Source organism: Malus sylvestris, chromosome 13, assembly GCF_916048215.2.
Source record: "Malus sylvestris chromosome 13, drMalSylv7.2, whole genome shotgun sequence".
In the NCBI taxonomy this organism is placed as follows: domain Eukaryota; kingdom Viridiplantae; phylum Streptophyta; class Magnoliopsida; order Rosales; family Rosaceae; genus Malus; species Malus sylvestris.
The window spans coordinates 3,355,777-3,472,222 of NC_062272.1; the positions used below are offsets into that span (position 1 = coordinate 3,355,777).

General features: G+C 37.1%; 15 protein-coding genes and 3 long non-coding RNA genes across 27 annotated transcripts; 6 read left to right on the forward strand and 12 right to left on the reverse strand.

Annotated features, from left to right (window-relative positions):
• Positions 1-1,751: 1,751 nt before the first annotated feature.
• LOC126596760 (uncharacterized) lies at positions 1,752-8,914 on the reverse strand. The gene is made up of 4 exons (XM_050263425.1): positions 8,425-8,914; positions 7,937-8,155; positions 2,978-3,046; positions 1,752-1,877 (listed from the first exon to the last, which is right to left on the reverse strand). The coding sequence occupies exons 1-4, from the start codon at positions 8,692-8,694 to the stop codon at positions 1,752-1,754; spliced, it is 684 nt and encodes a 227-aa protein (XP_050119382.1). The 5' UTR covers positions 8,695-8,914.
• A 6,393-nt stretch (positions 8,915-15,307) lies between these two features.
• On the forward strand, positions 15,308-16,859 carry LOC126594914 (S-adenosylmethionine decarboxylase proenzyme-like). Its single transcript, XM_050261178.1, has one exon. It carries the CDS (start codon positions 15,512-15,514, stop codon positions 16,586-16,588), a length of 1,077 nt encoding a protein of 358 aa, XP_050117135.1. The 5' UTR covers positions 15,308-15,511; the 3' UTR covers positions 16,589-16,859.
• A 6,113-nt stretch (positions 16,860-22,972) lies between these two features.
• On the forward strand, positions 22,973-27,108 carry LOC126594915 (protein NSP-INTERACTING KINASE 2-like). Its single transcript, XM_050261179.1, has 12 exons — positions 22,973-23,094; positions 23,722-23,809; positions 23,946-24,078; positions 24,207-24,278; positions 24,365-24,508; positions 24,633-24,704; positions 24,811-24,870; positions 24,992-25,089; positions 25,342-25,491; positions 25,571-25,912; positions 26,007-26,386; positions 26,475-27,108. The coding sequence occupies exons 1-12, from the start codon at positions 23,005-23,007 to the stop codon at positions 26,793-26,795; spliced, it is 1,950 nt and encodes a 649-aa protein (XP_050117136.1). The 5' UTR covers positions 22,973-23,004; the 3' UTR covers positions 26,796-27,108.
• A 337-nt stretch (positions 27,109-27,445) lies between these two features.
• On the reverse strand, positions 27,446-29,756 carry LOC126594916 (F-box/FBD/LRR-repeat protein At1g13570-like). 2 transcript variants are annotated; one of them, XM_050261181.1, is made up of 4 exons: positions 29,578-29,756; positions 28,287-29,175; positions 28,009-28,167; positions 27,446-27,909 (listed from the first exon to the last, which is right to left on the reverse strand). In XM_050261181.1, the coding sequence occupies exons 2-4, from the start codon at positions 29,097-29,099 to the stop codon at positions 27,616-27,618; spliced, it is 1,266 nt and encodes a 421-aa protein (XP_050117138.1). In that variant the 5' UTR covers positions 29,100-29,175; positions 29,578-29,756; the 3' UTR covers positions 27,446-27,615. The 2 variants fall into 2 exon arrangements, with proteins under 2 accessions (XP_050117138.1, XP_050117137.1); XM_050261180.1 differs by having other exon boundaries at positions 28,287-29,124; positions 29,578-29,755.
• An 894-nt stretch (positions 29,757-30,650) lies between these two features.
• On the reverse strand, positions 30,651-36,647 carry LOC126594917 (inorganic pyrophosphatase TTM2-like). 2 transcript variants are annotated; one of them, XM_050261182.1, is made up of 12 exons: positions 36,452-36,647; positions 35,039-35,403; positions 34,495-34,609; positions 33,734-33,929; positions 33,533-33,646; positions 33,246-33,419; positions 32,878-33,072; positions 32,460-32,582; positions 32,227-32,348; positions 31,810-31,933; positions 31,441-31,710; positions 30,651-31,290 (listed from the first exon to the last, which is right to left on the reverse strand). In XM_050261182.1, the coding sequence occupies exons 2-12, from the start codon at positions 35,373-35,375 to the stop codon at positions 31,069-31,071; spliced, it is 1,992 nt and encodes a 663-aa protein (XP_050117139.1). In that variant the 5' UTR covers positions 35,376-35,403; positions 36,452-36,647; the 3' UTR covers positions 30,651-31,068. The 2 variants fall into 2 exon arrangements, with proteins under 2 accessions (XP_050117139.1, XP_050117140.1); XM_050261183.1 differs by lacking the exon at positions 36,452-36,647 and adding an exon at positions 36,321-36,437.
• Positions 36,648-43,490: 6,843 nt separating this feature from the next.
• On the reverse strand, positions 43,491-45,240 carry LOC126594918 (peroxidase 11-like). Its single transcript, XM_050261184.1, has 4 exons — positions 44,956-45,240; positions 44,679-44,870; positions 44,248-44,413; positions 43,491-44,070 (listed from the first exon to the last, which is right to left on the reverse strand). Exons 1-4 carry the CDS (start codon positions 45,187-45,189, stop codon positions 43,646-43,648), a joined length of 1,017 nt encoding a protein of 338 aa, XP_050117141.1. The 5' UTR covers positions 45,190-45,240; the 3' UTR covers positions 43,491-43,645.
• Positions 45,241-46,710: 1,470 nt separating this feature from the next.
• On the reverse strand, positions 46,711-47,737 carry LOC126594920 (uncharacterized). The gene has a single exon (XM_050261188.1). It carries the CDS (start codon positions 47,636-47,638, stop codon positions 46,835-46,837), a length of 804 nt encoding a protein of 267 aa, XP_050117145.1. The 5' UTR covers positions 47,639-47,737; the 3' UTR covers positions 46,711-46,834.
• A 916-nt stretch (positions 47,738-48,653) lies between these two features.
• LOC126594919 (ceramide synthase 1 LOH3-like) lies at positions 48,654-51,940 on the reverse strand. 2 transcript variants are annotated; one of them, XM_050261187.1, is made up of 7 exons: positions 51,642-51,940; positions 50,440-50,669; positions 50,180-50,335; positions 49,769-49,954; positions 49,434-49,618; positions 49,101-49,179; positions 48,654-48,979 (listed from the first exon to the last, which is right to left on the reverse strand). In XM_050261187.1, exons 1-6 carry the CDS (start codon positions 51,777-51,779, stop codon positions 49,145-49,147), a joined length of 930 nt encoding a protein of 309 aa, XP_050117144.1. In that variant the 5' UTR covers positions 51,780-51,940; the 3' UTR covers positions 48,654-48,979; positions 49,101-49,144. The 2 variants fall into 2 exon arrangements, with proteins under 2 accessions (XP_050117144.1, XP_050117143.1); XM_050261186.1 differs by having other exon boundaries at positions 48,654-49,179.
• Positions 51,941-55,541: 3,601 nt separating this feature from the next.
• Positions 55,542-55,994, forward strand: LOC126596762 (protein SOB FIVE-LIKE 3-like). The gene has a single exon (XM_050263428.1). The coding sequence runs from the start codon at positions 55,542-55,544 to the stop codon at positions 55,992-55,994; it is 453 nt and encodes a 150-aa protein (XP_050119385.1).
• Positions 55,995-60,627: 4,633 nt separating this feature from the next.
• Positions 60,628-61,340, forward strand: LOC126594923 (serotonin N-acetyltransferase 2, chloroplastic). The gene has a single exon (XM_050261192.1). The coding sequence runs from the start codon at positions 60,719-60,721 to the stop codon at positions 61,295-61,297; it is 579 nt and encodes a 192-aa protein (XP_050117149.1). The 5' UTR covers positions 60,628-60,718; the 3' UTR covers positions 61,298-61,340.
• A 222-nt stretch (positions 61,341-61,562) lies between these two features.
• Positions 61,563-62,523, reverse strand: LOC126594925 (uncharacterized). The gene is made up of 2 exons (XR_007613473.1): positions 61,912-62,523; positions 61,563-61,729 (listed from the first exon to the last, which is right to left on the reverse strand). It is a non-coding gene; the product is annotated as an uncharacterized LOC126594925 (long non-coding RNA).
• A 1,467-nt stretch (positions 62,524-63,990) lies between these two features.
• LOC126594921 (chaperonin 60 subunit beta 4, chloroplastic) lies at positions 63,991-68,282 on the reverse strand. 3 transcript variants are annotated; one of them, XM_050261189.1, is made up of 14 exons: positions 67,998-68,276; positions 67,623-67,748; positions 67,067-67,204; positions 66,716-66,811; positions 66,292-66,534; positions 65,980-66,214; positions 65,735-65,904; positions 65,545-65,622; positions 65,372-65,443; positions 65,186-65,290; positions 64,983-65,075; positions 64,768-64,860; positions 64,430-64,649; positions 63,991-64,315 (listed from the first exon to the last, which is right to left on the reverse strand). In XM_050261189.1, the coding sequence occupies exons 1-14, from the start codon at positions 68,148-68,150 to the stop codon at positions 64,293-64,295; spliced, it is 1,845 nt and encodes a 614-aa protein (XP_050117146.1). In that variant the 5' UTR covers positions 68,151-68,276; the 3' UTR covers positions 63,991-64,292. The 3 variants fall into 3 exon arrangements, 2 of the variants coding, with proteins under 2 accessions (XP_050117146.1, XP_050117147.1); XM_050261190.1 differs by lacking the exon at positions 67,998-68,276 and adding an exon at positions 67,834-67,978; XR_007613472.1 differs by lacking the exon at positions 63,991-64,315 and having other exon boundaries at positions 64,607-64,649; positions 64,948-65,075; positions 67,998-68,282.
• Positions 68,283-71,229: 2,947 nt separating this feature from the next.
• LOC126594924 (phytosulfokines-like) lies at positions 71,230-72,298 on the forward strand. Its single transcript, XM_050261194.1, has 2 exons — positions 71,230-71,746; positions 72,003-72,298. The coding sequence occupies exons 1-2, from the start codon at positions 71,570-71,572 to the stop codon at positions 72,129-72,131; spliced, it is 306 nt and encodes a 101-aa protein (XP_050117151.1). The 5' UTR covers positions 71,230-71,569; the 3' UTR covers positions 72,132-72,298.
• Positions 72,299-76,066: 3,768 nt separating this feature from the next.
• LOC126594922 (basic leucine zipper 43-like) lies at positions 76,067-77,147 on the reverse strand. Its single transcript, XM_050261191.1, has one exon. It carries the CDS (start codon positions 77,024-77,026, stop codon positions 76,412-76,414), a length of 615 nt encoding a protein of 204 aa, XP_050117148.1. The 5' UTR covers positions 77,027-77,147; the 3' UTR covers positions 76,067-76,411.
• Positions 77,148-90,493: 13,346 nt separating this feature from the next.
• LOC126594927 (fe(2+) transport protein 1-like) lies at positions 90,494-92,232 on the reverse strand. Its single transcript, XM_050261197.1, has 3 exons — positions 91,633-92,232; positions 91,314-91,463; positions 90,494-90,799 (listed from the first exon to the last, which is right to left on the reverse strand). The coding sequence occupies exons 1-3, from the start codon at positions 92,230-92,232 to the stop codon at positions 90,494-90,496; spliced, it is 1,056 nt and encodes a 351-aa protein (XP_050117154.1).
• A 1,187-nt stretch (positions 92,233-93,419) lies between these two features.
• LOC126594928 (uncharacterized) lies at positions 93,420-95,423 on the forward strand. Of its 4 annotated transcripts, none has more exons than XR_007613477.1 (4): positions 93,420-94,233; positions 94,305-94,609; positions 94,816-94,935; positions 95,063-95,423. It is a non-coding gene; the product is annotated as an uncharacterized LOC126594928 (long non-coding RNA). The 4 variants fall into 4 exon arrangements; XR_007613475.1 differs by having other exon boundaries at positions 93,420-93,968; positions 94,049-94,609; XR_007613476.1 differs by having other exon boundaries at positions 93,420-93,961; positions 94,049-94,609.
• Positions 95,424-97,154: 1,731 nt separating this feature from the next.
• On the reverse strand, positions 97,155-110,383 carry LOC126594926 (serine/threonine-protein phosphatase 7 long form homolog). 2 transcript variants are annotated; one of them, XM_050261195.1, is made up of 8 exons: positions 110,198-110,383; positions 108,592-109,423; positions 100,865-101,156; positions 100,681-100,758; positions 99,386-100,566; positions 98,348-98,500; positions 97,609-97,716; positions 97,155-97,503 (listed from the first exon to the last, which is right to left on the reverse strand). In XM_050261195.1, the coding sequence occupies exons 2-8, from the start codon at positions 109,420-109,422 to the stop codon at positions 97,423-97,425; spliced, it is 2,724 nt and encodes a 907-aa protein (XP_050117152.1). In that variant the 5' UTR covers position 109,423; positions 110,198-110,383; the 3' UTR covers positions 97,155-97,422. The 2 variants fall into 2 exon arrangements, with proteins under 2 accessions (XP_050117152.1, XP_050117153.1); XM_050261196.1 differs by lacking the exon at positions 100,681-100,758.
• Positions 110,384-113,063: 2,680 nt separating this feature from the next.
• On the reverse strand, positions 113,064-115,262 carry LOC126594929 (uncharacterized). Its single transcript, XR_007613478.1, has 2 exons — positions 115,127-115,262; positions 113,064-113,470 (listed from the first exon to the last, which is right to left on the reverse strand). It is a non-coding gene; the product is annotated as an uncharacterized LOC126594929 (long non-coding RNA).
• Between the last annotated feature and the right edge of the window lie 1,184 nt (positions 115,263-116,446).

Genomic DNA, 116,446 nt, shown 5'->3' on the forward strand with positions numbered 1-116,446 from the left:
TTCATCGTCTCTCACTGAACCATTTCAAGCATTTGCTGCTCAAGCTCCGCCTCTCCAGCAAGGTCTCTTACCTACGCCTCCTCCCTCACAGGCATATGTTGTTCAACATTCTAACTACAGCAATCGCACCAATTTCCAGCGCAATAATCGTGGCCGAAGCAATTTTCAGAAGAACAACAGAAGTTGAGGCAACTATCGTGGAAATTATAACAACACTGGCCCTGGTAATGGTTCATTTCATCATAATACTAGTAATTACAATCGCAACTCTGGTGGATTTAATCGCTATTCTGAACCTCGGTCTTCCTGTCAAATATGCAATTCTTTTGATCATGAGGCTCTTGACTGCTATGCTCGCATGAATCATGCCTTTGCTGGAAAGATTCCACCTGCCAAGCTTGCTGCTATGTGTGCCTCTACTGCCTCTTCTTCTCAGCCTACATGGCTTCTAGACTCTGGTGTTACTACTCATGTCACCAATGATATCTCCGCTATCACTTCCCTTATTCCGTACTCTGGTGAAGACAAGGTTTATGCTGGTGATGGCCAAGGTATGCCAATCCACCATACAGGTTCTTCTATTCTCCAAACACCACATGTTGCATTTCAATTAAATAATGTTCTTCATGTGCCAATGATGCAATTCAATTTGCTCTCTGCGTATCAGTTTCTAAGAGACAATTATTGCTCTTTAACTCTTGATTTTGATGGTTCTGTCGTCAAGGACCGTTCCACTGGGAAGATGTTTTTTCGCGGCCCAATTAGGGATGGTTTCTATCCTCTGCAAGGTCAACCATTCCAAGCTTCATCATCTGCACTTGTAAGCACTCAAGCATCCTTACAACAATGGCACAAACGAGTCGGTCATCCTTCCACATCCATTCTCAAAAGGATTTTACATACAAGTAAGCTTGTTTCTCATACTTCAGCTTCTGTTCAGTTTTTTTGTGCAGACTGTGCTATTGGCAAAAATCATAAGCTGCCCTTTTCTTTTAATATTACCACTGTATCAAATAGTTTGGATTTAATTCATTGTGATGTCTGGGGTCCCTGTCCAGTTTCATCAATTAGTGGCTATAAGTACTATGTACTCTTTGTGGATGAGTATAGCAAATACAGTTCGCTGTTTCCTTTACAACACAAGTCTGAAGTCTTCTCTACTTTTGTCATTTTCAAAGCATATGTTGAAAACTTACTTGGCCATAAAATCAAGATTCTTCGAACAGATTCAGGGGGTGAGTTCAATGGTTCTGCTTTTGCTTCCTTCTTGCTTCAACATGGTATTTCTCATCAGTACAGTTGTCCCCACACACCTGAGCAAAATGGGTGTGTGGAACGCAAGCATAGACATCTTACTGAAACTGCTCGGACACTTCTTGTTGCTTCCAAAGTTCCTCACAAGTTTTGGGTATAAGCCTTTTCTACTGCAATGTATCTTATCAATCGAATGCCTCTTTCTGGATCTTCTCAGTCTCCATGAGAAATTCTTTTCAAAAAGGCTCCTGATTATTCCAAGTTAAAGGTTTTTGGTTGCTGTTGCTATCATTGGCTCAAGCCATATATGCAATCAAAATTGGATGGTAAAAGCAAACCATGTGTATTTCTCGGTTATAGCCTTCAACACAAAGGTTATCGGTGTTTGGATGTGTCTTCTAACAGAGTCTACATTTCAAGGCATATTCTCTTTAATGAAGATCATTTTCCATTTCATCACAGTAGCTCTTCACAGTGTTCTTCCTCTATCCCCTCCACTACATCACCTGAGTTCTCCCTGCCATTTCCTCAATCAAGTCCACATGCACCACAACCTTCTTCAGTATTCTCTCAAGGCCAACGCTCAAGCTCTTCTCGGGTGTATTCTCCACAGCAACCTCAACCTACACAATCCACACGGCAACCTCAACCTACACAGCAACCTCAAGACTCTATTTCATCTCCGGTGCATTCTCCTTCTTCAATTTCAACAATCTCAATTCCTACAAACACTCATCCAATGATCACTAGATCTAAAGCAGGAATTTTCAAGCCTAAAGTGTTAGCAACCACAAGCATCCTATTGATTCCAGTTCATTTGTACCTACTACTTATTTGCAAGCCTCCAAGTATGATCACTGGAATAAAGCCATGCTTGACGAATTTCAAGCTTTTCAATCCACAGGCACTTGGACTCTTGTACCCTCATATCCTCATCAAAACTTGGTCGGATGCAAATGGGTTTTCAGGATCAAAAGGAAACCTGATGGTTCTATTGATCGGTACAAAGCCCGTCTTGTTGCTAAGGGTTTACATCAACAAGAGGGTATTGATTTCAAGGAGACTTTCAGTTCGGTTGCCAAACATGTCACTATTCGCATTCTTCTTACAATGGCAGTGCAATATGATTGGTTTTTACATCAACTTGACATCAGCAATGCTTTCCTCCATGGCAATCTCCAAGAAGATGTTTTTATGCAACAACCCCCAAGTTTCATTGATCCTTCCAAACCTTCTTATGTCTGTAAACTCCAAAAATCTCTCTATGGATTGAAGCAAGCCCCTCGGGCTTGGTATGATAAGTTGTTTTAAGCTTTGGTCTCTCTTGGTTTCACAAACTCTCAATCTGATTGTTCTCTGTTTGTGAAACTTCAACCATTCCCTGTGCTAGTCCTTGTATATGTGGATGACATCTTAGTGACTGGTCCTAATACCTCTCTCTGTCAACGTTTTATTCAGCAACTAAGTTCCTTATTTCCAGTTAAGGACTTGGGGCCCTTACACTATTTCCTTGGCTTAGAAGTTCACCAATCCGATGAGGGTATTTTCCTGTCTCAAAGCAAATATGCTTTAGATCTTTTAGTCAAGACAACCATGGCAGGTTGCAAGCCCTGTCCTACTCCTCTGGGAACTCAGAAGCTTGATCATACTGGAGCTCTTTTAGCCGATCCTAAAGAATACTGATCTATTGTAGGGGCATTACAGTATCTCACTTGGACAAGACCTGATCTTTCCTTTGCTGTGAATCAAGTATGCCAGTTCTTTCACTGTCCCCGAGATTCCCATTTTCAAGCTGTCAAAAGGATATTAAGGTTCTTAAAAGGTACATTTGATCAGGGGATGTGGTTTAAGAAGAGTCTTTTGCATCTTACTGCCTACTCTGATGCGGATTCGGCAGGTTATGTGTTTGATCGAAGATCCACCAGTGGCTATTGTCTATATTTGGGCAGAAACTTGATTAGTTGAAGTGCTAAAAAGCAACATACAATTGCTCGTTCCTCTACCGAGGCTGAATATCGTTCCCTTGCGCACATGGCAGCTGAACTTACATGGATATGTAAAATTTTCAGAGATGTCGCTTTTCAACTCACTACAATTCCCACTCTTTGGTGTGATAATGTTTCCGCTATTTCTCTGGCCTCCAATCCAGTTTTTCATGCTCGTACCAAGCACGTGGAAATTGATTATCATTACATCCGTGAACTAGTTCTTGCCAAGCTACTTCAAGTGTAGTATATCAATACTCAGTTTCAAGTTGCTGATATCCACACCAAATCTCTTTCTAAAGCTCGGTTTCAATACCTTCAATCCAAGCTTTCCCTCGGCTCTCCTCCGTTCAGCTTGAGGGGGTGTAAAGAGTCACATATATAGTTTGTTGTATTTTGGTTTCAAGTCTGTTACAACTGTCTATGTAACTAATTACTAGATTAGTCAGTTAACCAAGTGTAATTAGTTACTAAGCTATTTCTCACAAGTGTATATAAACCAGTTGTAATTCCTTATTCATTAAGAAATGAAAATACCAGAGTTATTTCTTATAAAAATAACACAAGTTTTTGAATGAAAGATTAGCCGATCAATGGCACAAGTTTTCAAGCCAAAATTAAGCGGACTAAAATGTGAAGTTGATCATGTTAAAGGATGAAGCTAATTAAACCGGAGTTGAAGGCACCATGATTACTTTGTCCGCAATAGAGGGGTATACCACATGTTAGAGTCGTGAAGTTATCACCACTAAATGTATATGCGAAAATTAGTTTTAAAGGTATATGAGATTGGGCTACGGAGTGATGACAAACCTTAACATTCCAACGCACACACCCACCCTTTCCTATTCGTGTCGTGCAGGGCAAATAGAGAAAACAAGTTATGGCTGTTGTTTCAACGCTTGAAACCTTATTTAAGGATAATCTTTTAAAAGCGAGACTTTTCATTGACTCTAATTAAACCTCATATTTTGGGCATAATTCTACGGACTAACATTATAAAACATTGTACAAAACGCACAAGGTGTCAAAGAGTCTATGAAGAGTCTCACTTTGAGAGAGTCTCTTAGCATTTCTCACCTAATAATTCAGACTAATTGATTAATATAGAGCTGCCGGAGTCCTACAAACAATCAAGGCTGAAGCTCTTCCAACTATATGCAATAAATCCTCCTCAAGTTGCTAAATCATTCTCAATCTTGTTCCCTTGACTTTCTAATCACGACCAATTTCTGGGTGCTATGTTCGAAGACCATGTTGGTTGCTATGGAGAGCTGCTTGATTGTCACAAATACTTGCAGAGCTTTATATTAGGACCTAGCTGATCACTGGCTAAATAGCGTAATCAAGTGAGCTCGCAAATGAAAAAAATACATTGAAACGAACAAAGCTCTTCCGAAACTTTGGAAGGAAGAACTGGCTTCAAAGTTCAACTCACCGGAGTTTCAAATCATGGATCCGTATATGAATATACAACTAATTGCAGGGTAGAATCTCTCGACATACTACCTCATGGCCATGCAACTGCTTTTTTCTACTGTTAGGCCATCTCTAATGAAGAGGGCTAAATGTTCAAAGCTAAAAAATGATCTGATTCATTCAAGAGCTCATCTTCAACCAATGGTTGTGCTATAATTCTTTGGAACCTACTAGACCATTATTTGGCCAAATGGTCTCATGGTGCCAAATGTAGCAACCCCCCCTCCCTCTTAACCCTTTTTTGGGGGGGGGGGATTAGCTCCTTAGTTGAAATAATTGATTTAAACTCAAAAACTAGATTTGAAAACATCCAACGGTGGTTTAATTAAATTAACTAACAAATTTAAAGAATAAACTTAAAAATAATAAATATTGATGGGGTCATGTTTAGCCCCTCCGATTGAAGATGATATATAAGTATGACCTGACACTATTTATATAAAAATATATTTTATAGGGCTATAATTTCAAACAGGGTTATATTTTAACCCTTTCAATTGGAGATGACCTAAGGGGTGCACCCCGAGTGCTGAGTAGATACAAAATGATAGCAAATGCAAAAACGGTTAATCCCAACTAATATAACACACCAGCTGGGCCACGACACCAACAAAAAGATGCCCAATACAGTACAGGCCCAGATTAAATAAATAAAAGTTTAAATATATTTTTTTTTTTGGTGTGACACCAACAAAAAGATGCCCAATACAGTACAGGCCCAGATTAAATAAATAAAAGTTTAAATATATAATTTTTTTCGAAACAAAAAACAAAAAAAACAAAAAAAAGGAGAAAAGGTTTTGCTATTGATCATCCTCCCAATTTGCTTGCTGAGTCAAAAAGCCGTTCCGCTGATAATTGGGTGATGATTATCCAAAATATCTTGCACATTCGCTGACCTCATTTTCCATTTTGTTAATGGAGCTTTACAAGTGCTTAACAGCTCATTAACGTTACATCTCTATACTTAATTATTTTAGTTTGATAATATCTTTGATTAGGGGACAACTAATTAGCATATCATATCTTCATACGTATTTAAGCACTGAAAATGGCTTCATTGAGGCGTGAAATTGTTGTACAGTACTGAAAAAATGCTATTTGACATAAGCAGTCTACTCATACAAAAACACTTGAATTGGCTGTACCACTTTTTTTTTTTTTTTACATGTATCCATATTTATTAGTCACGACCAACTAAAGTTAAAATTCCATTAAAGCATGTTTCCACGGGGTTCTTCAGAGAATTGTGTTTTCATGGGAGTGCACAAATACCTTTGTTTAAGAGAAGATGACAACTCAATCAGATCTTCTTGTTTGCTTACTTTGCATCGCATTTGTATGCGATGGTAGTTGATTTGATTCCGATAGCCAGCTGGTGTATAAAAGAAAATCTCAATTTTTCTATTAAAGAAATCTTGTGGGAAACGAAGAAGTAATAAGCACATAAGTTCTACAAACAATTTATTCATATTATAACACGAGTTACACAGAATAGTTGAGTCAAATAATTATAAGCCGTCCATGAAATTTAAAACTTGATATGCATATTAAGAAATTAATAAGTGCGTTAGAATCCATCCCACATTTCTTTGCAGATCCAAACGAAAAGATGCTTATAACGGTAGAAGGTAAGCCGGAATTTAATTAAATTTCTTCACCGAGGAGCAAGGAATATCTCGTGGTAATAGAAGATATGACTAATCGCAACCCCATTGGCCACAGTTAATGTTGGTTTAACGCCCCCCAATGGCCACAGATAATGTTTGTTTAACGGCCTCAATGGCCACGGATGTTCTTTTACATATATTATATGCTATATGCTCCCGAATCCAAGCAAGGGATATTTTTTTATATTTTTGTTGGACAAACCGAATCCAGGCAAAAGTTAGTTTTGAAATTTTGACATGGCATCTTGATGTATCTTGTGTGAATTGTGATGTTAAAGAACATTTTTATCATGATTTAGATGAAGGATAACAATACTTAATTATATTATAAAATAATATTATACTAACCTCTTGTCATACACGTTCAAGATGACAGTTGACTTTTTTTATTTATTATTTATTTACTTATATATATATATATTTTTTTTTTCAAATAATGCCGTCGATGAATATGAGCCAGATCCGATGAACAACTCAAGAACACGTATTTATTGTGCTCATGATGGGACCGAAGATCCAGTGCAACACGAGCCGTTGGAACGTGATGGACGTTACAATGAATTGATCGTTCAGCGGTACACTAATGTGCAAGAGCCATACTGGCATGTAACCCGCCAGAATGACTTGATTGAGCACCAGTGGGGATTGCATGGAGGCGAAGATAATTAGAATGAGGCTTGTGGTTGAAGAATAAATTGTATTTTTTTTAAGTTTAAGTAATTCTATGTAGTGTGTTTTGTTTTTAAGTTTATTTGGTGAGTTTATGTAATTCTATGTAGTGTGTTTTGTTTTTAAGTTTATTTGGTGAGTTTATGTAATTCTATGTAATGTGTTTTGTTTTTAAATTTATTTGGTGAGTTTATGTAATCTTATTTCATGTGTTTAAATAAAGTACAAAAGAAATTAAATAAATAATTACATTAAAATTGCATAAGAAATTAAATAAAGTTCAAACCTAAAAAAAGAAAAAACATAAGAAATTAAATAAAGTTCTACTAGAAAAAAGAAAGAAAATACATAAAAATACATAAGAAATTAAATAAAGTCTCTCGAGTTAGGATATGTGGTGCTAGGATCTTGGTTGCCATGATTTGTGTAGCTAGAACCCCCTTGACTTGTTTCCGCATCTCTTGCACGCCTCCTACGCATGGCATCTCTTTTTTCCGATGTCCAAAAATATTTAGAATTCGGAGACAGTCCTACTAGAGACTTGCTCATAGTGTCACGATCTGCTTGAGCCATCCTTTCTTCTCGAAGCAATTCATTTTCTCGATGAAGTGCTTCTCTAACCAGCTCGTTCTCTCGATTAACTACTTCTCTTTGTCTTTCAGCCGCCGCATCACGGGCCTCAGTAGCTGCTAATATTGCTGCCATAGCAGCAACTTTTTCCTCATCTCTAGCCTTTTCTCGTGCCAAGTTTAGTTCACCTTGGCGAGCAAGTTCCTCCATATATTTAGTGTAGTCATTTTTGGAAGAACTACCTTTTTTCTTTGACGCCTTTTTACCTAGAGGCCTTAGGGACTGACGAGTCGATTGGGTCTCGGGCACTTGTTCAGCCGTCCCTTCCGTGTCTTGAAATGTGTCGGCTTCTTGTTCGGCCATGTCTGGTTCTGGAGAACTATGTAGACCCATACCGTGCATGACAACTTCTGGACCAGTTGCCACAATTTTGTATTTAGGGCAATCTTTGACAATTTGCCAACATTCCAATCTATTGAATGATTTGTTCCCGTTCTTTGAATTGTAGAATGCTTGAGCTTGTAGTGTCTATAAAAAAGTGGGATAACATAGTGTTAAAAAATGCGGGTGTAACACAAATAAATAAATTCAAAATATTAATACGGGTGGAATGCATATAAATTACATAAAAATGACATAAGAAATTAAATAAAAATGACATAAGAAATTAAATAAAAATTACATAAGAAATTAAATAAAAATTACATAAGAAATAAGATAAAAATTACATACGAAATTAAATAAATCAAAATATTAATGTGAGTGGAATGCATATAAATAAATAAAAATATTGTCACCTGATCCGCTAAACTTGTCCCACTACGGAGGTTACCGGAAGCATGAGAGATGGCGTTTTTCCAACAAGTAAATGATGCGTTGAGTTTTTTCCAACGACCTTGAAGACCTTGACTAGTTCTGGCGTTTTCTCCATGTACATCACAAAACGCTTTCGTAATTTTACTCCACATCTCTCGCTTATCCATCTCATTACCCGTAATCGGATCATGAGTAGTGTGAACCCAACATTCACACAACGTAACATCTTCAATAAGCTTCCACGAAGACATTTTTTTCTCTCAAATTGTAGAAAATATTGATATGTAGAAAGTGTAGAAAGTGTAGAAAATATTGTAATGTGGTGTAAAGGTGGAAGATGAGGGTTAGATATTTATAGGAAAAAAATATAAATTTTTTAAAATTTTTCTGTATTTTTTAAAAATTTTCTGTATTTTTTAATAATTTATAATAAATTTTAATTTAGTTAATTAATCTGGACCGTTGGATTTGAAAAAAATTCAAATCCAATAGCTAAGATCACGCCACGTGGCCAACGGTAAAAAATCTGACCGTTGGGGCCTTTTATTTAAATTTTTTTTCGTCTAAAACGTGGACCGTTGATCTGTGATCAAACGGTCCATTTTAAAACTAATTTTTTAATTTTTTTTACCGTTGGAAATCCAACGGTCTAGATAAACTAGCCATTGGAAATCCAACGGCTCAGAGATTGCCTGGGACGGGACACAAGTGGGCTGACAGCCCCACCTTTTCCTTGTCGGCTACTCGCCTCAGCTCCCGCGTGTCGTGCACGCGCCGTGTATTTTGCCCAGTTCCTGGGTCTGTCCGAAACAGGCTGGGCTGGCGCCTGGCTTGGGCTGGGTGCCAGTCAGCTTTGTGGGGTGGAGCAAATGGACTGAGGATTAGTTTGATTTTTGGACTGGGAGCTGGGACATTTGGAATGGGGTGGAATTGCTCTAAGGGGTGCACCCCGAGTGCTGAGTAGATACAAAATGATAGCAAATGCAAAAACGGTTAATCCCAACTAATATAACACACCAGCTGGGCCACGACACCAACAAAAAGATGCCCAATACAGTACAGGCCCAGATTAAATAAATAAAAGTTTAAATATATTTTTTTTTTTTGGTGTGACACCAACAAAAAGATGCCCAATACAGTACAGGCCCAGATTAAATAAATAAAAGTTTAAATATATATTGTTTTTCGAAAAAAAAAACGAAAAAAAGGAGAAAAGGTTTTGCTATTGATCATCCTCCCAATTTGCTTGCTGAGTCAAAAAGCCGTTCCGCTGATAATTGGGTGATGATTATCCAAAATATCTTGCACATTCGCTGACCTCATTTTCCATTTTGTTAATGGAGCTTTACAAGTGCTTAACAGCTCATTAACGTTACATCTCTATACTTAATTATTTTAGTTTGATAATATCTTTGATTAGGGGACAACTAATTAGCATATCATATCTTCATACGTATTTAAGCACTGGAAATGGCTTCATTGAGGCGTGAAATTGTTGTACAGTACTAAAAAAATGCTATTTGACATAAGCAGTCTACTCATACAAAAACACTTGAATTGGCTGTACCACTTTTTTTTTTTTTTACATGTATCCATATTTATTAGTCACGACCAACTAAAGTTAAAATTCCATTAAAGCATGTTTCCACGGGGTTCTTCAGAGAATTGTGTTTTCATGGGAGTGCACAAATACCTTTGTTTAAGAGAAGATGACAACTCAATCAGATCTTCTTGTTTGCTTACTTTGCATCGCATTTGTATGCGATGGTAGTCGATTTGATTCCGATAGCCAGCTGGTGTATAAAAGAAAATCTCAATTTTTCTAATAAAGAAATCTTGTGGGAAACGAAGAAGTAATAAGCACATAAGTTCTACAAACAATTTATTCATATTATAACACGAGTTACACAGAATAGTTAAGTCAAATAATTATAAGCCGTCCATGAAATTTAAAACTTGATATGCATATTAAGAAATTAATAAGTGCGTTAGAATCCATCCCACATTTCTTTGCAGATCCAAACGAAAAGATGCTTATAACGGTAGAAGGTAAGCCGGAATTTAATTAAATTTCTTCACCGAGGAGCAAGGAATATCTCGTGGTAATAGAAGATATGACTAATCGCAACCCCATTGGCCACAGTTAATGTTGGTTTAACGCCCCCCAATGGCCACAGATAATGTTTGTTTAACGGCCTCAATGGCCACGGATGTTCTTTTACATATATTATATGCTATATGCTCCCGAATCCAAGCAAGGGATTTTTTTTTATATTTTTGTTGGACAAACCGAATCCAGGCAAAAGTTAGTTTTGAAATTTTGACATGGCATCTTGATGTATCTTGTGTGAATTGTGATGTTAAAGAACATTTTTATCATGATTTAGATGAAGGATAACAATACTTAATTATATTATAAAATAATATTATACTAATCTCTTGTCATACACGTTCAAGGATGACAGTTGACTTTTTTTATTTATTATTTATTTACTTATATATATATATATATATATATATATATTTTTTTTTTCAAATAATGCACTTATTAACCACCTACAGTCCAACTAGATTGTTTTTTTTTTATGTGAGTCTTTTTCTTTTTAATTTTTTAAAATTCTTAGAGCAATTTGAGTATTATGAAGCTTCATCACTTTCTTTGCCTTTTCATTTTGTATGTACTAGTCTATTGCCCCAAGCTCACGTGTGTGGCAATTTTGTACATTTTATTGTCTACTTGTAATTTTTATTCTTCTTCTTCTTTTTTTTAATATGTTTTTTATTTAAACAAATTAAAGAAATAAAAGAAGAAAAACTACCCACTACGTTGGTGGTTTTATTTTGTAAAATCTTAATTAGGAAGGGGCAACTTTGGAATTATGAATCCACATCTAACACGAGTGAGTCCACAAACCACATCTAACACGAGTGGGTTGATAATCTATACTATTAATTATCACTACTAATTAATAAAACACTCATTGTCAACCAAAATCCTATGAAATTACCAGTTTAACCCTCTAATTAAAACAGAACATGAATAAGAAATATGAGTCAGAAATGTCATTTCACACAACTAAATTTTACCTTTTTTTTCAAAGCCTCACTTTTGTTACACAATATTTACATAAGAATGACAAAACAATAATTATGTAATATTAAGATAAAATATGCACTTATTAAGAGAAATTATCTCCCCATCATTTTTTCATACTTTTTTAAAATTTTTATGTAATATTTAGATAAAATATGCACTTATTAAGAGAAATTGTTCCACCATCATTTTTTCATACTCCTTTTAAAATTTTAAAAACTAATCACACTCTTTAATAAAAAAACAAAAAACAAAATGAAATTGTTCACACACACACTATGTGCTCATTGGCTACTATTATTTAATCACACAAATTTGTTTAGGTGCAAGTAGTACTATCACGTGCAATAACTCTTCGTTAATTTGTTTTTTATTTTTCTATTAGTTTCTTCTTCATTACATTTTTTGGAAAGGAATCATCTTCGGATCTCTTCCATCAAGTCCACAAAATCAATGAATCTGGATCCTTGAAGTTTGAATAAACAGCTAAAGTTATTATAATTTTTAAAGAAGTTCTCTATTTTTAGCCGTTTGATCAAATTTCAAGGGTCCAAATTCATTCATTAGGTGGATTTTGTGGAAGAGATTCATAAATGATCACTTTCCTACTTTTTTACTAGATAAGGAGAAAATTTTTATTCCCAAAACGCAATAATTTGAAAATATTTACGTGCCTAAGAGTGTTAATATAGTAATTTTAGTAAGGAACTTTTTTAGGTGCGACATCATTTTCATTTAGTCAAAAATTAGTTTGACAAAAGTTGTTGAAATTGCAGCGAAATAAAACCCCTTCATCCGGTGGCTATTAATATTATTGCCAAAAAATTAATAAAGAAATAGTAATGGTGCAGTCTGCATTTCTCAATAAACAAAAGAATGTAGGATATCTCAAATTCGATGTTTCGAGCTGGTAAGTTTACTTAACTGTAACGATGGGCAAAATGAAATTTTCTATAACTTCTCTGGTTCGAAAGAAATAGATAATTGTATTTTACCATTAGTTGTCCTATTTAAAAAATAAATAAAGAAATAGTAATTATTAGAGGAAAATAATGGAAGAAAGCATTCAAATTGCGATGCAGGACCAGTACTAGTGGAGCGTGTGGTCAGAAATGAAAGGAGCAATCGGAGAAAAGGAAAATAAAAAGGGTAAAAAGAGCAAAAGATAGAGGCCACAGAAGTCGAACACGTGTCAGAAGGTTTGAGGCTCTGTTAAATCAGGTCCCCACCCACCACAGACCAACCTTATCGTGACAAAAGTGCCCCCACAAATCAAAATGCGGCAACTTTCCTTTTCGTCTTCCCACGCGAATCTGATTCTCTCTGTCCTTTGTCCATATACGGCTATTCTTAGCGAGGATTCTTGCCAGATTTTCTTTACGAGGATTCTGGAAATTCTTAAATTATATTCGTTCATCGTATATTGTATATTTTGTAATAAAAAATTATTATAAATTTTTTAATTTAAAATTAAATATAAACTGTACTTGACGAAAATTGATCACGTAATACACAATGAACATATATGATTGAATAATCTTGAAATTCTCACAAGAGAATCCAGGAAGTATCCTCTCTCGGCTATTCTATTCTTAAAAGACTTCACGGTCAATGTTTAATGTAGAAATATAAGCGTCTTGTCATTATATTGTTTTGACTTTAACAAATTTATACAACTTAAAAAAAAAATATTTAGGGAACTTTTGAAATTGGACTCTCTACGAACTATATGAGACTTCATTTTTTTCACAATGATTTATAATGTCAATATTAAAACTGATGTGTAATTGTAAAGTAACAGAAAATCTATAAAGAATCTCATTTTAAATGAATTCTCCTAATATTTTTTAAAAAATAGAATGTATCATCGACGAATTTAAGCCACTAAAAAGTGATGTGTACTAGAAATTGTTGTATAGTTGGACTTTTTGCACAAGCGTTCACTATATATAACTTTTGAATTTCGAGCCAAAACATTAACCTTACAATGTTACCATTTATAAGAAAAATAGTTTTTGCAAATCATTTTTCTACTCTTACATATTTATGCTTAATGATGGCATTTAAAATTAAATAGATGAAAAATAAAACCTATGAATAAAAATGAGTGGGTAACCAGAAAAAGGAAAATGAATTGTCCATTTTTCAGAGAAGTAGGATTCTCTCCCTTTCAATTCCATTCTTCTTTCTTCCTTTCCTCTCTCATTCTTCTTTTTTGTCTGTCTCTTTTTAAAGAAGTCAATACAAAATGTTGAGGTGATTTAATCGTAACCGTTTAAATATTAAAAAAAAAAAGAGTTTTGAAAGGAAGAAAATCCTACTCTATTTCCATAACGATGGATATATTGATTGCATACGTTACCAACTCTCCAATTTTCGATTTACCAAAACAGAAAACATTTCCAAACAATTTTCGATTATTGTCGTTACGAATTTTCCAATTTTCGGGAAAATGAAATAACAGACAGAGCAAGTAACGCATGACCGCGAATAGGTTTTCTCGTTCAAAGGCCCAGCGGCATCCAACAAACCTCCTCGCCAGCCTAGCAGGCTATACGGCGTAGGGCTAATACCGTCTTTCCACTATCAGACAGGGGCAAAATAGTCAAAGAAGTCTCACGTCACCTATAAATAAGCCCCATAGCTCTCTGGTTTTCAGAAAAACAAAACAGCCAATTGAGCAATAAGCAGCAATCAAAATCCCCTAGGGTTTAAAGTTTTAATCCGGTTCCAAATCGCTTTGAGATCTCAATTTTCTCGCCGCCCGCTGGTTCGGTCAATTTCGGTATCGATTCCCAAATCCTAGGGTTTCCTTGAAGCTTGATAGCCATCGTCCGGTCCTCTGAAGAGAGTGCCTAACAATTTCGCATATTTGTGAGTGAAATCGTTGTTCTTTTCCCTGAATTGAATTTGTTGCTTTTTACATTAAATTATGCTTTGGTGATTTGAATATGTGGTTTGAATGGAAAATGACGAAGCTTTGATAATCTGTATACGTCTATACTTATTTGTTAAATAAAGCCTGTATTTTGATGTAAATTGTGTTAATCATCAATCTGGGTCTGGATTATTGGAGCTAGATTGAGATTTGTATCATAAATTAATTTTTATGGAATGGGGGTGAATTAATTTGCTCAATGATTATATATATATATATATACGTATTACATTTTCATGTGGTGATGCACTTAAATCTGATTGTTCGATTAAATTTGTTTATGATATTGCGATGGTTTTGTAAGAAAGCAGTAATTTTTGACAATTTTCATTTTATTTTTTGGTCTAATTTGTTGTTTTAATTGTTAAAAGTGTAAATTATATAACTTTTGGCAAATGTGGTATGTAATTATTGCAAGAATAATTCGAATTCCGAGCTATAACATATAGATTTGATCGGTTTCATGCGCTACATGCTCTAGTGTTGAGAAATTTTGTTGCTTTTGTATCTGATTACTGATATCTTGATTGGTTTGGTATGAACAGGAAGAACTGAATGACCTGATGGAGTCCAAAGGTGGTAAAAAGTCTAGTAGTAGTAGTAGTAAATCATCATTATTCTATGAAGCACCTCTCGGCTACAGCATCGAAGACATCCGACCCAACGGTGGAATCAAGAAGTTCAGATCGGCTGCTTACTCCAACGTAAGTGTCCCGTTTACTAGTATTTTTATGTATGCTGTTGTGCTGTAGAGTTGGGTTATGGATTCCTAGCTGGTTAAATTGTACATGAAAAATGCTAACTTTCTGTTTCTATCTTTGTGCAGTGCGCTCGCAAACCATCCTGATATTCCTCAGTTGGATTTTTAACCACGAGACGTGGTTTCTGTTTTATTGCTTTCCTAGGTGTTTATTTCCGTTTTCTTCAATCGACATCTTCCTCTCTTTCTCTCTTTTGCGACTGTCATCTCTTTGCAACTGCAATCTGCTTTGATCCTCTGATCTTCTTGCAACTGTAATCATTCCTGTTAGTCAATATGGCCATGGAGGGATCTGCTATTGGATTTGAAGGTTATGAAAAGAGGCTAGAAATAGCATTTTTCGAGCCGAGTATCTTTCTCGACCCTGAAGGAAGGGGTCTTCGGTCTCTGTCCAAAGCTCAGATAGATGAATTTCTTGACCAAGCTGAGTGCACCATCGTCTCGTCATTGTCGAATGACGATGTTGACTCATATGTTCTTTCTGAGTCAAGCCTCTTTATTCATCCATACAAGATGATCATCAAAACTTGTGGCACAACCAAGTTGCTCCGTGTGATCCCGACTGTCCTGCAGTTGGCTGAAACCATTTCCCTTGCTGTGAGATCTGTGAAGTACACTCGTGGGAGTTTCATTTTTCCGGGAGCACAGACGTACCCTCATCGTAGCTTCTCAGAAGAAGTTTCGGTCCTCGACAGCTACTTCGGGAAGCTTGGGTCAGGAAGCAGGGCGTATGTGATGGGCAGGTCAGACGGACCTCAGAAGTGGCATGTGTATTCTGCGACTGCCGAATCAGCAAGCTTCGTTGAACCTGTGTACACTCTTGAAATGTGCATGACTGGTTTGGACAGGGGAAAGGCTTCTGTATTCTACAAATCTGAATCGAGCTCAGCCACAACAATGACAAACGAATCTGGTATCCGAAAAATCCTTCCAGATTCCGATATTTGTGATTTCGAGTTTGACCCCTGTGGTTATTCCATGAATTCCATCGAAGGAGCTGCAATTTCGACCATTCACGTCACACCAGAAGATGGCTTCAGTTATGCAAGTTTTGAAACCGCTGGATATGATCTGAAAGATGTAAACTTGAACCAGTTGGTTGAGAGGGTATTGGTTTGTTTCCAACCAAAAGAATTCTCCATAGCTGTGCATGCCAATGTTGTTAGCAAGTCACTCCAGCAACATTCTCTCGTCGATCTGAAGGGATACTGTCGCGAAGAGAGCAGCCACGAAGAGCTTGGACTGGGTGGAGCCATTGTCTACCAGAGGTTCCTGAAGACTGAGCGGTGCGGTTCTCCTCGATCAACTCTCAAGGGCTGCTGGAGAGAGGAAGAAGAGGAAGAAGATTATTAAGCACAATTGACTAGTAGTTTAGTTACATTGGTCATTTTTTGGATTTATGAATAAATTACCTGTCAGCGACGGCCTGATAATGGTAATGGTAGTCTGAAAGTGTTGTCTTTGATTAATCTTTCCGTTCATGTTGAGTGTTGTTTTCGCATGATACAGCACATCAAACCCTAAGTTGGATTTAGTTATTGTATTCGTAAGAGGTCCTGTCACCAGATCTGATGTTGATCTTCAATGCTTGGTTATATGAAAGCTATGTTTTGTTGTTTCTCCATTGCTTTGTTGAGCGACTTATTATGTACGTGGAATCCATCCCGACTGCCGACTGCCGACTGCCGACTGCCGACTGCATCGTATGCGAAAATGAGGTTGTGATTGGTTCAATTTGTTTACCATTTATTTACAGACGTTATTTTTTTTCTGTTGCCTTTTTATCTTCCCGGACATTGAACCCTGCATGAATGTTGAAATCGGAGTCTAGGGTTTTGGCGGTTTTATGGAGTTTTTATTTTGATCCGGGACGCCGTGGTAGCTTCCACGTTGGCAATTTTATTGGTTCAATCTGTATGAACTGTGAATACGTGAGATCAGGGGCGGATGTATATCAGGACCACCCGAACTTCGTGTTCATTTTGTGTCCATCAAATGTTTGATGTAATAACTGTTAGACATATCTCGATAGGTTTTGTCTACAACACTAATCAAATTCTCTTCACTCATCAGATTAATTCGGTCTATATCGATATCTGTTGACGCGTGCACAACATGGTTTGGCTGGTGAGACCAGCTCACTAAATATTCAACGAAATGTCTTAGTGAATCAATTAAAATTTAATTTTGTTTGCACGCTTCGGCTCCTTTTCTATATAAAAACTTGAACTTATAACATTGAAACAGTGAGACTTCGAAAAATTTGAATTCTGAATCTGCCACTATGTGAGGTGTTGGACGGACTGTCATATGGCGTTGGTTTTGAATCATTTTATTATTCTGTTCATGTGAGAAAAACCCATTGCCCTATCGTAGAGGGAGCAGAGGCCCAAGCGCAAGCTATACACATTGAAATGTGTGGCCCTATCTACTAGCTAGGGACATTTGAACCATTCTTTCTTTCTGTGAAAGCTTCCCGTTGGAGTTGGCTCTATCAAGGATCTTTAAGGCCAAGGCTTTTTTAGTTACTATTACTACATCACCATCTGGTGTTGTTTACTAATTTCTTTATATTTTAACATTTGAATTTATTTGATAATACTAATATTTAAATTTACAGTATGTCAATTGTAAAACAACAAAGTATTATTCCACTAAGTGACGTCAATTGGACGAATCCTAGAACATCAATTTTGCGTCAAGTATTTCATTGATATTGATCACTAATATTATCACATATAAATTAGTAAAATCACATAATTATGTGTGACTGTCGCACTAAAAAACTTCTCAACGTAAGATATGTTTAGTTATTCTAGAACCAACTAGTTGGATACTTGTTTAAATGAGTAATTCTGGAACCAGCTAGTTTGAAATAAAATCCCAAAAATCCTAATCTTTTTATATATTTTTTTAATTAAACATAAAACACATTTACAAGACTTTGTTGTTTTGTTTGTGAGTTATGGAAGCCAGCTAAGTAAGGTTAATCCCTTTGCAAAAAGGTGATTTAACTTTTGATTATTTTTAACGTTTTCTTTCCAGCAAATCTTTGTTTGGTTTGTTTTTAGTAGGTAGTGTTGTCTAACTTTTACTTTATATTTAAATGGTTGTAGATGTCCCCTCCTTTTATGGATAATTAGTCCCAAAACTTGTTACATCAAAACCAAATTATTGACAAGAAGTGGATCTTGCGCATAGCATTAGCTTTCTTTTGATATCATCAACTTTGTGAACCCGACAAGTTGGATGGCTACCAAAGAGAGAGCCCTTACTTTGTCATCTTTATTTTGTGAGGCCAAGTTTCCATCCTCTTGTTTAAATCACAAACATACTTGCATTCGTCTCTCCAGCTAGTTACTGATTGAAACGAATCGTACTATGTTTGTAATATTGTTAATTGTTTAGACTGCGTTAAGTACGATGTTAGGTTTTGTTAGCTGCAATCGCTCATGCGCGAGTGGAGATTGACTCAAAGGTGTTGTGGGTTGGAAAAAATCTTATTGATTAGCTTAGCATCAAACAAACTTTGGGTGAAATTAATTAAAAAGAGAAAAAAAGTGGACTATATAGCATATTCCTTTTAGGATGAGCCTTGGTGCAACGGAAATGTTTCTTTTTTGTGATAACAAAGTTACGGGTTCGAGTTGTAGAAATAGTATCTTTGCAAAGTAAGGATACGAATGGGTACAATAAACGTTAATTTTTGACCCTCGTAAAACAGAGAATCTTTTTGTTTTCGACCGTCCCTTCTATGGCATATTCCTTTAAAAATAAAAAATAAAAGATAGCTACTTTCAATTTCTTCCACCCTTTTTTGGGTGGTATAGGAATATAGATAGATTTTTTTATTTATATGGGGTTATTAGCAAAAAGTCTTCTGTGCACTCCTAAAGGAAAGAAAAGATGGTTTATGGCGTGTATGGCATCCTAAGCTTTAGATGGCACCATTTGTAAAGGAATTTATTCCATGTTAGCCATCACCAGAAGTGGGATTTGAGAAATTTGTAAAAAAAATCCTTCTGGCATCCATTTTGAAGCCCTTAAAATCCTTTAAATAACATTTTCATTTCAAATTTTCCCTATACCAAGCGATATTAATTAAGTAGAAGATTTGAACAAAATACATTCAATATAAGGGTAAATGCTCTTGATCACTTCACATAAATATTCACCATATATTAAGATGTTTGGTTAGACCTGCTAACAAGTGTGTTACCTTTTTGCACTTGAGTTGGAATTTCCTCGCCTTCGGAAATGACTTTTGGTAATATATGAAGGATACCTATACATAGATGACAAGGAAGATTGGCCCCTCGTGAGAGAATCATATACATGGTGGTGGAACAAGATGGACAGTGATATCATACACATGGTTCTTTGAATTAGGTACAATATCCTAGTGGGTGGGGAATACATTCAGAAATAAGCAAGTCCTCTTTGTAAAGTAGGGTTTTGTAGAGAGATGGAAGAGAGGGAGTGGGGTATAGGATACAATGTGGGGTTAGGGAGTCTCCTGTACCAGTTCATAATTATCCTACTCTTTTGAGATATAGAACCAAAAACACGACCAAATGCATGTGGCTTTTGGTGGAAATTGTTCAAAAAACAGTGGCCATGCACTTGGAACAAACCAAGCCAACTTAGTCAAGTGGTAAAAAGAACAATAATTTCCTACTCATTTGGGGAGAGAGAGAAAGAGAGAGAGAGGGAGAGAGAGAGAGCGCCTCTTTTAGTAGTGCTGCATGTCTTGATTAGGAATTGTGGTCAACTGTCTCTTTAAACTCGTTTGTTTGACTCCCTTTTTGGCTCCAAAGAGGACCATGACCTTGCTGGGAAGCTTTCCTTCATTTGTTTGTTGGACATGGATTCTGTTGATCAGGGAAGTGGTGGGAAAGGGTTTGGAAAGGTAATTAAAATGTTATAACTGTGGTAGGGATAGTAATTCATGTGCGGTTGTCAACCATTGATGAAAGTGACTGGATCATAGGCGGATAAATTGAAAGCGAAGTGATTAAAAGTTAAAGTTATGTTAGAACTATAGTTGTGTGTCCATGTGTAACTTTCGGCCCTTGATGTAAGCGAGTTCGACAATTTCATAAACGACTGGCATGAACTGGGTATAAAGCCAAAGAAAGAGACATGAGATGACCTAACTAACAAGAACAGAGATACCATATCTCTGTCTAAGGTGCAAGCAAGTGGAAATGGTATTTGTTTGGTTGTAGTTGTGTGATCTTAATCAATGGCCTGATGCTGTTCATCATGTACTGGTCTGCATCTGCATGTTCCAACCACGACGGAGGTAAGTGCGCGCCTGTCAGTGAACATGAAGGGGCCACGGACGAGAGGTAGTATTAGGATCCCTACTTGATAGAAACGCTTCCACTTATCATTCATCATTGCCATGCAATATATTTCTTCTCCTTCTTTCTTTTTTCATTAGAAAAATTCAAGAGCCATGTATCACATACCAAACGCAAAACCTCAAATGAAAAAATGACGGCTCTAAGTTAACAAGTCTTTATATTTTGCAAGGATTGGAAAGACTGTCTATCATATGTAGTCTTACTTTTACTTTGTAAAAAGAATGTTTCAGCAACTCAAACTTGTGACCTTTTGGTTACAAAAGAATAATCTAAAACCTCAATTGTAGAGTTATAATTATGTGTGATATATATAATCTATGCATTTAGGCCTTGTACTTTCTCTTTAAGTAGACAAATAATAAGGTAAACTTGAATGGTAAGAGGAAGAGTCATGACGCACGATTATGCATGGGTGTTCGGATTAGGCTTCAAACCATATACAAATCGACTTGAATTCAAATCTTTAGAGTGTACTGGTTGGAACAAAGTGTAGACAATGATGATGCTAGGCCTTTCGAGCGGTAGTGTATCAGATTCAAGCTTTCTTGTTTGAAGTGGCAAGTAGTGTACTATTTTGTATAACGTAGTTAAATTTAAGAACTAGCTCTATGTGCTTCCTCACCGGACCTCTCTTTGATTGGTCTCATTGTTGAGGATTCCAGAGCGATTTTCTTGGAGATCACTAGAGTTAGTTTTACCCATATCAGATGCCAAGCAAACGAGGTGGCTCACAAACTTGCCTGTTACAGTCTCTTGTCTACTACACCCGCTCTTTGGTTTGAAGAACCACCAGACATTATCTTAGATGTTTTATTTGAAAATTGTTTTATCGGAGCTCTGATCACTCCCTTTGATGTAATCCTCTTTCTCTCATCAATATATCTATCGCTTTTATTAAAAAAAAAAAAGAACCGGTTGGTAACTTCGTTATGGTAGCCTATTTTTCTGATGGTAGGGAGATTCGCATATGCTTTTCAACCTCTATCTAGCCACCATCATATGATTCACAAACGATAAGAATCAAACTCAAGATATAGTTGTGTGAAATATAGATCATGAAATTTATTCCAACCTTGAGTCACCCAATGACGATTAACATGGGTTAGCTACAATAACAAAATTTTAGTTAGTATTATATATGCTCGTGCTATTCCAACCGTTGGATCAACATTACTATATAGAATCTCCAGATTGATAATCATGAAAGCAACAGGCTAATTCGTCCAAAGCAACATTTGAACATCTGGTCAACGTGCACTGTTTGGGGGGCGGGGTCCACATTACACGTGCAGCCATGTACAGCATATTACATAGGCCATAATTAGAAGTAGGATTCTCTTCCTTTTTATTCTCATTTTCTTTCCTTTTCTCATCTCACACATTATTTTCTGTTTCTATAAAAAATTAATATAAAACATTGACGTAATTTAATTATAATCGTTTAAGTAGAAAGAAGGAAAGGAAAAAGAGATTAGAGGCTCCCTATAATTAGGCCCTGCTACACTTGCTTTGGATTATTAGTTTTATTCTGTAGCAGCGGGTCCCGCGTTACCATTCCGGTGCAGTGCAGGCACAGGTAAACCTCTGTTTGCCTACAAGACCAGGACCGTTGATTCTTCACCACTGACATGTGGGACCCACGCATATTGCATAAAGTTTTATTTTTAGTCGAAAGAAAAAAAAAAGAAGAAAAAGAAAAAGCAGCGTTTGCTTTTGAAAGTTGGTGCTTTTGATTGTTTATTAGGAGACAGAGGCTGGTGTGGTAAGTGGAGACTAATTCTACTTTCATCTGTGATCTTTGCACAGTCAAACTTTGTGACGTGTGAGATTTTCTTGTTAGAATAATTCTACGTTTCTAATTATTAACGTAGGTTTCGCCAGCATTCGTGTGTACGCAACTAATCTTAGTATCATAAATAATTTAATCATTATTTGATTAACATATTCACATTTTCATGATGAAGTTTGGCTTCATAAACGCCTATTAAATCTGTTTTTATTGAACTTTTATTGGTTTCGATCTAAGTACTGTCCATAATGGCTTACAAGTCTGATGGTTTGTTGATAAAAATTAAAAACCGAAAACTTGATTTGATGATAGTCTTCTTCATGATAGACAATTTGGTTTTATTTCGGTAAAGTTAAAAACTTAAAATTAAACTTGTTTAGAAAATGCTTTTATATGATTGAAAGCACTTTTAGAAAAAATATTTTTGAAATTAATAGTTTGTAAAAATGTAAGCTAATTCTAGAAAAACCTTGGAGCACTTTCTGAAACTGAGAAAATGACGTAGAGGTTCGGGATCCCTTCACTACACGCTCAACTTTCTTTTTTTATTATAATTCATCAGAAAAATATGAGATGGAATATGAGAATCAATAAATGGCCAACTTAATGGAATGTTTGATTCCCAGGAAGCCGCTATGGAAGCTCAGAATATCATCTCTCTCTCGCTCTCTCTCTCTCTCTCTCTCTCAAAGCTGACCATGGTGAGTATTAGTCTTAATTATAACGTTTACAGTGCTTAACAGGTAATAATTCACTTGCTTTGCATATTATAATCGAAGGGAATAACTAATAAATATATAAAAGCATGCATGTAGCTTTTCTTTAACCCAATACATGACCGAAGGAATTTTCTTTGGATTTGCAATCATCTTTTCCAATTATCTAGTGACTGAGTTTGCTTTACATTTTATATTCTCTCTCTCTCCTCCCCCTCGCTCCCTCTCTCTCTCTCTCTCTCCCCTTTACTTTTTTTCTTTACTGAGGCAGTGGCAGCATGCCAGGCATGCTTCTTCTCCTTTAAGTGCTTTTTTCCAGCCAAACAAAACCCTGCTTCTTTCTTGGCTCTTGGGTCTGTTAGTAGGCTCTGAGTCTGTAAGTGAGTGAGTGCAATTCCCTGGATTTTCCTCCGAGGCAAAATCATCATACGCCTTGCAAACAAAACAAAAGCTTGAAACTTTCAAGGTTTTTGGATAAAAAGCTAAAAACCCAAGTTGGAGATTTTTGGTCTTCTGCAAGTTTTCAAACTGCTTGTTCTCCAGCTCCATTTTTGCTTCTTCGTGTTGGGTTTTGTTCATTTTTGGTGATTCAAATCAATGGAAATTTGGAAGGGAGGTAAAGCTTTGTGTTTTGTGGCCTTTTTCTGCTTGTGGAGTTGTGCGACTGGTTTGCTTTCTCCAAAGGGTGTTAACTATGAAGGTAACTGAGTTGTACATATTTTTTTGGACGTAACGATATTTTAAACTACCTTAATCTACTTTAGCGATATTGAAAAACCAGGACACGGAGTAGTCTCTTACCATTTGCAAACAATTTTTTGCTTGAATTTTTGCAGTGCAAGCATTAGTGGCCATTAAGGGAGCTCTCGAGGACCCTCGTGGCGTTCTTCGAAATTGGGACGAGACTTCTGTTGATCCCTGCATCTGGAATATGGTTACTTGTTCTCTTGATGGTTTAGTCATTGGACTGTAAGTAGTATTTGCTCAAAAACACCAAAAATACTAATTAGAAATTTGAACAATACACCATGCAATAATTTTCTTGTATTTATTTAAAAATAATAATGTTCTAAGCTGTAGAAATTGTTTTTGTGCAGGGGAACTCCAAGCCAGAATTTATCAGGCACTTTGTCCCCGAGCATTGGAAACTTGACAAATCTCCAGCTTGTGTGAGTATTGAGTGACCAGTTTTTATTGAAGTAATTACAAAATGGTAATCATGTCTAATTTACTAATTAACTCAGGTGTTTTGCAGTACATTTCAAGATAATCATATAACAGGAACAATCCCGGCCGAGCTCGGGAGGCTGCAAAAGCTTCAAACACTTGATCTCTCCAGCAACTTGTTGAATGGAGAAATTCCCAGCACTCTATCACACCTGAAAAGCCTACAATACATGTGAGTCGACTTCACAAATCATTCTTTTTCCAAAACTGAAATTCTTGTCGCGAAATGGTTATCAAACGGTGCCTTAAGAACCGAAAACATTAGTCACAGGGTTTGGAATTTGTGTTGCACGCAGGCGGCTAAACAATAACACTCTCTCTGGGGCAATTCCTTCCTCATTTGCTAACATGACTCAGCTGGCGTTTCTGTAATTCTCTCCCAACTTTACACTTATGAAATTTGTTATTCTTTCTGTTAATCCTGTTCAAACATGATCTGAATAAGGTTTCTGTGGATTTTCTGTAACTGTTTAGGGACATGTCGTATAATAATTTGAGTGGTCCGGTCCCAAGGTTTCCTGCTAGAACATTCAAGTGAGTTATTTCAGTTTTGTTTTTTTTCCTCCAAGTTTTTTTAATTTATTTCTCCCATTTTTCAATTTCGGAACAGAAGATGAACAACTTAAACTTACGTGGTTAGTTTTTGAATTGACAGTGTTGTGGGAAACCCTTTGATATGTGCCACTGGAAAGGAGCAAGACTGCTTCGGAACAACACGAACGCCGCAATCTTTGGCCTTGAATAATTCAACAAGTAATCATAGTTTCTGCTTGTTCATGGTTTCTTTTACCATTCAAAGTTTGAAGTTTTGTACTTTTAAGTTGTGCTCAATGATGCATCTGTTTTTAATTTCTCAAAATATAATTTATGTGCCATCATTGTCTGCTTTAAGGTTTTTGAATTTCAAAATCTGCTTTGTTCATGTTGTTCTCTTGCAAATTATGATCTTCATGATTCAAAAACTTTGTTGCAAAAACCCTAATGTGCTTTTCTTGATGTGTCAAGATTCTCAGCCCGCCGGGAGACCTAGGAGTCACAAAATCGCCTTAGCGTTTGCCTCGAGCCTAGGCTGTATCTGCCTTCTAATTCTCGGTTTTGGTTTCCTTCTTTGGTGGAGGCAGAAGCACAACAAGCAAATATTCTTAGATGTTACCGGTTAGTATATAAAAAGCAACTGATTTAATCAAATAAAGTGAAACAAGCTGTCTTTACTGACACTAATTATAAATTTCAGAACAACATCACGAAGAAGTATGCCTTGGAAACCTGAGATCGTTTCACTTCAGAGAACTCCAATCAGCAACACACAACTTCAGCAGCAAAAACTTGGTTGGCAAGGGAGGTTTTGGAAATGTCTACAAAGGATGTCTCCGAGATGGTACTGTGATAGCGGTCAAAAGGCTCAAAGATGCGAATGCCATAGGTGGCGAAATCCAATTTCAGACCGAACTTGAGATGATCAGCCTAGCCGTGCACAGGAACCTCCTCCGACTTTATGGTTTTTGCATGACTGCCAAAGAAAGGCTTTTGGTTTATCCTTACATGTCTAACGGAAGTGTTGCTTCGCGTCTCAAAGGTAACAAGCCTTCCCTCCATTCTGCAATTATGCAGTCTAACGTGATTGAGTTTAAATTAGAGTTAACATTCACAATTTACTTCCAACATCGCAGCCAAGCCGGCCCTGGATTGGAATACAAGGAAAAGGATTGCATTGGGAGCTGGAAGGGGTCTATTGTACTTGCATGAGCAGTGTGACCCCAAGATCATTCACCGCGATGTGAAGGCTGCGAATATTCTGCTAGATGATTACTATGAGGCTGTTGTGGGTGATTTTGGGTTGGCAAAGCTGTTGGATCACCATGATTCACACATTACAACAGCTGTGAGGGGCACTGTAGGGCACATAGCCCCGGAGTACCTCTCAACAGGCCAGTCCTCTGAGAAGACTGATGTGTTCGGGTTTGGTATCCTTATACTTGAACTAATATCTGGCCAAAGAGCTCTTGAGTTTGGGAAAGCAGCAAACCAGAAAGGAGCCATACTTGATTGGGTGAGCAAAGCAGAGATGTTTTCATTGCATTATTTTAACCAAATCAAATTCTTGCATTTGTTACCTAACTCAAGAATTTTTACTTCAGGTGAAGAAAATCCAGCAGGAAAAGAAGTTTGATGTGCTAGTTGACAAGGAACTGAAAAATGACTATGATGCAATTGAGCTCGAGGAAATGATTCAAGTAGCTCTCTTGTGCACTCAAAATCTTCCAAACCAGAGACCGAAGATGTCTGAGGTGGTTCGAATGCTCGAAGGAGATGGGCTCGCGGAGAAATGGGAGGCTTCTCAGAGAGCTGAATCGAATAGGTGCAGAGCCAATGAGTTTTCCTCCTCCGAACGGTACTCTGATCTTACCGATGACTCTTCATTGCTTGCACAAGCAATGGAGCTGTCTGGACCAAGATAATACTACTCTCCAAGTATCTAGAGAAACTGTCAAGTTGATAGTAAAGAATGAAGAATATGAGTCAGAGTTGAGGTTTGTTTGTATATAGCATCATAATGTTTTGTCATGTTGAACCTCCAAAGAGTTGTGTTAAGTTGGAGAGAAACTCTCGTGTAACCAAAGACACTATGACAAGCATCAATTGGACGGGTGATGTCACCAAGATTGTCTTGATTGCAGGAGAGAATCTCTCATTAATTTCGACATGTACATAAATCTGATATGAAAAACTAACATGTAAATTGACCGAGTGTTATATGCCTTGTTTTCGCCTCGTCTCGAGTGAAAAGGATTTAGAGAGAACTCCCCATTAGGATTAATGTCCTTGGGATTGAATTTTGATTGTTTTTCTTGATTTCTTGAGATTGTAAGAATGCTGTTACGCGTTTTGTTTTCTTGGATCTCTTGTTGTGTTTCTATATTCATCGTTGAAAAGACCAAAGAGACCTTTACCACGTCAGCGAAATTAACGTCTCTCTCAACCACACTGTAGGATGATTACAGGTGTGAGAATAGACACACTGTAGGGAGTAATAACTACAGAGGGCGTAGCTAAACATAAGCCAACTACTTTCTGGCACACTAAAAAATCTCTTCAAATCGAGATCGAGTTTTCAACGCATACTAAATGCAAACTATTTCATTATTCTTTTTGTTTATATTATATGATTGAACGGGACTTCGTAGACAATTGCTAACAAACTGTCATCTCTTACGGGAACAACAAAACCCAATTGAAAGGCAAAGGCCAGCTCTCTCAGACAAACAATCAGACTCCAACCTAATCTTGGATGAAGATAACTTCTGCTTCCGGAGATGCCCGTTTAAACCTCGCCAACTCAATCAACATATTCAACTGTCCTTCCAAAACATACGCGCAAGGCGTAACGCTCATCATCTCAAGCACGGGTGATTTCTTCAACAGAAATTTCATGAATTCCATCTCGTGTGGCAATCCGGACATATCTGTCATCTTCACAACTGTGAGCCTTCGGAATGTGCAGTCGGAAGGGCATTGTTTCTCCCAGAAATCCAAGTCGGACGCTTCTATTGCTGCTAAAGTATTTGAAGATCCCTATGGTGGCAGTAATCACAATTAACAGAAATGTAAAACTAAGAACGTCCAACAAAAGAAGAAGGAGGGTAACCCTTCAATATGTTCACAATAACTTACCGAGATTTGAAGTTCCTTTAAGTTGGGAGCGCTCGTAATCAAGCAAAGAACAACTAGTATCTCTTTCATATCTTCGAAACTTACTTGATATAATTCGATAATCTTTAAACGGTTGTAAGTAATCGGAAGAATTCCTAGGTCATTACCTATACTCAAATACTTGAAACATGGAAAATAAACAAAAGAACGTATCAATGTCAGAAACATATATGTGCTACTGCTACTCGAGATTAAAAGAAAGGAAGAATTAACAAAACGGAAGCATTTGATAATGTTACCTTTGTAAAGTAGATATGCCCAACAAGCCTCTCAAGAAGTGGAATGCCACCAAGAAACTTGACAAAGTTGCAATTTGAACTTTGTTCAAAGTGCTCAGCAATGTCGTCAGTCATATACATGGCAACAGATATGGCAACCAAAAGCGGCGTATTTTCAAGACAGATATCCTTAAATTCGCCTTCAAGACACAAGTACCTGAGATTTGGAGCGCAGATGTTTAGAGCTAAGCTATCAGAGTATGACAAAGCCAGACTCTCAAGTAGCGGGCAACTGGAAATAAGACTTTCAATTGCATCAGGAGTAACCAAAACCTGATGAAGATTGAGGCCCTTCAAACACAAAAATCCTTTAAAAGCAGGAGGCGGATCCAACTCGCAGCGAAATAGCTCCAAACGGGTCAATTTTTTACAATAAAAAAGGCACGAAGGCACCCTAAACCACTCACCTTCCCCCAACTCAAGAACCAGTTCTTTGACATCATTCCTCGAAAGGAAAAGTATCCATTGATCTATATCCGGGCAGCTCTGCAAGTATGAAGTCCTAAGCTGGAACTTGTGAATGGGTCCTTGGTGAAGAAAGAGTGCCTGAGTAATGAAACGTATGAGGCTTTTTTCAACAAGAGCTCGGTCATTTGATAGAGTGACACATTTTTCGTCGAATGAAAGATGAGTGATGGTAGTCCATTTGTATCTCCATTTCGTTGATAAACAGCTAGTTCTTACAGCATCTCTTATTGGCAGACGCGTGAGAATGCTCTCTATAATGGCCTGAGGCAAATTGCTTATCAAATCACAACCCGAAAAATCGCCCATTTGTTCTGTACTCGAACTCAATCGACTACAAAGCAATGTAACAAAAGCAATCAGCAGCTGAAGGGCCTTACAGAAACTGAAATTCCACAACACAATTACACTCATCAAACTCCAAAACCCCACAAGAAGATAAAAATTTGAGGAAAACCCACGAATTCCCGGCGTGTATTCGATTTGCTTATGAAGAACAAAACAGGAAAAAGTCAAGAAAATTCCAACTTTCAAATTTACAGAAATTCACCATTAGAGTGAATTTAATCATTATTCATAAAGCAAATCGACAAAGAACATTACTTTTTGTGGCTTTTTTTTCCCTTGTCGATTTTCATCAAACCAAAGAAAACCCATCAATCAAAATTCTCAAAAATCCAAACAAATCCAATTGAATCAGGGATCGGATATTTGGAACGGAAAAATAATGAAAGCAATTCACACAAGAAAATACATGAATATAAAGAAAAGGAGAAGTGTCAGATACCTGTGGGCTGTGGAGGAGGATATGAAGGAGAGTTGAGGTTCGGCGTTACGGTTTGGAATGTATCTCTGTGGATGTGGGGATCAGTCGGTTTAGACTTTCGAGCTCGCCTCCTTTCACATTTCCGACTTCCTTTTCTCTCAGCGTGCCTACTTGGCCGTTGCTGTTCAAGTTTTTTTTTTTAATAAATTATTTTGGGTTTTAGAAGTCAGCATCTGGTAAAAATAAACGAACTTTAACGAAAAACTTCTGTACTGTTTATTTTAACAAAAAATCACATTTTTATATTAAAAAATCAATCATGGTACTATACATTTTATCCTTTATTTTGTCCTTATCGTTAAAACTCAAAGTTTTCAAACCTTTTTCATTAGTCTTCCTTAAAAGTAAAGAGTTCGAATCCTCAAAAGAAAATTCATAAATACTTTTTTTTTATTATAACTTTTTGCATATTCACATTTAATCAGGCAAAAAGTAAATAACAATGTAAAATATATAAAAAAAATTGTTATTAGCATTCTAAAAATCTAATTTGACACTCTAAACTTTCTATAATTAGAAATAAAAATACGTACAATAAGATTTTTGAATTGCTAATAAAAAATTTCATGAAGAAAAATGATGATCAGTCATTTTTAAAACAAATAATTTTTTTGACGAAAGAGATGATATGAACAACATTTGAGAACAACGTGAGGGATAACATATTTCGAGTTTTAATGCGAGAAACTAAATGAAGATTTTCATATGCATCATGAATCATTTGCTATAAAAACCTAAAAAAAGTCTAAAACTTTACAAAATGTTAAGTGGACCTATTTTATATAAATACTAAAAACAAAAGGTAAACTAATGAAAAAACTTTGAATTTTAACAATAAAAACAAAATAAAAGGTAAAGTGAATAGTAATAAGATTAACTTTTTAGTATAAAACTATGGTTTTTCGTTAAAATAAAGAGTACTGGGAGCTTTTCGTTAAAGTTCCCAAAAACAAAATGACACACAATATTTTATTTGAAATGCCAATAACAATTCCGTAAAACAAAAGACTTCACAGGTCCAAATTGTAATCGAATTTGAGAGCTAAAAATGATTTATTTATAAGTAAAGACCACTTCGAGTTGGCAAGTAATTGTAAATAATGCAATTTTAGATTACAGTGAAATTTCCCTATTTTCATATCTGCTTTGGAAACGTTAGGTCGTACCCAGTGCACAAGGCTTCCGCTTTACGCAGGGTCTGGGAGAGGTGAATGTCGGAACTAGCAAATTTCAAAATAGCCCCGCAAAATTTCAAAATTGCAAGGGCACCCTTCTCTACAAACTCTCAGATATAAGAACCAGAAAGCTTATGCTTTTGCTTCCACCAGCATCTCTATATGTTAAAAGTGTCTCTCCCGACCAGAAGGGTAGAACTGCAACAAACTTAGTTGTACCCAAAGAGGGGCAAATTAAAGTGAAGGTAGATGAGTCTCATAAAATTTTGAAATAACATCAGTTTCTAGTTAGGATACCCTTGTATATGATCACTCCTACAACTCCAACTGCCAGCGTTATTGCAAGAGGAACCGTCAAGGGTTCGGGTTGAGCTACGATGTTCTTCCTGCTGTTAGTTTTTACCGGGCGAGGTCTTTCCCCATTGCTGTCCCGGAGAAGATTGCTGAGATTGTCCAACTGATGCATGATTTGACGCTGTCCCCTCGCAATGCTTGACATCTGATAGAATGAGGAGGAAAAATGATTAGTCAAGAAGGCAAAATTATGATCATATGCTTCGCTACTACTTAAACGCGTGTCATTGTTTGTTAATCCTCACTTTCATTAACTGCCAGAATTTCGGTAGGAGGCATATGAGTACGAAAGTACCTCTTCCATTACTGAAGACTCCTTAGTCAGCTGTGAGGAAGAGGAGGAATTAGGCATTATCGCCCCAGTTAACGAACCGTTGCCTAGGCCAGAAATGAAGTAAGACGTGGGAGCAGAGCCATTGCAGTTTTCAGCTTGAAGAGCCATGTTTTTTTGGCTAGGAGAGTTCTTCACGGTCAGCTTGGAATTCAGCTCTTCGATTCGATTTGTAAACTCATCCATTCTATCATTCAGCAAAGACATTTGCTCTGATAGCTGAGTCACTACCCCCTGCAATAGCAAGGAGAAAGAAAAAGCAACAGTGATGAGTGATTATATTAACTTGCTGGGGATCCAAATGCCTAAAGCAGATAAGAAGCGTTACTCTACCTGGCTTGCTAGCGTTGTTGATGACTCTGTGTTTCTCTCATCAAACCTTTGACTGCTGGAAGAATATCCGGTAAGCTTAGATGTGCTTTTGTCCCGTTGGGTTGTATAGGATTGTGACATACCACTGTCCAAAATAAATTCAGGCTAAATTCAGTTTAAGGCAACCAGTGACCTTCGAATTGAAAATAAATAAAAAAGGAGATCTTGTGCTTAATGATGTCTTCTGAACAGTTACTATGCCACTTGAAAACACTGCTAGCTGACTATGACAAAATACAGACTCAAGTCTCGTATGGTAGATCTCAAACGCAGGAACCAGCCAGATTCGGTTTTCTATACCCTCACTAAAATGCATTGCACACATCTAAATTCCAATTTACACAGAACTAAACTAGACGTGAATTACAAAGATCAAACCTCTTGAGATTCTTATTTCTCATGGCAACTCTATCTGCAGTGGCTCTGGAAAGTGCTTCTTTGGGGCTTGAAACAAGATCCTCATCGAGGCTAAGCCTCGTCTTCAAATCATCTGGCAAAGCCTGCGAGATGATCAGATCAGGGAAACAGACGAAAGATAAGGCATCATACACTTTGGAGCTTTATCATAGCCGGATACTCGGTGCATAGAGGATAAGATGTAGTTATCATACCATGACCTCATTTACAAGCTTTTCCAGTTGAATCTGTTCAATGTACGTACGAGGAATGTATGAACCTTCCAAGCCAAGCTGCTCAGCAACACATCTTACAACTACCCGATCTTTTCCTTGCACCTTTTTGTCAATAAGCAGAAAAATTTGATAAATATGAGTTACAAAATAACTACAAATGAGGGTTTAAAAAGTAAAAAAGAAGAACAATAAGGTTTCCATTCAATGGACATGGTCGGAAATGTACAAAAAGAAGAACAATAAGGTTGCCACCTAATCAACCCTTAACCATTCATTCCTTCAGGCAATCAAGAAAAGAGAATAAGATTTGCAAGTGTCCATATCAAAGCACATACACAAGACATGAAGCATCTAAAGCATTAATAGGTTAACTTCAGTAAACAGAAAATAGCAGTACCTGAATATATCGACGATTTAGTTGCTCTAGCCAATCAATTTTTACACATACTCCATCATTGGAGAATACATGGCTGCTTCTTTTAAGGATAGTTGCAATGGTGTAGCCCAAGGCCATTAGTCCACCAAGAAGACGCACACTGACCTCAAAAGTTATTCTCGGTGATATAACAAATGGGTTATCTGTCACCCATTCCTGAAATATTGTCTGATTATGTAAGCCTATGCAAAGACATTTACTAAGGCCACAATTCACAAGTGCTTGGGACTCTTTTGACAATTTAGCTAATCCAATTTTAATCGTCAGTAAGTCCTATACAATCTTTCACATCTAAAACAAAATACAGAAACAAGTTTTGAAAGGCAAACCTCAAACATTAGACTATATTTCCCATCTTTATCCCGCATCCTCAGATATGATTGGCAAGATTCGGGATCTTCACCAGGTGGTAGAAGGTATATATCATAGGTCTCCTCCTTGGCTTCTGTGTGATCTTCAGAAAAAACAGCCTTAATTTGATCCGCAGACAAGTTCTTTGCTGACTACAAGAAATGGTAACACTTAATTGTCAATTTAAATGAAAATGAAAAGACTTAAGGTTAGAAATTAATACCAATGCAACACAATAATCGAAAAATGATAGGATATTATTAACCTTCAAAATGTAAGTGGGGCTCTGAAATCCAGTAAATGGGTTAAATTTGTTGATAATTTTTATATGTGCTGTTTGAAGGTCTGGCTCAATAAACGCCTTGTACATTGGATATACCTGTAGACAAAAAAGAAGTTCAGACTTCTGGAAAAGCATCAACTTATCAAGTGCTTAATGAAATGATACAGAGGGTTAAAAAAGTACAGTTTCAGATATTTGATGGATTATTTCTTCTGGTTCTTGGCCTGCTCTCTGTATATCCCGTAAAACCCTTTTGACAAGGTCAAAGTGAACACCACCTGTGACTGATACTCGTAAATCCAGAAAGGGTCGCAACTTTTCACTCAAAGCATAGATGCCCTCAATGATCACAATACGGGAACTTGGGACGTCAACTGTCCTGTCACCAGTAAATTCTACAATATAAGATTTAAGCTACACCAAAAAAAATATTGAAATTTGTACAAACTACAATCTCTTTGATGAATAATTTTACCAAGCTACTGTCCAAGCACCCAGGAAGCATGAAAGGCGAAGTTGCAGACCATAAAAACTAGAAATTATTAATTAACAAAAATACCAAACGTTACATAAAAAAAACATCAAAAAATTATCTGACTTATGAAACAAAGGGCCAAAACAAAAATTCAAGTTTTCAATAGGAAGCATAGAAAGGCTCTATAGGCTACAATTCTCAAAATGAAAAAACTGATATCTTCTTAATGATGCTTGTCCTTCAGATTCCCATGTACAATAAGCACAAAAGTATCACAATCCACTAAATCCATAACCAACAAGTAAAACACTCCAAAAATCACCATACAAATACTTGCAACAAAAAAAACACAAAGTTACAAATCCACATATAAGGGTTCTCCTGAAGTTTTAGGTGCCATATCTTCCCTAGGGTTCTACAATTCAAAAGCTTTGTCAAAGAAATCCAAGGATATGCTAATCTATCGAACCTGTATCCTGTCCGGGAACTAGACTTGAAGTCATAAACTGGAACCTCAACCTGCTTCCCTGCTTTTAAATCATTGACATTCTGGAGCAATGTGTCGTAGTCTGTCAAGCGTGGATCTGTTTTATATAAAAATATAAGTGAAAAGAAGAAAATATAATAATTATATAACCAAAAACATTGCGCACCATATTGTTCCCCTGCTTGAAAAAACTAGCCCTCAGTCATGCAAGGAACACAAACTTGAGCAGATTTATGAATAGTTCTCAAATTTAATATATGGATGGATGTCAATAAAATTTTCATGCCGTCCTCATCAAGGCTAGGTAAGCATTTCTACTAAGTCGGTATCATACGTCCATCACCATATAAACATGTATCACATAATGAATAAGGACCTTACATAATTTTCAGTTAGACTGCATAAATATTACACCGGAGCCTATCCAATTAGGAAAACTAATATAAGTACGCGTCTGTTATTGAGCTCCCTGAAAACATATACTAAAGCTTCATAACAAGAGAAACTAAGTGAGCTAATGATTTACCATCAAAGTTTCCATCGACAATTCGACTGGCATCATTGTAGTTGTCCATTGATATGACAGCAACGCTGGGCATAAAGTTGAGTATCTTTTCTGTAAATATAGTCTTTCCAGCCCCAGAAGGACCCGCAACTCCTACTAATATTATTCCGTCATTCTTTTGGGCCAACAACTGGCACGCACGGATTACTATAAAGAAACCCTTCTCAAATGACAAAGAACTTTGAATCGGCGCAATCTCGTAAGAAGAAGAATCCCTTCGCTTAACCAATCGAACTTGATCTTTTAAAAGGCCTTGCCGTCTTTGGTGTGAATCAGAACCAGACATATCTTGAGTCATTACCGTTATGCTGGCTTCCTCAGTTCCTCTGGTTGGCAAAAGGAAAAAAGAAGGTAAAGAGATATAAAAATGACAAAACAGCAAAAACATAAAATGAGACAACTAAAGAATGCAAGAGTGCATTGTGCAAGCTTAAGAGGCAAAACGTAACAATTAAAATTGCAGGTCACCACCACAACCTTCTTCATAACTAGAATGCATCTTCTTCTAGTTACCCCAAGAGAAGTAACATGCATAGCATGCATCTTCATCTAGTTACTCGAAGAGGTGTAACGCGTATGTGTGGACGCACACCTGGATGCCGATTGTGTTGGCATTTTGGATGTAAATTAAGAAATTTGAACGTCATACAAAAGTTAAGGAACTGCAATATTTTGGCATTAGCAGATATGACTTGCACCAAGAGACAATTTTCCAAACCTACGCCATTAACCAAAGATGGTTCGACTTTCCAAGGATCTCAGGGTATGGAATGCCTCTAATTAATGAACCAACAAGGCACTGACAAACGTCTGTATCATATAGCTATTTCCAGACTCCAGATTGAGAATTACTATACTGAGTCTTAGAAGAATCAAGAATTTGACAACAATACGCCTAAAACTTTTGTCTAAGATTTCGTTCAACTTGCTACAACCACAATACTCCTTGTTGCAGTAGGATGTAACCATAGGAACTGTAGACTCCAATGAACAAGGCATCTATATAACTACTAAGAAGTACACCAAGCAGAACTGTCATAAGCAAAAACTCAAACTTTAAATACAAAGATCATTTCTTTTGCGCTCAAAATCTTGACCCAAACAACATCCACCATCACAACAGCTTAAATTAAGGATCACCTACGTAACAAAACAGGCTCAAGAATCTGTTCTGAGTTCTGACACCCCCCCCGTGGATCTAAAAACGAGCGCACGAATCATAAAACAAAAAACAAAGGATTACCCAGAAATTGCAATGGCAAAACAAGCAGAACCCAATTTTTGTTGAGTAAAAATTCCAATGCCGGTGTGGATCAAAACCAAAACCAAAACCAATGTGTGTGCTTGTGGTGATGGGAGCAGTAACGGACTCACTTGTTATGCGGCAATGAGTCGAAGTGAGCTCAGCAACAATAACTTAGAAGGAGCCTGGCCACGGTATCGAGGTCGGTTTCTGCTTTGCAGTATTTAATGTTTCCTTGATATTTTGCTTCCCGTGAAATGGAAAGGAGAGTGATCCTCTCCCTCTGGAGTTTTTGGGAGGTGGGACGAGAGAGAAAGAGAGAGAGAGAGAGAGAGAGACAAGGTATTTTATACTTTAATTCAGTTGCATATTTACAAAAAAATATATATATTTATTCCTATTTATTTGTTTATTTTATTTTAATTTGGTGATTTTTAACACTTTTAACTTTTCTGGTGATATTTATCGTAGTAGTCAAAGAATTCAAGTCCCCCTAAACCACATTAAGGGTTAGATTTACAAAAATATATATATATATTTATTCCTATTTATTTGTTTATTATATTTTAATTTGGTGATGTTTAACTTTTCTGGTGATATTTATCGTAGTAGTCAAAGAATTCAAGTACCCCATAACCACATTAAGGGTTAGGATTGCTTATTTTTTGAATTATCCTTTTAATTTGGAAATATTATGTAGGTTTACAGGGAGAAAAGACATATTTAGGTAGGACTCTTTCGTCGACATGTGTTGTGACACGAGATAAATGTTGTTTCTTAATTTTTGACGTTTTAAATTAAGAGAGAAACATGATTTAAGGTTGACATATTTGGAGTAATTTTAAAAATTTCTTTACATGCAAAAGAACACAAAACTATCTGTTCTAATATGCAGTGAGACAAGAGATAACTGTTATTTTCTGTTTTTTTGGCTCTGTTAATCGAGGGAGAAATGTGAATAACACTAACATTTGGTTTGTATTCTTTAACACAAGCTTTCCTCTAGACATAAAAGAACACAAAAAAATATCAGTTTTAGCATGTATTAAGAGTCTAAGACACGATATAATTGTTGTATCAATTTTAACAGGCATTGAGACAAAAGATAAACTGTTGCATGAGGCATGATATATCTATAGTTTTTTATGTTTTTAAGCTCACTTAATCTAGGGAGAAAGGTCAGTAACACAGACATTTAATTTGTGTTCTTCAACACAAATTTCCTTTAGATGCAAAAGAACCCAAAACTATTAGTTTTAACCTACATTTTGACACGAAGTACCGGTTACTTTCCGTTTCTTTTTATATGTTTGATCCAAATTAGAAATAACTAAAACTTAGGAATAAACAATGACCGTCAATCCTATTAACACTTTGTTTGTTTCTGTACATTATCCAAATTTGAATCAAAGGTTCATTTAGCTCATATGGTTGTGTGGTGTACGATTGGTGTTCCATGTTTAGCATGTTTGGTTAGGCAACGCATTTAGTTTGATTCCTAACTAAACTCCTCTCCCTAGTTGGCAAATTCCCACAGCTAATTATGTAAACGCGAATTTTAGTTAAGTGATTATATTTATATATGCAGCTCCAAATTTACGAGAAATCTCCTCGTGAATCAAGAACTTAACTCGATACACTAAATATTATAATATAAATAGATAAAATTTATTTTTTGAATATTCAACATTTTATATTATAATACTTAATGTATTCGGACTGCGTTTCTAATCAACCAAAATAACTCCAAATTTACGTTGGAAAAAGGTGTTAAAATGGGACCCAATGAATTTGCATTTGTTCAATAATGGTCAGTGGGATGATGGGCAATTGGGCATGACCCTAGCAAAAGCTGAAGAGCCGCCGCAAGGCATTATACTATTCCGTGCATCAATGGATCAATCAAACAACAACTTTGTACTAGCGTAACATGGCTAGCTCTAGCACACATGGTACCATCATAACCATTCATTGGTTTCGGTTCGTTCGACGTATTCAAAAGTGATTTCGACACATTCGTTTTCTTCTTTTCTACTTTCGAAAAGTGAAAAATGATAACGCGTTGTGAAATATAATGCAATGTAAATATTTCAATTATAATATTGTCATGCTTCTTGCCGTTATAATTAAAGAAATCTCATCGAGTGCTTTTGAAACTAAAAATACCGAAAAAACTCAAGTTGCAAAGAATTGGGACACATTCGAAAAAGTGAGACCTCTTTAATTAAATTTAATTTCCAATTGACAAAAGAGATTTTCATTTCTCAGTCGCCGACTAAAAGATGCAGATAATGAAAAAAATTGAAAAGGACAGAAAGGGCCCGGTGGATCGAAGCCACCAATTGATGCTTGCTCGTCATGGATGGGGGCATATGGTATTTTGGACACTTTGGCAATGGCACGCACCAAATCATCCGATCAATATGTTTTCTTTCCCTTTCCTGATAAAGTATCAAAAGCAACAATTTTCAATCGTGTGAAGAAAATCATAAGAAAAACAAAGAAAATAAAAACGATTAATTGGGAAGGAGCAATTAAGGATGACATAGGATTTGAATACACAAAGAATCTTTGTCAACCACATATGACCAATGACCTTATAAAGTCCTCACTTTTGTTCTTCCTTGACCAATTCAAAGGAGTTTTGTTATTCAACACATATAATTTGATTGACTTGAAATGTCCTACCATCAAAGGCTCAAGTTATGAAATTGAATTTGAGAAATGTTAAAGAAAATTTTCTCCAAAATAAGATTCTTCGTAAATTCTCTGCAATTTATAGTTTAACTTTAATTTTTGTGTCAATGTTATAAAATATTGTGTCAAAAAATATGAGGAGATGATAGATAGCTCACAGAGAATCTGACTTTTAGATAGTTTGCTTAGCATTTCTCATTGAAAATTATAAAGAGTGCAAGCGTTTTTTAACAAAGTTATTATTAGTACTTTAAAAATGTCATTTTGTACTATGTGAAAGAAAAAAAAAACATTTTACAAAACTAAATATTACTTTTTGTTAAATGATATTCTAAATTATTTTAATTTATGAGAAAATATTCAAACCTAAATACAAGAGGACAAGCGCACACTTGCAAATTTTATCTTTGTTTAAATATTAAAAAATGAACCCTTGTACGAGTCTAGCTTCTAGATACGCATTAATGTATAATAAAACCTTAAGCCCCTTAAATGGGAAGAGATGTTTCAATATGACCGTGGCACGAAATGCTATATAAATTGTGGGATATGTGTATTAAAAAGTTAATAATTTAAAAAATAAAATTTATCACCAATTACATAAAAATACATGGTATACCACATACGTTCCCGTCACAACTAAAAATTTCTCCTAAATGGGGTGAATCGAATTAGAAAATGACGTTTTCCTCCTTTGACAAGTTGCTTCTGCGCCCATGTCGACAGTGTCCTTTTTTCAGTTCAACACTGATTCATAATTTTGTTTAGCGGATTTTGCACGGAATATGATTCTCTTCCTCATTTTTTCTTCTCCTTCTCTCATGTTATTTTTTTTTTATAAAAAAATTAATATAAAATGTTGATATGACTTAATCGTGACCGTTTCTCACTAATCTGAATTCTCTAGGTTTAACTATATAAAATAATATAATACAGTTTACAAACCATCTCTTTTTCTTGCATCATTTTTCTCATCGCTTCTTGTACATGTACAAATTTGGATTTGTTTAATTTTAACACGTATGTGTTTAATTACAAAAAAATTTGGCTCACCTTGTGAATTTTTTAAAGTTAGCTGATACTATAAAAAAATATTGTATCAAGTTTCTTTATTTATAAAGATTTAAATTTTTAAGCTTGCCCATCCGGTAAAAAATTCATAGCTCCGTCATTGTGTTCAAGTACCACCTGAACTAGTAAATCTGAGCGCAACTACTACCCAAACTTTATGTTTTGAGAATATACCACCATAATTTCATGGTTGGTGCAAATGTATCACCTCAGTCAGTTACAATTCATATTGTCATTAACTCAAGTCATGGTGCCAAGTACAGGAACTAATATGAGGACAGTTTAGTAAATTTGATCCATCTTGATCAGAAGAAAAGAAAATTAAAAAGTTGAAAGAATTCAAGAACAAATTAAGAAACTAAATCCCTGCACCAACTTCCCAGCTTCCCCACTCTCTCTCCACAATCAAAATTGAAAGTTGAAAGGGCATTGTGTCGGTCGAAAAAAGTTATACAAGCATTTTAGCCTCCTCTTAGCCATAATCGTATGATTCACTAACACCATAAATCAAACTTAGGACGTACCCTATAGAATACGGACCTAGGATGTGCCACGTGTTTCTGTACTTACTATTACGTACTAGCATAGCCTTATATAAGCATGTGTTTAAACAAAGGCCTAACATAATTAATATAGTCATTTCATTGCATTATTAATTAAATTTTCCTCCAACGGCAATACATAGATTTCTGGCTGATTTATTGGGATCCTTATATTGCATTTAATTCTAACTTAATTGGGATCGATATAATTTGCTTTTAATCATCAAATATTAATCACTAAAAAGTGCTATCTATTTTCCTTTTCTGGTGAACCAAATTCGGCCTGTTCAGTCTCAGTTAAAGTTCGTAGAGGCCCATGATAGCAGCCGACCTAGCTTTGCTTGCTGGATTAACTATGCCGTGACTCGTGGTCCATGCTAGAAAGTGATATTCACGTTATTTTTTACTTTTTACACACAATTCTTTATTTATAACTATCGAATCGAAGAAACAACGGTGAATGAAAATTACAATTAAAAATCAAAACTATCAGAGCTTTACTCAAAATGTTGTTGGTGATGTGAAGCGAGTTTAATAGATAGAGAAATTTTATTTGAACTCATACAATCTTTTTTTACACCTAACTTACTTTTTACACTCGTATTACTTTTAATTAAGATATCAATATCTCATTAAACCCAAATTTATTACCTAAACCATCCTCACAAACCCAATTCAATTTGTAAATTTGGCTATACACCCATTTATCTACAATGTAATCGCCAAAATCTTTGCCTTCAATTTTGTAGAACCTATCAATGTAGCACTGCCTCATGCCCAATATCTGCATCTACAGGCAAGGAAACCCCAAATTATTTCAGAAATCAAACCCATAACAAAACTTCAAAAGGACCTCCTTGAAAATTTTGAATTCTTACAACTTAATGTCATTTTGAGAGCTGGAAGATCTACAGTTCTATGGGTTTAAAATTTCTTTGAATTTTTAGCTCTTTAAAAATAGAGATTTATGTTTTTTTTTAAATTTTTTCTATCAACTGCTTCAATGAACTTTTTATTTGATCTTTTTCCTAAAGTTTCAAATTTCCAAAGGGATTTTTGAAAACCCAACCCAGCAGAGACAAGTTGTCACATTCCGATCCGGGGTCCACCACATCCCGGTCCCGCTCCACCACCGTAGCATGATATTGTCCGCTTTAGGCCCCGACTACGCCTTCACGGTTTTGTTTCTGGGAACTCACACGAGAACTTCCCAGTGGGTCACCCATCATGGGAGTGACCTCGTGCGCTACTCGCTTAACTTCGGAGTTCCGATGGAACTCGAAGCCAATGAGCTCCCAAAAGGCCTCGTGCTAGGTAGGGATGAGAATATACATTTAAGGATCACTCCCTTGGGCGATGTGGGATGTTACAATCCACCCCTCTTAGGGGCCGATGTCATCGTCAACACACTTCCACCCAGGGATTGGCTCTGATACCAAATTTGTCACATCCCGACCCGGGGTCCACCACATCTTGGGCCCGCTCTACCACCGTAACACGATATTGTCCGCTTTGAGCCCCGACTACGCCCTCACGATTTTGTTTCTGGGAACTTACATGAGAACTTACCAGTGGATCACCCATCATGGGAGTGCTTTCGTGCGCTACTCGCTTAACTTCGGAGTTCCGATGGAACCCGAAGCCAGTGAGCTCTCAAAATGCCTCGTGCTAGGTAGGGATGAGAATATATATTTAAGGATCACTCCCCTGGGCGATGTGGGATGTTACACAAGTGATGTAGAAAGTGTTGGAACTTGTGATTATGTGGGACTCCCAGTCCTACATCGCCCATTTCTCTACTTCAAGTCCTCTTTATAAGTGTGTTATCATATTTATGGTTTGAAAGAAATTGGATCAAAGTCATGGACCTTGGGCCTTAGACTTAGAAGGTTTGGGTATATATATTAAATGTCAAAGATTGACCTTGGGCTTTGGGGCTCGGAGGGACAAAAATTACAAGTTTAATATTTTTCGGTTTTGATTTTAAGGATTCAGTTTTTAATAGTTATATCTGAAATGATAAGTTTGAACAGTCATAACTGTTCACAAATGCCATTATATATATGGCGACAATATCAGAAACGAATCAATCAATTCCATCGCTTCCTTTTTTTTCCATATTTCACAGAGAAACACCACAACCAATTCGCCAAGAATCCAAGTTCGTGTGCAAGAACTTGGATTAGATAGTTGTATTCTACAAGATAGACGTCCATTGATCTACTGCACTGGTGTAGAGGCAAATTTCTGTCTTAGGAGATTGCTTTTGCAAGCCTCTATCCTCAAAGAACAAGTCAGTGATTTGTGATTCTATGAGCAATTTTTAAGTGATTATATTTTGATATATTGTATTTGTTGTTTAATTTTTCATTTGAAAATAAACTGTGCAAATTATTATATATTATACACCTATTAATTGGTTGGTCCTAACAGAAAGATTTCCTGATTTGATCTTTTCCTTAAAGCTTTATTTTTATCATAAGAGCTATTAGGGGTTTTGTGGGAATGAATGTAGGATAAACAAGGAGTGATGACAGAGTTTAATTATAGGGTGTGGGTTTATTCATAAATTTTAGTTTTATTGTTAACTTCATCTTGTACTTTATGGTAATTATGCAATAGAGTAAAAATGACAATTCACATTTAAAGTTTAAGTTGGGTATAGAGAGATGTTAATTAGGTTTAAATAAAATTTCCCTAATACATATGATCACATAAAAATTAAACTCATCAGATCCAAATATTAAGACTCAAAAGCATTCAGCTTACCGTGTGAGTGAATCAAACTCAAAATTTTCAGCCAGCCGTGCAAGGAGTACTGTTTTTTAATCTCTTTCAATCTTTCACTTTGCACAAGGTATTATGAACGAGGATATAAAACATTCTTATATCATTAACTTTCAAACGTAAATTAACATTTAAATTTGTAATCATTTCTTGGTATAACTATAACAAATACGGTTTTCCGAATGAAGCTTCTCTCGTGAGGACTGGTTGCAGCATTTTTTGCAGCTCTCAAGTGTTGACAAACCTGCAATTTTTTCTCACTTCTCCATTCTCAAAGCTTTCATCGTTAGGAATATTTCCCAACTTCACCATCGACTCCGAAAACTGCTCGAAGAAAGCAATTGGATCAGCTGCATACTTCTTCACAATCTCCCCCGTTTCGATCCCCAACAAACTAGAGTACATTTCCTGATCTGAGTTTAGCACTCCCTCCCCTTTCAGCAGCAGTTGATAGAAAGAATTATCAAAGAGTTCGGGAGTCACGTAATCCATGGCGGTTACGTTATTGTCCCCGCCAACTGGTGGGCACGTCGATCTCAGGTTGCTGAGGTGCGACTCGGACGACGGATTGAATCCTGAAGTTGCTTCGAATTCGCCACTATAAATCCTTTCTCTTACGTTCTCACACCGCGCCATGCCGATTGTGTGAGCTCCTGATATGTATATATTGAGAAAAGTTTAGCTAGCATCAATCGCTCATGCGCATATACATGTGTTTTGAACTGTTTAAGGGTGTGATGGTCACATGCATTCAAGTCCGGCTTATGTGTGAGAGGAAGGTTACATGTGACGTTAACATACAATAAAATTTGGGTCTTTTTTTCAAGTACCTGAAAGAGCCACCATATCTGTGACTGATAAGCCTTGGTAAAGAAATTTGGAGATGATTTTCAGAAGGCCTTCATTTGGAGTAGGAATGTTAGCATCTGCAAGTTCAGGGCTAGCAGTTACGGAATCTTTTCTTCCTAGAGGAACATCCCAATAAGGTCCACCAACCTGCAAAGTTAAAATAAAACAATAACAAAGCAAGTGTGCGTTAGGGCAGGTACTGTGTTGGCCAACTTACAGAGTAAAAAATAATGAAAGAAGCAGATGTGGGTTAGAAAGTGAGTCGGTCGGTCAAGGCAGTATGTTCACCCCTTGTAACAAGTTTGAATCATCCAGGCTACCCGACGAGAACAATGAATGAAGGGGTAAGAACCCCGCTTTTGAAGAAAACTTTACAGACATATATATGAGAGGTATGTATTCTAATTTGTACCAAAATCACAGCATCTCTTGCAGCAATAGTGAGAAGATCAGCGCATGAAACGATTCCTGGGCATTCTGATTCGAGCTGGTTCTTGATTCTGTCAACAATTCTGAAACCTTTTAAAGAGTGTATGTTGGGCAAAGCGTTCTTCTCCCCTGTCAGGTCGATTGTGTCCTCTAGCAAAACCGATCCATCACATCCCTGTTTACACGAACCAAGGGCTCAAATGGGATTCTATTAAATTTTAAGAATTCTACAAAAACTTGAAACCATAAACAATGGGAACCTGAACAAAACAGTCGTGGAAATGCAACCGAACTACCAAGGCAGCGTTACGAGGATCAGAGAGCACAGCACATTCCATTTCTTTCTTCACAATGTCAAACACAGTCGGACATGCAGATTTGTAGTAGTCCAAAGTTAACGGAGGGTCACCTGCGCGCAAGCCGGTGCTCAAAACGGAGAAAACTAGCAGCAAAAGTTGCACAACGAAGGGTCGGGAGCCAAGGGAAGGAGCCATTTTCGGTTGCGATAGGGTTTTCTTGGAGGATTGGAAAGAGTGGGAGAGATGGTTGGGACTGAGAGATATATATATATAAGTGAAAAGTGCATGAAAATGTCTGCATATCAATTTGCATGGGGAGTTTGAGTATTTGGGACAAAGACGAGTCAATTTTGGATGCAACTACTATTTGGCCCGGTTGGTGGGTTTTTCTCGGACCAGCAGTACCAAGCAAAAGAATTAAAAAGACGTACGCTTTTTCCAACAAACAATGCCTAATGACAGCTAACGTTTAACCCTTTCACCTTTTAAAGAACTCTTGACTTAACAGTAAATCAGACCGCTTGAGGAGATCAACTCACATAACACCGATTCATTGTTATCGTTACATCTTGTGCCAATAGTACAATTCTATATAAAAAAATTACACATATCTTTATACCGTTAGTATGGAACGCTACTTTTTCGTATCATAAAAGTTTTGTTACTGGTTGAGGCTTCTTGCTTACCATCTTCTGGAAAAAGAAAAAGGTCCAGCATATAAATATATTGTACAAAAGGTTCGAATATGGCGTAGACTTGTTCATCGGTGGATTAGGTTAAACGGTGAAGAATGTAATCTTATCTTAATTATTCATCTTTTTGTAGTGAAGTTTTGGTTGGAAAAATCGGATTTCAATTTGTTTGGGCAAAGAACTCGGACTAGTGATCGAGTTGCACGCCACCCTTGTCAATGTTTCTTTACGCACAAGAATGCATTCTCTCGATTATTTCTTAATCTATGTGATAAAGTACATGATTAGTATATGATTTGTTTCACCTTTCACGCGTCAAATACAATAAACCGATCAAACCGATGCGTGCATGCAATTTGCAACATGAGTGAGTACCTTTTGGAGGAGAGACCCTTGTGTATGCTTGTCTGTCACATCACCCATTCGTCCAAGACACACACACACACACAAGCTCAAATTGGTATGAAATCTTTTACACACACAAGCTCATTTTGGTAGACCCGAATGCATGAAATCTTTTGTGCGTGTTTTGGGTGTCATACCCAAAAACTTTCTCACATCATACCACATCATATCGTGTGATTTGTCTGCGATGCCAGAGTTTATAGAGAAGGCTCTCTCCAAAATTGTACTCAAATGCCAACATTCAATAAGTTAAGTTAATCTATCTTAGTAGTAGAGCTCGTTCGGAAGCGATTTTAAAATGATTGACAGTGCTTAAAATAATGTTAGAACCAATTCTTAATGAAAATACAAATAAATCCTAAAAAACCCTCAAAGTTTTTTTTGCAAGAAACACATAATTTTAAGTGCTTTTAGAATCTAAAATTATTTATGCTAAAAGCGGTTTCAGTCATTGAAAAACCCTTCCAAACAATCCCTTAAGCCTTAAGCAATAAACATGCAGAAGGCAAACAAGGCAAGGCTTGAATAGTTGGATTATCTCATTGACAAGATTTGGGGAAGCTGATGGCAATTTGAGCTCCCCTGAAATGATTTCAACACACTAATTTCAATCCCTTAATTCTCTTGAAAATCTTTGCAAATCCATATATCAGAAAAAATAAATTGGAATGACCAATACAACAACATTGCAGAAAATTCAGAATTTCTATGAGCCCAGAATAGCACATGAGCGAAGAAACATGTCAAGTATACAAATCAGAATCAAAAGGATGATGGTGATCCTTATCTTGCCCTAGAATCACATAATCCTTGCAATCAGAATCAATGCTCAGTTCCAAATCAAAGGCACGGAAGATGTGGGACCCGATCAGGGACAGCACCGGAGCTCCGAATTGCGGCCACGTCACGCAGAGCGCCGCCCTGATGTTCTTGATTTCGCACGCCGCCAACAGCGCCGCGCCCAGCCCATCCACGACGCTGCCCGACGGGAAATACTCCAGCTTCAAAGACGGCGCCTTTCTTTCCTCGGTGGTCTCCAGCTTGAACGCCGCCGCCTCGTCCTTCGAGAGCTTGCCGCGGAAATTCAGGGTCTGGACCGAGTCGAGAATCAGGATCCTCTGGGGGACGATCTGATGAGAAGTGAGCAGCTTGGCCACGGCGTGGCATCTCTCGGCGGCGATTGGGCACTGGAAGGAGACGAGAAGGGTTGGGGATTCAGGGTTTTGGGGGTTCGGGAGGGAGTAGATGTTGCAGGACTTGTCTGTGAGAGAGGGGTCGATTGAGTTGCCGGAGAAGGGGGTTTCCGGGAGGATTAGGGTTCCGATTAGGGATTTGGAGGAGACGCTGTGGAAGAGGTGAAGGGATGGGGAGGATAGGGCGAGGATGAGGAGAGAGGGGCGGATAGGGAACTCTGCAGCCGCTCCGTCAGGGTTTTGAGAGAATAGGAGGAAGGGAGAGGGAAGGGGCGGCGACGGAGGTGTGAAGCTGTTGAGATCTTCCTGGAAGAACCTCGATGGTGGCGGAATCTCAGTCAGTACATCTTCCATGGCGTATCAAATGTGGAATTATCAGAAACCCTAGGAGATGAAGACGAGTTTAAACGACGTCGGAACGAGTTCACAACTTTAAGACCTAGTTTGGGAGTGCGGTGCTTAAAAAAAAAGCACCCATGAAAAAAAGCTGTGAGGGTTTTAGGTGTTTGATAAACTGAAAAAAAAAGGGCTTATTTTGGAAGCTGCTGTGAGAATAAGCTGAAATCAAAGGAAAAAGCTGAAGCTGCTATTTGTAGCTTTGGAAAAATGGTTTTTTTTCAAAGCACACGGAGCTACAGTGCTTCTTTAATGAAAAGACCCACTATTAGACTGCTTTTTTTTCCAAAAGCACTTTTACAAAAAAGTTTACCAAATACTCTGCTGATTTATTTCACAGCCGCTTATTCTCACAGCACAGCCGCTTATTTTCACAGCAGTTTTTTTTCAAAGCACAGCAATACCAAACCAGCCCTAAATCTGGCTTTATCCAGTGACTCTAGTGTAGTAGCTGAAGCCTGAAGGCAAAGGAATACTGGGGAAAAAGTAGGAAACTTTAAAGAAAAATGTTCAGTACTGTTTACTTTAATGAAAAATTACATTTATATACTAAAAAGTCAATCATGTACTCTTTTATTTTGTCCTTATCATTAAAATTCAAAGTTTTCAAGTTTTTTTCATTAATTTTCCTGAAAAAGTAAGAGCGCAGAGAGAAGAAAAAGAAGGACGATGTCGTTTTGGTACAAATTATGAATTATTCTCCAAGAAAAGTGCAATTGTTCTTTCTGCTGTATCACTAATTAGTAAAATTGATTTTCTTTTAGTAAATTTTATGAGTGAAATATTTAATCAGATTTAATAACGCGTATCTTCCCTAAATGATTCATTTTCTAAATATAATTATGAGAAACAAAGATAAAACATGTTCCACAAACAACGCAGACAATTAATAGCGGAGATTAGGAGACTGTAAAGATGGCTTTCGAGACCTAATTACTTAAAGAAAACGAAATTTTTTGCTAATCACGGATGCTTTAGAAAAGAAATGATCCATTGTATTCACAAAAACCTTGCAGCTGACTCGAAAAAGTGCACAAATATTACAGTAGCAATTACACATGAAATTCCTTGCATTAGCATATCAATCATGCCAGCAGATTCAAATTGAAGGCAGTGAAGGGAGAGCTGAGTCAGAACTCAGAACCAAACTTCTGCACCCTTGCCACTCTGTTCATGCAACCTGCTTCCGTATTGTATCTCGGTTAACTTATCATCCCTGCAATCACGACGCGCTTCTTCCACCAAAATCGTCACCATCGAAAGAGTACATCGAGTGTGTAAACGTAAGATGTTCCTCATCTGCAGGAAAAATGAAACTACATACCTTGGTCTAACTAGCAACGGAAATAAAGCATACAGCAGTTTTTAGGTGTCTCGTTTCTTTTCGTATATGACATGTGCTACTAAAATTTAAGAGCACCTTTGCCTGAGGGTCACAGTGTGGCTGTATATTATGTTTCTCAGTTAATCTTCGTGATCATCTTCTTCGCCTTCAGAATCTATACAGAGAAAATCGATAAAGAAACAAAAAGCAAAGATCAGGCAACAAACTAAGACGATGGATAATCAAAAGGGAACCAAATCATAAGTGAAAATTATTGACTGACTTTACGCTACCATTGTAAAGAAAATATTCTACAATGCTAAACTATAAATAAAGAGGGATGCAGGTGCAAATACATCGGTGCCTCCGTAATCAAATTATGTACTTTGTATATGACAAAACAGGAAGGAAAAACGACAATTCACTCACCTGACCGAACATCGTCACTAAGCTCGCCTCTTGCTTGGATTTGTTTAACAAGCATCCGATACATCAAGACCCACCAGAATATGTGAATAACAAGCAAGCTGTATAGGAGAGTATTGAACACATAGTAATAAATTGGCCCATCTATAGAGTGTTTGTCCATGTCCAATGTCAGGAGAACTTCATAGCTGCCAGAAAAAGAAGCAAGCAAAAATGAATAGAAGATAGACCGAAGATTCGTTGTAGAACTACGAATGTCTGTTCTTTCATAAAAAAATTGAATCTGATATGTCACTTTAATATAGCTTAGTATAAGTTAGGCATCGAGTTAGACAAACCTTGTACTCCAAAGGATCCAGAATGGATAGTAAACGAGTCGCAGTATGATCCAAGACAATACAAAAAGAATAAACGCAACGCTAGCAGTCCTTTCAGCACCACTGTATTTGGACATCTTCCCTACCTCCAGAAACACATCGTTAGCATCATGAAGAGCTAAAACAACTGAACCTACACGGGCAAACCTGCAAGAAACAGGAGAAAGTGATTAAATGAAATACATTGTAATACATAGTCAATATTTCTTTATATTTTCCTACATGTTTTAACCCTAATACCTGTAGTGCTTGTGTAATAATGCTAATACTTAAACCCTCCTTCATACCTTTGCTAGGTTTTAGTATTCTTGTTTCATTGGTTTTGTGACTAAGAACATGAGAAAGCTACAAACTCACGCCATCAGAACATACCTGAAAATGTAAGACAGCACAATGAGAATGACAGATGCTACATGATGGCTCATGGATACCCCAAAGTCGGAACGTCTTGTTTCCCAGAAAATCAAAGCAAATATGGAGTATGTGTAAAATCCAGCACCATACATATAAACCCCCTTCAATTTCAACCTGAAATTCATATGTAGCATTTTATGGAGGATAAAGCTCAGATTTCTTATGAATGCCTTTTTTAAACAAACACGAACACGACATAAATTCTAATTAAGACTTACTTCATTTTCTGGTCAGGCCAGACCTGGTCTCCCGGTCCTACCCAAAAGTATTTTGTATTCGTAAACCAAGGCTCATCATAAGTTACAAGAAGGGCTAGAAACTCTGCTGAAAGAAAATATATGCATTTCCATGCTGACTCCTTGAATTTTCTAATCTTCTTCCTTTGTTCATAAGTTTTTACATCCTGTTTCTGAAGGCCCTTTCCAAAAATGAACCGCCTCCCCAATTTCTGCAGTATGAAATATAAATCAACACTGAGCAAATAAAGATCTTAAGGGAAAGAAAAGTAGTCAAGTTCACACTCCTTGATTAGGAATATGTATAGAGCACTAGGGGATAAGAATGAAACAAGTAATCAAACGTTTAACTGAAAAGTAATGGAAAACGAAAGCTGCCCTAGAAAACTTTAGCTCGGGTGAAGATTAGGCTGTACATTTTACATAGCTAAGTATAGCATTCGAGCATAATCAAGAACATCAGTATTTTTAAGCAGAAGCATTCGCCGCCAACATAGCTAGTGTGAGAGAGAAATGGAGAAAAGTAACCGATCCTCATAAACAATGATCTTACACCAACAATCAACACTGAGACCCTTAAGTTTATCGATCTGGCCATACAAAGTAATCGGTCATATTCAGGACGACTACTATAAACGGTTTAAGTTGCTTGTCCGAAATAAAAACATCAGCACCAAACCAATACAGAAAGCAAACAACTTCAGTTTTACATTGCTTTTATGGCACTGATGAAAAAAGGGCTGGTACAATTTTGACACAATCATTAACCATTAATCGACATCGGAGGAGCTTTTCACTCGAAACTTCCCATGTAAAACAAGTTGCTCTCTTTCTAATCCTTTTCATTGATTAAAAGAGAATGCAAGATGCGGCAGAAACAGGACCTAAGGGAAACTGAGAGACAATGCAAATAGACACTGAATCTCAAAGACCAGAAAACCAGTCAAGCCACTTCAAAAACAATAACGCATATCGCGATGACCAATCTGACATTCAATCATGCTAATCAAATAACACAAAATCAAACACAACCCATCAAATACAATTGTATTTCCGACATGGGTCAACCAACATAACACTAAAAAAACATCATTAACGATCTAAAATGTCGGATAAACAACATTGATAACATCAGTAAGCTACAAAAAATCAAAACTTGAGCTGCTCCAATCAATGTTATGTACCTCAAAGACGAATCTATCCAGAAAAAATCGGACAGTTGGGAAGTAGAGGACGAACAGAGGAAGAATTACGAAATCTTCATATGCTGGGTAGGCTTCTTCCTCCCAATCGATTGTCCTCAAGTATTCCGTCAAAACCATCTCGGGTTTCACTTCCCGTGATCCAAATTTTACCAGGAAACAAACAAGTCGCTAGCTTTGGCTTTGGGTCAGATAGAGAAGCAGAGACATCCAGGGGCTCTGGTATCTCTCCCTCTCAATCTGCAATTCTGAAAAGGCACTAACTTTAAGGTCAGTACGGTTCTGTTTAGGACTAAGACCTATTTTAATTTTGACTAAAACTAAAAAATTAAGTTCTAAATTTATCTTAAATTGCTCCAACCTTGGGTTAAATATGGGTTAAAACTCAAAACTCATTTCTAAACCAAATTTAGCCTAGTATTCCCTCCGAGTTGGTGGGGCTGGCCCACCACATATATATATATATATATATATATATATATATATATTTATTTATTTATTTATAAATTCATTTAATCTAACGGTAAAAAAAAAAAATCTAACGATTCAAATTTAAATCCAAAGGCTAAAGCAATTAAATTTTATGTGTTTCATATTCTTTTATAGTGTTTCACGAGTTTCAAAATGTCGGTTAGTAATTTTTCAATATTTGTAGGAATCTAAATTTTTTAAAGTTAAAATGTTCATAAAATTAAATTAAGATAATCTACATAATTTTTTCTTTTAAAAAAAGTTACTTTAAGAAAAAAACAATTAGTCTAAATTCATTCTTTAATAATCTAGAACTAAAATTTTAACCCATAAGACCTATTCCATCTCTTGGAGTAAAACTCAAATTTTAGGTTCTAAATTTACTCCAACTTGCTCCAACCCTTGGGGCAAATATAAGTTAGAACTCAAAACTCATTTATAGGCCAAATTTAACCCAAGAATTCCCCCTTTGGATAGTGGGGCTGGTCCACCATATATATATTAGTTTTATATTTATAAATTTATTGAATCCAACGGTAAAAAAAAATCTAACGGTCTAAATTTAAATCTAACGGTTAAAGTAATTAAAAAATATTTCTTTTATGTGTTTCATAATATTTCACGAGTTTCATGGTGTCGGTTAGTGATTTTTCAATATTTGTTAGAATCTAAATATTTTTAAGTTAAAATGTTCTTAAAATTAACTTATGAAACTTTTCATAATTTTTTTCTTTTAAAAAAGTTACTTTAAGATGAAAAAAAATTAGCCTAAATTCATTTTTTAATGATGTGGTGTTAAAATTTTAACCCATAATAATATGAGTAAAAAACCTGTTTATGGGTTAAAACCTAAATTTTCTGAGCTAAAAATTTTAGATTTTAGCCCAATGGTTGGAGATGGAAGGGTTGAAGCAAAAAAACTGTTTCTGGATTAAAACCTAAACTTTTTGGACTAAAAATTTTAGGTTTTAACTTAAGAGTTAGAGTTGGTCTAAGGACTGGGATCAGTCCAAGAAATTTTAAAAAATTTAATTGGATGGTGGCCTTTTCATAATTTCCCGGTTTTCTTTTGATTTTCTTGAGTTGGTTGCCAGTGTAACTTTTTGAGTAGTCGACGAAATTGGACTTGGCTGCTCTACCCTCCTACTGTTTATACATTCTCATCATTTTCTATTTTGTGCGATCACGGTTAAGTCACGTCAATATTTTATATTGATTTTTTTATAGAAATAATAAGACAAAAAACAATAATAATATAAAATGTTGACTTGAGTTAACTGTAACCACATAAATAAGAAGAGATGAGAGTGTATAAGAAGTGGGAGGGCAGAGAAGCCAGGTCCGACGAAATTGGCCCTTCTGGGTTTTTTGTTGTGGGAGGAGACTAAGGTATTGTTTGGTATGCAGATGGGATGGGACAAAACGGAATAGGACAGGACGGGACAGGACGGAACGGAGAGAGCAAAGATGTCATCGGATGGAAACAAGGAAGAAGAAGAAGGAGACGAAGAGTTATAATTTTGTGTTTCACAAATGTGGAACGAGTCGTTCTAGGGGGATGAGGTGGAAAGAAAATTCACCCAAAATTTTCCCGTGGAACAACACGTTCCACCCGTTTTAGGCACATCAAACGTGGGACAAAATATTTCGTCCCACTGTGTTCCGTCCCGTCCCAAGTACGGTAACTTAGGAGTGGACTTTGAATCTGGGATCCCTATGAGATAACCTTGCTGTGAGGATCAATTTGTTGTGCGCCACGTGGCAATACGCTTACTACACAATTTAAGGCTTCTTGCAAACACTTGGGCGAATCTTGTGGATTGTTAACAGAAATGTTATTCCTATTATATTTTTGTATCACATTTTTATACCATCTTATATGGTATTTGATGTGGACAACCATGTCATTTGAATTAATCAAAATTTTAAATTTATTTAATAAACTAATAATTAAGAAAAACTAGTTAATTAAATGCTGATTGTGGTATATGAGAAGTCTTTCTCCTTCATTTCCTTGGGTTTTACAAATTTTTCAATTGATGTGGTTGTCACATCAGATGCCACAAAAGATAGTATAAAAATGTGGTATAAAAATATGATATGAATATCATTACTGCATCTGAATTTATTGTGGTTTGGATAAAATCCCCTTGACTATACTGTAAACACAAACCAAAAGAAGAAAAATCCAACCTTTCATTTGACAGAAGTCAAATAATCACTGACTTAATTACATCCTAATCAAATTCCTAATCATGATTAACATAATAAAACCCCAAAATTAGTGATCCCAACTGTGTGATTGCTGCATAAGCTAGCATCTCTGGATCTGCAGACAAATTCTCAGAAGAGAGAGAAGCAGTAGGGGATTTGCTTGTTGGGGAGGAAAGGAAGCACAGCAATTACAAGAACAAAAGAGAAGCAAATTAAATGACCTTTTTCACAAGTTTTCCCTCAACCACATAACCTCGTCCAATTTAGTGTAAATTGTCTACTGTAAAAAATGCCAAGACTGAAACTTTCACAGGGAAAAAAGCTGCTCCTTCTTGATGATGGCAGGGCACAAAGAATTCAAGGAAAAATGAAGTTACACCATTACAACCGGATCAGCTGCAACTAGTTTTCAAACTATCACAAATATATATCGCCCATTACATTCATGTGGGTCGAACTTAAAACCTCGAACGATTGAAAGCTAGTTGAATATGTACTCTCCAATTAAATAGAGGCCTGCCTGTTCCCCAACCAAAAACTGGTCATTATTTATAAGCAACACACAGAAGTAAAGGGTGTGAGAGAGAGAGAGAGAGAGAGAGAGCAGATGACGGCGACAAGTGAGCTACCTAGCTCTGCCCATTTATTTTTCACATGTAAGTTGTGAATGAATTTGGATATTCCACCTCATTATTCGGTGCTTAAGAACTAGACAATTAAGGTTCTTAGTTTGTGCGAAAGATAAACTAAAGCTCTTAATTAGTTTGTATGAAATGAGTTAGCAAAATGAATTAATGAGAATCATCGAATTCAATTTTGTCATTGAATTCCGGACAATGAGATCCGAAGAAGATCTCTGTACGTATTGAAACACCATTTATCCAAGAACTTGTCCTGTAGTGACCATGGAAAATATGGTGATAGGTTTGCCAGGTGGTGACGCATCCTTGGCAATATTCATTCAATAATTAAGAGAGGGAAGGGGGTCCTGAGATGGATTTCTTTGTCCTTTCTGTGAGAGTTGAAGGCAAATAAACAAACTGATATATAAGTGCATTCCCATTCTATGATAAGAGTCATAACATCTTGTCTCAAAAGTTTCTACCTAACTCGAGCTCGCTTCGTTAATCATTTCGTTTTCAGTTTTTATCTCAAAAGTTGTTGGGGGTGAGCTTCCGAGCTTTGTGTCTCTGTGGAATGGAGTCTTTCCAAGTTGTTGGAGGCGATGCGAAGAAATGGAGTGGGAGTAGCGAGTCTGGATGGACAATGTATATTGGCTCCCCCACCATGCGTAGCGAAAGTAATGAAGTTTACTACAATATCAGTGATCGTAAAAAAGGGGGTGGAAAAATCAATGGCAAGAACTGTATTGTTGATCGTCATGATGGTGAGAGTGATGACTCCATGGTTTCAGACGCCTCCTCCGGCCCAAGCCACCGTGAAGAAGTACTACTTCCACGTGGGATCGGCGGCAGAAATCGCAGCGGCGGATGGCGGCTCAGGCATGCAGATAGAGATAAGAAAGTGACTTGCAGAAAGGAGAAGAAGAGAGAGGATGAAAGATTAAGGGTCAGAGAAAAGGGGGAGGAGGAGGAGGAGGAGGAGGAGGAATTGCTGCACAAGGCAGATAGTGCTGAAAGTCAGGTGTGAAGTTTGGACTGCAGTTGAGCGGCCAATTAAGGTAATTAAGAAAGATTAATCGGAGGGTTAGAGGAGAATTTAGCTTTCCATTAGTGTGATTAGTATTGAGTTTAAGGTTAATTAAGATGCATATTTGGCGGTGGTTAACAATCAAAGTGTTGTAATTGAGAAAACTGGCACAAACACGAACTAAAGAGGGTGGTGTCTTTGTAATAGATTCAAGTTCAAATCTTACTCCGCTTAAATTAGTTTACTGTAGACTACCGTTTTATCAATAAAAAGAGTTTAGCCTACTAAACTACATCGGATGGTCTTATTCTAAATGCATTCGGAAGTTTAAAACTTAGTTCGATCAAATTAGTTTATAGTAGAATAACGCATCATAACAGAAAAAAGGAGTTTAACTCTCAACAGTTAAACCATAAGATCTCTTTGAATTTGGATGGTTATTTTTAAGGTAAATTACATTTTACCTCGTCAGGTTTGGGGTCGATTTCAATTTTTTACAACATCTTTAAAACATTTCACTTTCATACATCACCTACTATTTTATTTCAAATTCATACATCTGTTAGAAAATATTTTAAGTAAACCGTTAAATGATGACGTGGCAAATATAGGATCCACATTTGTGGTGACGTAGTTGCCAAATTTATGCCACGTGGCAAAAAAATTTATGCATTTAAAAAATAATTAATTAAAGAAAAGGTAAAAAATAATTAAAAAAACCTATCATTTTCTCAGCAACAAACATAACCCATAATCCCAATCTCCTATCCTCTTTCATTGATACCTTCGTCGACTTCTCCATTAACGGAAGCCTCTTCCTCTTACCCCAAACCCCCAATCATTCACTTCCCGCCTCCCCTCAAAATCACCAGAACGCCCTTGATGCCCACCACAGCTCTGACGATCCCTTGCCCTCGTGCCCACTGTTGCAAACCTATTACCTCCCATAGGACTGTTTGGTCACAATCGGCGATCTCCACGACGATTGGAGAAGACCAAGGAATCGTTGAAGCTTGCGAAATTGATCGACTTAGAGTCGGGTAAATGGGTCGGAGGGTCCACCACCATGGTCCAGATCAGCGAAGTGATGGATCGGGGGGCGACGAGATTAAAATCATGAGGGAGGGTGGGTGCGAGTTGTAGAGGAAATAAAGGTGGGTGGTGTCACATCCCAGCTCAAGCCCCTACACATTTAAGGCTCGACTCCGCCGTATCACGATATTATCCGCTTTTGGCCTCGACCACGCCCTCATGATTTTGTTTATGGGAACTCACACGAGAAATTCCCAATAGGTTACCCAGCATGGGATTGCTCTCGCGCGGACTTGCTTAACTTCGGAGTTCCGATGGAACCTGAAGCCAGTGAGTTCCTAAAAGGTCTCGTGCTAGGTAGATATGGGAATATACATATAAGGCTTACATGATTCACTCCCTTGGGCGATGTGGGATGTTACAATCCACCCCTCTTAGGGGCTCGACATCCTCGTCGGCACACTTCCGACCAGGGATTGGCTCTGATACAAAATTGTCACATCCCGACCCGGGTCCCCCACCACATCCCCGGCTCGACTCCGCTGTAGAATAATATTGTCTGTTTTGGGCCACAACCACGCCCTCATGATTTTATTATCTGGAAACTCACATGAGAAATTCCAATGGGTCACCCATCATGCGATTGCTCTGGCGCGGACTCGCTTAATTTCGGAGTTCCAATGGAATCCGAAGCAGTGAGTTCCCAAAAGACCTCGTGCTAGGTAGAGACGAGAATATACATATAAGGCTTACAGGATCCACTCCTGTAGGTGATGTGAGATGTTATAGGTGGGGTTGCATATGAGAGAAGGGAGAAAAAGGGGTGAGGGTGATTAGGTAAGAGACAGGTGGGGTGGGGGGTTGCGGGGGATAGGGTGTTAGGGATGCAGGGAAAGGGAAGGGTTGGGGAAGAAGATAGGTTTGTTTTTTTTTTAATAAATAGAGTAAATTATTATAATATTTTAAATGAATAAAAAAAAGTTGCCACGTGGCATAAATTTGGCAGCCACGTTAGCACAAATGTGGCAGCCACGTCAGCTCTTAACGAATCAATAAATGAAAAATATAACGGAGGTACTATATTGAAATAAAATAGTATGTGAAGTATGGAAGTGAAATGTTTTAAAGATATTATAAGGAATTGAAATCAACAGGAAAACCAATGAAAATGACCTGAAAACTTTGAGTTTTAATGATAAGAACAAAATAAAGGGTAAAGTAAATAGTACCAGGATTGACTTTTTAGTGTAAAAATGTGGTTTTTCGTTAAAGTGAACAGTATCAGAAGATTTTCGTTAAAGTTCCCAAAATCGACCCCAAACCTGAGGGGGTAAAATATAAGGACTTGGATTGTCTGCCCTCCCATTTTGGTGCCCTCTTTGTGCCCTCCTGTTTGTGTGGTCACGGTTAAGTCACGTCAACATTTTATATTACTATTTCTTTTTGTTTTATTATTTTTATAAAAAAAACAATATAAAATGTTAACGTGGTTTAACCGTGACCACACAAAACGGGAGGGCACGGGTAAGGCACCGAAATAGAAGGGCAGACAATCCAAGTCCAAAATATAATTTACCCTTATTTTTATCTTGCAACAGTCCACCTTAAAGATGTCTCTGAATTTCGAAACGTGGTTAAAATACCACCATGAATCTATATGATGTACGTTGCTTTAAATTTTACATGATTGCATCCGACATGTGTAGCTCAATTGCCTCGGCTTTGTCGCAAGCTAGGGGGGAAAATATCTAAATTTATCTCGTCAAAGAGAGATGAAAACGAAGGAGAAGAATCAAGAATGCACAAGAATACTAAGTGGGAATATCTAATGGGGTGTAATATCTATACATTTATTTTTATTTTTTATAACTTTTTTAATTTTTAATCGTCGAATCGATTAAATTAAAGAACATCAAACAATATGAATTAACAAAAAATATGTAAAGTAAAAAAGAGTGTGTTGATGACACATTCATATCTAATTTGTAAGCTAAACCCCCTACTTTAAGGATCTGGATTGTCTGCCATTTTCATCTCATACCCTTCATACCCTCTTTTATTTATGTGGTCACAGTTAAGTTATGTAAACATTTTATATTGATTTTTTTATAAAAATAATAAGATAAAAAACAATAGAAATATAAAATATTAACGTGATTTAATTGTGACCACATAAATAGAAAGAAATGGGAAGAATATAGAATGATTGAGGGCAGACAATCCAAGTCCCTACTTTAATTGCATATTTCACTATCTATTTCGAGTACATGCTATATACAATCCAAGTCCCTACTTTAATTGCATATTTCACTATCTATTTCGAGTACATGCTATACACTACAATAGGGTTCTTTGTGAGGTCGGTATAATGGTCAGGGAAAAATTATGGGACAAGGACTGTCTGCACTCCACTTCTGGTGCCCTTTCTGTGCCGTTTGTGTGATTACAGTTAAGCCACGTCAACATTTTATATTACTATTCATTTTTATCTTATTATATCTATAAAAAAAATATAAAATGTTGACGTGACTTAACCGTGACCACACAAAATAGAAGGGCACGGGAGGGCACCGAAAGTGGAGGGCAGACCATCCTTGTCCAAAATTTTGACCCTTCCTTTTGTTTTTCGTTAACATTTTTGTTAGTGTGTTGATTGCCACACGAGTGGATCCCACCAAAGGACGGAGCCACTTTGCCCCCAGATGCTCCCACTTAGTTTTTTGGTTAAAAAATAGGGAATTTTAACGAAAAATTTATGGTAATGTTCATTTTAACAAAAAAATTATATTTTTACACTAAAATGTTAATCATGATACTATTCACTTTGCCCTTTATTTTGTCTTTGTCGTTAAAACTCAAAGTTTTCAAGTCATTTTCATTAATTTTCCTTAAAAAATGTATAGAAAATCAATGAATGAATGATAATATGATTATTTGATAGAGAAATATTTGATGGTATTAGTAAAGAAGTTGTTGTGCAACGCTTCAAAACATGAAAACCCATAGAGTGATATTGTAGATTCTAGAAATTTTTTATAGATTAAAATATAAGATTTTGTGTAGTAAATTGTTTCACTTTTAATTTATAACTTTGTTATTTAGAGATACCCACATCCATACATATCTTTCGCTTCATCCCTAATCCGATCTACCCAACCATTAAGCCTCATTCATTAGTTTGTTATAGCAAATAGTCGATTTATATCGGTGATAAATAGTTGTCGATCACTGAAGTAATAGTGTTATTAGACACAATGTACAATGCTTTTGGACTCGTTTTTAAGAGTTTTCAAATAACTGAAAGTTCTTTTAATGAGAATATTTTTTAAATCAATTTTTAGTAGAAATCCAAGTAGATTTTGAAAAAATATTTTAAGTGCTTCTTACAGGAATCACATATCTGATGTTTCTTCTAAAAAATATTAAAGTGCTTTTGAAACCTAAAGTCAATTTCATCAAAAACATTTTCTATTATTTTAAAAACACATTCAAACAGTTCATTTTATCATTTCCACTTATGTTTTACCCGTTGAAGTTACTTCGTCATAACGACGTCGTTTGTCGGCAGGCTTTCTGTATCCACGAAGGGCGACTCACCACCACAAACTGACCACGGTACAGCGCATCCATACAAAACCCAATGCTGCTCTCTCCCTCGTTTATCCAACTTATCACTTCACCTCTTCCCAAACATGATCTTACGTGGCACTATCTCCGCTCCCCTCCCCTGTCTCCGCCTCAGAAGCACCGGCGCCGCTCCCACTCCCCCGCAAAGCCTCACCCCGTCGCGCCGCTCCCTAACTACCAACCAATACTCAATCTCCGACCAAGACCTCGACACCCGGGGCTTCAACCTCCACCGCACGATCGCGGAGCTCAACCTGGACCACCTCAACAAGGTGTTCGTGGCCGTCGGGTTTCCGAAGCGGGACCCGGACAAGATCCGGACGGCGCTGGAGCACACGGACTCGCTGCTGTGGATGGAGTACAGGAAGACGAAGCGGCCGGTGGCGTTCGCGAGGGCGACGGGAGACGGCGTGTTCAACGCGATCATATGGGACGTGGTGGTGGACCCGTCGTTTCAGGGGCTGGGGCTGGGGAAGGCGGTGATGGAGAGGTTGATAGAGGAGCTGGTAGGGAAAGGGATATGTAATATTGCTTTGTATTCGGAACCCAGGGTTCTCGGGTTTTACAGGCCGTTGGGTTTTGTGGCGGATCCGGATGGGATCCGGGGAATGGTGTATTCAAGAAAGCCCAAAAGAAGAACATGACAAACTCGTAATTTCACATTAATCAATGAGTTTTGCTTCATAATCCATTGCTAACGCTTAGCGTCTTTTAGAAAGCATAATTTTACCCCAAAGAAAAACATGACAACTCGTAATTTCACATTAATCACTGTATTTTGTCTCATAATTCACTACAATTTTGTGACTAATGTTGAAGTATTTTATGACAAAAATGGTACGCATATTTTAAACGCGATTGCGTAACGAGAGAAAAAAATGTGCGGAAATCACTTGTACAGTATTTGCATTTTTTCAAACAGAGGAGGAGACTTTTTATTGAACAACCTCGCTGCAATTGTTATGGATACAAATTACAAAATCTTCAAAACCAGAACCACTAATCAGAGCTACATTTGAATTGAATCAATACTCGTTGCCAACCATGTCATTCCTTCTGTATGCTCTACGGTAAACCTATAAAACACATCGCGAAGAAAAGTTCATAGCAAAATCTACCAATTCAACATCATCAATCAAACAAAAAAATTCACCTCGACGGAGATAAAACCTGGATCGCATCAATTCATGAAGACCCAGATCAAGATTTATGCAGCCGAAGCGAAGCTGAATCTCAATTTGAAATTGGGAATGGTTACCTTTCAAGTAATGGGGGGATCAAGAGGAGACGTCCTTGGCGCTGGCGGTGTGCAGGAACGCGGCGGAGCAAAGAATGGAAGCGATAAACGCGAAGATCCCCAACCCGACCATCATTGAAATTCCGGCCACGGCCAAATCCAGTAAGCTCTGGATGCTCAATCCCATCATCAACATCTTTCTATTTCCTGATTGGCAAACGGGAAGATCCGAATTGGGGTTTTTTTTTTTCTTTTCCAATTTCAGCTGGTGAGAGGATCGCGTTGCTCCGACGACATTTATACAGAAGCTGAGGAGGTGAGGACGCAGCAAAGGAAAAAATAAAGGAGAAGAAAGAAGGCAAGAACGGCAGCAAAAATACAAAGAAATTTTCTGGGAATTTGGGAGAGGGGATTTCCAGTTTTTGGGATGGTGTGCTTTGTGATGTTCTTGCAGTTGCACGTGTCATTTTCTTGCCTGGAGAGAGAGAGAGAGAGATTTTTCAGTGTAACAGTCACACGAGGTAGTCTACCATGTGTCCTTATATAAATAATGGATTATGTGTGTTAAAATGTTAATAAGTTAAAAATTAAAATTTTTCATCATTTACATAAAAACACATGTTGTACAATCCATATTCTTGTCACAACTAAAAAATTCTCAAAGATGAGAAACACTAATGATCTTTACTACTTTCTTCTTCTACTCTCGTTCTTTTCATTTTTTACCTCAATTTTCGTTTTTCACAAACTAGCGTATTATTGAGATAAATTATTAATATTAATAAAAAAAATTATACTCGCATCAAACTATATAAATATTAAAAATTACTGTCAGTGTGGTAAAACGGTTTTTTCCTTTCTTTTTAAATTTCTTAATAATCTTAAATTTGTTCATCCAAACGTAATATTACTTCTAATTTGATTAATTAATTTTTAATATAACAAGACAGATAAGCGAAAGAAAAAGGGAGTATGATTCTCTTTCCTTCTCTTTCCATCCTCTCTCATCCCTTCTTCTCACATTCTTTATTTTGTCTTTCTCTTTTTATAAAAAATTAATATGAGATGTTGACGTGACTTAACCGTAACCGTTCAAATAAGAGGGAAGGGGAGGGGAGGAAAAAAGAGAGAGAGAAGAGAATCATATTCCAAGAAAAAGAGTGTGAAAATCACTTGTTATTATCAAATCATCAATATGGCCATCTAATTACGTTACGTGCATGATAGCTCTCACAAACAAGCGGAACCATGCCTTTAAATTTCACCCGACCTCATAATGGTACCAGATATTGTCACAATTATTTTAGACCAACGATAGCGGTTTTATTACTTACTAAAAACAATACAAACATCAACAAGGGCATTCTAGATATTCTCAATAAAAAAAAAAACTTCAACAAAACATAAAACACTAAGTTGATCAAATTAGTTGTCATCGCGCGGAATTGTGAATTTAAGGGCGAGACATGCCCAAAAATAAGCAAAGGAAAACATTCGTGTCTTGAATTCATCACACCTGAACTCAAGTTTGGAAAGCCAAATGAACTTCATGATACAAAGGTAAAACACTTTGCGATTTGGCACTTGCTTAAAGAATTTCCTGCTTAGAGGGTTTAATGGTCCTTGCATCTTATAAATGGATCGGACTCACTCCTCACATTATTTGGAAGTTTTCAGACGCACATTTAATAGTACAGAATTTTTGTTTAGGCCGACGAAAGCAATAAAAGCCTCAAATGTCATCACGTATCAGGATGACAAACTCGGTCGGTGAGGAGTGAGGACCGAGGAGGCCTGAGGCCTCACCGAAGAGGTCTGAGACCTCACCGAGGGGGTTACCATCGGTGCCCACTTGGCTGTTGTTACCAATAAATTGGTTGCCTGCGCTCAGATGTATACATACCATCATTTTCTAGCACCAACCGTCTCCGTCTCCGTCTCCGTCTCCATCTCCATCTTCTTGGGGCACGTATCAAAACACACTTGATGCAATTTGGCATATATAATACTCTCTCCCTCTGATTTTGCATAAATAAACTTTTTTTTCATAAAAAACTTCCAAGGTACGAGGTTATTGAATATTGATAACGAAAAATAAAGTTACATTGAACTAGTTACCTCATAATTAATGAGAAATTTGATCATGGACAAAAAGATTAATGCCCATGACGCGTCAATCTTGTACAAAAAAACAATCAAGTGTATCATATGAACAGCGAGTGGCATTCTTCCCACATTGCAGACTTTTAGATGGACAATGAAACTATTTACATTGTACAGTCATTCTTTATATTCAAGCACTATTGACGGACGGGAGAAAATCGAACTTTGAACCTCAGATACACCGTGTATCATACACGTGGGAATGCGTGCTCTTCACCAATAGGGCTACAAGTCCCTCTTTAAAAGCCCAAGGGCCCAGCACCTGAATCATCAGACGTTTGAATTAGTTTCTTGTCCTTCAACAGCCACATTAAATCAATGAGAAGCAGGAAAACCATAGAAACCAAAAACCCTTGTTTGGAAGGCACGGAACTACCTGTGGTTGGCATGGGCATTGGTGGTGTTGCCCTTCTTCTTCTTCTTGGGATACTGGCCAGGTCTGGTGGTGGTGGTGGAGGCATTCTTGGGATATCCGGCAGTTTTGGCGGCATTCCTCTTGGGATGGGCTGTGTTTCCTTAATTTCGACAACCACAGCATCCGATGTCAGAAAAGTTTTGGCCACTGATGCTGCATTCTCCAAACAACATCTAACTACCTGTCCAAAAATAAGGAACCGTTTTCATGTTGAATAACCTTTTAAAATGCCGGATTCTAGCTTAGTTATGTCATCAAGTGTAGAAATTTTGTTCCAAAGTCATTGAGTGTTACAAAACCTTTGATGGATCCATGATCCCGGCTTTCATTAGGTCCTCATAGCAGTCTTTCGCAGCATTGTATCCGTACCCCATGTCATCGTTGGACAGAACCTGCAAAATTCAACTAGTCTCAGTAGAACAGTTTGATTCAAGATATCCAGCCAGAAAGCATGACAAGTGCACTAAATCTAAAATTACGTTTTGAGAAGAAAATGCATTTAACATGCAGAGACCTTCTCTACTACAACACTTCCATTTACACCTGCATTTTTAGCTATCAGTTTTACAGGATAACTTAGAGCTCTCTTGAAGATCTCCGCTCCAATCTGCGCAAACACAGATAAACGACCACAATGGCTATGAAAACTTAGTAAAAACAGGTTGAACAGCATGAATCGAGCACGAAATGATTAAAAATGGAGTGGCAGGGGGTTACCTTCTGTTCTTTATTATCCAAAAGTTCTTTAATAGCATCCACCTTTTTAGAGAGCCTCAGAAGGCTACAGCCACCACCGACTACCACACCTTCCTCAATAGCTGCCTATATTGTGATCCAGTTAGAAAACAACCATTATCGACTGGCATTCAACTTCTTACGAAAATAAGAACAGCGGGAAACTACCTTGGTTGCATTCAAAGCATCTTCAATTCTAAGTTGCTTATCTTTCAACTCAATTTGTGTTTGTGCTCCTACCTATGAATCAATTATGAGAACCAATATGTCATCTTGAAAGAAAGTCAGGCCCCCGGCATTCAGATTATAAAGATGCCTAAGTGCATTAAGCTTTTCATTACCTGCAGAATAGCAATTCCCCCTGATAATCTTGCTATTCTTTCATTTAGTATCTTCTTTTGAAATTCTTCTTCAGTATTCTGAAAAAAGAAAAAAATTAGTTGTGTTGTATTTGACAGAGGAAATAACGATGTGTAGAGTTCCTTCTACACTTCAGCAACAAAGAAGAGTGCCAAGAGATGTCGGATGTACCTCAACAAGCTTTTGTATCTGTGAAACCCTCTTTTCTACAGCCTCCCGGGTGCTGCCATCGGTAACTATCAATGTAGAATCCTTTGTTATCACAACCTTAGTAGCAGTGCCCAAAACCTCCTTCCCAACATCATATAGGACAATCCCCATCTCATCTCTCACGACCGTTGCTGCAAAATACATGCAATGTGAAGAACTGTGCCGGAGCTCATTTAATATCTGAGTTTCGATGTTTAACCTACTACCTCCAGTCAAAATGGCAATGTCATCTAAGTAATGGCTTTTGCGCTCGCCGAAGGCAGGAGCCTTAATAGCAGCTGCCTTCAGCGCACCCCTGAGTTTGTTTCTGATCACTGGAGTCAAAGCTTCCTGCTCAATGCCCTCTGCAACTATCACGACAGGATACTTTTCTTGTACTGCATTGTCCAATACTTTGAACAGCTCCTCTGGGTGTGTAATTTTCTTGTCAACCAAAAGTAACTGCAAACAAAGAATTCATGACGTCTAATTACTTCATCGGGGAGCATGCCAGTCCATAAGTAACGTGAACTTCTTACCTTACAGTCCTGAAACTCCACTATCATTTTTTTTCGATCAGTGACAAAATAAGGCGATAAGTATCCACGATCGAACTGCATTCCTTCCACAATTTGTAGGTCGTTCTCTGTACTTTTCCCTGATTCAATGGTAACCACACCCTTCTTTCCTACTTGACGAAGAGCGTCATAAATCATATTCCCAACTGTATAATCATTGCCTGCACTAACTGCAGCAACATCTGCTAGCTCGTGATCTTCAATCTGCATAGCAATATATGTAGGATGGTAACTGAATTAACTAAAAAATGTTTCTTCAAATGTTTTTGTACAGCCTAATACAATGTCTTCATTTCGCTATACTTTTTTCATGATTTTCAATAATGCTTGGATCGATAGGGGTTTTCAATCTTTCAATTAGAAGAAGGAAAACAAATCTGGTTACCTCTCTGGACATCAATTTGAGTTCAGCAACGAGGGCCACAGCAGTTTTTTCAATCCCACGAGCAATTTGAATGGGATTCATGCCAGCTGCAGTAACCTAGAAGAAAGTTTATGTACAATACAAAAAAGTTGCCAAAGTTTAATTGAATGCCGACTTGCATTCCATTAAACGACATGTTTAATAGCGGTATTAAACATAGTATTTGGATACGATGCGGCTTAGCTCAGTTGTCACAGACATCTAAGAACAACCTAGCCTTTCTATAACAATGTAGGATCCTTAACCATCACAATAAGTACTTTCTTTCTTCTAGTCCAAGAAACAAAGCAATGGATGGCATCAGATTCATACCTTCACACCTTCAGTAATTAAACCATGAGCAAGAACTACAGCTGTGGTGGAACCGTCTCCTGCGAGGTCATTTGTTTTCGCACCAGCTTGCCTCACCAGTTTAACACCAACATTCTCCACAGCATCCTCCAACTCAATCTTAAGAAAGAACGGAAAATGAAGCCGGTTAAGAAAAGAAACCGAATCAGATTCATACCTTCGCACTCGTATTAGTAACTCACGAAAAACTTAACAACGTATTCATTGTGTAGCAACAATTTCTATTCAGACTGTAGCTGTAAATGAAGGTGTAGTGAACTAGGAGCAAAATGTAAAGACAACGGAATTCAGATAAATCAGTGATTGATAAGCAGCTGATGAGGGAAATCATAATTTTGATGAAAGCTACGGTACATTTTGGTTCTACAAATTTCAACTAACAAGAAAGCTCCTTTCTTGATCAAATACTTGTGTTAAATCTGATTAATTGTGAATACCAAGTAATTAGTCTCTAAAACCCACCATTGGCTAATGATAAAGCCAGGGAAGATAAACTTGTGGGTTATGCGTGCAATACCTGTTTGAGTACAGTTTCACCATCATTGACAATCTTGGGAGGTCCATATTTATTCTGCAGCACCACATTCCTTCCCTTTGGACCCAATGTCACTCCAACCAGCTCTGCCACCATGTCCACCCCTGCCTGCCATCACCACCACCCATTCAACCATTAAATTAACCCACTTCATATCAACCCAAACAAAGCCCCAATCCCGGAGAGAAATTACCTACGCTGTGTCGGTATCTTAAGCCAATTACGCACACTCACACTAGAAAGTTAAGGACTTAAGACACGTGGTATGGCTTGAGAAACCGCTACAGTGACATTCCAGGTGTAGGTAAATTTCCATCCGAAATTGGGGCACCAATTGACGAGTGTTGTGACCGGTACCAGAAGCTTCTTTGTGGCTAAACCATCATGGTTAAAGATGAGGTCTTTGGGTATGCCTTTTGAGTTGGCAGCAGAAGATGGAGAGAGCCTTTTGGGCAGTTTCTGAATGTTGGTGAAGGAAAAAGCAGAGATGGGAGTTGGAGAAAATGCCATGGTTCCCCAATTGAGCCTGGAATTACAAAAATATCATTAGAGTTTGGAATTTTGGAGATAACTTTCAACAGAGAGTTGATGAAGTTTTTGTTTGGAGGATAAGAGAAGACTACAGAATAATTCTAACGGGAAAAAAAAATGAGGAGGACAAAAAAAAAAAAAAAAAAAATCTTAGAACTTATTGGGCTAGACTCGGTCGGCCCACAGTCAAAGTAAACCCAAGCCCAGTGAGCCCACTCCCAATGGAATTAGATGACAGAGCACTATCACAAGGACTGAATAACGATTGCTAGAAATGATCACATGCCAGTTTGGATCAAGTATTGATAAAGAAGACGAGCGCTTTACCAGAAAGTACTTTCAACCACTCAAGCAAGTTGGCAAAACTGACAATTTTACGACACAAAGCCCCATAGACAGGCCTACTCAGATGTCGACTCTAACCCACTCTTTGGCCATCAACAAAAGAAGAAGTCTATGAAGGGACGCAAGGGTTGTCGGACTTAGTGCTCAGGAAAGTTCTTTCTCGGTTGCTTAGGGCCAAGTGAAGTGCTCGATATGTGTTTGCTAGCGGTCCTTAAACAAATGTCACTTTATCTCCACATGTCCCTAAACAAATGTCACTTCATTTAATGCTAGGGTGGTGGAGTATTTGAGAGCCAAGACATTTTGGGCTCACAGGGTCAAGTACCCCTTATAGATGGCTAGACACACAAAAGAAGATAAATATTACACTGTTGTATAGCGCATTTGTAATCCACATCAAATATATATAGATCACTACAGTAAACATAATCTAATTTTGAAAGTGAACCACTTAAACTTTATTATCAATTAATTCATCAATAACTAACCAAACTAGTATTTGTTGACATCCCACTTTTGAGCGTTAACGTAAACAAACACTTTGAACAATTTGAGTTACAAGTTTCATTCTCGACCTCATATCATGTCAATTTGAATAAATGAAAAGCAAAAATATCACTTGATTAAATTACTGATTAGTGGGTGAAAAGAATCGAATCCAAATAAGAGAGTTGTCAGATCAAAGCCATATATTACACAGTCAACGGGCCTCGATTGCATAATCTGTCTAAACAAGTAACAAAATGACGCACCATCTTTTATCTTTTTTTATTTTAATCATGATTTTGAGATGGGAATCATGTTTCCCGAAGAAGCTCTCTTATATATGTCTTTTGAATGCTTCATATAAGATACATCAGTTTAGCCCTGCAATGTTCGCGGTAAGAAATTGCGAAATTAATATTAATTTTTTTTAATATAAACCATGTTTATAATCTAAATTACACTAAGGAAAGAGAAAGTGTTCGAATTCTAAAAGAAATGGGGGTGGAGAAGAATGCTTTCCTCATTAGGGTTATCTACCAATTGCTAAATAAAACCCTTAATCACTTTAAGGAAAATACTTGCATCCACCTTAATATTCATGGATGTAGTGGATGCAAGTACTAATCATTTCTTAATTATTAAAAAGATGACAATTAAGCGGGAGAAATGATAACCACCCATAATTATTTTTCTTATACATATTTATTAATTAGGTTCACATCCATTTTTTTGCTATTCCATTAATTAGAACTTTATTTCTTTTCAATTTTTATCAAGGTCTTTAGGTATTAATAAACATCATTAATTATTTCAATAATAAACTATTTGTTATTTATAAATATGTTCATTTAGTGTTAGAAATGTTACATTTGATAATATCATTTGGTATATTTATATTTATGGCTAAATTTTTTATCATATATTTTTTGTACCCATTTTTAAGTTGCAACCTTTTTTTTTTTATTTGTGCCAATTTTCTTTTCACTTTTAATTCGTACAAATATATTAATTTATTTTTGTGTCCATGTTTTTTAAGTTTTATTTGTATTTGTACCCATATTTATTTATTTATTTGTACCTATTTTTAATTTTACTAAATGTACCCATGCTAATTATATGTTTTAAAATATATCAATAGTTTTTTTTTTTAATATGTTAATAATTATGTGGGTACATTATTTTCTTTGCTATAATTTTGTGAAGAACAATATTATTTTATTTTTTATTTTCAAGCATTTATTATATTTTAAAAATATTATTTGAATTTGTTTAAATTTCATAATATGTGGGGCATTAAACACATAAATGCATGAGTTAAATATCTTAAATAATGTTAAGGACCTAGATCAAAATATTTAAACAAATAAGGTTTCTGTCTAACAATTAAGTTGATTAGAGACCGGAACCAAAATGATCATTTTCTATTATTAGATTGAACAACAAAAAAAATTGAATTGAAGTGTGTGGACAAAATGTGTGTGATTATAATTTCTTTTAATCGGAACTAAATAAATATTGTACACTAAAATAATATTTGGCCCCAAGGGGACAAAACTAGTGAGTAGTGAAGGAAATCACAAATTTGTATTTGCTTGGTCTGGGATCGATAGATTACAAACGTGGTCGACAGTTTTGTGACGTCCCTCCCGATAATCACATTATATATTACTAATTATGTTTTGAAGAACACCATTATCCGTATGATTATTAAATTACCAGCTCTGGTAATGTGGAAGGGCTCACTCATCACTGCATGCTGCTTAGGGAATTGTGGGGCTTTAGGCAGTAATCTTTGACCATTAGGATAATCACATTAGGTACAGGATTAAGCTCCAAGGGTTTAGTTTATGAATTAGGTGTCATGTAATGTAACTAATTCACTAATGTTATTGGACCCATATATATTTACTAATAATATATTTTAATTTGAAATCCATTATTAATCAAGATATTTATTATATTATGTGAATTAGTAATAGTACATGACGATATTTTATTTTTACAAGATGAATTTCAAAGTTTTTCTGTCTAGTCGTGTATAATGATTATTTGAAGGGGTGACCAAGATGTTCCCAACATGAACAGGTGTCCATCACATGCATGCCAAGGCATGTGACTTGATCTTACACAAGTACACTTGCAGCTGCATGGTAAACAGTACAGCTAGCTCCCCGTCACCCAAACAAACTCACACTAAACAAATCAGATGGAGATAAAAAAGAAGAAACGCTTTTCAATGATGTCTTTAAATGGTGATTTTTCCTAGGAGGAAGAAGAAATTAAAGAGGCTCAGCATTGACCTGTACTAATTGGTAAGGCCAACGTCTTGACTTTCTGCACTCTGATACAGTAGGCAGGCAGGCAGCAGTGCACAATAATATCTCGTTCATGGCAGCAGCTCACAAAATCATCGCTCCATCATTGCCCATTTACTCTCTCAAAATTCAAAAGTCAAAACCCAATTTAAATTTCTAGGGTTCAGTTGTTCTCCATAAATATTTACATATAAAGGAGGAAGCTTTTTCATTAACCTGTGCTGAAATTGTGAAGCTTTTGCGACCAAAACAATGGCGAATGCCCAGATTTTGTTCTTCCTTTTGGCCTTTTCTCTATTGTATATTTCAAGAGCGGAAGCCAGAGAGATCCCAGCTGCCTCCACGTTGCCTGTATCTGGTCCAAATGAATCATTATCATCTTCTGCTGCTGCTTCTCCTTCTTATATGGCCATCAGATCTTCATCACTTGTAAGTTAAGGATGGTGATTTACACATTTTCATTTTCTCCTTCTGCACTCTTTTCTTTCTTTCCGTCTCTCGATTCTCCTTTGATTCAACAAAAAAGATAAGAAAGAAAGAAAAGAGTGTAGAGGAGAAAATGAGATAGCAGAAATCACTTCCCTAAGTTAATTACCCTTTAATTTTTTTTATCTCATGTTAATCTTAATCCTGGTGCATGTTGATTTCAATTAATTAAAATTTATGTTTTTGTTTTAATTTGTAGGAGGAAGGAAGCCTGGATGGTGAGGCTGATTGCAAGGGATTAAACACTGAAGAGTGTTTGATGAGAAGGTCCATGGTTGCTCACACAGACTATATCTACACACAAGACATAAGTCCCACTGGACCATGATTTCATTCATCTGTTTTCCCTAGCTACTCTGTTAATTTAGTAAATTTTGCTACATCATGTAACCAATTAAATTATAGGTTTTGTGTTTTCAGTTGATAAAATATGTTCTCACATTTCAATTAATGACGACTTCAAGCTTGTTCAATGAAAAAACCAAAGTGAAATGACCGTTTGCGTTTGCCAAAGGGCCTTGTTAAAGAATGGGCTCTTTTCACTTGACGCCACTAAAACAGGCCTCTCCCTCAAGTGTAGCTAGATGGGATCCATATTGATAACATATCGACAATGTTATTAACAACGTATCAATTCTATATATGTATGTGTTGTTAATGTTGTGGTTGATATGTTATTGATATGAATCTCACTCCAACTATATACAATTGAGCGGGATCTTGTTAAAGAGCTAAAGAAGTAGCTTATAACAGTCGTTAAAAAGAAAAGGTGTCAATGGAAGAACTGCACTTGTTAATTCTAGTATCGATGAAATTTATATTTCAGGTGGTTAAGAAAATTTATTCTAGTCCCAATATGCTAGGTCTTGAATTAGATTATATTGCTTGCATAAAAGAAGGCTTAATTTGAGAAATACTTTTAAATGACTAAAAACGCTTTTAGAGAAATATTTTTGGTTTCCAAGTGTTTACTCCACTAATATTGCACTTTAGTGCTATAAGATTGGTTCAAAAAATAATTTTCACAAAAAAACACTTTCAGTCATCTAAAAGTACTTGGCAAACGAGCCCTAAGCTATTACCAAAGAAAAAGTACTAAAGTGCAATATTAGTGGAGTAAATACACTTGGCTTTGTTTGGAACCGAAATTAGATAAACCCTAAAAAAAAAGGTGATTAAACTAAGGTCATGCAATGCAGCTGGTCCAAATATGGTTAAACATTTGCCATAAATAAAAGGATGACAATACTGATAACATATTCAACTTAAGTACTTGTTTGCATGTACAGAATAGGATAAGTTTGATTACATATTTAAGTGGAGTTCATTCCTCCTTTTTGATGAAAGCAATTTCTACACTAATAATCCTAAGTGCTCATGCAAAAATCACATTTGATAAATTGTTAGTGATCTTGTTTTCTTGGCTATCACCTATTTATCTTTTTATTTTAGCAATATCTTAATCTGACAGATATTACGAAAGAAGAGATTCAAATTTAAGTGTAGAGAAGAATCAAACTGTTTTAGCCAATTTGTTTATGTCTAAGTCTGCAACTAATCTTTTTTAGGATAAATATATAAATAATCATGATTATTAGTTATTATCTATAACTTATCATCATCCTAATTGTTTTATTTTATATGTAACGAAGCCTAAATTTAGGAGGGGAAAATATCATTTTTATAATTTGTGTATATGCATGTCTGTCATCAATGGGGTTTTCTCACTAATGTTAAACTCAAAGGTTTTTAACTTTTTGATGTAGCTGTAGCACTGGCGACTGGCCGGTCTTCATTTGTCAAGAGATTTTTCAGTATATCAGAAATACGTTCCAGTACATGTCATAATACAAATACTTCGATATTTAAAAATAGAGACACTTTAGATGTGGTCCCTATCTATCAATATTCTTTGATTGAAACCTTGTTAGTTTTTAGTTTTTGATTGAGGTTCCTGACATTAATGTAATAATGTAAGTTACTATATTTTTTAAATAAAAAATTAAAAATTGAAATTTGTAATTGTTTATATTAATGAGATTTTAAATAAAACCCATAATTTATGGGATTAAAAATAATAAAATATAAATTATACTCTCTATTATATTGTGTGTGTGTGTGTGCATATATGTATGGGTACATTAACCAAAATTAACAAAAAAAATTATTGTACCAAAACATGGATACATTCTCAAATCAACGAAAAAGAATGTACCCATATAAGTTTAAACATGGATTAAAAAATTTGAAAGGATTTTATATTAAAAAAAGGGTACATTTTACATATAACAAATTGATATATTTGAGAATGGGTACATTTAAGATTAAAAAAATTGAAAAATTATATGAATGGGTACATTTAAGATTAAAAAATTGAGAATCTTTTTATATATAAAAAAAACTAATAGGTACAAACTTAATTTAATTTAATTTTTTATTATTTTGGAAATGTTTGAATTGAAAATTAATTAGAAGTTTAATATAGGTGCGAGTATTAAACCCTAAATTAATTACTAATTTTTATATTAAAAAATTATATAATAAACATGTAAATTCATTATCACATTAATGCTAGGGACTTGAATCAAAATTTGAGAACTAATAAGGTTTTAGTCAATGAACAGTAAGAACTAGGGACCGGATACTAATTTTTCCTTAAAAATAATATTCTAATGTATTATATCATGACATTTAATGTATTGGATCGTGTTACCAACACTTTGAAAAATTTATTTGATTTGTCAACCTTAATTATTATCTTTGCACTTGATCATTGGTTTTATCTCACTGCTTTTTCTACTCACTTCCATAGTTCCATATCTCTGTGTGAAGGTCAAAAATCTCCACAGCAGATATTTGACAGAATGACCCATCCAAATGATGACCACAAAAGGGAGTCTCTGCCGTTTCTTTCATCCATAAGAGAAGATGGTCCAACTCTTACTAGGAATATGAGGTAGCCCTGTTGACGTTTAAGTTAGGGTTTTGTGGAGAGATTTGGTTTGACATATTTTTGTAGTCTTAATTGTGATTTATAAAAATTATATGTTGGAAACATCATCAAAGTCATAAAAAAATATAGACCAGCGGAATATTCTTAGGTGTCACCAATTGTATATATAAACTCATGTGTTTTCTTTTGCATCATCACATGACATATTGTTGTATACAATTAGTACAAATGAAGTTGAGCGAGACTAAGACGTAGGTCAAGTTGCTTAAATTAATACTAGGATTTGCATCATGACTATATATGTATGTATGGGTGCTTATTTTCTGACGATATTTTGGAAATGTGATCACACATACTTTGAAGGAAGGGGCCTGGCTAGAATGTGAGGCATAACTTATGGTGGGACTTGGTAATGCTGCATTATATATGACAAATGCATGTGTGTGTGCTTCCAACAGTACCAGAAGAAAAAGGTACATCTACTGTTGAAGCAGCACCTAAAGCCTCAGTGTAATGCTAGGTATACAAACTTTTCATACTAAATTTATAAATTATGTGACGTGTCATCAATAAGAAATAAACACGTTAATCAACACTTAGTAATAATCCAATCATCAACAATCACGTTATATTCACCAATAAGAAATAAGCACGTTAATCAATACTTAAGTAATAATTTAATCATCAACAATCACATTATATGGGTACAAAATATGATTTAAATAGATGATCTCTCCACCATTACCCTCTGCGTCGGCTTTCTTGGCGGGACCTTCGAATTCGTTCACGAAAGCAATGATGGAAGCTTGGTTTAGCTGAAAAAAGCCAGACAACAGAGATAGATCACAATAAAAAGTTAAAAACAAAAACATTACTGAGAGGGGTGTAAATTTGCTAGCTAGTGGATAAACCTTTTCAAATGTTTAGTTTTCGCACAGTAGTCAGGCATTTTTGTATGATGAGCCACCACCACCACCTCCACCTCCACCACCTCCACCATTTCTTGTCTTTCTCCTGTTCCCGCTGCTAGTCTCCGACTCACTCAGATTGTTCCCACAAAGTTACTGACTGTTCTCCCCGAATTGATCCTTGTACGCTTTTTTTCCCGAGTTTAGTACCTTGGATAGTATCCATTTTTCGCTTATAGTGGTGATGGGAGATTTTCAATTTTGTAGATTAGTAAGTACCAAATAGTAACCCTTTTGTTCTGATCTTTCTAAATGCTGCAATGTCTTGTGTATTTCATTTTTCAGGTGGTTGGTGGGGTTCTCAGTTGTCTAACTAGAAAAAAGAAAAGAAAGATAAAGTGATGATATGAATGATTCAGTGTTTGATAATTCTTTGATGGGCTACAAAGAAAAATCATTTCAATAATTACGACCTGCAAGTACGTTTTACAGATGTGTACGCGGCGAGAAGCGCAAACTCTTGCTTGTAACCAGCGATATATAATACATCCTCTTCTCTCTATCTCTCTCGTCAAGTTCGCGTGCATCGACTTTAATATGATAAAAACTACTCTATTAGCCAAGTTGAGATAAGATGGTGGCTAAGTGCTTTGAAGGATAAAAAACACTGAAAGCTTTTAGAGTAAACAAAAGGGACATAAAGTAGGCTAAGTTACAATGGCAGGAGAACAGTGATCCTCATCTATCTTAATGGAGCAAATCGGCCGATGCAGCGATGGATTGGTTCGATGACTCGGCTCTGAGATGAGCCGTGTTGCAGGGCACCTCTCCCTCCAGCTCTCTGAAGGTAGAAGCATTTATATTGTAAGGGCTGCCAATCTGCAGGTTTGTGAGCATTTGGCGAAGGTCACAAGCTTCTTCCTTGAGCCGAGCATTCTCCTCCACAACCATGTCGTGGGACTCCGAAAGGTTGTTCAACCTGTCTATCAGGCTGTGGTTCTCATTCCTCAGCCGGACCACCTGCGACCAGAGCTCGTCGAGGTGCTTCTGCTTCCTCATCCGCGATCTACGGGCTGATTCTCTGTTGGATATCATTCTCCTATGCTTCCTCTCGTCGATGACTCTGAGGTGGTGGTGTTCTTCGGCGTCGTCAGAGGTGCTGGAGTTGTTGCTGAGGCTGGAGGATTGTTGAGTGAAGTCATGGCCTATAGGAGGAGCGATTTGACGGGATAAGTTGTTGAACGAAGTGTTGAAATGGAGGGAGGGAATTTGGTTCTGCATGAAGGCAAAGTCAGAGGGATTTGGAAGTGGGATTTCAGGTTCAAAGTAGTGGAGTCCTGAAATGATCTCACCTGGAAGCATGGTTCTCAAAGCTCGGAGTTATTTTGCTTAAGGTTTTTATGGACTTGCAGTTGAAGGGGTTGTGACCTGTGCTTTGGAGGGCAAGGCAGGGGATGACAGCATGAAGAGTGGGAGGGGTTTTATAAAGGGAAGGGAATTGGACCAGGTTTAACAACAAATAAAAGAGCAACAGTTTCAGGGGCTTACATAAGCAAGCGTGGACAATTATTGAAACGGGACAGGAAAATGTGTCTAATGTATGTGGAGGAAGAGATATATATTCATCTTAACATGGATCATATTTCACCATGGTTATTGGTCGTGGTATTAGAAGACAATGTTACTGTGAATTAATAATTCGAGCGTAACTGAGGGAGGGAGATTCAAGTAAGCAGTCGGATATATAAAAAGAGAGATTCGAATCAAGATGTTTATGTGTTGAGAAATGCCAATAAGACTCTTTCAAAAGGAAAACTTTCTATGAACTTTCTGTCATCTCATATTTTTAGCATAATATTTTATAATGTTGTTACATGAATTGACATTTAATTGTTAGATAACATAAAATTTATGAAAAGTCTAACTTTAAAAGTCTCCTTAACATTTCTCGTATGTGTTTGTATATATGAGATTCATGTGCATGAGCATGCGTTTGTAAATTTGGATAATGATTTGGCGTCATATATATATATATATATATGATGGTTATTAGAAGAGAAAAAAAGTTTATGATGTGGGGGAGTAATAATTATGGTGTGGAATTTTATGTGATGACGCAATGAAGGTCAGCTTAAAAGGTAAATGACTAAAATTAAACTCAGTTTGTGATGACTAAATTAATTTGTGTGTTTTATTTGTTTAATTTGGATGACTCACTGAGCACTCCAACCTTTGGATTGAAGACCCCATCAAGGTGAATTATTACTAAATTATCTAAATTGTTCGCATCAAATACCTAAATATCCTCCCATCCATTTTCTTGAAATATTAGATTACTATTGTCTGGCCAAGGACACATCTTTTGCAGATTCCTGAGTGAGCTTTGGCAACATAGTACTGAATAGTGCTTGGCTTTTGAACCCTCTTTCCTTTGTTTATGTTATTTGCATGTTATGGCAAACTTTTATGCTCTTGTATGATGATTTTCTTCTCATATCATATGAAAGACGTGAAATCTCTGCAGACATAAATGCTTTTAATCACTTAAACCAAACAGAATTATTAACTAAACAAATTTCCATAACCAAAAGCTGGTACTCTTGGATAAAAGTATAACGAAAAACAGATTCACATTAATTCTACTTATTAGGTCAAACTTTTTGTTTCTTAAGCAAGAAAGTGCAGACTTTATGGTGATTGGAAGGGAACTAAATGGCACTTAACCAAAGATGGCACTTGTACCACATAGACAACTACTGATGTTTTATAATTCATAGAGATGACACCTGCTGTGAATTTTTGATACGATTCAAAACCACTTATATGATCTAACTTCCACCACATATTATATATGATTTGAAGGTTCAGTGTTCCTCGTCCAACCAAGTTTACAAGTTCATCATTATTCTTTCACGACGTATTAGGTAATGCCACTTCAGGAGAGGTCAGTAACACAACTAATATGCCAAATGTTATAATATATAAGTTTTTTGATACTTGAAAATACGTTTTAACAATTTATATTATGATACTTAGTGTACCGAGTTGTATTTCTTGAAAATTTTCTCCTTCCTCAGACCTACTTGTCAATTTTTTTTTATAGAGAAGATGAATGCTAAAAGAAGATTAGATCAATTAAAAAAGTGGTGTTGCCAAATCTCAGAGCCAGACAGCAACTTGCAGACAAATCTTCTGAATGATTTGCATTTAAAAACAGAGTTTAGCACCCTGTGATTTTATCCTTACCTTTATTAATCACAATTATTTAACTATGCATGGTTTAGGTGCTTCCCCACTACATCAAACTTCCATTCTGCTCCTAAATTCCAAAGCTAACTGGATAAGACCAGCGAGTGTGATTAAGGAATGTTCCAATAAAAGCATCTGCTAAACATGAACCTAACCTCGTGTTCTAACTTTTCATTAGGAAGATGGAAATAGCACAATCCATTGTGTGTAGATTCAAAACTTTGTACAATTAGTGGTAATGACATTAGTTTGAAGTGTTTTTCAAGATGAGCAATATGTGCTTTTGCATATCTTCATGTGGCCTCACCAAGTTTTTTATCCGACCACCCAATAAGATGTTATATCGCGATTTACTTTCCATCTAATTGAACTTCTACTAACAAACATAATGATATGATGTAATTGAAATATCAAGAACATAAATGATATGTTGATAATCAATAATGTGTTCATATGTTTGTCGATATTAAGTAGTCAAACATTATACATGATTATGCATCACGACCCAAAATTCTTTCGCTAATAAGAAGTGACACTGCGATACCCTAGCAAAAATGTTAATGAACAAAGACAAAAGAATCACCAAAAATGTACGAAATAATTTCCCATAAATAGGCCCTATGTATAGCTCCTATCCATGACCAAACATACTTTTTTTTTATCACAAGAGTCACAACCTCATGATAAATCAAAATATAAATCCCACAGACAACAAATACAACTTGAAAACTTCGGGTCCTACCCATTAACAGAAGACAACAAAAGAATAAAGAGAGAAAGCAAAAGACATGATTCACATGAACATGCCTCCATGGCTGCTACAATGGTTTTTCTTACTTTTTTTTTCCAAAGTTTTTGTGTTTTTGCCTAGTCTATATCTATACATGCAGTAACCAATAGTAGCTAGGGTTTTGTAATGGCTGACGGATAGGTATATATAGATAAAATATGCAGACACAGAAGAGAGAGGGAGCACCACAAAAGTGAGCAAGGTGTTGCCTACAGAGAGGGGACTGGATTTAACAGCTGCCTATTTCTGGTGCCAAAAATTACATCATCTGGGAATTTAGAGGGCAACCAAGGTGAAACAATATGATTATCGTGCACAGTGGGGTCTAATTTGTTTATTTTTTTTCTGCAAGCTCTCTCGCGTGGGTGCACGGTGGACCAACCCACTAGGGCCACTCTCGGCCATTTGCTTGGCCCGTCAACTCAGCAAGCCCGAGCAAAGTATGAAGCCACCAACCCACCTCACTCCCTCTCTCTCTTGTATGCACACACAAAGCTAATTAACATGGAAGATGATTTTCTCCCCTTCAAATCTCTCTCATTTTTTTTTCTCTTATTTGAACGGTTATGATTAAACCATGTCAACATCTTATATTGATTTTTTATAGGAACAAAAAGACAAAAAATAAAGTGTGAAAAAAAGGAAGGGAAAAAGATGGAAATAGGAAGATAGAGAATTCTACTCCAATTAATATTGGACTGATCATGGGACATGATGAGAATCCTTTTTGAGGCATTATAAATGTGGCATATGTCTTGTTAGCTGTTACCTTCCCTTTTAGTTTCTTCTTGAACTTATGATTCCCAGTTAGTTGATTTTTTTGAAGATATAATCTTTAATTTAAAAGTTACCTAAAAAGATAAAAAAAATATTCTTCATTGGATCAAATTGCATAATAAGAACGAAATGGAAGAAGATAAAGAACAATACCAATTAAGAAGATTACTAACTTTCCTCAGTTAGAATATAAAATAAAGATCTTAAACTCTACTTCACATTAAGGATAACAGATCGATGCTTCTCTATATATATACTCGCAACATTAATTAAATAGGACTTACAATAAGATGATTGCATGCAGTCCTAATGCAATCCAAAGCACGATTGCATGCAGTCCGATGTTCAACAAAATGCCTAAAAAGGCCGACATAGATTGGGAAGCCAAGGGAAATTGCACAAGATGATGTGCTTGCTTCATCTTGTTTCCGAGAAGAAAAGTTCTTGAATCTGCCACTTGTTGTGTGGATAGATTCTTCAACATGCCTGGAACATGGGCACATATACATACAGTACGTGTCGTTATACAATTGGAAGGACACTTGAAAAAATTTTCCTCCAATTATATAATGACATGTGATGTACAGCCCCGTGTTCCGGGCACATTGAAAAGTCAATACTGTGTGAACTTTTTTTACTTGGTCCCTTATTAAGAGAATTGCTAATGAGACTTTCTCAAAAGTGGGACTCTCCATAAACTCTTTGTCACCTCATATTTTTTACACAATATTTTATAATGTTAGGACGGGAATTGACGTCAAACTGTGAGGTGACAGAGAGTCAATGAAAAGCCCTACTTTTGAGAGAGTCCCTTAACATTCCGCCCCTTATAATAGTGTGGATTCGAGAAGGACATTGTACAATATTATTATTATTATTATTATTATTATTTAATAAAATTAGTATTATTAAGAGAAGGTTCGAAAATGTTACAATAAATTGGGGAGGAGAAATAATTCGAAACAATTACAATAATTTAGAGGGTGAAAAAGTTTCAAACCTGCGGATGCATGAGTACAAACTCAATACCTTATCCACTAAGATATTGAACAAAATTGTAGAAAATTATTACCATGTTGTGTACACTACAATAATTGTTCATAAACTTGAAAAACGAAGACGTTTTGCTCAATATTTTTTTATAGAAAACTTCATTTGAATCTTTGGCAAAGATAATTTTTAGATTAAAACAATGAATAAGATCAAAGTCTAATTTTAATCCCTTAATACATTAATAACCTCATTTATTAATTATATATATTTTTAATTTTTTATCTTTTTCTTCCTAATTTTTAATGTATTAATTTTATTTCATTATAATTTTCATTTTCACTTCATTTATCGTAATATATTTTGTTGTAAATATTTAGATAAATTAATTTTTGTGATACAATCTATTTTGATGTACTTTGTCTTCTTCATTTGGGTACATTAAATTCATTATAATACATTTTGGTACATACATTTAGGTATACACATTTCCATACATACATTTCGATACAAACATTTAGGTACATTAATTCAACATAATACATTTTGTTACTAACATTTCAGTGCATACATTTTGGTACACACATTTAGGTACATTTTCCTACTCCATTGATTAAAATCATATTTCTTTTCAATTTTTTATTAAGGTCTTTGGGTATTAATAACATCATTAATTATTTCAATAATAAAATATTTTTTATTTCTAAATATATTCATTTAATGTTAAAAATGTTACAATTTGTATATTTATATTTATGACTAAACTTTTTATCATATATTTTTAGTTTTAGTTAGTACCCATTTTTAATTTGTAATTCTTTTTTAATTTGTACCAATTTTTTTTTTCAGTTTTAATTTGTACCCATATATTAATTTCTTTTTGTGCCCATATTTTTTAAAGTTTATTTGTATTTGTACCCATATATTTTTTTATTTGTACTTTTTATTTTGCTAAATGTACCCATGCTAATTATATGTACCCATTCATGTAAAACTTTTTAATCTTAAAATGTACTCATTCTTAAATATAACAATTTGTTATATGTAAAATGTACCATTTTTTTTTATATAAAATCTACTCAATTTTTTTCTAATCCGTTTTTAAACTTATATGGGTACATTCTTTTTTCTTTGATTTTAAATTGTATCCATGTCAAGTTTAATCAAAGAAATTTACTAATGTTATTAAGCCTAATTTTTTTTTTTTTTTTTGTGATTTCGAAGAATGTACCCATGTTTTGATACAATAATTTTTTTGGTTAATTTTGATGAATGTACCTGTCACATCCCAGTCCAGGCCCCCACCACATCCCGGGCTCGACTCCACTGTAGCACGATATTATCCGCTTTGGGCTCCGACCACGCCCTCATGATTTTGTTTTTGGAAACTCACACGAGAACTTCCCAGTGGGTCACCCATCATGGGATTGCTCTCGCACGAACTCGTTTAACTTTGGAGTTCCGATGGAACCCGAAACCAGTAAGCTCCCAAAATGTCTCGTGTTAGGTAGAGATGAGAATATACATATAAGGCTTATAGAATCCACTCTTTCTGGGCGATGTGGGATGTTACAATCCACCATCCTTAGGGGCCCGACGTCCTTGTTGGCACATATCCGACCAGGGATTGGTTCTAATACCAAATTGTCACATCCCGGCCCGGGCAACAAATTGTCACATTCCGGCTCGGGCCCCCACCACATCCTGGGCTCGACTCCACTGTAGCACGATATTGTCCACATTGGGCCCCGACCATGCCTTCACGGTTTTGTTTCTGGGAACTCACACGAGAACTTCACAGTGGGTCACCCATCATGGGATTGCTCTCACGCGAACTCGCTTAACTTCGGAGTTATGATGGAACCCGAAGCCAGTGAGCTCCCAAAAGGCCTCGTGCTAGGTAGAGATGATAATATACATATAAGGCTTACATGATCCACTCCCCTGGGCAATGTGGGATGTTACAGTACCCATGTTTATACACACACACACACACACAATAGTATATTATATTTTAATATTTTTAATCCCACAAATTATGATTTTTTATTTAAAATCTCATTTATATAAACAACTAAAATTTCTAATTTTTAATTTAAAAAATATAGTAACGTACATAGAAATAAATTATCACATTAATTTCAGGGACCTCGATCAAAAATTAAAAACCAACAAGGTTTTAATCAAAGAATATTCATAACTAAGGACCACATCCAAAGTATCCTTTAATTTAATATAATACATTTTAGTGCATATATTTCGGTACATACATTTCGATACTAACATTTAAATACATTAATTCAATATAATACATTTCAGTACTAACATTTAGGTACATTAATTGAGTCTTTTAAGTTTGAAGAATGTTAAATAAAATTAATAAATAAAAAAACTCTTTTTTGGTCAAAAAATAAATTAAAATTTGTATATTAATAAATTTAAATATTAATGGGAGATATTAAATAAAATGCACATTAATTATTTTGAATTAAGGGCACATCAAGAGATTATAATTAATATGTAATCTAACACCAGATTTATTTTAAATTTCAATATTCTTAAATGATTAAAGTTAAAAACCCCTATTTTTTATCCAAAACATGTAAGATAGAGTACTCACCACTCAGTACTTACTGGATCTTCTTCTTCCAATGTCATTGCCTGCCATGAAGCTCTTGGAATATCCATGAGACCACTGCAAATGAACATCGATATTTTTATATTTTCATGCATTTTTAGGGTTTTCCCATCACAAATATACAATCTTTCAAATTTAATTAATTTCTCAGAACCAAGATTCTAAAAGATGCTAGGCGCTAGTCGGACGAGGGGATGGGGCCTAGCGCCTAGGCAGGCGCCTAGGTGGACTAGGCGAATTTAAGTAAATATATTATATTTCATGTAAATAAGTATTTATTTATATTTAAAATGTATATAATTTCATTACAAACTACAAAATAGAATGACATATATATTATGAAGTATTGGAACATAATGAAAACATGGGGAACAAGCATATAATGTGTGTTCATTTAAGTATTCAACAAGTCTGTTACAATTTATTGAAGAAAAAAATAAAATGCAAAATGAAAGTTATATATTTTCTATCTAAGTGAGTCGCAACCTAGGTGGGTCTGGGCATGCTAGGCGGTCTAGGCGCCATTTCTTAATTTTCAAACGCCTAAACATTAATCGGGATGGTGACCAATCGCCTAGCGCCTAGACAGGGCTTAGACGGCGCTAAGCGGGAATTTTTAGAACAGTACTCAGAACCGACACTTGTATCATAGTTGCACTGTCTTGACTTTCCACTTCCCCCCACTCAAGCAACTACAACTTTTCTTTCTTCCTCCCTCCAATGCCCTACATGAAGTCATCACCATTCACACTCCGTAGTGATTGGTTCATATAGGATAAGCTCATCAACAATTTTCTCTTCTTGCTAGATTATATCTAATTAATATATGATTCCATTATTTTATTCCATAATCTATAGTATAATTAGCAGCTTGCTAGGCTAGATATGTTGTTCAATATATATTCTCCAAATCTTTTCTTGTGGCCTTGTTGTTTATGGAGTATCATTTGTCGTGTATTATTTATAGTGGAAAATGGACCCATATTATTCTAAAATAATCCTAACATCCATGCGTGATTGTCTTTGTGTGCTTAATTAAGCAACTTAATTAAGGTCATAATCCACTTACAATGTGAAAACCAAAAGTTGTTTACGTGTGATTTTTTAGTGATGGGAATACGGTCCATACAACAAGTGTCATAATACATGTGATTGGATATTTAAAAAAATGAGAAAATTTGATATAACTCTATTTTTAAGAGTCTCTAAGCACAGAGGTATTTCAATATCTCATTGGCCACCATAGTGCATTTCACCAACACCAGGAATCGAAACTAGGACGGCAATGTGAAATATGGGTATAGAATTCGTCCTAACCATTGGGCCACCCCGTGGTGGTTTACCCTTAACTAATTTTTTTAGTACAACGCTATATTATACACTAAAGAGGGGGGAGGGGGAGTTCGGCTAAGCCACAAAATAGGCAATCTAATTTGGTATTGAATTCATCATCTACTAGATTCGAACCTAAGATCTCTTGTCATCCACGAGATTCGAACCTAAAACCTCTCATTTACAAGTGAAGAAGAATACCACAAGATCAAAATACCAAGCTTTACCCTTAATTGCTTGAATATTATGATTTTGGCTTCCTAAAATTTAGCTTGCACTTTTTGTGTATTTTATCTACTCCTTAATTCCAGGTTGACTTTTCTAGAATTTAGCATTCAGAACCGAACGTCCTTCAAATTTCTGATCTTCCAAACTTTCTACATACCTAAGACTCACCACTGCATAATCTCTTCCCTTCTTTCATGTTTTGTAAATAAACAAGCCATGAAATCAGCAACTAAGAAACAACTAACAACGCTATTTTATACCTTCGTACTTAAGCCAATAAACCCCACCCCAGCAAACCCAATGGACCCAGTAAGCATAAATTATACATGTTGACAACGAACATAAATTCAATTTGAACATAAATTACCTGTACAGAACCCCGTTACCTCATTCACCCTTATTCAAATTATGATGGCTAAAAACTCAATTGACTCTGGTTCAAACATATTTAACCCGAAACAGATGCAATCGTAATTAACTTTCATATAAAAAATCCATCCCAAACCAACTGTTCGTTCAATTTGTTTTCATTGTATGCAGGGATAAAAAAGATTTGTTATTCAAACCATAGGGAGTCAGATAGCGATTGATGTAATTCGGTTTAAATAAGTCACACACGCTTTAATTGTTGACGTGGGTGTCATACTAGTGAATTCTATTCCAAACAGATTTGTATAAAATTGGACCCGTATTTAAAAAAACTCTAAAATAAAATTTCTAACCACTTGTATTATGACAATTGATGTACCAGATTTGTATAAAATTGGACCCGTTTTGTGTAATTATCAGTTTTAAAAAGGTAATTATAGTGCCAAGTGTCGTGCCATATGAATTTCAATGTGAAATAAGGTTTTTTTTTTTTTATTATTATTATTTTTTTTGTGTGTGAGAAAATTCATTGAGTCTGATTGTCTTGTTTGAAAAAGGTGTTTTAGTGGCACCACCATCATTACTTTCAAAAACTACGATGTTATGATACTCTGTGATTCCAATTCCTTCTAATGTAGCTAAAAGAATTATGGAATCACTTGAAAATAAGCTTTCACTGTATGAATTATTTTCATTGTAAGAGTTTTGGACGTCCGTGGAAAAGTCACACTACTAGAAATTTGAGTACAGGCCACTTATTTTGGGGCCACGTCCAACTCACGAAACAGTGGCGTTTTTAGGCAATAGCCAGAATGCTGTAACATGCATCTGTGTCCATTTGTAAGCCACGATTATACCGTGGCCAATGTCGATTTCTCTACAGTGCAAATCTAAACTAATTATGTAGTAAACACGGGTTTATAACATTAGGCTTGATTCCATGAACACATACACCCCAGAATTTTGAGTATCGTCCTAGTACAATCCTAATGTCACATGCAGTATTACTGTTGCCAAATTTGCAACCAAAAGACGTACATGAACCATCTCAATCCCCTTTGGTATATTTACTAATCATGAACGTCCAAATCTTTGGTGCAACTTAGCCTAAGCTAGCCAATTAATTCTCGAATATTGACATTTGATTGGTTTCTCCCTAGCTAGCTAAAGGCCCCAAGTTCCTTTTAACTTAACCATGATTATATGGAGATTAACATGTTTATCTAAGCAAATCATCTATAGAACATGGTTTTTTAGCCAAAATGGTCCATGAGATTTGCATAATACATCACTTTGGTCCCTGAGATTGAAAATCAATAGAAATGGTCTCTAAGATTGTCCACCATCAATTATTTTGGTCATTCCGTTAAAAACTCCGTTAATTGTCCCAGAACTCTTGGCCGAAAGTTTGAGCAATTTTCAAAACTTCGTAGCTCAATCGTTTCTTAACCAAATTCGACCCCTAATATATCAAAATGAAGATAGAAAAGTGTAGAACCAGATTATACCTATTTGGAAGCCCAATGGTTGCCGGAGATGGCCAGAAAATAGCTTGAAAGGTGACTGGTCCACAGGAAAACTCACCGGAAACTGGGTAAACTTTAAACGTTCATAACTTCTTCAATACTCAATGAAATCGAGTGATTCAAAAATAAAAATCATACTTTTCGATGAGACGAAGAGAATGGTACATTTCTTGATAGCTAAATCACCATGGTTTGGCTGGAAAATGGATCGAAAGTGGCTGTCTTGGTCTCAAGTTAGCCACTTTTGAACCATTTTCAGGAAAAACCACGGTGAATTAGCCATCTATAAAGGTACCATTCTCTTCGTCTCATTGAGAAATATGATTTTCATTTTTGAATAACTCGATTTCATTGAGTATTGAAGAAGTTATGAATGTTTAAATTTTACCCAGTTTCCGGCGAGTTTTCCAGTTTTCCTGCGGACCAGTCACCTTTCAGGCTATTTTCCGACCATCTCTGGCAACCATTGGGCTTCCAAATAGGTATAATCTTGTTCTACATGTTCTTATCTTCATTTTGACATATTATGTGTCGAATTTGGTTAAGAAACAATTAAGTTACGAAGCTTTGAAAATTGCCCAAACTTTCGGCCAAGAGCTCCGGGACACTTAACGGAGTTTTTAAATGAATGACCAAAATAATGGATGGTGGACAATCTCAGGAACAATTTCTATTGATTTTCAATCTCAAGAACCAAAATGATGTGTTATGGAAATCTCAGGGATCATGTTAGCTAAAAAGCCATAGAACATTGATAAATGAATTTGAATTCTTAATTATAAGAATGATTAAGAGGATTCTCTAAGCATCGAGAGCCACAATCATGTTGTCCTTGATCCACCAAAAACTGGCAGCTAATTTACTAATGACCGCAAATGCACTTGCATTATGTAGAAAATGCGCAATTAACTGTTGTTTGTGACCTTAGATCGTCATCTTTGAACCTAACTCCACAAAAAGTGCATGCGTAAGCTTGTCAACTTCAAAGCTGGGTGTCTCCATTACCTAGATTAATTGCCCCACTTAATTTCATGTGGATAAAAGCCACCGATTGTGTTAATTAATTACCCATAGATAATACGACAACAATTTGGTACTTAGAGTGATTAAAATTGTACCATTACACTAGAAATAAGCTGAGATGTGAAAAAAAAGAGAACATAAGCGTGATAAGGAAGTGATTTACGCACACTTATAATATTCTTTCTCTGTACACCTATTTTTTTGCATACACACCCTTGTTTATTTATGATATTTAGATTGAAATTAAAAGAAAAATTAATACACCAAAAAAATAAAAAAAACCAGAATGTACAAAGAAAAAAAAAAAAAAACTAATGAAAAGTCCAAACAAACTTCTCTTTTGATGAAAAATCATTTTTAAAGGTATAGTGAATAGTACTAGAAAAATGTATAAATGTGATTTTTTGTTAAAAGTAAACAATATCAAAAGTGTTTTGTTAAAACTCCTAAAAAAAATGCAAAAATTTTGTCGACATATATTAACAACTAAAAATCATTTTGAGAGTATAAAATGTGAACAACTGTTTTTAGCATATCTAGAAAAGTATCATTTGAGAAGAAAGTGGTATGTATTCATAAGGCAAACAAAAGCCACTTATTAAAGGCAAGGCTTTTAAAAAGGTCTTGAGTGGAATGAGTGTCTCTTTGACTGCATCGAGGGACACTCTTGAGGCCCTATTATTGTCTTCTCCAATTTTATTTTTGGAACGAGACCTCTCCATCTTTCACTATTTGCGACGTCTGACCCATGAGCATGGGACAATTTATAGCCACGATTTCAGATTTGTTTATGATTCTAGCGAATAGCTTTTTTCATTTTTTAACTTACAAGTCACTAATGTTAATAGTAGCACTACATGAGTCATCTTCATCATTGGAAACCATAAGTTGGAGTACTCTTCTCACAGAGTCAATGTACCTAATTTCTGCAAAACCTTCGAATTCCAACTAACTTCCTTTTTTTAACTAACAATATGACATTCACAAAGCTATATTTACAACATGTAGACTCACGTGTAACAATTAGATACTAGACTCACTACAACCAGAGTGAAAGAAGTTGAAGTTTCATTTTAAACCAATTGACGATATGGGTAGTGATGACTCAACTTCTTACAAACTGTTGCATGGTTTTTCATTTTTCAATGTTTGACTCTTTGTACCTTTATATCCTCACAAAGAATTCTTCACAAAACGATTTTTATAACATGTAATTAACAATTAGGTATCAGACTCACTATAACAAGAGTTCTAACTAATTTATTTCGGATCCATTAACTTTAGGTGCTAGTGCTAGTCAATTAATAACCCTTTTGTTCCATAAAAGAAAAGGCTGATGATGATGTATTGTATGGAAAATTGAGAAATCAGGCCAACAATAATAACAAGACAGCAAAGGGATCAAAATTAATAATATTATTAATTCAACCAGTGATGGACTCATGGAAATGGCGATAGAAGTTTCTCTAGAGCTGGAAACGAGTGGCTGAGCTTAGTTGAGTAACCTTGTACTAGTTAATTAGCATTTAGGTTTGGCAAACTTATAAATATTAAATAAGATTGGTCAGTAGTCCTAGAAATGATTAGAACGACACTGGAGAGAGGGGATTTAAAATTTGAACACACAACTTCATTTGCATCCGGTTGCTGGAGTAAAAGCTTTTAAACACTTGCGAGTGACAACTTTCACGTCCCTTTCATTGGTTAAGAGATTTCAGGAGAATGCTATGGATGGATACAAACTAGTTGCCAATTAAGGATTGAAAACTGAATAAATTAAAATTCTCAAAAAGTTTAACCCTACTGTACCTGCAGATCACAGCTAATTAATACATAATTAAGCAGCTAGCTAGCACAATCCTATTCTATCTTATTAATCCATCTGACATAATTGTTGATCTGTTAGGCTAAGCCCATATGGCCATTACTGACATGCCTCCTGCCCCAAAAAGAACTGCAATATAAGACAACATTTGGAGCTTCACATTTGCTTGCAATTTAGTCCCCATGAAATCAGCTGCTAGGAGATCCACCAGCGCCATATAGTTGAGCAGCCCTGCAGATGCAGCATTTAGCAACCCGACCACAATCAGAGCCGTCGGACTGTTGTCACTGTATATATGTGACAGTGCAATCCCTAGTGCTATCCCAAATGGTGTCGTGGCTGAGAAGAAGAACACCATTGTTGCTTTCATCTTCATACCATATTCAGCCTGCAAGCCACGTTAATTTGAAGCATGTTTTAGGATTAATTATACAATTTATACTTTAATTGGCTACTTAAAGATGAGTAGGAACTACTAATCAAAATTTCTCAAAATTGTTCGTTGTCTATTTATAGAATTTCGTGTTTATAATTAGAAACGTTTATATTATAAATTACCCTATAAAGATTGCCTCTGCAAGAAATCAATTAAAACTAAGGTCGTTTAGTAATCAAACTATTTAAAAACAAATGAACGGTATTGGTAAAAGCATTACAAACTGTCTATGTATTTGCTACAATACATTAACTAAACAACCTTAGATTAAATTTATTTTTTGGATAGATGATCTTTACAATATGATTCATAGTATCAATGATTTTGATCATAAACACAAAGCTCTGTGATTAAAACACTAAGAGTTTTGAATGAAAATTCCTATTCATCTTTGAGTAGTCAAATATTGTTCATTAATAAATACAAGGCTGGTAGATTAGTTGGTGAATAATGAATTAATAATCACCTGTAGTATGCATCCGCCAAGACCCATCCCTTCAAATAGTTGATGGAAGCAAAGGGCAGCAATGAGTGGTCTGATTGTGCATGGATTATCAGATGCCCCCATTGATAATCCAATCACTACCGAGTGCACTACAATTCCTAGTTCCAATACCTGCATGCATCAACACTCCAACTCAGTTAAAAATGATTCAAACCCTAACTTAGTTTCAAGGTAATGCTCGATTAATAGCTTTAATTTAGTTGAATACGCTAAGCAAGTTTAAATGGTTAAGAGTATTCGAGCACGCGTAACAAACTACACAAAATCATAAGATTAATACCTGTGCCACAACACGATATCTCAACAACTGTGAATCCTTATCGTCGAGTCCCTCTTCAGTCTTAATGTCATGACCATGCCCAAAAGGCTCTATTTGAGAAGAGCTATTTTTGGCGTTCTCCTCATCTTCGCCGCGAGCTGCACGGCGAACTAAATATTTCCTATAGTGACTCATCGAAAACGAGTCCACCATGAGAGTAAGAACGGCTGAAAGCATTGCCACGAACGTTGTGAACGGAAACTTGCTCCACGGATGTTCGGGCAAGCACTCGGATGTCAAGCAATCGAACGAGTCGGGCAAAACGTGCATGAACCCGGTGGCAAGTATGACACCAGAGGCGAACGCTTTGACAATGACGAACATGTTTTTGCCGGGTTGGAGAGCCGAAACCTTGCGTGAAAACATCGGCAAGCAGACACCAATCATGCTCGTGACCAAAATGGCAAATAAAGCAATGATCTTCAGGATCAAGGCCTTGGATTTGTCGTGGCATTGTCCTTTGGATTTGGACCCGCATTGTTGTGGTTCCTCGGCGGCTGCATTGACGGCAATGCTGATGAGGAGGAGGATGACGGCGAGGGCGTAGAGTTTGGCAGCCATTGAAGTACTTGCTTAGTAATGGGATATCTATGTTGGTGTGTGAAGCTGAGTTTGTTGGAATTAGGGTTTTATAGATTCAAACCTAGGTCAAATGCCAGGAGTACCCTTGATGCGAGATTTGTTTTAGCTGGTTTGGAGTGGTGAATTTTGAGATGAAGGGTAGTTTGGAGAGCATGGACTGGGGACGAAGAAAAATTGTGACGGGCGTGTGGTGAGCTTTTGGCATGCGCGGAGTTTAACTGAGAGTTCTGTGCTACGTCATCAGTTGGACTCGTCCTAGTCAGCTGCTTGGATGTCGTGGCATATTTCTGAAAGAGACTTAATTTTTTTTTTTTTGAAGCAAAAAGAGACTTAATTAACTTTAATGAATTTTAGTAAAATTAATTAACGAAGTTAATTAATGTTTTTATTAAAGTTAAATGATTAAAAAGGAATAAAAATATATACTTGTTTAGCTTAATTCAAAATCTCTCAGAAAAAATAAATATATACTTGTTTAGCCTAATTCAAATTGGGAATTAGCCATTTTTTTAAATGCTTACAGAAATTCTTTTTAATTGTATTTATAATTCTTTTTTAGAAATATTTATGCTTTTTTTGTTGTTGGATAATTTTTTTTTTTTTTGAAAAAGACTCCTATCAAAGATAAACTCCAACCTCTTTTATCCAGCCTGTTTTCAAATCCCCCTTTTGATAGGATGATCTAACAAAATTCGCCCATTTAAAGAGATCATTTCTAGATTCTCTTTGTGAGGATTCTAGAGATTAATTTATCTTAGTCATTTATCATACATCTTGCGGTCAACTTTTGATAGGTACCTTTTGTGTTCAATTTTAAATAAAAAATTTAAAATAATTTATGACCATAAGATGACTGATGAACGAATAGGATAAACTGCTTTATAGGATCCTCATAAAAAGGATCCGAAATTAAACTGGGCCCAATAGGACCAGTAGGCCCAATAGACCCAATTAGCCCACAGGAATGCAAATTTATAACGGTCACCAGAACAGAAACATCAACAGCAACAGCAGCAGTATAAATTTTTAATTGTGACAGAAATACGGATAATATGTATTTTTATGTAAATGATAGAAAATTTTATTTTTTAAATTGTTAACTTTTTAACGCACAAATTCCACAATTTGTATAATAATATACTACTTCGTGTGCCGACCATACTGAAATATCTCTCAAGCGGCAGAGACGACACTGTTTCCTTATCCCCTTCTCTCCACCTGCATCTTCTTTCACTTCTCTCTCTCTGAAACTTCCCTCCCTCCTTTTTCTTCTCTCTTCCTCACATTCGATGCTATTGCTCACAAATTCTCTCTCTTTCCTGCATGGCAAGAGGTCCCTGTCTTTCCCGCGCACAACGAGGCCACCGCCGCCGCCCTTCTTATTCCTCAACCCAGACTCCCGCCGTTTTCGACTCCCTCAAAAGTCTTTTTTTTTTTCTCCACTCTCATTTATTTCCACTTAAATTATGTCACTTTTATTTTCTTTTTCGTATTATTTTTGTTTTTAAGGCCGTTGGAGGAGTAAGATTCGCCCGGAGATCGAAGTCGGCGAGGTGTCGGAAACGGAGGACGGTGACTTGGTGATCGAGACCGGCGTCACGTGGACGCTGACTCCGGCGTTGACTCTTCCTCAAGGACTTGAAAAGATCAGAGAGGCCGTTGAGGAGTTGAAGCTCAATCCTCCTTCCACTTGTACCGGAATTCATAGGTTTCAAGTAATTAAAAATCTCCGGTTTCATACTGGTTTATCACACAATGTGCGTTGAATTGTGGATTTTGATGGCGAATTTCACAGATGGCTGTGCCGCTGAGTGCCAAAGCCTGAACTGGTTTTGCATGCAGTTATCCTCTGTTTTTCATGGGCAAGGATGTCGAAAACCCGAGTTATAAATCGCTGTACGTGAATGAAACCCGAGGAGTTTTCGGAATTGGTGCCGCTGTTCACTTCGCACCTTCATCATCTTCTTCTTCGTTCAAAAGGTTAGTTCTTGTCTTTCTTTTTGCCCTCGTTGATTTTGACGGGACACCCACACAAGTAGCTCATGTTGTAGCATCACTTGTGGAAGAAGGATTTACTGCAGTAAAGCTGAGGGCACTATTCTCATCTCTCTGAACTCATATTGTTACCATTACAAAGATTTTTGTCAATACGACTTTTGTTATTACGCATCAAAGAAAGCGAAGGCTTTGGTTTGTGGCTTTCCAATGATTTTTGCAACAGGTAGCTATACAGGCAGTGAGAAAGAAAGTCGGATACCAAATTCAAGTTCGTGCTGACGCCAATCGGAACTGGACATATGAAGAAGCTATCCAGTTTGGATCCTCGGTAAAGGATTGCGATCTGCAGTATTTAGAGGTATCCACTCTGCAAAAGTGGTTAACATTTCTACTCTACATTACCACTCCCTCCCGAGGGATGGAATCTCTTTCAGATCAAATTTTATGTGGTTGGCATACTTTAACGATTTAACTTTTCTCCTCATCTTTATTTGTTAGGATTAGTGATACTTGTCAATGTATCTTAATGCCATCGTTGACCCTGAGACTATCTTTTTGTTGCAGGAACCTGTTCAAAATGAAGGCGATATTATCAGATTCTGTGAAGAAAGTGGGTTACTTGTGGCACTGGATGAAACTATTGACAGTATTAGAGAACATCCACTTGATAAGCTGGATGAAACTGTGAGTGGCAGTTTATACATTGCTCATTAGTATCTTAATCTCTTGCAATTTGGTGTCTTTGTTGCTGAAATTCATGACCATTCGAGGGCGTGTTCCTGATTTAGGTTGTTCATGTTGGTTCTTTCAGGTTATTAAACCTAGCGTTGTTGGCGGCTTCGAAAATACAGCAATCATTACCCGGTGGGCACAGCAGCACCAAAAAATAGCTGTTGTTAGTGCTGCGGTTGAAAGTGGCCTAGGTTTGTCAGCATATTCAGTTTTGCTGTTATCTCAACCAGAAGAATTCAGAAATCTGTGAAATGATGAATTATTCATTGGCCCCGTCAATACTCATGGTTTAGGAACTTACCACTGGCTAAAAGAAGATGTAACGACTAACGACCACTCCTCTCAAGATAGGCTGTAATCCATATAGTGGCTTCGTAGAAGCATCGTTGCAGATCAAGTTCTTGAAAATTTCAAATAAATGGCAACGTAGTTCATAGAAATTTTACTGGAATACAAGTCCGAGTATTGTAGCTCACTGTAGATTCAAAGGGTTTCTCTTCCTCTCTCTCTCTCTCTCTCTCTCTCTCTCTCTTAAGTTGCATTGGTTTCCTGTTTCAGCCTCAATTCATACTCGATCGTGAAAGCTTGATGAAGTCTTCATTGATGCTAGACGTGGACTATGAGATAGTAAATAATTGGATCACTTGCTCTTACGTTCGTATACCAGTGACAAATCTAAAATTCGAACCTTGAGAAGTTTTAGATTTAAAGGTTCAAGTTTTTTAGATAGAAACAGTGTAAAACGTGCAAAAAAATTCAGTTTATTCGCTGAAAACATTTTGTTGAACATTTGGTGAACTTATTGTCGTAAGCCGAACGAAATTGTGTACAAGTCAAAAGATATTGGCATATACCAAAGCAATATAACGAGTGCTATTGAGAGAGCTTATCACGTATTATCCATGCAACCTGCGAAAGGTATTTTGTCGGACATTTAGTCTGCACAAAAAGTCCTCATAAGACTTTCACATATATATTTCTCGAACTTCGAGGGGTTATGAGATCTCAATGTGCATCCACCACGGAGTATACGAACGATGATTGCGACAATCGATGCGAGATGTGCGTTAAGTGTAGTCCATTGTGGAATGTTGAGATCAATGGTTTATCAGCCCGACATCAATAGTTTTGCATACCCATCACCATGTTTAACAGATCCATCACAAATTCACAATCACCTTCTAATGAAATTTTCTTTAGTAAGGAAAATTAAAATCACTCTCAACCTTGTTACTCAAGAGTTAATTTTGATTACTCGACGCATTTGCATTTGTGACGAACGCATTTGGGACGTCCATCAATATAAATCTCGGCAGTCATTCAGAACTTGGCAACGAATATTGCCAGCTTGCTGTCTGTCTAAGCAACTGCATTTTCCGTCGCTACAAATGACCTTGTCGCCAACGCACTTGAATTTTCCTTCGCACTCACGGCTAGTTGAACATCGGCCTGTTTCTGGTGACTGGGCGATTTCAGGTGGCGGTGCAGAGCCGCCCAGAAACTCTAAGCACGTGCATTTGTTGTCGAGGCAAATAACTGTGCCTGAAGATGAGCATTCGGTTTCGTTGCGTTGGAAAATTAGGTTTCAGTTCGCCGGAAACAGCTGCATGTGGCGATGCATGGCCAATGGGTCAACTCTATCTTTCTAAGCTAAATTTATTTCCCCAAATCCATATGTGACATCCGATTGACGAAATCCAATCGTTTGAACATATTTTCGTTAGAGGCCGCTACTTAATCATTATAACAATCGACGATCCAACCGTTAGATCATTACCAAATTTTTATATGTTATTATACGTAATATTTGAGGACCTTAGGAACTTATGGATTGGAAATTCGGTGGGTGGATCATTTTTAATGATCTAATAGGATCAATTTTTAGCAAAATGTTCTTAATTGTTCTTGAATACTAAAACTAGTATTACTAGAGACAAAGTAGGGCTTAGTGAGCTTATAGCGGTTAGTGAGCTATCCCAGCTAATATATACCTTAGTTTACATGTATAGGACGCCTTATTGTGATATAGATGCGTATTTATCTTTTTGATAATATGAATGACATGTATGGTAACTATTATGAGCCTAAAATCCTATTAGAAGTATTCCGTGGAACTCTATGCTTGTGTGACATGTTAGTTAGTGATCATGAGAAATTGATAGTGCAGGCGATTACGTTGTAAATCATAGGCGTTGAGATAGGGATAAGGAGGTTGTATGTTGATCTAACTGCACCATGTAGCAGTGGCATACAGATGGTCCTGCTTGGTATATCCGTGATATGGGACCATACGCATTTCAGAGGTGATCACCGCTTGCACGATTAGACTATGCTTATGGTTCTGCTTGGTTTGTCCACAATGGGGGACCATACGCATGGAGCAGTACTATCAAGCTCCAACGTCTCCGACTCGGTAAATTGTTCAGGTGACCGAGGACCTCACGGGCTAGTCTGCATCGATGCGAAGTCCAACTCTTGATCAGAATCGGCCACTTCTTCAAAATCATAGAAGGGATTCGCCTGCAATGGAAGCCAAAAAGCATGGAAATATTTTTAACACATACATTTGGCTCCAACACAAAACGAAATACTTATCAGGAATTTATGAAATGTAAACACAAATACCTGAGGTCTTGGAGTGACTGCTTCAAAGCTATGAAAAACAGGATTATCAAAATTTGGGGGTTCCAGAACGATGTAAGCTCCTTTATTTCTGCACCTATCTCCTGTCCCCTGCATGTGCATGAAGAGATTAGTGTCAATTTACAGAATGCGAAAACAGGCACATAAACTATTTCATAAAATCCGTAAGTAAAACCAAACGTAGATGAACTTGAAGGCTCAATCAAGAGTTAAGAAAGCATCACAGCATGAGTCGGGAGACGGACTAGTTACAAATAGTCAATAGCTATACATTTAGACACACAGAAACACATTTCATGTGCTGCATCTATAGATTTTAGTTTTATATTGGTTCTTTCTTCACTGGGTTCAAGTACCTTACTTTATCTATGCTCTTTTCCTATTACGCAAACGATTTCTATACAGATGTTTTCATGGGTGGTATCATCCAATCACTATCTTACTATCTTGACATCCAATTACTATCTTTGATATTTCCTGTTACAAGGCTAAAAGAAAGTATTCATTCTGGTTTACTTATATTACTATCTTGATATCACAAACCTCCCAAACCTATAGAACTTACCAATGTTAATAATAAAGATAATTGAGTTTAGGATCTTAGAAGGAAACAGGCAAAACCACATCAGCATAACCATACATGCATCAAGCAAACTTTGCATCGCAATTTGGCATAACTATGAACACAACAAATACCAATCTCAAAAGATCCTAAACAAACCTGAAATTGTGGGTAGTCTGGAGCACTAAACAAAGTAATGAGCTTTCCAGACTCCACAATGTGATCTATGGTGAACCCGTTATCCATTCCCTCAAGACCTGGCCTTTGCCTCTTGTCCCGCGCATCAGGGCCTTCATGCGTTCTAATAATCAACTGTGGTTTTGACAATATAGAATAACCCAAATCTTAGTATTGCACCTCTATTATGATTACCAGTTGTGCAAATACAACACAAGGAAGTAAACGTAACAAGAGAGTAGAAAGAAATCATCTCATGCTTAGTGTGTGAGAGAAACATAAGTGCAACAGCCTTTGTGCAGTTTAGAAACATTACAGCTGCTAGTCGTTTTTAAAAGGATTAAAAGTATACATTTTGTTTCCTTTAATAGTAAAATTTTAACGGAAGACATAGCCAAACCCCACCCACCATCTACCTATTGAGCCAAGGTCAAGGTGGTTAAAAACTATCAAAGCAATAACAAAACCATAAGCACCTGCATCTCTTATACATGCTTTCATAACAAGCTTTAACAATCATCATGTAACTCTGAACCTAAAATACGCCATTGTAAGAACCTATTCGTTGTCAACATTATATTAGGGTTAACAACTGATCATCCGGCAGATATTGTTTTCGACTAATTAACTTCGTACGATCATTCAAAATTATATTGAAGGACTTGTCCGCATTTGTTTTTAAAAGTTACCTAAATTTAAATTCACAGCACTTAGGAACACCAGTAACCAAAATCAATCAAAGGTATAGTTCTAGAAAAGAAATGTGCATCATCTCTAGATTACAGTTAAAGCATGCCATGTTTCGAAGTCACAATATGCTATTAATTGAATGCATCACTTAACAACAAACACAAGCAAGTCACCAGAAATTAGACAACAAAAGGCATAATGTTAAAGATCATAGCATCGACAAAATATCCCACAACATATTGGTTTCCAACATGTAAGTTGTAACCGTGCAAGTAAACTAACATTCAGTTGCCTAAAACCAAGAAATGCAGATTCCATGTTGTATATAACCTTGAGTTGAGACTTCTTGAGAAAATCCTCAGTGCAGTCAGGGCCCCAAAGCAAACCAATGCCTCTCTCTGTGTTCAAAGAAAGACCGGGATCCATGGAGGGATCTGACCATAGCACGTCACCAGGAATCAAGTTCGAACCTTCACACGAAGGATCCAAAACCGATCTTTGAGCCTTCTTTAATTCTTCAAATGTGCCAAGAGACAATGGACTGCTCAGTTCAGGATCGAAAGCTATTCTCCTTCTCTTCTTTCCTTTTGATCTCTTGGGGTATGCCGCCATGCTGCGAAACAGCCCACCATGAGCAGTATATACATACTTCCCGATAATGGATGTCAAAGGGAGACGCTTAAAGCACCAGAGACATTGTCGGTATACATCTTTCCCTTTGTCTCCATACTTTGTCAACACTTCCTTCTCAAATCCATAAACGGAAGTGCAATATTTGGATTCATGATTTCCTCTAAGAAGATAAACGCTCTTGGGCAAAAACACTTTCCATGCCAATAAAATCAAGAAGGTTTCGAGCCCCCAAGCCCCTCTATCAACATAATCGCCATTGAAGACGAATAATCGATTTTCTGAAGGAAATCCAGCATCATTTAGAAGGAAAAGGAGATCATGCAGCTGACCATGAATGTCTCCAACAACGACAACAGTGGATTCCGAGCCTAAGCGGTCGATTAAAACGCAATTTGCCTCTTTGTGGAGGATATTGGAGGCGCTGATGACCAAGCTATCGAAAACCTCCATAGGAAACATGTCCGGAAATTTCATCGGGTCAAGATTTCTAGAAGCCCAATCCATAGTGGACATGAGGTTTCGAACCCATTCAAGGCTGAGCTTTCCGTCGGGCGGCCATACAATTGGGATTTTGGGTGGTGACGGCGATAACAATGGGTTGTCTTTGGATTCAGAGTTTTTGATGAAGGAAGACGATGAATCGACGACCGGCGGCGGTGCTACTTGTTCTGCAACGTCTTGAGTTGCAGATGCAAATGGAACATGTGCTCCTGGTTCTGGAACATCTTGAGGTGCTGATGTAGATGGAACAGGTATAGATGCAGACGGAACAGGTATAGATGCAGATGGAACATCTAGATTTGCTGCTCGTTCAACGACCTGAGTTGCAGATGCAGATAGAGCAGCTGCTGCTGTTGCTGTAATTTCTGCCTCAGACCCTAACCAAACACAAATTAAATGTGAATTTTATGAATATTGATACACTAAATCTCATTGCCACCCATATAGTCCATGACTCCAAGGATGATAAGGATTAGGAGCCTTGCTCTTACATTCTTGTACTGTAATATGGATTCTTTCTATGTTTTCGAATCCTCCAGATTTGGTTCCGCCTTCTCTCAGGTTCGTTTCTGGCACCGAGCCCCCGCCATCGAATACCAATTAAAAAAAAATGTTCGAGCATTTGGAAAAACAAAAGCATATTTTATTTCAGTACTAATGGTTCAATATTCATACCTTGTTGATCTAACCGGTTCCTCACAAAGCATGTCTCCAACTTCTCCCACTCTTCTAGATGAAGTTTCCAACTTCGAAATCTTGTGCGATCAGAAAGCATTGGGGAACAGGCAGTCACATCGGCCTCTCTAAACCCAAGTTTCCTTGGGCAAAGATCAGGACGATGGAATATGAGGGGGCACCTGTGGATCGGGTGAATCAAAATCACCCGGCAGCTTCCCATCCGCCGCTGCCCCCTAATCTCTTCGGGGAGGAAATTGTCAGCAAGCCTCATATAAGGCTGCCAAGTAACCTACAACAACAACAACAACAACAACAACAAAGCCTTTTCCCACTAAGTGGGGTCGGCTATATGAATCCTAGAACGCCATTGCGCTCGGTTTTGTGTCATGTCCTCCGTTAGATCCAAGTACTCTAAGTCTTTTCTTAGAGTCTCTTCCAAAGTTGTCCTAGGTCTTCCTCTACCCCTTCGGCCCTGAACCTCTGTCCCGTAGTCCCATCTTCGAACCGGAGCGTCAGTCGGCCTTCTTTGCACATGTTCAAAATCACCGGAGCCGATTTTCTCTCATCTTTCCTACAATTTCGGCTACTCCTACTTTACCTCGGATATCCTCATTCCCAATCTTATCCTTTCTCGTGTGCCCACACATCCCACGAAGCATCCTCATCTCCGCTACACCCATTTTGTGTACGTGTTGATGCTTCACCACCCAACATTCTGTGCCATACAACATCGCTAGCCTTATTGCCGTCCTATAAAATTTTCCCTTGAGCTTCAGTGGCCTACGACGGTCACACAACACGCCGGATGCACTCTTTCCATCCAGCTCTTATTCTATGGTTGAGATCTCCATCTAATTCTCCGTTCTCTTGCAAGATAGATCCTAGGTAGCGAAAACGATCGCTTTTTGTGATCTTCGCTAGATTGCTCCGGTCATTAGTGTGGATAAGTATATAAATGGATAGAGATAGGAAAGCAAACACAAGATGTACGTGGTTCACCCAGATTGGCTACGTCCACGGAATAGAAGAGTTCTCATTAATTGTGAAGGGTTTACACAAGTACATAGGTTCAAGCTCTCATTTAGTGAGTACAAGTGAATGATTTAGTACAAATGACATTAGGAAATATTGTGGGAGAATGATCTCGTAATCACGAAACTTCTAAGTATCGGAGTGTGGTGTCGTCTTGACTTGCCTTATCTGTCTCATAGGTAGATGTGGCATCTTCTCTGGAAGTACTCTTCCTCCATCCAGGGGTGGTATCTTTAACTGGTGGAGATGCACAAGGTAATGTATCAATTTCACTTGAAGCTTACTTGTAGTTTCAGGCTTGGTCAAGCGCGATACAAACCATGTAGTAGGAGTCCCCCAAGTCGCCGAGCTAGGGGGTCTGCTGAAAGAGGTGACAGACAAGGTAAGCAATCAGAGCTCCGACTGATTGTTCACCTTCTCCCCATCTTGCAGCAGCATGAAGGATAAAGAGAAGAAAAATGAGAAGAGATGATATGAGATACTTTTGCTTTTGAAGAAGTAACTTTCCACAGGCTTATTCTTGAACTGAGCTGGAGGGTTTTCTGGTTTCCTCCAGAGTATAAGGCCGACTGAAGAATTTGAGGGTCAAAACAAGTCCATCAAATCTAGAGTACGTTCCACCCTGCTGATATGGGATACTTTTGCTTTTGACAGAGTAATGAATGTATCGGCACGTGTGCTGTTACGCTTGTCTCCACATGCTTCCTTGTATCCTTCGCACTTGCCCTATCTGTTCCTCAAGCAGATGCGGAATCTTCCCTGGAAACATAAGATGTTGAAGATGAGTACTCGAGAGCAATGCCAGGTAAGTAATCAGGTAAGGGGTTCCAGGCAGTCAGTTCCTGGCTGGAAGCTTGATTCCAAGTGCTGACTGATTGTTCTCTTTCTCCTTGTCTTGCAGGTAAAAACAAGGCCAAAAGAAAAGACAGGGAAAAAGCATGATATGGGATACTCTTGCTTTTAACCCTGATGATATGAGATATTCTTGCTCTAGTATAGCTTGTTTGCAGAGGTATTATCGGGGGGAAAGAAAGCTGAATATTTCGAAAGGCTTCGTTGGGAGTGCCCTCTCAGATATGATGAAGGGTTGAGCATTTTTGCAGGTCTGCCTGTCCGTTGGGGATGGAGGTCGACATATATAGGAGTCTCCCTAACAACAAGTAGTAATGCTATTCCTTTACCCTGCTTGGTCATAGCACGGTAGTGGGAGCTGCCAGTTTCACATGTTTTAACTCTGTCAGAGCACTTTGAAAAAGTGGTCTGTGGTATCTGGCTCTCGAGATTCGGAGAACGATGCCTCTTCGATTTTTGAGAAAGCAATCATGCTGGGGGTATGACTCTCGAGATTCGGAGAGCAGTGTCTCTTCGATTTTTGAGGAAGTAATCATGTTGGGAGTCTGGCTCTCGAGATTCGGAGGGTGGTGCCTCTTCGATTTTGGAGCAAGCAATCTTGTTGGGAGTGTTGTCTCGAATGTGAGTAAAGGTTGGGCATGTTTGCTAGTCTACCTTGCCACGAAGCACAAAGGTTGACACACAGGGACTTTCCAATTATCCAGCAATGGTACTGTTCCTTTACCCTCTCTTCGATTTTGAGAAAGTAGTCATGTTGGGAGTCTGGCTCTCGAGATTCGGAGGACGGTGCCTCTTCGATTTTGGAGCAAGCAATCTTATTGGGAGTGTTTTCTCGAATGTGAGTAAAGGTTGGGCATGTTTGCTAGTCTACCTTGCCACGAAGCACAGAGGTTGACACACAGGGACTTTCCAATTATCCAGCAGTGGTACTGTTCCTTTACAGTTGTGGGTAATAATATGGTAGCTAGACCTTCAAAATTTATGTGTCTAAACTTTTGTTAGTGCTGTTTCTTTGCTATTCTTTTACCTTTCTTGGTCAGAGCGATGTAGTGGGAGCTGCAAGCTTCACGTGCTCAACTTTGGCAGAGAACTTTGGCAAAGTTATTTGTGGTACCCATGAGCTATTGTTGCGTGTGGGAAGTGGGTGATTGAACAGTAAGATTCATGTGCTTTCTACTTCACCAGAAGTCTTCGACAGAATGCCCATAATTTCTGCAAAGCTGAGTGTGCGTGTGACAGGTGTTGACAAGGCTAGAAAAGTAGGTGCCTCTTCGATTTCTGAGATCGGCCCTCGTGGTCTCTGAGCAGCCCAGCTTTTGAGAAAGCGAGCGCCTCTTCGATTGATTCGGAGAACGATGCCTCATCGATTTTTGAGAAAGCAATCATGCTGGGGGTCTGGCTCTCAAGATTCGGGGAGCAGTGTCTCTTCGATTTTTGAGAAAGTAATCATGTTGGGAGTCTGGCTCTCGAGATTCGGAGGGCGGTGCCTCTTCGATTTTGGAGCAAGCAATCTTGTTGGGAGTGTTTTCTCGAATGTGAGTAAAGGTTGGGCATGTTTGCTAGTCTACCTTGCCACGAAGCACAGAGGTTGACACACAGGGACTTTCCAATTATCCAGCAATGGTACTGTTCCTTTACCCTCTCTTCGATTTTTAAGAAAGTAGTCATGTTGGGAGTCTGGCTCTCGAGATTCGGAGGACGGTGCCTCTTCGATTTTGGAGCAAGCAATCTTATTGGGAGTGTTTTCTCGAATGTGAGTAAAGGTTGGGCATGTTTGCTAGTCTACCTTGCCACGAAGCACAGAGGTTGACACACAGGGACTTTCCAATTATCCAGCAGTGGTACTGTTCCTTTACCCTTGTGGGTAATAATATGGTAGCTAGACCTTCAAAATTTATGGGTCTAAACTTTGTTAGTGCTGTTTCTTTGCTATTCTTTTACCCTTCTTGGTCAGAGCGATGTAGTGGGAGCTGCAAGCTTCACGTGCTCAACTTTGGCAGAGAACTTTGGCAAAGTTATCTGTGGTACCCATGAGCTATTGTTGCGTGTGGGAAGTGGGTGATTGAACAGTAAGATTCATGTGTTTTCTACTTCCCCAGAAGTCTTTGACAGAATGCCCATAATTTCCGCAAAACTGAGTGTGCGTGTGACAGGTGCTGACAAGGCTGGAAAAGGCTGGAAAAGTAGGTGCCTCTTCGATTTCTGATATCGGCCCTCGTGGTCTCTGGGGAGCCCAGCTTTTGAGAAAGCGAGCGCCTCTTCGATTTTTGAGATCGGCCTTCGTGGTCTTTGAGCAGCCCAACTTTTGAGAAAGCAAACGCCTCTTCGATTTCTGAGATCAACCCTCGTGATCTCTAAGCAGCCCAGCTTTTGAGAAAGCAAACGCCTCTTCGATTTCTGAGCAGGCGCCTCTTCGATTTCTGAAGCTTCGTCGAGTGCAGATTTTTATAGGGGCTGGCATTAAGTTCCAAAGCACACTTGAATCTCCACCAGTAGAAGCTTCATTCTTGCACTTCTAAGATCTTGATTTGTCCGACCTCTTCTCTCTTCAACACCTTTGAAAATGTCTGGCCCCTCCGACCGTCGTTTTGACTTGAACCTTGTTGAAGAGGCAGCCCCGCCTTCTCCAGACAACATATGGCGCCCATCCTTCGTCTCCCCTACTGGTCCTCTTACCGTTGGGGATTCCGTGATGAAGAATGATATGACCGCTGCGGTGGTGGCCAGGAACCTTCTCACTCCCAAAGATAACAGACTACTTTCCAAACGGTCTGATGAGTTAGCTGTTAAGGATTCGCTGGCTCTCAGTGTTCAGTGTGCAGGTTCTGTGTCTAATATGGCCCAACGCCTATTTGCTCGAACCCGCCAAGTTGAATCATTGGCGGCTGAAGTGATGAGTCTCAAACAGGAGATTAGAGGGCTCAAGCATGAGAATAAACAGTTGCACCGGCTCGCACATGACTATGCTACAAACATGAAGAGGAAGCTTGACCAGATGAAGGAAACTGATGGTCAGGTTTTACTTGATCATCAGAGATTTGTGGGTTTGTTCCAAAGGCATTTATTGCCTTCGTCTTCTGGGGCTGTACCGCGTAATGAAGCTCCAAATGATCAACCTCTGATGCCTCCTCCTTCTAGGGTTCTGTCCAGTACTAAGGCTCCAAATGATCCCCCTCCGGTGCCTTCTCTTTCTGGGGCTCTACCGACTGCTGAGACTTCTCCTAAGCAACCTTTGTGAAGGCTCCCTCTTGTGTGCTTATTTTGACTCATGTATATGTACATATTTGTAGCTTATCGGGGATATCAATAAATAAGTTTTCCTTCATTTCAACGTATTGTGTTAAATACACCAAAGCCTTCTTCGCTAAGTTCTTTGAATTTTCTTTTGTTAAAGCTTGTATGTTGAAGCTTTCTGAGTGGAGCATGTAGGTTGGGGTAGTGTTCTCTTAATTTCCCGAATGAGGAAAACTTCTCGGTTGGAGACTTGGAAAATCCAAGTCACTGAGTGGGATCGGCTATATGAATCTTAGAACGCCATTGTGCTCGATCCTGTGTCATGTCCTTCGTTAGATCCAAGTACTCTAAGTCTTTTCTTAGAGTCTCTTCCAAAGTTTTCCTAGGTCTTCCTCTACCCCTTCGGCCCTGAACCTCTGTCCCATAGTCGCATCTTCTAATCGGAACGTCAGTAGGCCTTCTTTGCACATGTCCAAACCACCGTAACCGATTTTCTCTCATCTTTCCTTCAATTTCAGCTACTCCTACTTTACCCCGGATATCCTCATTCCTAATCTTATCCTTTCTCGTGTGCCCACACATCCAACGAAGCATCCTCATCTCCGCTACACCCATTTTGTGTACGTGTTGATGTTTCACCGCCCAACATTCTGTGCCATACAGCATCGCCGGCCTTATTGCCGTCCTATAAAATTTTCCCTTGAGCTTCAGTGGCATACGGCGGTCACACAACACGCCAGATGCACTCTTCCACTTCATCCATCCAGCTTGTATTCTATGGTTGAGATCTCCATCTAATTCTCCGTTCTTTTGCAAGATAGATCCTAGGTAACGAAAACGGTCGCTCTTTGGTATTTCTTGATCTCCGATCCTCACCCCTAACTCGTTTTGGCCTCCATTTGCACTGAACTTGCACTCCATATATTCTGTCTTTGATCGGCTTAGGCGAAGACCTTTAGATTCCAACACTTCTCTCCAAAGGTTAAGCTTTGCATTTACCCCTTCCTGAGTTTCATCTATCAACACTATATCGTCTGCGAAAAGCATACACCAAGGAATATCATCTTGAATATATCGTGTTAACTCATCCATTACCAACGCAAAAAGGTAAGGACTTAAGGATGAGCCTTGATGTAATCCTACAGTTATGGGAAAGCTTTCGGTTTGTCCTTCATGAGTTCTTACGGCAGTCTTTGCTCCTTCATACATATCCTTTATAGCTTGGATATATGCTACTCGTACTCCTTTCTTCTCTAAAATCCTCCAAAGAATGTCTCTTGGGACCCTATCATACGCTTTTTCCAAATCTATAAAGACCATGTGTAAATCCTTTTTCCCATCTCTATATCTTTCCATCAATCTTCGTAAGAGATAGATTGCCTCCATGGTTGAGCGCCCTGGCATGAACCCGAATTGGTTGTCCGAAACCCGTGTCTCTTGCCTCAATCTATGCTCAATGACTCTCTCCCAGAGCTTCATTGTATGACTCATTAGCTTAATACCCCTATAGTTCATGCAATTTTGTACGTCGCCCTTATTCTTGTAGATAGGCACCAAAGTGCTCATTCGCCACTCATTTGGCATCTTCTTCGTTTTCAAAATCCTATTGAAAAGGTCAGTGAGCCATGTTATACCTGTCTCTCCCAAAAGTTTCCACACTTCGATTGGTATATCGTCTGGGCCTATTGCTTTTTTATGCTTCATCTTCTTCAAAGCTACAACCACTTCTTCCTTCCGGATTCGACGATAAAAAGAGTAGTTTCTACACTCTTCTGAGTTACTCAACTCCCCTAAAGAAGCACTCATTTCATGTCCTTCATTGAAAAGATTATGAAAATAACCTCTCCATCTGTCTTTAACCGCGTTCTCTGTAGCAAGAACCTTTCCATCCTCATCCTTGATGCACCTCACTTGGTTTAGGTCCCTTGTCTTCTTTTCCCTTGCTCTAGATAGTTTATAGATATCCAACTCTCCTTCTTTGGTATCTAGTCGTTTATACATATCGTCGTAAGCCGCTAACTTAGCTTCTCTGACAGCTTTCTTCGCCTCTTGCTTCGCTTTTCTATACCTTTCACCATTTTCATCAGTCCTCTCCTTGTATAAGGCTTTACAACATTCCTTCTTAGCCTTCACCTTTGTTTGTACCTCCTCATTCCACCACCAAGATTCCTTTTGGTGTGGGGCAAAGCCCTTGGACTCTCCTAATACCTCTTTTGCTACTTTTCGGATACAACTAGCCATGGAATCCCACATTTGGCTAGCTTCCCCCTCTCTATCCCACACACATTGGGTGATTACCTTCTCTTTGAAAATGGCTTGTTTTTCTTCTTTTAGATTCCACCATCTAGTCCTTGGGCACTTCCAAGTCTTGTTCTTTTGTCTTACTCTTTTGATATGTACATCCATCACCAACAAGCGATGTTGATTAGCCACGCTCTCTCCTGGTATAACTTTGCAATCCTTACAAGTTATACGATCCCCTTTCCTCATTAGAAGAAAATCTATTTGTGTTTTTGACGACCCACATGTATATTAAAATAAAACCATTATTAAAATAAAACCATGAAAGCTACGTAAGTTACAGGCTAAAGGTAAAAAAGGTGTACCGAATTTTCATTTTCCCAAAGGTTCTCCAAGTGCCGATTAAAGTCCCTCACTTTGTGCCTATTAGAAAGCACATTATGAAACAATTTTCCCCAAGCACAAGACAGCGGGAACTCGCTGGGATAGGTGTCTAACTCATTCCCGAAAAATTCCGTCACAAAGGCAGGGATATGCTCCAATGCCCACACCATTAGGAAGAACAAGTGGCTGCCAATAGCATTTTTCCTTCTTTTATGATGACTCTCTAGACTATAGTGCACATGGGAAAGCAGTGCAACACCCCATGCATACTTCTTTATCTCACCTATCTCGGACATGCAGCCCAAGTAGCCCAGATTCACGTGCACATGGTCTAAACTGGGAACCATTACCGTGCCTAATATGTAGAGGACAAATCCTCTAACATGACAGGAAAATCTATCGGCATCTACATTTTCAGGTACATGCTCAAACTCTTTTTGTAACCAACTAAGGTTCACCGCATTTGATTTATCCTTCAACTCACTTTCAGGCACTCCCCCTAACAAGTTTTCAAGGGCATGAATGTTTGTTGTTGACTTTATCACCGGGGTCCCTTCTACTGGAAGCCCAGTGATTAAAAGCACATCTTCTAATCCGAAAAATAAATTTTGATTATTAATCTTAAAACACCTATCTCTAACATCATAATGCCTAACAAGAGCATCTATCATGCTATTGTCATGGGCATTTCTACCAACAATAGTTGCTAAAGTATATAGATTATCTAACCCTGTGCCCTCTAATGCCCCAAGAACCCTTTGGTCCACTTTCCATTGGGACAATTTACACAACTTTTCTCGAGACCCAATCATCCTGCAAAAAAACAATTAAAACATATGCCAATAAATTGCCGAAGCTTGAATGTGCAATAACAATAACTATGTCAATAACAGACCTCATTCAAAAGTTCATTTCACATTCATTATTGTACTTTCCTAACTAAACTAGTCTAATTAAAGTAAGCATTTGAAATGTAGATGCAGCAACATTGCAAACCATAAACTGCACATACGAAAATTATGCCTTACAAACAGAAATTTTTGGCCACTGAGACATGCAGGTTTCTATATTCACATATATCCTCAAATCTCTTCCCAGCAAGATGCGGATTTCTATATTCACATATATCTTCACATATATCCTCAAATCTCTTCCCAGCAACATGCAGGTTTCTATATTCACATATATCCTCAAATGCACATATATTCCAGTTCAATATGCCTTACAAACAGAAACTTTTTGGCCACTGAGACATTTCTGGAATTCAAATTGTCAAAACAAGTGACTCTGAAATAAATTTAACAAATACAGATATGCATTACAAACAGATCAAATTAAGCTTCTGCAATCAGAAACCCTAAATTCAAAGCTTCTGCATTACAAACATAGGAATTACTATTGAAGCAATCCCAAATTTGGGCAGCCACAAAATTGAGCATGCTAAAAAACCCTAGATTCCTAAATCAGTAAGAACTAAGAAACCCTACATTCGAATTACTATTAAAGCAGCCCCAAAATTGAGCAAACTAAAAACCCCGAATTCCTAAATAACAAAGAAACCCACATAAACCCTAATTCATAAATTACCTTGGGATTGGGCAGGATGATGGTTTAGAAGAAGACGGATGAAAAACAGCCCAACAGGAAGAAGCGCCATCAGGGGAGTGGGAGGGGGAACTCAAATTCTGAAAGACTCAAAGGAATGATAATTCTTAATTTACTAGTTTCACTTTCGTATCAACCACAAGGAAACTTTGGAATAAAAAATGGTGTAAACTGTCGGTTTACCCATGAAACTTTCACCTTACTTTCAATTTTCCCCTTAAACTTTTCCATTGGAAAATTAAGGACTCAAACTAATTTTTTTAGCCAATTTGCCCCCTACCGTTAGTTTTTCATATATTCCATCCATATTTCTGTTAAGTGAAACCATGTGCACAACATGCGAGGGTAGTTAAGTTATTTCACTCTTAAAAATGATTAAAAAATTGAAAATAATAAAAAAAGCAAAACTTTCCCTCTATTTTTTCCCGCTAATTCCTATCCTCGATTTTATTTTTCCCTCTTATTCCTATGCATGATAAATGACATATGGTGTTATTGTCTACCATTTTTATTTTCTCTAACAAATTAATAATTTGACAAATGCTAATCGTGCTATTGTCTCCAAAGCAGTGCATTAATATAAGAAACCCTAGTCTTTTTTATGGACATGTTTCTTATATTAATGCATTGCTTTTGAGACAATAACACCATGAGCATTTGTCAAATTATTAATTTGTTAGAGAAATTAAAAATGGTAGTACATGCTTCAAAAAAAAAGATTAACTTAGCTACTTATGAAGACAATAACACCATATGTTATTTCTCATGCATAGGAATGAGAGGGAAAATTAAAATTGAGGATAGGAATTAGCGGGAAAAAATAGAGGAAAAATTATTATTATTATTTATTTTAGTTTTTAATCATTTTTAAATTGAAATGACTTAACTATTCTCACATGTTATGCACATGGTCTCACTTAACGGAAATATGGATGAAATATATGAAAAACTAACGGTAGGAGGCAAATTGGCTAAAAAAATTAGTTTGAGTCCTTAATTTTCCAATAGAAAAGTTCAGGGGGGAAATCGAAAGTGAGGTGAAAGTTCAGGGGGTAAACCGACAGTTTACCCTAAAAAATGGAGTCTCTATGAAACGCTCCTGCTACGTTCATTTTAAATATTTTTACTCTAAAAATTCACTTTTAGTACTATTTACTTACAACACATTTTTATCCTTTTAATTCAAACTCAAAATTTTCAAACTATTTTTCATTAGTTTTCCTAATGGAAAAGAATATGAAATTTCGGGGTAATAAGTTTGACTTTAAATTTTATCTAAATGGACGGACCCCTTTCTACAAAGTTTGGGATCCAGACTGTTGAAATTTGATCAATTGACTACAAACATGGGCCCTTTTAAAAGTTATAACAACTGTAGCCGTTGGATCAAGTTTCAACGACCCGAATCGCGAACTTAGTGGATTTGGTGGAAAGGGATCTGGAGAAGATTCATTTCCTGTCTAAATATACTCACTTCAAAATCTCAACACAATGAGCGATTTCTTAACATAAAGTTTATCTATTTTTATTTTCTTACGCAACCATATTTAGATCATTTCCAACCTTTAGGCTAAAACCTAAAATTTTTAGTCCATAAAATTTAGGTTTTAGCCCAGAAACAATTTTTCTTCTTCAACCCTTATGGCCTAAATTTTTTAGCTTGAGGTTATTAAATAATAAATTTAGGCTAATTTTTTCTGTTAAAGTATCATAATTTAATTTTATGAATATTTTAACCTAAAAATATTTAATTTCTGATAAATATTAAAAAATTACTAAATTTGGGTAAATTTTGAGTTAAATAATTTTTTAATTATTTTAACCGTTATATTTAAATTTGAACCGTTAGATCTTTTTTTACCGTTAGATTTAATTATATTCGATCTCAGTCGTTGAATTCAATAAATCATGGGAGACATGCTCATGTTGGTGGGGTCTCGCTGGTGATGCCCACACCATTTTCTGGGATAAATCATGGGGGGAATTTGGCTTTGTTTGGCTTTTAGCTTTTAGCCCACACATTTAGCATAAGTTTGGTTGGGTTGGGTTTGGAAGGGAATAAAACCTAAAAAATAGCATTTAGTCCAGGTTGGGTTTGGTCTTACAATAACAGTAAGATAATAAGTTGGTATTAAACTCTCTATTCACAAAAAATTAAAACTTCATATTTGCAATTGAAAATGAATAACACTGTTCGTAATATTAAGTAAAATAATTTTTCTAATTGGATCATGACTGATACCAAGCAACTTGTGTTGCCTTGGGCATCAAGCTTATGTAATCTTGTTCGAATATATTGGGACTATTTCTGTTTAAATTATTCTTTAGAGATTGATGGACAAAGCCATATATTATTAAAACTTTTTTTTTTCCAAATATCTTTCTGTAGAAAGAAGATTAATGCATACTAGTCGAACATTTGAGTTGCAGTCATTCTGTTTAGAACATTTACCAATTTGATTTGGCAGCAGATAGCCAACGCATTAGCATTGCCCATCAACACAGTAAAGCTTCCCCGATGAACATTGATAATTAATCTTGTCGCAGTCTTTCTGTTTAGAACATTTACCAATTTGATTTAGAAGGCGGTAACGCATTTGCATTGACCATCAACACAGTGAAGATTTCCAGATGTACATAAATAATTAATATTGTCGCAGTCAGTCTGATTCGAGCATCTACCGATTTGCTTTGGCAAGCCAGATAATTGATCAATATTTGGAATTGGTTCGGCTTTTGAGAATAATGGTAGACATGCAAATAAAAAACCCCACTTCATTTAGAGACGTTAATTATGTAAATAAAAATAATATTTAAACACACAAAATTGACACCATTTCATATAATATTTTTAATATAAATTGTGTGATAATTTTGTATTTATGTAGGATGATACACTAAACCTAGTGAAAGAAAAACTCACAAGATGCAATAACTAAGAACACGAAGATGATAGCTGCCTTAGATGTAAAGTTGTCCATGTTTTTGTGTTGTGCCTTGGTCCGTTCATTAGTACGGAAACGAGATTCAGATTACAACCTTACCAAAATCACACCAGTTGAACAGAATAAAATACAAGAAATAAAGACACCGAGAAATTTACGAGGTTCGGCAAAAACCTGCCTACGTCCCCGGAGAGATATTGCTCTTCACTATGAGAATAACAGTACAAGTATACATGAGTTAAATCAATATAACCCAATCTCAAATCCCTTGCACACCCACTCATAGAATTTTCCCAAGAGCCTCACTCTACTCCAAGAGTTCTTTCACTATAATACTTTTCACTCTAGCTCTCTTGATTTTTCTCTCACCCATGCCCATGCTTTCCCATGGGAGAGCCGAATGCTCTCCCCCTTTGGATGCTCTCTGATGCCTTCTCAGAAGAGAGCCGAATGCTCTCTCTCTCTTTCTCCACTTCGGCTCTTTGCAGTTAAATGGAAAGAAAATGAATCAACCTCTCCTTTTTTGCACAGACATAATGATGATGCATCATGCTCCCTTTGCCTTTTACTCAAAACCCAAAGCCATTTTCGTGGCATGCAAATGGGAAATCAATAAAAAAAAGCCAAAACAAAAGAATCCCATGAAACATCATCATTGTCTTCCACTATTAGCCAAAATGAAATACGGACACATTTGGTCACTATTCCGAAAGCATAACACACAAAGTCACTTAATTGTTAACAGCTCAAAATATGAGCCAATCACAACAATCTCCACCTTGGCGAATATACTGTGCAAAAATCCTTGCACCCATCACCAAAGTCCATTGGCCTTACGTACCAGCATACACACCCTGAATCAACCTCTTTGGTCCTGTTTCAATTCAGTCACTGCCAATGCATGTGCAGCTGCTGCAAGCTAAAAATCACCATTTAGCTTCAGACAGGATCTCGACACATCCTCGTCTCCTCCAGCAGGTTTTCCTCATCTTCATTGTCTGCAACCTGGAAACTTGTCAGCGCGCCCGTTTCCAGCAACAACCCATCGAGCCAGACAAAATTCCCACACTTCCTCCTACCTCAGGACCATCTCATCACCTGTGAATCCCATAGCTCCACCTGCTGCAAAACCCCTGCAACACTCGAGACTAAACATCACCAGGAGAAGTGTTGCTTCGAGTACCTAGAGGACATACTCAAAGTCTTCCGCCACAAACTTGCTACAACCCGGCCTTGCACTCGTAGCACTGTGGACCCTTGCCTCCGGAACCGGATCTGAACCTGCTATCTCTCTCAGATCCTCTTTCCAATTTTCTTCCACGATTCCAACCTTTAATAACTTAAGCAGTCTTGTGCCCACCATCATCCATGGTCTCCTTTGTGTATCATTCCACACCAAAGAAGCTTGCACATGCTCCAAACTTACTGTAACTTTCCATGCAGTAAAGTTTCACAAGGTTCTCGTGCGAATCTGAAAGTAAGGTAAGAAGAAAGATGCCTTTTTCTTCTTCCTCAACATTAACTTTCGCAGTTGATCCAAGCATCCCTGAACACGACTTCCATTTCTTCAGGCTTCCATTACTCTCCTTTACCAAGAGCAAAACTGCCTCTCCCATTAAACTGTTCAACTGAAAAATTCATGGTGAACAACAAATCTGGACCTCCAACGAACCAAAGCCTCCAACGATGCTCTGATACCAATTGTTGTGCCTTGGTCCGTTCATTAGTGCGGAAACGAGATTCAGATTACAACCTTACCAAAATCACACTAGTTAAACAAAATAAAATACAAGAAATAAAGACACCGAGAAATTTACGAGGTTCGGCAAAAACCTGCCTACGTCCCCATAGAGATATTGCTCTTCACTATGAGAATAACAGTACAAGTACACATGAGTTAAATCAACATAACCCAATCTCAAATCCCTTGTACCCTCACAGAATTTTACTAAGAGACTCACTCTACCCCAAGAGTTCTTTCACTAGAATACTTTTCACTCTAGCTCTCTTGATTTTTCTCTCACCCATGCCCATGCTTTCCCATGGGAGAGCCGAATGCTCTCCCCCTTTGGATGCTCTCTGATGCCTTCTCAGGAGAGAGCCAAATGCTCTCTCTCTCTTTCTCCACTTCGTCTCTTTGCAGTTAAATGGAAAGAAAATGAATCAACCTCTCCTTTTTTGCACAGACATAATGATGATGCATCATGCTCCCTTTGCCTTTTACTCAAAACCCAAAGCCACTTTCGTGGCATGCAAATGGGAAATCAATAAAAAAAAGCCAAAACAAAAGAATCCCATGAAACATCATCATTGTCTTCCACTATTAGCCAAAATGAGATACGGACACATTTGGTCACTATTCCGAAAGCATAACACACAAAGTCACTTAATTGTTAACAGCTCAAAATATGAGCCAATCACAACATTTTGTTTATTGCGTCACCCTTGGATAGATGTAATGATCAATTTCAAGGCTTGTTCTGCAGAATAGATAGTGAGACCCTTGGGCTATATTTATACTAGAGGCGTTGGTATATTTATGGTAGTATTTTTTTTACATGAATTTATGAAAGGTGAAAGTTAGAGAAATCCAGAAATAACTAGTCGTGTAACTGATTTCCCCAAGTAGCAGTAATTCCTTCACTATGTTTACTGATAAGGATATTAAACTGAATATATATAGAAGAAAAATCTGAATTTGGAAATGCAAGAATTGAGAATTCGCAATTTTCTTACACCGAATCCACAAAAAAGAAGTCTTGAATTCAATATGGAAAAGATTTAGTGTCACATCCCGCCCCGGGGCGGATCATTTTTTGGGCCTGCTCCACCACCGTAGCACGATATTGTCCGCTTTGGACCCTAACCACGCCCTCACGGTTTTGTTTCTAAGAACTCACGAGCAACTTCCCAGTGGGTCACCCATCCTGGGAGTTTCTGGCCCCCTTCTCGCTTAACTTCGGAGTTCCTACGAAACCCGAAGCCAGTGAGCTCCCAAAAAACATCGTGCTATGTAGAGATGGGAATATACATTTAAGGATCACTCCCCTGGGCGATGTGTGATATCACATTTAGGGCTCGTTTGGATGTGCTTTTAAAATTGCTGAATGCGCTTTTAAAATTGCTGAATGCGCTTTTAGAGAAAATATTTTTAGATTCCAAAAACACTTTAAATGTTTTTTGCAAGAAGCACCAATTATGTGCTTCTTCCAGGAAGCACTTTAAGTGCTTTTATAGGATTTACTTGCATTTTTATTAAGAATTGGTTTCAAAAACATTTTCACCA

Coding starts and splice junctions, on each gene's coding strand:
- LOC126596760 (XM_050263425.1), bottom strand. CDS start 8,694: ATGTCTTCGTGGAAGCTTATTGAAGATGTTACGTTGTGTGAATGTTGG. Junction 8,156..8,424: donor GGACAAGTTTAGCGGATCAG/GTGACAATATTT, acceptor ACTTTTTTATAG/ACACTACAAGCTCAAGCATT. Junction 1,878..2,977: donor CACAGCAAAGGAAAGATCAG/GTCTTGTCCAAG, acceptor TGGATTGTGTAG/GTTGAGGTTGCTGTGGAGAA.
- LOC126594914 (XM_050261178.1), top strand. CDS start 15,512: ATGGCCATGGAGGGATCTGCTATTGGATTTGAAGGTTATGAAAAGAGG.
- LOC126594915 (XM_050261179.1), top strand. CDS start 23,005: ATGTTTGATTCCCAGGAAGCCGCTATGGAAGCTCAGAATATCATCTCT. Junction 23,810..23,945: donor AAAGGGTGTTAACTATGAAG/GTAACTGAGTTG, acceptor GAATTTTTGCAG/TGCAAGCATTAGTGGCCATT. Junction 26,387..26,474: donor AAGGAGCCATACTTGATTGG/GTGAGCAAAGCA, acceptor TTTTTACTTCAG/GTGAAGAAAATCCAGCAGGA.
- LOC126594916 (XM_050261181.1), bottom strand. CDS start 29,099: ATGGGCGATTTTTCGGGTTGTGATTTGATAAGCAATTTGCCTCAGGCC. Junction 28,168..28,286: donor GGCATATCTACTTTACAAAG/GTAACATTATCA, acceptor CCATGTTTCAAG/TATTTGAGTATAGGTAATGA. Junction 27,910..28,008: donor TAAAGGAACTTCAAATCTCG/GTAAGTTATTGT, acceptor CTGCCACCATAG/GGATCTTCAAATACTTTAGC.
- LOC126594917 (XM_050261182.1), bottom strand. CDS start 35,375: ATGACTCAAGATATGTCTGGTTCTGATTCACACCAAAGACGGCAAGGC. Junction 31,934..32,226: donor AGAAATAAGAATCTCAAGAG/GTTTGATCTTTG, acceptor TATTTTGGACAG/TGGTATGTCACAATCCTATA. Junction 31,711..31,809: donor CAACAACGCTAGCAAGCCAG/GTAGAGTAACGC, acceptor TTGCTATTGCAG/GGGGTAGTGACTCAGCTATC.
- LOC126594918 (XM_050261184.1), bottom strand. CDS start 45,189: ATGGCTCCTTCCCTTGGCTCCCGACCCTTCGTTGTGCAACTTTTGCTG. Junction 44,414..44,678: donor CAAGAGATGCTGTGATTTTG/GTACAAATTAGA, acceptor TTAACTTTGCAG/GTTGGTGGACCTTATTGGGA. Junction 44,071..44,247: donor AGATATGGTGGCTCTTTCAG/GTACTTGAAAAA, acceptor TATACATATCAG/GAGCTCACACAATCGGCATG.
- LOC126594920 (XM_050261188.1), bottom strand. CDS start 47,638: ATGGAAGATGTACTGACTGAGATTCCGCCACCATCGAGGTTCTTCCAG.
- LOC126594919 (XM_050261187.1), bottom strand. CDS start 51,779: ATGGTTTTGACGGAATACTTGAGGACAATCGATTGGGAGGAAGAAGCC. Junction 50,336..50,439: donor TGGCCTGACCAGAAAATGAA/GTAAGTCTTAAT, acceptor TATGAATTTCAG/GTTGAAATTGAAGGGGGTTT. Junction 49,619..49,768: donor TGGATCCTTTGGAGTACAAG/GTTTGTCTAACT, acceptor TTTTTCTGGCAG/CTATGAAGTTCTCCTGACAT.
- LOC126596762 (XM_050263428.1), top strand. CDS start 55,542: ATGGAGTCTTTCCAAGTTGTTGGAGGCGATGCGAAGAAATGGAGTGGG.
- LOC126594923 (XM_050261192.1), top strand. CDS start 60,719: ATGATCTTACGTGGCACTATCTCCGCTCCCCTCCCCTGTCTCCGCCTC.
- LOC126594921 (XM_050261189.1), bottom strand. CDS start 68,150: ATGGCATTTTCTCCAACTCCCATCTCTGCTTTTTCCTTCACCAACATT. Junction 67,205..67,622: donor GTGAAACTGTACTCAAACAG/GTATTGCACGCA, acceptor TTCTTTCTTAAG/ATTGAGTTGGAGGATGCTGT. Junction 64,316..64,429: donor AATGCCCATGCCAACCACAG/GTAGTTCCGTGC, acceptor CTGATGATTCAG/GTGCTGGGCCCTTGGGCTTT.
- LOC126594924 (XM_050261194.1), top strand. CDS start 71,570: ATGGCGAATGCCCAGATTTTGTTCTTCCTTTTGGCCTTTTCTCTATTG. Junction 71,747..72,002: donor CCATCAGATCTTCATCACTT/GTAAGTTAAGGA, acceptor TTTAATTTGTAG/GAGGAAGGAAGCCTGGATGG.
- LOC126594922 (XM_050261191.1), bottom strand. CDS start 77,026: ATGCTTCCAGGTGAGATCATTTCAGGACTCCACTACTTTGAACCTGAA.
- LOC126594927 (XM_050261197.1), bottom strand. CDS start 92,232: ATGGCTGCCAAACTCTACGCCCTCGCCGTCATCCTCCTCCTCATCAGC. Junction 91,464..91,632: donor GATATCGTGTTGTGGCACAG/GTATTAATCTTA, acceptor TGATGCATGCAG/GTATTGGAACTAGGAATTGT. Junction 90,800..91,313: donor TTGGCGGATGCATACTACAG/GTGATTATTAAT, acceptor CGTGGCTTGCAG/GCTGAATATGGTATGAAGAT.
- LOC126594926 (XM_050261195.1), bottom strand. CDS start 109,422: ATGATTGGGTCTCGAGAAAAGTTGTGTAAATTGTCCCAATGGAAAGTG. Junction 101,157..108,591: donor TTTGGGAAAATGAAAATTCG/GTACACCTTTTT, acceptor TTGTTGTTGTAG/GTTACTTGGCAGCCTTATAT. Junction 97,504..97,608: donor CAGTCACTCCAAGACCTCAG/GTATTTGTGTTT, acceptor CTTCCATTGCAG/GCGAATCCCTTCTATGATTT.